Genomic DNA, 121,896 nt, shown 5'->3' with positions numbered 1-121,896 from the left:
GTAAAAAATCAGGTGACAGTAAGTGTGTATATTGATATCTGGATCTTTGATTTGCTTCCATTGGTCCTCTTGTCTGTTTTAATGCTAATACCAGGCTGTTTTCAGTATTGTAGCTCTGTAGTAGAGTTTGAAGTCAGGGATTGTGATATCTCCAGAAGTTCCTTTATTGTTCAGAATTGCTTTGGCTATCCTGTTTTGTTTTGTTTTTCCATATGAAGTTGAGTAGTGTTCTCTTGAGGTCTATGAAGAATTTTACTGGGATTTTGATGGACATTGCATTGAATATAGAGATTGCTTTTCATATGATTGCCAGTTTTAATATGTTGATTCTACCTACCCAAGAGCATGGGGGATCTTTCCATTTCCTCACATCTTCTTCAATTTCTGTCATCAAAGATTTAAAGTTCTTGTCATACAGATCTTCCCTGGTTTGGGCCCAATCCCACAGAGGTCTCTAGCTTGGGCCTTATACCCCAGAAGTCCCTGACTTGTTTCTGGTTTCACAGAGGTTTCTGGCTCAGGCCTGCTCCCTTGACAGTTGCTCCCTTTTACCTTTTCCTGCTTCAGGCCTGCTCTGACTGAGGTTGTTGGCTCAGGTATGCTCCAGTAGAAGTCACTGGTTCAGTCCTGTTCTCACAGATGTTCTGGCTTGGGCCTGCTCCTGCAGAAGTCCATGGCTTGTGCTTGCTCCTGCAGAGATTTCTGGCTCGGTCCTGATCCCTTGGCACCTGGTCTTGTGGAGGTCACTGCCTCGGGTCATGTTCTGCCTGAGGTCACTGCCTTGGGCCTTGCTCTGGAGGAATGTTCTGGCTTAAGCCTGCTCCTGTGGAAGTCACTCACTGCCTTGGGCCTACTCTAAAGTTCTAAAGGAAATTATCAGAAGTAAGGCACTTTTTAAAAATATATAAACAATATAACAAAACTTGGTATATATCATATTTCAAAAAGTAAATCTTGAATTTGATAAGCTATCTATTTTTTTCTATACTAGTGTGCATAGGGAAGAGACATTCATAAAACCATTCTATTTTACTCAGTTATTCATCTCAAGTGAAGGCTGCCTACTTGTAACTACCAAGGAAAAAGTAATTACTTTTCTCTCTTTGATGAGACAGAGACTTTGGCAATCCTTACAGGGTGAGGATTGATAAGGCAAATGATTTTATTTAGGTATAGAGACTACTACGGATCAGAAAGAACCATATTAAAGGCTAGGCTTGCAGGGCCATCCATTCACTAATTTTTGAAATCTAGTTAATCCGCTGGTTCATGACTTGTATGTACCCAGCATTGCAGAAATGCAAAGTATGACAGAGGATTCTAGTGTTATAGAAATGTAAAAATCTTGTGCTTCAGTGCCAAGAGAAGAGTCTAATAGAAATTTAAATATTCAGTATAAAGTTTACTAATCAGAAGATTTGAATAGTTATTGGGTATATCATTCTTCTCTCACTTTGTTAAGTCACTGACACCTTGCTCCCCTCCTACTGTTCATATCCACACCTCACAATTTATCCTCTAGGCTCCAGAATATATACAATGCATGTTTCCTTACTGATTGCATGCTAGGTACCTGGGTATGTCCTTACAGTTAAATTATAGATAAGTAATGACATAAGCTTAATGTACATTTGGCTTTATAGTTCAATACAAGAAACAAATCTTCATAATTGTAGCATGTATTTTGACAGTAAAGACAGGAATCAAATGGAACCTTCATACTACAACCAGGATGTGCTAATTTCAGTGAAATGGAACATTACTCTGTAACATATACTACTATTATTTTTTTTAAGTAGGGAAATTATTTCACATATTTCATCCAAACTCATGATACTGAAATTACTATTTGCATAGAATGTGAATGAGCATGTGTATTTAGCATTCATAGAAATAATCTATTTCTCATCATGATGCAGAAACAAAGAATGGCAAAAGCAAGGCGAGCTAAGCAAGGACAAGATGCTTCAAGTTGTCTTGGAGGAATTTGTGGTGTACTAAGTTTATACAATCTTACTGACTCACACATTAACACACAAGGATATGAGAAGGGGAAGTAGCTAGAGGCTGGCACAGAATCCTGTTTCTGTAAAATTCCTTTGGAACTGTAGAAGACTCATATCTGAGGCTGCTTGAAATGCATCATAATGTTTAGGAAAGGAGAGTTTATTCTCTGAGGGCCCAGCCTAGTTTACAGAGACAAAGAAATGATCTCTTTCTATTTTTCTCATCCTCAACAGAACATGTAATTAAGAATCACAAACAGTAACAGTACATTTCTGAAACAACTACCATCAGAGTCCCCGAATATTAGCATTGATGTATCTCATAATTCCCATTGTATTGTTTTTGCTTCTAGATGGTTCTGATGAACTTACCAAAAAGTAAAGCTAGGGAGTGAACTTTTGGAATCCACTCTGAAGCTCAGCCTCTCCTGGATGGAATCTGTAGCAGAAGTAAGAAGTGATGTGGGATTTTCCTCTGTATGCTGTGATTACCACTGATTAATAGAGAACTGCTTTGAGCATATATCAGGGCAGAACAGAACTAGGCAGAGAAAAATAACCTGATTACTGGGAGAAAGAAGGTGGAGTCATTGAGAAGCCATGTAGCTCCACCAGAGACAGATGCTGGAACTTTACCTAGTAAGCCACAGCCACAAGGTGATACATAGATTATTGGAGATGGGTTAATTTAAGATATGAGTTATCCAGAAATATGCTTAAGCTATTTACCAAACAGTATTATAAATAATATCATTTTTGTGTGGTTATTTTGGGTCTGAGCTGGTTGTGGTGGCAGCCGGGAACAAACACGCAGCCTCTTACTGCAGAGAAGAGCTGTTGCCCACATAGAACCTTCATCCCTATGTTCCAGTGGTATAGGAAGGTATTCTTCATACTACCAAAGGAGAAATATAAACACAAACCCTTCAATCTACAGTGTTTTTGCCTGAAAGCTTGTGGGAGTAACCAATCAATACATGATAGAACGTAAGGATTGCTCTACAAGATGGAACCCATACTTGATGCTGACTAAAAACCCAAGACTAGATAGCTGAGGGACTTAGGGTAGAATAAAATACTACTGTTCTAAGGAAACTTAGTAATAAAATGACTTCTAATGACATTATGCTGTATACGTATATCAGTGCCTTGCTCAGCTATCATCAGAGAAGTTTCTCCTGCAGCAGATGGGAATAAATACAGAGACCCACAGTCAGAAATTATTCAGAGAGTGAGAGATCTTGAAACGCTCAGTCCTAAGTGGGATCCGTCAATTCCCCGCAGGAATCAGGGAATCCTGCAGAAGAGGAGATGGAAAGAGTACAAGAGCCAGAGGGAATCGAGGACATTAAGGAAATAAGGGCCTCTAAACACACAAGAAAGATGCACATATGAACTCACAGAGTCTATGGCAACATGCATAGGTCCTGCATGGGTCTGTAGTAGATGGGGCCCTAGAACTGAAAGGAGATGTGGACACATGCCCCAATCCCTAGCCCAGAAGCTATCTCTAATTGATAAATGCATGCAAATGAAGGTTTAGTTTTCTCCAAGGGAGTTTCATTGGGGAAGCAAACTACTCCTAAGGGTAGACCACATGCCCAGCAGTAGATGGTCAATAGAAGACAAACCCAATGGCATATTTGGAGGTTCCTTGTCTCGTAATGTCATGTCAGGGTCTTTTCTTTCATTCTTTTTTATTTTTCTTTTTTTCTTTTTTCTTTTTAATCTCTCTCTCTCATCCTCCAAGTCCTTTGCATATATATTATGGCTTCCAGTTGTGTATTTTTTACAGGATTCTCTAGTGTGGAAATGATTGGTCCTTTGTGACTTTTCTGTTTCATGTGCATTGTCTTGGGCTTTACTCCTTCTGTTTGTTTGCCTTTTCCTATTCTGATGCATTCGTTTTTGCTTTATCTTATTATATCATATTTTATTATTATTCCTTAGACACCTGTTTGTTTTCTATAAAAGACAGAAAGGGGTGGATCCATATGGGAGGGAAAGTGGAGCAGAACTGGGAGGAACAGAGAGAGAGGAAACTCTAATCAGAATATATTATAGGAAAGAAACTATTTTCAATAAAGGAAAAAAGGAAAAATAATCCTCACTATGGATACACATCAGTTATAAGAAGTTATTTTAGCCAAAAAGACAAAAGTTCAAAGCTAAGTAAGATAGATTAAAAATTTCATAATTCTAAACAGAGTTTCAGAAAATGCACACCTTCAACGACTTGTTTTCCAGGACACAAGTAAACAGTTGCACATCACACACTCACTGTAGAAAACAGACAACGCTTCCTGCCCAACTCGTTTTGAACTGTTGGCCCCTAGCCAGGTGCTATTGTTCTGTGGGACTTTTCCTGAGGAGACAGGAGCAACGTAGCTTTATCTAGATAGGGCACTGATGACGGGCCAAACAAATGATTGCCTCTAAGTCTATGGAAGAGAATCAATGGGATTGCAGTTGTTTACATGAATAAACGTGAGAGTTACTCACAGGAGCAGAGGTTATACAGATGCAACTACATCTCCAAAAGTCCACCTCAGCATGTGTGAAAACTCATGCTGTTTCCCTAAACTCTCTGGACAGCTTACTGGGGGCTTGGGTAATGGAGATGTAACCACAGCAATCATTACTACCCAGAAAATCTTAGGTAAGGTCTTGTGAATCTCCTAAGTGTCAGGAACTTCCTGAGACTTGTGAGTTTTTTGTATTTTCTAAGTCTTTTCAGTTTCATTTACTTTCTGAGCCTCCCTCTAGGAGGGAACATTTCAACTCTGAGAAAGTAACTGCATGGATCTTGATAGTATTTACTGTTGAAAAAGAGGAAAGGTGGTACATAAATATTTGAGTGTACAAAATCAACAGTGCAGCCAGCATTAACTTAAGTTATATATATAATGTAATAACACTGCTTATTTGCTTTCATTGGATATTTCAAATGTTTATATATAAAGTACATCTACAAAGTAACCATAGTATTTAATTGAGAGTATACAATATGCATAAAACCTACAATATAAAATAATAACCTATAATATAAAAACATAAAGTGGGAGCATGTGACCACTGCTCAAACTAAATTGTCATTGAAGAGATTATTTTGAAATATTTTTTTAAGATTTCACACAATAGACTTTGATAATATTTTTTCCCTCTCTCAGTTCCTCTCAGACCTCTCCTCACCTATATCCATGCAACTTCATGTTCTTTCTCTCTACCAGGAAGATTTGTAAAAAGGCATCTCCCCACTGTGGGAGGAACACCTAAGATGTTTAGGGTGTATCTTCAGAATAGCCTGAGAGAGGTGTTCTGGGTGGATAGTGGTGGCACAATTCTGAACTGTGTATCATGAATGAATTTGATTTCAAATCTCAGGTGTTTGTTTGAAATGAATAGAACTAGAATAAAGAAGGCAATACTTGTGATGAGCTTTATTTGTCTCAGCTGTTAGTGTTGCCTTAACTGAGGCATAGGGCAGAGATAGCCTCTTCCATTAGTCCTGAATATGGACATAGTTATTGATATGAGGTGCTTAGCCTGGTCTTCTTACCCTTACCAGAGGTCACATACAAGCAGAAGTATGGGCAACACCATAAGACTGTGTGATGTGGGATTCTCCTTTGTATGCTGTGAATACCATTGGTTATTATTGGTTAATAAAGAATCTTCTTTGGGCCTATTGCAGTGTAGAATAGGGAAAGGCAAGAATTCCAAGCAGATAGAGGAGAAGAGAGTAGGCAGAGTCAAGGAGACCCATGTAGCCAATGGAGGAGACAGATGCCAGATGGAACCTTACCGGTAGGCCACAACCATGTGATGATACATAGATTAATAGAGATGGGTTAATTTAAGATATAAGAGCTAGCTAGCAATACACCTAAGTGATTGGCCATACAGTGACCAAACAGTGATTCAATTAATGCAGTTTCTGTGCAATTATTTCTAGTATGGGCAGCCAGAAAAACAAATAAGTAGTCTCTGCCAACATCTGTGTGGAAATAAGATTAGAATCCTGAATTATAATTGTTCAGTATGCAATATAAGTATCACAATGGGGATTTAGGATTGTCCCATGAAGTGGAGACATCTCGTGGGACTGAACATTTAATACATAAAACCAGACATTCCCAGTAGATAATGTCAGAATTAAGTTAGGCAACATCCTTTGGGTGTTCACTGGAGAAAAAATTGCTTAATTTCTGGGGAACTATACAACTCTCCATATGTCAGTATAAGTATTGAACATATTAAGATAAAAGTAGAAAAAAATCTTGATTTTTTTCCCCATTATTTGATAGGACCCCAACATTTATCTCTCAGACTGTTCTATAAAGACTCTAAAAATTGTGCTCATCAGTGTTCTTTGGGTGCAATGCCAATGCACAGAGAGGACAGACGAAGCAAAACAAATAACTCCCTCATAAAAAGAAACAACCACATAAAACAAAAGAAAATTTTAAATTAAGCAGAGCTGTTGTAATGAAAACTCATTGAGAAGCAAGAAAACAAGGCTTCCTTGTGGTCTGATGATACAGCACAGCTGGGAGGCCCTGTGAGAATGCATGCAAACTCTCATTTTCCTGCTACATTTTCTAAGAATAATAATAAGCCAAGTATAAAGAGTCTACAGTATAAATAATCAAGTTGTGGTCTGTCAGTCAGCTCATTAGCAGGAAGAGAGAGATTATTAAAAATTCAAATATTTGCTCATTTTATCCAGATCTATCAAATCTGAATCTATATTTTTATCATTGCTCCAGGTAATCTGAAGGCACAAAACATTGTGTAATAAAAAATATTGGAGTGCAGTCCCTATCAAAGAACAAGTGAAGTTTTATAGGTCAGCAACAGGGTATCAAGAGACACCTTGGGGACCAGTGGAATGTGGCTCAGGAATTGACTTCATCTAGAGACCCTATCTTCATTAAGGTGTCTATTACTGTGAAGAAACACCACAACCATGGCAACTCTTATAAAAAAAACATTTTATTGAGGTGGTGATGCCAGGTACCAGGGTATACACATTTCAGAGTGGGGGCGTGTGGATTAGAAATATTAGGCAGAAAGAACAGAGATATGAAAGAAAAGGACAGAGACAAAGAATAGAGTGTGGGGGGGGAATTCAGTGTATACTGAAATCTCCCACATCTATTTTCCATATGCTTATATACCCCAATCCAGAAAAGGGGAGGGGGAGAAGACAAAAGACTGCTTTAACATGATACAAAGAACAAACAGCAATTACCTCTTCAATACCTGAAGCATCAAGCAAGTATATACTGAGTTAAATATTCTGTTTTTTTAGGCAGGACATGCAGCAATCATATCTTAGGCTAAGCATCTTATAGGCAGCCACTCCCTGGGTCAAACCTCCAGTCATATCCTTGAAGGAGCGGGAATATGCCTGAATTCTCTGACCTTTGGTCAAGGTGGAACAGATCCACCTCTGTGGGCCATCTTATTACCCAAAGAACCAAGCAGCCATGCCCTAGGTCAAGATATCTTGTTAATAGCCACATTTTAAGTCAAACCTCTTGTCATTAACCTTAAAGGAGCAAGAATGGACCTGAATTCTCTGACCATTATTCAAGGTGAAAAACACTTCTGTGGGCTCCCACAGGTTTATAGTTTCAGAGTTTTAGTTCATTATCATCACAGAAGGACATAGCAGTGTGCAGGCACACATGGTGCTGGAAAAGGATCTGAGAGCTCAACATCTTGATTTTCAGGCAACAGGAAGTGAACTGTCTCCCACACTGGGCATCAATTGAACAAAGGAGACCTCAAAGCCCACCCACAGAGTGACACACTTCTTTCAACAAGGCCACACCTCTTAGTAGTGCCTCTCCTTTGGGGGATATTTTCTTTCAAAGCACCACAGACTACATTCTATCCTTTTGAGATAGGAGAACCAATATCTCAACATTATTCATGGTATTTCATAATACAGGGTCTTGTAACTGCAGGCACTTCATTTGTAAGACTTGTAACTTCCACTTTTCACCGGACTAAGAGTAACACACATCATGACTAATTTTAATAATTGATAATTTTAAAATAACCAATTTCTTTCCCAATAGTTTTGCAATTCTTTTGCAACTCCTTTGGAAGGTGTGATTAATCAATAATATTTTCTCCATAAGAAAGATTTCAAAGAATGAACAAATCTAAAATAAAATGTGACTAATTCAGAGGAAGATGTCTAAGTGCTGCCTGCCATGCTTTGGCTGGATAAATCTCCAGGCTCAATGGGAAAGACCTATATTATCAACTTTGTGTTCTGTGTTTCTCTAAAAGTGTCATAATTCTTTGACTACCAGTGTTACTATGAAGAACAATCAGCCCCTCTCGCCTGACCCCTAGCCCATTAGACTTTGGAGTTCAGGCAAGCTCATCATGAAAACTGTTCAGCTGTGAAGAATCCACCTTTCCTCAGTATCCTATCTTTGGATATCTAGCCTGTATGTCTGACAGCACTGGTACTGCTAGATGTGTGGTTAAGTGGAGAGGATCTGGCAGTAAGACTGTGCTGCTACATGGAATACAAACATCCAAGAAAAAAAATGATGACAGAACCTTCTTTGTGGGATTTTTATGATGCCCAAATGAAATGATGCATGTGAAGTTCTATCAATGTGTAGTGTTTTACATTTAGTAAGTGACTAACCTTGTGTGTCTTCATTTATACACCTTTATTAAGAGGGCGGGAAATATTGATTGACCATTGAATAAAGAGCACACAGTCTTTTTTTTGAACACATCAGACATTTGCCAACACGGTGACATAGGGAAAGACTCTGGACACAAGTGTCTATCTTGTTTCAAGACAGGAGAATAGAGGTGACTCATTGAGAATACATTTGAAATTTCTGGGGACAGATCTCTAGTCTCCAGGCATTGGTTAAATAGGTCAAATCAGCAAAGCTAAACCCACTACCAAGGTGCAGAGCCAGATAGATTCTGGCACCACCTTGTAAAGCTTACTACCAGGGCTGAGAAGTTCCATAGGAGGGCAGTGACATGCATCTGGACTGTAGAAACGCTGATGGATAGATGCTGGGATGATACTTATGGAGAGAGTCTGTGCACATGTATAAATCATAGGTCATTATTTTATAGAGTCCTCAAACTACTTGTTTTTAATCTGGTTTCCACTTTCAGCTTATTCAGACAATGCTCATGTTTGCCTCTTTATTAATTTTTGATGAACCTGGATTACCAAATCTATAAACAGCATTAAAGCTCTTTCAGTATCTGTGGGTTTTGAAGAAACTTCTAAGTAATTCTTGGACATGGTAAGTATAACTGTAGGAGTTCTACCAGGGACTTTGGGATCACTGGCATTGAACGTACCTTGTTTTCTTCAGGATATTATGGCATGTATAATTTGTGAGGCTATGTAATTAGAATTCTGATAGAATTTGTTCTATTTTGGAGATCCAGAAAACAAAATATTGTTTAATTTTATAGTCAATAAATTCAACTAAAAATAAAACTAACCGGATCTGATAAAACCTCATTTCATAAAAAGTCAACAAATGCACCAAATGTAGTATTTTTCCTACAAATTAAGAGAAAGTGTGTGGTCTTGTATTACTAGACACAGATAAAAAGGCAATAGTGAGCTTTTCTGGATTTAGGAAATAATTGGAAACCAAGATTAGAGGAAACTACTGAGGCTTTAGTTCAAACATAACACCAATGGGTGTGATTTTCTTTGCAGAGTGTCCCCCTGAGAGCACCCTTGACCTGAGCATTCCTCAGGCTGTAGATGAGGGGGTTCAGCATGGGATTGAAAAAACTGTAAAACAGGAAAAGAATCTTCTGTTGCTCCTCTGGGTGCTGAGATTTGGGGGCCATGTACATGATGATGGCACTGCCAAAAAAGAGCCCAACTACACAGAGGTGGGAGGAGCAGGTGGAGAAGGCCTTTCTGCGGCCCTCCCCTGATTGGATCTTCAGGATGGCTAACAGGATGCGTGCGTAGGAGACTAGTACAAAACACAGGGGTCCCACCAGTATGAACACACAGGCTGCAAAGATGACGACTTGATTGAGTGTTGTGTCAGCACAGGCCAGCTTGAGGACAGACAGGATTTCACAGAAGAAGTGATTGATTTCATGGGGTCCACAGAAGGGCAGTCTCAGGATGAGGACTAAATGGACCAGAGCCAGAAGGAAGCTTAATATCCAGGAAGCAGCAGCCAGGATAGTACATACTCTCCAACTCATGATGACAGTATAGTGTAGGGGATGACAGATGGCCACAAACCTGTCATAGGACATTATCACAAGGAGAAGACATTCTGTGTGTGCAAAAGCCAAGAAGAGAAAGGTCTGTGTTATGCATCCAACAAAGGATATGGGCTTCATCTCATCCAAGAGGTTCACCAGTGTCTGGGGCACTGTGTTGCAGGCATAGGCCATATCGACAATGGCCAGGTGGGAAAGGAAGAAGTACATAGGAGTGTGGAGTCTGGAGTTCAGGCAAATTATTCCAAGGATGGTCCCATTCCCCAACAGGGTGACCATATAGAAAATAGAGAAAAGTAGAAAAAGGACTAGATGAATTCTTGGACCAAGACAGAATCCGAGCAGGATGAACTCTGTGACCATTGTCTGATTTTCTTCCATTTCTCTATGAAGGAGGGATAGAGAGTACTATGAGATACAATCATATTAAAACATCTGTTTTATTTTTTAATTTCATCAGTATTTTTGGTGTAGAATACTTTTAAAATATACTCTTAGAAACGTATTCAAGTAAACTAATTAATAAAATATTACTTAACAAACAGTTAAATTGTATGTCCATCTGCTCAAGTTTCTCTGTTGTTGTTCAATTTTTAGAAAGGAAATAAGTCAGGAGTTACTGGCCTGGAACCATTGGCACTGATGTCATTAAGAACTACCAAACCGACTATGCAATGCTGGTGCAGGCCTTTAATCCCAGCACTCAGGAGGCAGAGGCAGGAGGATCTCTGTGAGTTTGAGGGCAGCCTCATCTACAAAGTGAGTTCCAGGATAGCCACAGCTGTAATGCAGAGAAACTGTCTTGAAAAACCCAAAACCAAACAAACAAAGAACCCAAAAACAAAACACAAACTAAAACCCTAAACCCTCTATAAAACCTACCAAACTTTTATGTACAAACATAAACCATGAAATAGAGATCTTCAGAGTCTCATGTGTGCCATCTTGCTATATAAAAGAGTACTGGAACTTTTAGAAGGAGAGTGTCAGGAAAAATAGAAACTGTAGGTTGCATTGGTAGAAATCAGATTGTTGTTACAAATATTTAAATATTTACAAAATTTAAATTGTAACTGGAGTATAGAGGCTGTTTTTGATGGGCAAGGATAATTGGATGCCTTCAGGAGCAGAAGCTAAAGTTTAGCTCATGCACACCCTATATGAAATTATATACGCCTGTTTTTATTTGTCTAAAACGTACATTCTATTGTTTTATAAATTCATGTAAAATGTGCATCATTGTCTTAATAAATGAACACAAATCAATGTTTGATAATTTGGTAACTGAGTTATTAATGCAATAATACAATATAATACCTATTTTTCTACTTCTTTACACATACAAAGTAGGACAGTTAGAATTCAGTTGAATGGACTTACAGGACTAGACAATGAACTAGTCCAGATCTGTGCTCTTATAAACTCCTGGAGATTTGAAGGGTGCTCATGATTTGGGGTTTTCCAAATAGTAGTCTGCTTTGATTCCCCTTCTTGGTTTTACCAGAACAAAAATAGTCTAAGATGAAAATAAGGCAGAAAGACATTTAACTTATTCTTTTTAAGACTTATAGAATGGTTGCATTTTATTAAACTATTCTTATCATGTCCGTGTGCAGAGATCAAAAGACAACATCCAGAAGCCATCTCTTTGTTCATCAGGTGGGTTCCAGGGAAATGAACCTGGGTGGATAGACTTAGCCGCAAGATCCTTTACCTGCTAAGTCCATTCTGCCTGCCCTACTCATTTTATTTTAATTCAATCCTTTCCATTGACAGTGAATACCATATGTAAAACCTGAAATTAAGTTTGATAATTTGGTAACTGAATCACTGAAAAAATTATTAATTCACTTTATGTATTTTTTTCTACATCTAGAAAGTATGGCAGTCAGTATTCAGTTGAATGGAGTTATAGGCATAGACACTGAACATTCCAGATCTGTATTCCATAAACCTGAAATTAAGTAATTTGTTATTTAAACGAACATCAGAAAAGAGCAAGATGACCTCAGAATCAAGGATTATAATTCTCTGTGAGTAGGAAATTAAAAAAGTATTGACAAATTGATATTGTGGCTAGTCACTTTACAGAAATCTGAATGGACTAATTAGGAATAAATAGTTTACAAAACACTTTCTGATTGTGATTTTGGACCATGATTTCCTCACTTAGCCTTGTGAAATACAATGTGGTTTCTGGTGAGAAATTTGCCAATTCCATTGCTTGGGCAACATATAGTGAAGCTTAGCGACTTTACCAATGATTAGTGTTAGGGACAACACCAAGTTCGGTTAATAGGGATGACATGGAGTTTGGTTAGTCCACAGTTTAACAGTTAACTGTAGCAAAGGATATGTCAAGAAGTGTTCACTGCGGAATTGGCATGGGAGACAGAATTGGGTTCTTAAAGAAACAATTGTAAAATGTACATATAACTAATGAGAATAATGACCTAGAAGTGAAAAGGTCATTACAGTTGTTGGATGTAATCTCCCAGAGGTACGACTGGAAGATTTGAACAACCAGTAAGCTCAAATGCAATTGCTTTCATAAAATACCTGTCTGGAAACAAAGGTAAAAAAGAAGGGAGGATACAGATGTGGAGTGTAGACACCATGTCTATGAGGAAACATTTGGAAGTTGGTACAAAATGACCTTCAGGAGACAGTAACAAGGGAAACCAGGAAGAGCAAGGTTTCTAGATGTCTGCATGCCACATGGATGTGTGGGTGACTGGCCATCTATCACCTTACCTGTAAGGATTCCTGAAGAGCTCTTCCAGCTGTCGTTTCATGTTGTTTATAGTCCTTGGGAATAAATCCCTTTACTTGAACAGGTGATTATACAAAAAGGACCATCTGATTAGCAAAATTTTCTGCTTGTATTACAGTTACATCTTCAATTTTAAATAAAGAATATTTAGATATAATGGCTCATGCTTTATGTACTTGCACATTGATGGAGCATGGAAACAGTTTTTCTGAAGAAAATTTTCAAAACTAGATTCTAGAAAGCAGGGAATATACTCTAGACCAATACCACCTCTTTAATACCACAGCTTGCAAAGAAATAGTTCCCTTAAAAATGAAAACAGATGATGTCTCTACTTCATAGAAGCATTATTGATACAAAGTGAACTTATATTGACTGAAAATAATTAAAATGATACATGTTTTTAAAATTCCATGTTTTAAAATTTAATGTTAATTTAATGTTAAGTCAACCTGATTAATAAAGAGCGGTAATAACAAAGAGAGAGCAAACCAAATCTTAGTAGCTTTAACCAGTCTGGGAGAATTTAGTGAGTGAACCCAGGCCACCTTCTTATCTGAACATTAAACACAAACATTTCAACAGGAAGCAGCTAGAAGCTAGCACAGATCCTGTCTCCTCAGATCTTCTGTGGAGCTGCAGAAACCTCTCTGACTGAAATGCAGTCATGTCCTCAGGAAAGGAGATGGTATTCCCTCAGGGTCCAGTCTAGTTAGCAGCCCTTGAGCGGGCACAGGAAGAGCTATGCCATGAAATAGCCTGCGTGCCTGTCTCTGCTGAAAGAAGCAGCAAAGCAATTGTGTGTTTCTATTTCTGTTCTTAACACCAGCATACAATTAGGAAACAAAACGACCGAGCGTACCTCTGAGACTACAACTCTCTTTAGAGTCCCTAAGTACTTCTCAGTATTTGATCTCATAATTTCCAGAATAGCATTGTCCCCAGTCTCCATGGAATCTGGTAAGCTTGCCAGGAAACCAGACCACTGGAGGAGCTGCTGGCTTCCAGTCTTCAAGTCAACCTGCTTTGGCAGGTATTTGGGTGTCCCGGGCTGAAGCACACTTGGAGAAAAAAAATGACTCTAAAACGCAACTGATTGCAAGTTGCACTCTATGTGGGTGGTGTCCTTAAGCTGCTTAGAAAGACATAAGAAAGATTGGGTAGTTCAAGGCTGGGGGAAGTATTCCTGAGAGAATTTGGGGGATCTTATTTAAGGCAGTACCTTCTAAGGCACAAATATACTGGGAAGTTCTTAGTGATCTACTTTCGGAATCTGCCCTTTCTTAGGAAGAGCAGAGTCTCTAAAAGGTGGTTTCTTTATTATTTATGTATCTCCCAGAAAGATGGAGACACCCAATGCCAGAAGCATTTTTATTTATTTATGTTGGGTATTGGAGAAATAATAATTGTAGTTGATAAAATAGTAAATTTCTAACACAGTAGGTTTATTGCATTGTGATACTGATCTTCTGGGGTTAAAACATAAACCCAATGGGAGATCCTTACATATTTCCCACCTTTTTGTAAAAGAAGGCAGCTTATTAGTTTCCCAGCTGCTCAGACCTGAATAATCACACAGAAACTATATTAATTACAGTATGGTTGCTTATGGTTTAAGGGTATTCCTAGATAGGTCTTGCATCTTAAATTAACCTATTTCTATTAATCTGTATATTTCCACAAGGCTGTGGCCTCCCAGTAAAGTTCTTGTGCTCTTCTTCTTCAGCAGCTCCATGGCATCTCTTTGACTTTGTTTATTCTTTCTATATATCTCTTCCACCCTCGCAATATTCTGTCTTTCCATATGTCAAATCGGTTTCATTATTAACCAATGGTAATAAAACATATTCATATTGAGGGGATCCAATATCATCTCCGTTTTTATGTCTAAATGAAAAGAAAGGTTTTAGCTTTAATATAGTAAAATTACATATAAAAACAAATATCAAGCAAGAATTACAGTTAAAATACATATCTACTTTATCTTTTATCATAACTAAGGAAAACTATAACTATATCTATTCTTTAACTCCATCAAAGACTGAAGAAGGATATAATATTATCTAAGTAAACAGGAAGTGCATTGTAAGCAACTTTCAAAACTCTAGAATTGACAGAGACATCTCGATGCCTCAAAAGTCACCCAAAATACTTCTGTAACATTGGTGCATCCATTTTCAGCCTATAGGTTCATAATATTGGGCAGACGTTTCATTGAAGCAGGAAATTTGAATATCTATTCTGCCTTGTAATGGCTAAGTTCATCAATTGCTTTTTTCTGTGTTCTGCAGAATGTCTGGCAGCTTATTCTGTGAAGCAGGAACCCTGAAGGACCATCCCATCTTTTGTAAAGTTCAGCAGTCACTCTTCTGTGGGTCCTGCATGTCCAGCCCATACAACATAGCATCAAGCAGTCCAGGCAAGAGCAGTTTCCTGCCCAAATGGCTATCCTTGTTATTCTGTGTGACCCATTCAGAGGTTTATTTATTGTCTGAATGTGTCTTTATTGTGTATCGGTAATCATTTTCTGACCAGAAACACCTTTTGTTTTTAAAAAAAAAAAAGAAAAGAAAAACTCCAGAGCCCTGCCAGTTGGTTCTGCCCTATCATTCATGGAAGAAGTATATTCAATGCCTCTGCAAACCATGCTTACCACCCCAGCTCCAGGGACTCAGTGGGTCTGTTTCATCATTAAGTACCACTCTGCTCACAAATCCCGTTTAGATGCAAGACCTCCCAAAATAGGCAGTTAGTGCTGCCAGTGTGAACCAGAAAGCCTTCTTTAAAGAAGCTCTACAGTGTTTTCTGCTAATGTTGAATCAAGAAGTCTTCTCTCAAAGGAGCCACGCCTCTGCTCGCCTCTAGAAACAGAACCTATCTGAAAAATTGTGACTACCAACCAGTTCCAATTTTCTCCCATTTTTTGTAGGTCTAGAAGCCTTTCACTTTTAGGTTTTTTAGGTCTTAAGTGGATCCATGCCCCAGATGGTAGGTGCTGTTTGGTTAGCAAAGTCAGCTTGTTTGTTTCCCAGCCACCCAGACCAGAAAATCACAGGGAAACTGTATTAATTACAATACTCACTAATAGCTTACAAATATTCCTAGTTAGCTCTTGCATCTTAAATTAACCCTTTTTTATTAATCTGTGTATTGCCACGAGGATGTGGCCTACTGGTAAGTTTTCGATGTCCTTCTTCTTTGGCAACTACATGGTGTCGCTTTGACTTTGCCTACTCTCTCCATACATCTCTTCAAGCATGGCTATATTCTGCCCTGCCAAAATAGCTTCTTTATTAACCATTGGTAATAAAACATGTTCATAGCATAGAGAGGGGAATCCCACATCACGTTTGTAGGTCACGGACACTTTTATCATGAGAATGTATCCATAATGAGAACAAAGCCCACTGCCTTTAGAGAAATCAAACAATTAATTCTTATACAAAAGATCCCTGTCCCTAAAGGACACTCCATAAATGTTTTATCTTTTTTTGTATCTAGGAGATCTGCAGTTGTTATAAATAAAACTCCTATGATCACCATAAGGAATACTCACCAATAAACAAGCAGTCACAAAGAATCATTCTAGAGCCCAACCATTAATCCAAGCACTTGGAAATCAGAGACAGGTGAATTTCTGTGCTTTTATGACCATCCTGGTATACAGATGGAGCTCTAGGATACTGAAGGCTGTTACACAGAGGCATCATGTCTCAAAAAAAAAACAAGAAAGAAACAAGAAACAAATAAACCAACGTTATTCTAGTGAAAGAGACTTAACATTTGATTCTGGTCAAGGTAAACACTCAGTTTCATAATGACAAACAAATGGAAGTTTGGGAAATATGCACCAAAATCACATCTTTTCTACTGTATAAAAATTTAGAAAATCTGTGATTCAACAAGCTGTCTCTGTGAAACATAAACACATAAAAACATAAACATATGGAGTTTAGGATAGCAAGGAGACAAAGTTTAATTGAAACCAATCTGTTTATTAATGTTTCTAATATTTTCAAACATACATAAATAAGAAAATTGCCTTTGTGGAGAAGTAGGCCGAAAAATATTTGTGAATCAGGTCTTTTAGAAAACATTTTGATATGATTAATATATATTAGGGATTATAAATCTGAAAAATTAGAGAATACTGATTAAGTTTCACATTTGGGGATACAACAAAAACCAAATTTTATAAAGTATGCTGTAGGACATAGCACCAATAGCTATCACTGTCACACAAATTGTCTATGTTCCCTTCAAAGTAAACTGAGATAGCATTTATCCTGTGTTGGCTTTCCCTGGGAGATGTAACCAAACATCCATTTGTCCAGACAGAGCACAGATGACAGACCAACAAAACAGACCCACCCAAGCCTAGCTTATTGGACCAGTGAATATTGGAGCATTTCTTAAAAGACTGCAGATGACTAAAGGGCATCTCTGAAGAGCCTACCTTGACAGTGGGTGAGGACACAGTAAAAGCTGCCTTTCTGAAATCGCCTACTTGACTTGCAGGCAGTGTGGCTGGACAATAAGTTTTACTCTGTAGCAGTGGTTGCTACTGTACAACTCTGGAGAGGGGTGTTATATATCTTCTAAATTTCAGAACCATCTTGAGACTTGTGAGTTGTTTTCTTCCTGAGTTTAGTCAATAATTCACTTCTTAAGTCAAGAGGGCACCAATTCCAGGAGGAAATAATTCAATTTCAAATTGAGAGAAATAGCTACACAATTTCTGGATAAGTTTTTACAATTTTAAACAATAAGAATGCTACATAGGTATAGGAATGGATAAAGCCAACAGTACAGTCGGTATTATTGAAATATATATATTGATGTCCTAACACTATTTGGTTCTAATGGTCATTCAAAACTCTTGTTTAAAGCACCTCCAGAACTAGCTGAAAGTAATACATATAGATCCTAACTAAAGCAGGAGGGTGTGATTAGTACTCAAAGAAATCCATCTTCCGAGAAATTTGCAAAGGAGCCTTTTCTTAGAATGGGAGGAACAACTAAGGTGTGGGAGGGTGAATCTTCTGGGCAGCATGACAGAAGTGTCCTGAGTGGGGAGTACTGGTGCAGTCTGAACTGTGTGTCCTGACTGATTTCACTTTCAAATGTCACGTGTTTATTTGGAATGCATAGATCCTGGGAATAAAAGTGGCAGCGCTTATGATAGGGTTTATTTTTCTCAGCTGCTGATGTTAAAGCGCTCCTCAGCTGCTGATGTTAAAGTCCTCCTCTTTACAATGTGCCTGGCACTAACTATCAACACAAGGCTCCATCACCCAGCCCTTTTACATTTAATGTGGGTCATGTTTTCCTAAAGGAGATACGATCCAAATAACTTTGAGCAACTCCTGAGGCTGTAGTGGATATGAAAATGGAATCCCATATTATACCTAATCTATCAGAACTTCAGCTTGTCATATCCAACTGAAGTGGTGTAGTCTTGTGAGAAGAGTCATTGGTTCAAGAAATCTGGCACTACCTAGTATGAGATAGTTGTTAGAGTTCAGATGGAGGACATGTAGCTGGGGTTCACTGGAGAAGTGGTTGCTTGGTTTGTGGGGAATGTCCGCATATCCAGTATCAGTGGTGGAAAGTTGAATATGTGAACACAAGAATGGGAAAATAACCATACTCTATTCTTTGATAGAACCTAAATATCCAAATGAAAAACACTTATATTTTTTAAAAAATACTTCCAATATTTTCCCTTATGGTGGCATTTAGAAAGACTGGAGAAATGAGAGTACATTATATCTCAAAACAATTTGAAAAATGACTTCAGCAGCTAGAGATATGGCTCTGTTTGTTAAGTGCTTGAAACATAAGCATGAATACTTGAGTTCAGATCCTCAGTACCCACAAAAACTCAGACATGGAAGCACGCACAAGTAACCCCAGTCCTGAAGAGGTACAGTAGATTCTTTGGCCTGGCTGGCTAGCTAGTCAACACAGCAAGCATCAGGTTCTGTAAAGAGATCCTGTATCAAAAACTGAAGAAGAGATCATTAGAGGATGATATTCAAAGTTGATCGCTGGCCAACATACAGACACACACATCACACAAATGCACACAAACAAACATGTACACATATGCATACATGACACATACATATATATATACCTGTGTATATAGGAGTTAACACAAGTAGACAGGAGAATACATGTTCATATACACTAAAAGATTTCATAGATAACACATTGAGAATCTACATTAAATATATCATCACTGATGCTAGTCTCTAGTTTTTAACTGAGCTCCAGAGTCAGCTAGGTACTAACTCTATTCCACAAAATTTCTCATGGAGGGTGAGATGGTCTTGTAGGACAGTGACCAGCATCTGGACTAATAGAATTAGAAGAACTTATGGAAAGATGCTGGGAAACAATGCATAGAAAAGTCAGCAACAGATAGGAATTGCATCCATCGTTGTACAGCTGTAGAGGAATATTGCATTACCCAAACAGTTTAATCTGATTCTCACTCCCAGCTTATTTAAGGAGACAATGCTCACATTTATCTTTTCACTAGCTCCTGATTATCCAGTCAAATCACTATTTATTTATTAAAGATTTCTGTCTCTTCCCCGCCACCGCCTCCCATTTTCCTCCCCCTCCCCCAATTAAGTCCCTCTCCCTTGTCAGCCCAAAGAGCAAACAGAGTTCCCTGCCCTGTGGGAAGTCCAAGGACCACCCACCTCCATCTAGGTCTAGTAAGGTGAGCATCCAAACTGCCTAGGCTCCCACAAAGCCAGTACGTGCAGTATAGTTCTTTTTTTAAATTCTGCTCCTTCACTCAGCAAACAAGTTAAGATCCTAATATGACTCAGTAATTTTGCTATGAAATTTTGTGGTCTCACAAAGCACAAATAGCTACAAATTCTCAAGTGTTTCCTGGACTAGGCAAGTGCAGTTGCAGAATGGACCACTGTGTGATGGATTTTCTTTGGGTATAGCTTGTTTTGCTTCTAAATTTTGTGACGTTAGTGAAGATATTTAATTACCTTCAAGGTTTAATGGCATGTGACTTTTTGAACCTGGAAAATGAATTATAATATAGTAACTATAATACTACTTATCATTATACTACTACCACCACCATAATGATTTTTATATAATAACCTTATATAATTCCACACCAATTCAATTGGAAATTAGTTATGAATGATAAAACCTTGTTTCAAGAATGCAACTTTTTATATTTTTTTCCTGCACCTTCAGAAGGATGATGCGCTCTAAACACCAGGTACAATATGGATGAAAAATGACAATGCGGATGTTTCTGTATTTAGTTATCAATTGGAGACTAATATTGGAGCAAACTACTGTAGATTGTGGTTCAAACATCACACCAACTGGGAATGTGTTTCTTTGCCCATTGCCCTCCTGAGAGGACTAAATGGACCAGAACCAGGAGGAAGCTAAATATCCAGGATAGCACACACTCTCCAGTTCATGATGACAGTATAGTGTAGGGGGTAGCAGATGGCCACGTACCGGTCATGGGACATCACCACAAAGAGAAGACATTCTGTGACAGCAAATGCCATGAAGAGATATGTCTGTATAATGCATCCAGCAAAGGAGATTGGCTTGTCTGGATCCAGTAGGTTGACTAGTGTCTGTGGCACTGTGTTACAGGCATAGGCGATGTCAACCAAGGCCAGGTTAGCAAGGAAGAAGTACATAGGATTGTGCAGCCTGAATCCTAGGTAAATTAATCCAAGGATAACTCCATTCCCCAACAGTGTAAAGGGGAAGCAGAGCAAGAACAATCCAAAGAGTACCAAGACAGAATCCCAACAGGATGAACTCAGTGACCATTGTCTGATTTTCTTCCATTTCTCTAGGAAGGAGAGATAAGAGAGTACTAGGAGATGCAATCATATTAAACATCTGTTTTATATTTTAATTTCATCAATATTTTTCATGTGGAATACTTTTAAAATACACTTTTAGAAACTTATTCCAGTAAATTAATTAATAAAGTATTACTTCTCAAATAGTTAAGTTGTCTGTCCATCTCCTCAAGTTTTGGTGTTGTTATTCAGTTTTCAGAAGGGAAATATGTCAGCAGGTACTGATCCAGAACCTTGGCACTCCTGCGGTTAAGATCTCCCATGCCTGTATGAACAAAGATATCACAACTAGAGTTCCAGAGTCTCATGTGTGGCACTTTGCTAGTGAGTTACTGGCTCATAAGAGAATACTGGAACTTTTAGGAGACTAGTGTCAAGAAAAACATAGAGAATGTAGATTGTGTTGGCAGAAATCAGATTGCTGTTGTAAAGTTTAAATATTTATAAGTGTTTAAATTAAATTGTAACTAGAATATGGAGGCTGTTTTTTATGGGGAAGTATAATTAGATGTCTTAAAAAGTAGAAACTGAAGTTTAGCTCATGCACAGCCTTGCAGTGTTATTGAGGACAAAGTTGTTAAAAGACATAAAATCAAATCATAGTCCTATATGGAATTATATATACCTATATTTTTATTTTTCTATAGCACACACATACACACCTGCACACACATACATACATACACATGTATATATATGCATCAAAAATGTGTATCACAGTTTTGGTAATTGAGCACAATCCGTGTTTGATAATTTTCATATGGGTTACTGAAAGGTCATTACAGTTTTTGGATGTAATCTCCCAGAAGCATGGCTGGAGATCTAGATCAACCTGTGATCTCAAATGGAGTTACTTTCATGAAATACCTGTCTGAGAAAGGATACAAAAAGGGGGGAGGATATGGATGTGGAGTGTAGAAACCTTGTCTATGAGGCAACATTTGGAAGTTCATGCAAAGTGACCTTCAGGATTGGGGGACCCGGGAACCAGAAAGAGCAAAGATAAATGTCTGCACTCCACGTGGATGGGTGGGTGACTGTTCATTGATCACCTTACCTGGAAGGATTCCTGAAGAACTCTTCCAGCTGTCATTTAATGTTATTTACAGGCCGTGGGTGTAAATCCATTTTCTTGAAAAGGTGATAATACAAAGAAGGAACATGTGATTAACTGCTTGTATTACAGTCACATCTTGAATTTTAAATAAAGAATATTTATATAATATGACTTTATGCACTTGTATTTTGATGGAGCATGAAACCAGTTTCCTAAAGAAAATTGTCAAAGTTAGATTCTAGAAAGGAAGGATCACACTCTAGACCAATATAACCCTTTAATACCATACCTTGCAATGAAATAGTTCCCTTATAAATGAAAACAGATGCTGTCCCTACCTTCATAGAAGCATTATTGATACACAACCAATTTACATTGACTGAAAGTATTCTAAATAATATATAAAGTTCAAAGTCCTATGCATGAGAGGCTGGTTGAAAATTAGGCTGGTATTAAAAGTTTTAGGGTGAAAGACTTCCCAAATTTAATTATTAAATACATAGGGCATAATAAAATATTGAACTATTTTAAAGTCACAGACATTGGAAGATGGAAAAGTCAGATATACTATTAGCCTGCTAGCAATATTGTTAAAGTCACAGACATTGGAAGATGGAAAAGTCAGATATACTATTAGCCTGCTAGCAATATTGTTTCTGTCTTAAAATATTTGTTTATTTTGTATCCCAGACATTTGTTGAATTAAAAATACATTAAAAAGAACAAGCAACTAACTTTTGTCTTCTTATTTGATCCAGTTTCTTTAAAGATATAGTTTCTAACAATTATGCTAAATCAGCTTCTTTTTTCTGTAGGAAATAAGTCCTTCAGCCTAGCAAAATTATTTCTTGTGAGTTAAAGTAAGATCTCTAATATTTGGTAAGATCTACAAAAAAGTTTGCAATGTGTTAAACAGTTGAATTTAATATTTATTTCTCTTTTATTTTTATTTGATAGATATTTGACATATCTAATAGTAGTAAAAAACAATCAATGGAAGTTAATGGTCAAGATGTCTGCAAGGAATTTGCACTGATACATATTTCAATTGCAAATGTAAGCTTCAGGCATTATGATGTATATAAATCTACAAATGTGTGGTTTCAAAATTTAGAACTTTTATCCAGTCAAAAGTCATCCTGTGACTTTACCATTCTAGAGTAAATATCTAAGTCAGAAAGATGAATTTGTTTTCTGTATCGACAAAGATTTAACCTTTAAACTCTCCATATTTAGAAAAGCAAATCTCAAAGTTTGATGGACATCTGTCTCTCCTATTCAGTAGCACACGGGGAAGACAGAAGGTGTAATATGATGTTTGCCAGCTATGCAGTTCAAAAAGAAGCCTGGTTACTTGTAAGTGATGAAAAAGAACTGAAAATGAATAAGTTTTCTTTCTCACACTGTTATAGAGACTTTGTCAGGCCATCTTAGCATGAGTCTATGGAGTGGTATCTTATGCACCAAATACTACAGGATTACAAAGTAGGATAGGTTGGTGGAACCAGTATTGCGATGATTTCATTGCAAAATTATCTTCAGGATAAAGAGATTCAAATAAAGGCAAACTTTAAACATCAAAAACTTCTAAGCAGAAAGTTAAAGCTTTTTGACCTTTCTTCTCTCACTATGCTACATGATCAGAGACACGTATGTTTCTTTCCGTACGAACCCCAAAGCACTTCCTGCCGGCTACAAAAAAATCTAACATGTACATATTTGTTCAGTGTATTCTAGATGTCTAAGTACATTCTTAAATCTATGTACAAAGAGAGGTATGTGTAAGACATAAACTTGGCATTAGTTTGTACTCATATTCCATTAGAATAAATACATTTTTGTAAGCTTAGCATGTATTTTGGCAGGGGTAACAAGGATTAAATGCAACCTTTATGAAATAACCAGTGTTTTTTAAATTTCCTGATATGGAGCATTATTTTGTAACTTAATATATTTTTCTATTATAATTTTTGTTAAGTCAGAAAAATCACTTTACATATATTTTCCAAATTTAAAATGTAGTTATTGCTCACATAAAAACTGTGGGTATTGAGCATGTAAATTCAGCATCCATAGAGAGAGTAATAACAAAGGGAGAGTAACCAAAGCCTGGAATTTTTCCGCAATCTGGGAGGATTTAGGGAGTGAGGCCAGGCAACCTTCTTATCTGAACATTAACCGCAAGCATTTCAACAGGAAGCAACCAGAAGCTAGTACAAATACTGTCTCCCCAGATCTTGCACAGAACTGCAGCAACCTCTTTGAAATGCAGTCATGTCCTCAGGAAAGGAGATGGTATTCCCTCAAGGTCCAGTCTAGTTAGCAGCCCTTGAGGGGGCACAGAAAGAGCTATGCCAAGAAATAGCCTGTGTGCCTACCTCTGCTGAAAGAAGCAAAAAAGCAATTGTGATTTTCTATTTCTGTTCTTGTCCCAAGAACACAATTAGGAAATAAAACCATCAATTGTACCTCTGAGACTACAATTCTCTTTAGAGTCCCTAAGAACTTCTCATTATTTGATCTCATAATTTCCAGAATAGCATTGTTCCCAGTTTCAATGAAATCTGATAAGCCTGCCAAAAATTTGGATCACTGGAGGAGTTGCTGGCTTTCAGTCTTCAGGTAAACCTGCTTTGGTTGGCATTTGGGTGCCTTGTGCTGAAGCACAAGAAAAAAAATGACTCTAAAACTCATCTGATTGCAAGTTGTACTCTATGTGGAGTGGTGCTTTTAAGCTGCTTCGAAAGATATAAGAAAGATTGGGGAGTTCAAGAAGGGGAAGTAGTCCAAAGAGAATTTGGGGGATCTTATTTAAGGCAGTACCTTCTAAGGCATGAACAACAAATGTAGATCATTACTGGGAAGTTCTTATTGATCTACTTCTGAAACTTTCCCTTCCATGGAAGATAAAAGCCACTACAAGGTGGTTTCTTTAGTAGCTATGTCTCTGCCAGGAAGATGGAGTTACACAATGCCAGAAGCATTTTCATTTTCATTTATTTTTTTAGAATATTAGGTATTGACAAAATAATAGTTGTAGTTGATACAATAGTGAACTTTCTAACCTAGTAGGTTTATTACATTGTGATACTGATCTTTTGGGGTTAAAACATAAACCCAAAGGGAGATCCACACATTGTTTCCAGCTTTGTGTAATTGAAGACAGCTCATTAGTTTCCCAGTTTCTCAGACCTGAATAATCATACAGAAACTATATTAGCCAGGCGGTGGTGGCGCATGCTTTTAATCCCAGCACTCAGGAGGCAGAGGCAGGAGGATCTCTGTGAGTTCGAGGCCAGCCTGGTCTACAAGAGCTAGTTCCAGGACAGGAACCAAAAGCTACAGAGAAATCCTGTCTCGAAAAATAAAAAAAGAAAAAGAAACTATATTAATTACAGTACTGTTGGATTATAGTTTACGTGTATTCCTAGATAGGTCTTGCTCTTAAATTAACCTATTTCTATTAATCTGTGTATTTCCATAAGGCTGTGGCCTCCCGGTAAGGTTCTTTTTTTTTTAATAGAGAAAAGGAAAAAAAAGTTTCCGCCTCCTCCCAGCCTCCCATTTCCCTCCCTCTTCTCCCACTCTTCTCCCCCTCCCCCCCACTCCTCTCCCCCTCCCTCTCCAGTCCAAAGAGAGTCAGGGTTCCCTGCGCTGTGGAAAATCCAAGGTCCTCCCCCCTCCTCCATGTCAAGGAAAGTGAACATCCAAACTGGCTAGGCTCACATAAAGCCAGAACATGAAGTAGGATCAAAACCCCATGCCATTTGTCCTTGGCTTCTCATCAGCCCTGATTGTTTGCCATGTTCAGAGAGTCCGGTTTTATCCCATGCTTTTTCAGTCCCAGTCCAGCTGGCCTTGGTGAGCTCCCAGTAGATCAGCTCCACTGTCTCAGTGGGTGGGTGCACCCCTCGTGGTCCCGACTTCTTTGCTCATGTTCTCCCTCCTTCTGCTCCTCATTGGGACCTTGGGAGCTCAGCCCAGTGCTCCAGTGTGGGTCTCTGTCTCTATCTCCATCCATCACCAGACGAAAGTTCTATGCAAGATATTCGTCAGTATTGCTATAGGATAGGGTCATTTCAGGTTCCCTATCCTCAGCTCCCCAAGGAACTAACTGGGAACATCGCCTTGGGCTCCTGGGAGCCACTCAAGGTTCAAGTCTCTTGCCAACTCTAAGGTGGCTCCCTTAACTAAGAATTGTGCTTCCGTGCTCCCCTATCCAACCTTCCTTTATCCCACTCATCCTGTTTCCCCAAGTTCCGCCCATCCTCCCCTTCTCACTTTTCTCTCCCCATCTCCCCTTACCCCCATCGCACCCACCCCCAAGATCCCAATTTTCTCCCCGGCAATTTTGTCTACTCCCCATAGCCAAGAGGATAACTATATGTTTTTCCTTGGGTTCACCTTCTTATTTAGCATCTTTAGGTTCACCAATTGTAGACTCCGTGACCCTTATTTATGGCTAGAAACCAATTATGAGTGAGTACATCCCATTTTCATCTTTTTGGGTCTGGGTTACCTCACTCAGGATAGTGTTTTCTATTTCCATCCATTTGCATGCAAAATTCGAGAAGTCATTGTTTTTTACCACAGCGTAGTACTCTAATGTGTATATATTTCACACTTTCTTCATCCATTCTTCCATTGAAGGGCATCTAGGTTGTTTCCAGGTTCTGGCTATTACAAATAATACTGCTATGAACATAGTTGAACAAATGCTTTTGTCATATGCTAGGGCATCTCTTGGGTATATTCCCAAGAGTGGTATTGCTGGGTCCAGGGGTAGGTTGATCCTGAATTTCCTAAGAAACCGAAACACTGATTTCCAAAGTGGTTGCACAAAATTGCATTCCCACCAGCAATGGATGAGGGTACCCCTTTCTCCACAGCCTCTCCAGCAAATGGTGCTTGCACAACTGGATGTCAACCTGTAGAAGAATGAAAATAGACCCATATCTATCACTGTGCACAAAACTCAAGTCCAAATGGATCAAAGACCTCAATATCAATCTGAACACACTGAACCTGATATAAGAGAAAGTGGGAAGTACCCTACAACATATGGGCACAGGAGATTGCTTCCTATGCATAACCCCAGCAGCACAGACATTAAGGGCAACATTGAATAAAAGGGACCTCCTAAAACTGAGAAGCTTCTGTAAAGCAAAGGACACTGTCACTAAGACAAAAAGGCAACCTACTGACTGGGAGAAGATCTTCACCAACCCCGCAACAGACAAAGGTCTGATCTCCAAAATATATAAAGAACTCAAAAAAACTAGACTTTAAAATGCTAATTAACCCAATTAAAAAATGGGGCACTGATTGGAGCAGAGAATTCTCACCAGAAGTTCAAATGGCCAAAAGACACTTAAGGTCATTCTCAACCTCCTTAGAAATCAGGGAAATGCTAATCAAAACAACTTTGAGATATCATCTTACACCTGTCAGAAAAGGCATAGTCTGCTTGTTTCTTAGGTCCATTTGCTTGATAAGCCTTTTCCCAGCCCTTTACTCTGATTTGGTGCCTGTCTTTGTGGTTGAGGTGTGTTTCTTGTAAACAGCAGAATGTTGGACCCTGTTTTCATATCCAATCTCTTAGACTGTGCCTTTTTATAGGTGAGTTGAGTCCATTGACATTAAGTGATATTAATGACCAGTGGTTGTTAACTCCGGTCACTTTTTTAGTAGTAGAGGTTGTGTGTTGCAGCTCTTAATATTCTTTCTTTATTCTGTATGCTTTGTGTTTTGATTATTATATGGCAAGGGGATTTTTTTTTTGATCCAGCCTATTTGGTGTTCTGTATGCTTCTTGAACCTTCATAGGTATATCTTTCTTTAGGTTGGGAAAGTTCTCTTCTATAATTTTATTAAATATATTTTCTTGACCGTTGAACTGCACTTCTTCTCCTTCTTCTATTCCTATTATTCTTAGGTTTGGTCTTTTTATTGTGTCCCATATTTCCTGAATGTTTTGTGATGAGAGTTTTTTGGACTGCTGTTCTCTTTGATCAGTGGGTTTATTTTCTCTGTTATCTTCAGAATCTGAGATTCTTTCTTTTATCTCTTGTATTCTGTTAGTTATGTTTGTTTCTGTAGTCTCTATTTGTTTACCTAGATTTTCCATGTCCAGCCAGCCTTCTGTTTGTGTTTTCTTCTTTGCCTCCATTTCAGTTTTCAAGTCTTGAACTGTTTCCATTATCTGTTTGATTGTTTTTCCTTAGTTTCTTAGGGTAATATTTACTGATTTATTCAATTCTTCAAACTTTCTGTTATACTTCTCATCCATTTCTATAAGGGCATTTTTTACATGCTGTTTAGGGGTGTCAATCACTTTCATAAAGTCCATTTTTTCTACTTCTTCTTAATTAAGGTGTTCATGTCCTCCTGTTGTGAGGTCACTGGGTTCTGGTGGTTTCATGTTGTTTTTCAGATTGTTGGGTGAATTCTTGCATTGGCGCCTGCCCATCTTTTCCTCCCAATGCTCCCCTATGCATCTTCTTTTACAGGGTCAGGTCTCCTTGCCTATTGATGTACCTCCCCAGTGATGGCTCTCCTGGTGCTCCAGTGATCTCTCTCCTGGTGCCGAGATCAGATCTCTGTGCTGGTTGGGTAGCTCGTAAACAAAGCGCCTACCTTGCTTGGTGCAGGCAGGCTATTGAAACAAAGGAACTCCCGCCCGCCCGGTTGCCCTCAGGATTCGGCCCCAGTGCTGGATATTACATTTTAAAATGAGCTGCATGAGCACAATGCCTTAAGCAAGAGCAGAAATGCATATACTCAAAAAATTGACCTTAAATTTGTTTCAATAGACCAAAGTCCATACTAATGCAAAGTATCCATCTCTATATCATATCTCCCCATTTTTAATAGAAAGATATTGACTGTGACCATTTATAATCAGCCTGCTTTCAATGGAAACAAACATTCATAAATCACTTTGGGATTTTAGCTTAGTTTCTCCAAACTTCTCTCTGCTGTTTGTTGGATGAAGTACTTTTGGGGTTCCTGGAGAGCTTTCAGGGTGTCTTGTTCCATTAAACCACTTTAGTCTAGAATGAATCCATAGGTTTCCACCCACTGTGGAAACAAAAGCAGAACCTCCTTTCCAAAGTAACATATTCTTAGATTCAAATTTTGAAGTCAGGATACATTTGAAATACATATGTCGATTCAACTTAGCATCCCTCATGTACAAATGTCTCGCCACAGTCAAAAATTTCAAATAAAACAAATAATATTCATAACCCAGACTCCCTGTGTATTTTCTGTCATTACATGGGTATTTTTACGTTATTGCTTTTTAATATTTATTCCATTATCTTTACTCCTTTAATCTATGATGGTCCATTCTCTATTTTTTTTTTTTTTGGTTTTTCGAGACAGGGTTTCTCCATAGCTTTTGGTTCCTGTCCTGGAACTAGCTCTTGTAGACCAGGCTGGCCTCGAACTCACAGAGATCCGCCTGCCTCTGCCTCCCGAGTGCTGGGATTAAAGGCGTGCGGCACCGCCGCCTGGCCCAGTCTATACTCTTATACTCTTTTTTCCTTTCTTCCCATACCTATGAACATTTTAAAACACTCTGTGACCCATTCAGAGGTTTCTTTATTGTCTGAATCTGTCTTTATTGTATATCTGTAATCATTTTCTGACCAGAATTGCCTTTTATAAAAAAATGATAAGTGAGCATGGCTAGTACCAACTCCGGAGCCCTGCCTGTTGGCTCTGCCATGTTATTCATTGTGTTTGCGAACCATGCTCACCACCCTAGCTCCAGGGACTCCGCAGGTCTATGTAGCCATTAAGCAACTAGTAGCACTCTGCTCACAAACCACATTTCAGAGCAGGATCTCCCAAAGGAGCCAGAGTTAGTGTTGCCAGCATGAACCAGGAAGCCTTCTTTAAAGAAGCTGCACAGTGTTTGTTCCTAATATTGGATCAGGAAGTCTCTCTTTAAGGAGCCACATTCTCTGCTCACCCCCAGAAACAGAACTTATCTGAAAAAAATGTGGCTACCAATGAGTTCCTATTGTCTCCCATTTTTGTGAGTTTAGAAGCTTTTATTTATTTTTTTGATATTTAAGTGATTTGTTTATTTTGATTTTATTCATATGAATATTTGCCTGCACATACATTCTGGAAGCTTTTATTTTTAAGCTTTTTTAGGTCTTAAGTGAATCCAAGCCCCAGAGTCAGCTTGTTCATTTCCCAGCCACCCAGACTGGAAAATCACAGAGAAACTGTATTAATTACAGCACTGTTTTGCTAATAACCTACATGTATTCCTATTAGCTCTTGCATCTTAAATTAACCCATATATATTAATCTCTGTATTCATGAGAATGTGGCCTATTGGTAAGCTTCTGGCATCCTTCTTTCTCAGCAACTACATCATGTCTCTTTGACTCTGTCCTCCCCCCCCCCATCTCTCATAACCTGGCTATATTCTGTCCTGCCATAGGCCAAAATACCTTTTTTAAAAATTAACCAATAGTAATAAAGCATGTTCTTAGCATACGGAGGGGAATCCTACATCATGTTTGCTGGTCACAACCACTTTTATCACAATGAGAACAAAGTCCACTTTTTTTTTTAGGGAAGTCAAACAATCAATTCTTATATGAATTGTACCTAGATGACACTCCATAAACATTTTATTTTCTTTTTGCATCAAGGAGACCTGCCACTATTACAAATCAAACTCCTGTAATAATCATAAGAAATATTCATCATGTAAACAACCAGTCACAAAGAAGCATTCTGGATCCTGACATTGATGGCACACACCTTTAATGTGAGCCCTTGGAAATCAGAGACAGGCAGATCTCTGCATGACCATCCTGGTCTACAGATGGAGCTCTAGGACAGTGAAGGCTGTTACACAGAGACATCATGTCTCAAAACAAAATACAAAACAAAAAACAAAACATAAAAACCAGAGACAAACAAACAAACATCATTCTAGTCAAAGATACTTAACATTTGAGTCAGAACAAAGTAAACACTCAATTTCAAAATGGCAAACACATGGAAATTTGGGAAATATGCCACCCAAATCACACCTTTTCTACTGTATAACAAGTTAAGAAAATCTGTGATTCAACAAACTGTCACTGTGAAACATAAACACATGAAAATCATAAGCACATGGAGTTTAGAATAGCACAGAAGACAAAGTCTAATTGAAACAAATCTGTTTATAAATGTTTCTAATATTTTTAAACACACATAAATTAGAAAATTTTCTCTATGGAGAAGTAGCCTGAAAAATCTGTGTGAACTGGTTCTTATAGAAAACATTTTTATATGACCAACATATATCAGATGATATAAACCTGAAAAATTAGAGGATACTAATTAAATTTCCCATTTGGGAATACAACAAAAGCCAAATTTTATAAAGTATACTGTAGGACATAGCACCAATAGCTATCACTGTCACTCAGATTGTCTATGCTCCTTTGAAAGTAAACTGAGATAACATTTATCCTGTGTTGGCTTTTCCTGGGAGATGTAACCAAACATCCATTTGCCCAGACAGGGAACAGATGATAGGCCAACAAAACAGACCCACCCAAGTCTAGCTTATTGGACCAGTGAATTTTAGAGGGTTTCTTAAAAGAGTGCAGATGACTAAAGGGAGCCTCACCTCTGAAAAGCCTGCCTCGACAGTGGGTGAAGAAACAATGAGAGCTGCATTTCTGAAATTGCCTACTTGACTTGCAAGCAATGTGGCTGGACAATAAGTCTCACTTTGTAGCAGTGGCTGCTACTGTGCAACTCCGGAGAGGGGTGTTATATATCTTCTAAATTTCGGAACCATCTTGAAACTTGTGAGTTCTTTTCTTCCTGAGTTTAGTCAATTTAATTTTCTTCTTAAATCAAGAGGGTACCAGTTCCAGGAGGAAATAATTCAATTTCAATTTGAGGGAAATAGCTACACAATTTCTGGATAAGTATTTACTATTTTATAAAATAAGAATTCTACACAGGTATAAGAATGGGTAAAGCTAACAGTGCAGTCAGTATTAATTGAAATAAAAATATTGATGTCCTAACACTATTTGGTTCTAATGGTCATTCAAAACTCTTATGCTTAAAGCACTTCCAGAACTAGCTGAAAGCAATACATATAGATCCTAACTAAAGCAGGAGGGTGTGATCAGTACTCAAAGAAATCCATCTTCCGAGAAATTTGCAAAGGAGCCTTTTCTTAGAATGGGAGGAACAACTAAGGTGTGGGAGGGTGAATCTTCTGGGCAGCATGACAGAAGTGTCCTGGGTGGGGAGTGCTGGTGCAGTCTGAACTGTGTGTCCTGACTGATTTCACTTTCAAATGTCACGTGTTTACTTGGAATGCATAGATCCTGGGAATAAAAGTGGCAGCACTCATGATGGGGTTTATTTTTCTCAGCTGGTGATGTTAAATAGCTCCTCTTTATAATGTGAAACTTTGCCTGGCAATAGCTATCAACATAAGACTTTTAAATTTAATGTGGGTCATGTGGAGACATAATCCAAGTAAATTTGAGCAACTCCTGAGGCTGTAGTGGATATGAAATTGAAATCAATTATGAGAAGTGGTCAAACTATAGCTTTACATAGTCAACTGAAGTGGTATAGTCTTGTGAGAAGAGCAATTGACTCAAAAGATCTGGCATTACCTAGTAGAGATAGTTATTTGCAGGAAGAGGCTGCTTGTTCCTCTCAGCCACCCCAAAACAAAATAACCACACAGAAACTATATTATTTAAAACATTGCTTGGGCTATTAGCTCTAACTTCTTATTTACTAACTCTTACATATTAATTAAACCCACCACCATTAATCTGTGCATCACCATGAGGTTGTGGCCTACCAGCACAGTTTCAGTGTATCTGTCTCCTGTGGAGGCTCCATCACTTCTCCTTGACTCCACCTCCTTTATCCCACCATTCATCTTAGTTTTCCCTGCCTACCTACATTCTGTCCTATAAACAGGCCAAGATAGTTTATTTACCAATTGTATTCACTGCATACAGAGGGGAATCCCATATCACCTCCCCTTTCTGTTTAAATGAAATGGAAGGTTTTAACTTTAACATAGTAAAATTACATATAACAAAACATATATCAAACAAAAATTTTAGTTACAGTATTTATATTTACTTTATCTCTTATCATAACTAAGGAAAACTATAACTATAAATTCTTCAACTCTATCAAAAACTCCAGAAGGATATAATATTACCTATGTAAACAGGAAGCACAATGTAAGCAACTTCTAAAAATCTAGAATCAACAGAGGCATCTTGCTGCCTGGACAGTCACCCAAAGCACTTATGTATCATTGGGGCATCTGTCTTCAGCCTACAGGCCCATAGTATCTGGCAGACTTTTCCATGAAGCAGGAAATTTCAATGACTGTTCCACCTATCTTTGCAGTTTGTCATTCACACTCTTTTGTGTCCTACAGAATCTCTGGCAGTGTCTTTCATGAAACAGGAACCCAGAAGGATTGTCCAACGTTTAAGCAAGTTTAGTAGTCATTTCTCTGTGGGTCCTGTATGTCTAGTTCCTCAAGCAGTCCAGGCAAGAGGAGTTTCTTGCCCAAATGGCTAAGCAACTCCATGAGGGGATTCTTCCATGCCCATCTTCCTCTTGAAGTATATTGGTGCTGCCAAGATCAGATGTGTCTCACTGTCATGAAAAGTCTTAAGTTGTTAAACATTTTAAGTGCCATATTCTGTAGTTTTTGAAAGGTTTGAAGAATGCCTATCCATATGAAATATATCTTTGTATATCTAAAAAATCTAACTAACATGACTATGAGCTTCACTATTATAGATGACTCCCTATATTTCTTAATTATACATTACATTTTTAAATGAGCTGTATACATAATACCTTAATCAAGAGCAGAAATACACATATAATAAAATTAACCTTAAATTTGTATCAATAAACTAATATCCATACCAATGCAATCTCTATAGCATATTCCCCTTTAAATGTAAAGAAACATTCACAAACAATAAATGTTTGGGAATCTGGGAATAGTTTCTCCAAATTGCTTCCTGCTATTTATTGGGCACAATATTGTGGGAGGCATTCACAGCAACCTTTCAGGGGTCTCGGTCCATCAAACCATATTAGTTTGGATGCAATCCACAGGTTCTCATGCTCTGTGAAAACAAAAGAAGAACCTCTTTTCCAAAGCAACACATCCTTAGACTCAAAGTTTGAACTCAAGATAACCCATCTCCATTAATCTGTGCATCACCTTGAGGTCGTGGCCTACCAATAAAGTTTCAGTGTGTCTGTCTCCAAATGGAAAACACTTATATATTTTTTTAAAAAATACTTCTAATATTTGCTTTCATTGTAGTATTTAGAAAGACTGAAGAAAAGAGTACATTATATCTCAGAACAAACTGAAAAAGGATTTCAGCAACTAGAGATATGGCTCTCTTTGTTAAGTGCTTGAAACATAAGCATGAACACTTGAGTTCAGAACCTCAGTACCCATATTAAAACAGTCATGGAAGTACACACAGTAACCCCAGTCCTACAGAGGTAGAAAAGAGTCTTGTGCCTTGCTTGTTAGCCAATCAACACAGCAGGCATCAGGTTCAGTAGAGATTCTGTATCAAAACCTGAAGGGGACATCATTAGAGGATAATAAGCAAAGTTGATCTCTGGCCAACACACAGACACACACATCACACAAATGCACACAAACAAATGTGCACACATGTGTATATGTGACACATGCATATATATGTATATTTAGGCGTATACACACATAAACAGGGAAAAACATGTTAATATACACTAAAGGATTTTATAGATAACTCATCGAGAAACTACATTAAATATATGGTGACTGAATGCTAGTCTCTAGTTTTTAACTGAGCTGCAGAGTCAGCTAGGTATTAAATGTATCCCACAAAATTTCTCATGGAGGGTGAGATGGTCTTGTAGGACAGTGACCAGCATCTGGACTAATAGAATTAGAAGAACTTATGGAAAGATGCTGGGAAACCATGCATAGAAAAGTCAGCAACAGATATAATCACGTCCATCATTGTACAGCTGTAGAGGAATATTGCATTACCCAAACAGTTTAATCTGATTCTCACTTTCAGCTTCTTTAAGGAGACAATCACATTTATCTTTTCACTAGCTACCGATGATCCAGTCGTATCCCCAATGTATAAATTAAGTTTCAGTGACTTCACTGTCTATGATCTTTAAAAATATACTCTCTCTTCTTCCTCTTGTAGTTGCTTTCTTAAATTCTGTTCCTTCACTCAGCAAACAAGTTAAGACCCTAATATGAGTCAATAGTTTTAATATATAAGTTAGTGGTCTCACAAAACACAAGCAACTACATATCCTAGAGTGTTTCCTGGACTAGGCAAGTGCAGTTGCAGAATGGACCAATGTGTGATGGGCTTTCTTTGGGTATAGCTTCTTTTGCTTTGAAATTGTGTGTAGTTTGTGAAAATATCTAATTACTTTCAAGACTTGATGGCATGTAACTTTTTGGACCTGGAAAATGAATTACAATATAATAATAATAATACTTATCATTATACTACTACCACCACAACAATGATTAGTTTTATATAATAACATTATATAATTCCACATCAATTCAATTGGAAATTAATCATGTCTGATAAAACCTTGCATCAAAATGCAAATAAGAAGGAGGATGTGTTCTTATCATCAGTCACAGAAAAGAAGACATTGTGGGTGTTTCTGTATTTAGTTAACAATTGGAGACTTATATTGGAGCAAACTACGGTAGCTTGTGGTTCAAACATCACATCAACAACTGGGAATGTGTTTCTTTACCCAGTGCCCTCCTGAGAGCACCCTTGACCTCAGTGTTTCTCAGACTGTAGATCAGCGGGTTCAGCATGGGGCTGAAAAAACTGTAAAACAGGAAAGGAATCTTCTGTTCTGTCTTGGGGTGCTGGGACTTAGGGGCCACATACATGATGATGGCGCTGCCAAAGTAGAGCCCGAGCACGCAGAGGTGGGAGGAGCAGGTGGAGAAGGCCTTTCTTGAGCCCCCTTTTGACTGGATCCTCAGAATGGCCATCAGAATTCGTGTGTAGGAAACCAGTACAAAGCATAGTGGCCCCACTAAAATGAATACAGAAGCAGTGAAAATAATGATTTTGTTTAGTGTTATATCAGCACAGGCCAGTTTGAGGACAGACAGAGTTTCACAGAAGAAGTGATTGATTTCATGAGGTCCACAGAAGGGCAACCTCAGGATGAGGACTAAATGGACCAGAGCCAGGAGAAAGCTAAATATCCAAAAAGCAAGAGCCAGGATAACACACACTCTCCAGTTCATGATGACAGTATAGTGTAGGGGGTAGCAGATGGCCACGTACCGGTCATGGGACATCACCACAAGGAGAAGACATTCTGTGACAGCAAATGCCATGAAGAGATATGTCTGTATAATGCATCCAGCGAAGGAGATTGGCTTGTCTGGATCCAATAGGTTGACTAGTGTCTGGGGCACTGTGTTACAGGCATAGGCGATGTCAACCAAGGCCAGATTAGCAAGGAAGAAGTACATAGGAGTGTGCAGCCTGAATTCTAGGTAAATTAATCCAAGGATAACTCCATTCCCCAACAGTGTAAAGGTGAAACAGAGCAAGAACAATCCAAAAAGTACTTGGTGAATCCTTGTACCAAGACAGAATCCCAACAGGATGAACTCAGTGACCATTGTCTGATTTTCTTCCATTTCTCTAGGAAGGAGAGATAGAGAGTACTAGGAGATGCAATCATATTAAAACATCTGTTTTAATTTTTATTTTCATCAGTATTTTTGGTGTGGAATACTTTTAAAATACACTTTTAGAAACTCATTTCAGTAAATTAATTAATAAAGTATTACTTATCAAATAGTTAAGTTGTCTGTCCATCTCCTCAAGTTTTGGTGTTGTTATTCAGTCTTCAGAAGGGAAATATGTCAGCAGGTACAGACCCAGAACCTTGGCACTCCTGCGGTTAAGATCTCCCATGCCTGTATGTACAAAGATATCACAACTAGAGCTCCAGAGTCTCATGTGTGCCACTCTGCTAGTGAGTTGCTGGGTCATAAGAGAATAGTGGAACTTTTAGGAGACTAGTGTCAAGAAAAACATAGAGAATGTAGATTGTGTTGGCAGAAATCAGATTGCTGTTGTAAAGTTTAAATTGTTATTTATTAGTGTTTAACTTGTGACTGGAGTATCGAAGCTGTGTTTGATGGCCAAGGATAATTGGATGCCTTAAGGAGCAGAAGCTAAAGTTTATCACATGCACAGCCTTGCAATGTTAGTGAGGATGAAGTTGGTAGGAGAAATAAAATGTAATTATATTTCTATATGGAATTATATATGTCTATGTTTTTATTTTTCTAAACCACTCACACATATACACAAACACACACATATACACATACATACAAAATGTGTATCACAGTTTTGGTAATTGAGCACAATCAATGCTTGGTAATTTGTCAACTGCATCACTGAAAGGTCATTACAATTTTTTTTGGATGTAATCTCCCAGAGGCACAGCTGGTGAATTGGATCAAACTGTGAGCTCAAATGGAGTTACCTTTATGAAATATCTGTCTGGAGGAAGGTTAAAAAATAAGGGAGGATATGGATGTGGAGTGTAGGCACCATGTCTATGAGGCAACATTTGGAAGTTCATGCAAAATGACCTTCAGAAGAGGGAGACAAGGGAACCAGGAAGAGCGAGGATAAATGTCTGCGCTCCACGTGGATGGGTGGGTGACAGTTCATTGATCACCTTACCTGGAAGGATTCCTGAAGAGTTCTTCTAGCTGTCATTTCATGTTATTTACATCCCTTGGGTGCAAATCCCTTTTCTTGAGCAGGTGACAATACAAAGAAGGAACATGTGATTATCTGCTTGTATTACAGTCACATCTTGAATTTTAAAAAAAGGGTATTTAGATATTATGGCTCATGCTCTGTGTATTTGTACTTCAGTAGAGTTTGAAACCAGTTTCCCTGAAGAAAATTTCCAAAGCTAGGTTATAGAAAGGAAAGATCAGACTCTAAACCAATACAACCCTTTAATACCATACCTTGCAATGAAATAGTTCCCTTACAAATGAAAACAGATGCTGTCCTTACCTTCATAAAAGCATTATTGATACACAGCCAACTTACACTGACTGAAAATAATCTAAATAATTTATATATTTTAAAGTCCCAAGCATGACAGTATGATTGACCATTAGGTTAGTATTAAAATTTTTAGGGTGAAAGATGGTCTAAATTTAATTATTAAATAGATAGGACATAGAAAAATATCAGACTATTTTAAAGCCCCAGATATTGGAAGATGCAAATGTCAGATGTATTATCATCTTGTTAGTACTATTGTTTCAGCCTTAATTTATTCTATAGCAGTTTGAATATTTGCCTATTTTGTGTCCCAGATATTTGTTAAATGACAAATACATTAAAAAGAACAAACAACTAACCTTTGTTGTCTTAGTGTATCTAGTTTCTTTAAGATATAGTCTCTAAAAATTATGCTAAGTCATCTTTTTCTTTTAATAGGAAATAAGTCCTCCAACATATCAAAACTTATTTCTTGTGTCTGTGTTAAACCTTTAACATTTGTTAAGAGAAACTAAAGGGCTTGAAATGTGTTGGAGAGTTGAATTTAATATTTATTTCTTTTATATTATTATTTGATAGCTATTTGATATCTAATATTAATAAAAAAATCAATGGAAGCTAATTATCAAGATGTCTGAAAGGAATTTGCACTGATACATATTTCAAGTGCAAATGTAATTTTCAGGTATTGTGATGTACATAAATCTATGAATATGTGATTTCAACATTCAGAAGTTGCTAAAGTTTTCTCGAGTTAAAAGTCATCTTGTGACATCTGCCTCTCCTCTGTAGTAGCACACTGGCCAGACAGAGGTGTAATATGACTCCCTGCTGCTTGTCAGCTCTGCAGCTCAAAAAGAAGCCTGGTTACTTGTAGGTGATGAAAAAGAATTGAAAATGAATTAGTTTTCTTTCTCACACTGTTATAGAGACTTTGTCAGGCCATCTTAGCATGAGTCTATGGAGTGGTATTTTATGCACCAAATACTACAAGATTACAAAGTAGAGCAGGCTGATGGACCCAGTATTGTGAAGACTTCATTGCAAAATTATCTTCAGGACAAAGAGATTCATATAAAGGCAAGCTTTAAACATCAAAACCTTCTAAGCAAAAACTTAAAGCTTTTTGACATTTCTTTCTTCTCTCACTTTGCTACATGATCAGAGACATATATGTTCCTTTCCACATTCATCCAAAGTACTTTCTGTAGGCTACAGAAATTCTACCACGTACTTACTTGTTTAGTGCATTCTAGATGTCTAAACACATCCTTGAAACTATGTACAAAGAGAGGTATGTGTAGGACATAGACTTGGCCTTAGTTTGGCCTCATATTCCATTGGAATAAATACCTTTTTGTAAGTTTAGCATGTATTTTGACAGGTGTGACAAGAATTAAATGAAAACTTTATGAAATATCCAGTATATATTATTTTTCCTGAAATGGAGCATCATTTTGTAACTTATTCAATTTTTCTATTAAGTCAGAACATCACTTCACATATTTTCCCAAACTTACAGTGTTAGAATTGCTCACATATAAACTATGAATATTGAGCATGTAAATGAGGTATCCATTGTGAGAATAATTTCTCTTCCAAATTAATAAAGAGTGGTAATAACAAATGATAGCAAACCAAAGCCTAGAAGCTTTCACCATCTGGGAGGATTTAGGGAGTGAGGCCAGGTAACCTTCTTATCTGAACATTAACTGCAGCATTTCAAGGGTGAATAGTTAGAAGCTGTCACAGATCTTGTCTCTTCAGATCTTCTGTGGAGCTGCAGAAACCTCTCTGACTGAAATGCAGTCATATCCTCAGGAAAGGAAATGGTATTCCCTCAGGGTCCAACCTAGTTAGCAGCCCTTAGGGGGGGTCACAGGTAGGGTTATTACATGAAATATCCTGTATGCCTGTCTCTGCTGAAAGAAGCAACAAGGCAATTGTGTTTTTTCTATTTTTGTTCTTGTCCCCAGCACACAATTAGGAAACAAAACCACCAAGCATACCTCTGAGACTACAACTCTCTTTAGAGTCCCTACGTACTTCTCAGCATTTGATCTTATGCTTTCCATAGCGTAGTAGTAAGGCTGCTTGTTCATTTCCCTGCTGCCCAGCAACTCAGATCCAAAATAATCACACAGAAACTGTATTAATTAAATCTCTGTTTGGCCCATTAGCTTTAGCTTCTTGTTGGCTAACACTTATATCTTTAACCCATCTAACCCATTTCTAGTAATCTGTGTATCTCCATGTGGCTGTGGTTTACGGGGTAAAGTTCCAGTAAGGCTAAATCACTTCTTTCTGACTCTACCCTCCTTCTCCCAGCATTCTATTTAGTTTTCCCCATTTAGCTAAGTTCTGCCTTGCTATAGGTCCAAAGCAGTTTCTTTAGTCACCAATGATATTCACAACATACAAAGGGTAATCCCACATCACCATTGTACCCTTTCTCCATGGGATTCTGGTAAGCCTGCCAAGAAGATGGACCATTGGAGGAGCTGCTGGCTTCGAGTCTTCAAGTTAACCTGCTTTGGCTGGAGTTTGGGTGACCTGGGTTGAATCATACATGGAGGAAGAAACACTCTAAAGCTCCAAGGTAGGGAGGTGTTGTGAAAGGCATTTAGAGAGTTTATAAGAAATAGTGGAGGGTTCAAGGATGGGTAAAGTATACTAGATAATTTGGGCTACCTCATTTAAGGCAGTACCTTCTATGGCAGGAACCACAAATGGAGGCCATTGCTTGGAAGGTTTCATTTATGTCCTTTGAGACTATCTCTTCCTAGGAAGATAGGAGCCCCTACAACGTGGTTTCCCTTATGAGATACACGATGCCATTTCATTTTATTTACATTTTTTCTGATATTGGGAATTGAAGAAATAATAATTATAGTTGAAGCCATACTGAACTTTATAACCCAGTGAGCTAATTACAGGATGATCCTGATCTTCTGGAGTTAAAGCTTAAACCCAAGGGAAATCCTCACATCTTTACCAACTTCTCAGGTCATGGTCCTCTCTGTCACGAGTATGTATCCATGATGAGAAAAAACACTGTTGTTTTATTACTTTTTAATTGTTTTTATTGAGCTATGTATCTTTCTCCTCTCTTTTCTTTGCCTTCCCTCTCCTCTCCTGCCCTCTTCCATGATCCCAATGGCTCGAATTTACTCAGAAGATAGTGTCTTTTTCTACTTCACATGTAGATTAGATCCATGTATATTTCTCTTAGGGTCCTCTTTGTTGTCTGTGTTCTCTGGGATTGTGAATTGTAAGCTGGTTTTTCTTTGCTTTTTGTCTAAAAGCCACTTATGAGTGAGTACATATGATATTTGTCTTTCTGGTCTGAGTCACCTCACTCAATATGTTTTCTAGATATATCCATTTGCACACAAATTTCAAGATATCATTATTTTTTCCACTGTGTAGTACTTCATTGTGTAAATATACCATATCTTCTTTATCCATTTTTTGGTCAAGGGGCATTTAGGTTGTTTCCAGGTTCTGATTATGACAAACAATGCTGCTATGAACATAGTTGAACATATGTCCTTGTTGTATGATTGAACATCCTTTGGGTATATGCCTAAAAGTGGTGTTTCTGGGTCTTGAGGTAGGTTGTTTCTTAAGTTTCTGAGAAATCACCACACTGATTTCAGAAGTGGCTGTACCAGTTTACACTCTCACTAGCAGTGGATGAGTGTTCCCTTTACCCCACATCCTCTCCAGCATTAGCTGTCAGCAGTGTTTTTGATCTTGTCCATTCTTACAGGTGTAAGATGGAGTTGTTTTTATTTACATTTCTCTGATGGCTAAGAATGTTGAGCATTTTCTTAAGTGTCTTGCAGTCATTTTAAATGTATCTATTGCGAGTTCTCTGTTTAGGTCTGTACCTCATTTTTTATTGGATTATTTATTCTTTTGATAACCAATTTCTTGAGTTCTTTGTATATTTTGGAGATCAGCCTTCTGTCCATTGTGGGGTTGTTAAAGATCTTTTCCCATTCTGTAGGCTGCCATTTTGTCTTGTTGACCATGTCCTTTGCTATACAGAAGCTTCTTAGTTTCAGGAGGTCCCATTTATTAATCGTTTCTCACAGTGTCTGTGCTATTGAGGTTATATTTAGGAAGTAGCCTCCTGTGCCAATGCATTCAAGTAAGTGTTCTTCCTACTTTCTCTTCTATGAGGTTCAGTATGGCTGGTTTTATGTTGAGGTCTTGGTCCATTTGAACTTTAGTTTTGTGCATGGTGATAGATATGGACGTTTTTTCATTCTTCTACATGTTGATATCCAGTTATTATCCATTTGTTAAATATGCTTTCTTTTTTCATTTTATATTTTTCCTTCATATGCACAGGGGTATGGATTGATATCTGGGTCTTTGATTCGGTTTCATTAGTCCTCCTGTCTGGTTTTATGCTAGTACCAGGCTGTTTTTAGTACTGTATCTCTGTAGTAGAGTTTGAAATCAGGGATTGTGATGCCTCCAGAAGTTCTTTTATTGTACAGGATTGTTTTGGCTGTCCTGGGTTTTTTGCTTTTTCATAGAAAGGTTAGTATTGTTGAAGAACAATAATATTGTTGAGGTCTGTGAAGAATTTTGCTGGGAATCTGATGAGCATTGCATTGAATGTGTAGGTTGCTTTTGGTAAAACTGCAATTTTTACTTTGTTAATTCTACCTACCCAAGAACATGGGAGGTCTTTCCATTTTCTGTTGTCTTCTTCAATTTCTTTCTTCAGATATTTAAAGTTCTTTTCATACAGGTCTTTCACTTGTTTCGTTAGAGTTACTCCAAGATATTTTATGTTATTTGTGGCTGTTGTGAAGGGTGACATTTATCTGATTTCTTTCTCAGCCCATTTATCACCTTTATAAAGAATGGTTACTGATTTTTTTGAGTTAGTCTTGTATCATGTTACATTACTGGAGCTGTCTATGAGTTGTAGAAGTTCCTTGATAGGATTTTTGGAGTCACTTCTGTAAACTATCATATCATTAGCAAATAATGAGATTTGACTTTTCTTTTCTGACTTGTATCCCCTTAATCTCCTTTTGTTGTCTTATTGCTCTAACTAGAACCTCAAGTACTATATTGAATAGATATGGAGAGAATGGAAAACATTGTCTTGTTCCTGATTTTAGTGGGATCACATTAAGTTTTCTCCATTTTGCTTGATGTTTTTTGCTGGCTTGCTGTATATTACCTTTATTATGTTTTTGTATATTCCTTGTATCCCTACTCTCTTCAAGACCTTTATCATGAAGGGATGTTAAATTTTGTTGAAAGCTTTTACAGCATCTAATAAGATGGGGAAAACTGCTTTTTTTTAAAAAAGGAAAACCAAACAATAATTTCTTATATGAAAAGCCACTGTGTGTAGAGGATACTCTACAAACATTTTATTTTCTCTTTTTTATCCAGGAAATATTCAAGTAATGTAAATGCATCTCTTGTGATAACCCGAGAAATCTTCATTATATAAACAACCCAGTTATAAAGAGTCATTCTAGAGCCAGGCATTGGTGGCAACATGTTTAATCCAAGCACTTGGGAGGCAGAGGCAGGCAGATCTTTGCCAGCTCTAGATCAACATGATCTACAGAGCAAGCTCCAGAACAACCAAGCTCTACAGAGAAACCCTGTCTTGAAAACACAAAAACAGAATCAAGCAAGCAAGCAAGCAAGCAAGCAAACAAAAAGTCATTCCAGTGAAAAAGACTGAATATTCGAGTCAGGTCAAGGTAAACATTCAATTTCATAATGACAAAAAAGGGACGTTTGGGAAACATAACACCAAAATCACACCTTTTCTACTGTACAAGCCAGGAAAGTATCTGCTTCAACAAGCTGTCACTGTGAAACATAAACACATGAAAAATATAAACACATGGAATTAGAATGTCAAGGAAACAAAGTTTAACTGAAACAAATGTTCATAAATATTCATATTATTTTTAATCACATAGAAGTCAGAAAATTGCCTTTATGAAGTAGCCTGAAAATCTGTGTGAACTAGGTCTTATAGAAAACATTACAATATGATAAATTTATATTTATATATATTTGAGGATATAAACCTGAAATATTAGAGGATAGCAATTAAGTTTTACATTTACAAATACAACAAAAACCAAAACTTAAAAAGTATCCTGAAGGATATAGCACCAATAGCTATCACTGTCACTCAGATTGTCTATATTCTCTTTAAAGTAAACTGAGATAGCATTTATCCTGTGTTGGCTTTCTCCGGGAGATGTAACCAAACATTCATTTGCCCAGACAGAGCACAGATGACAGACCAACAAAACAGACCCACCCAAGCCTAGCTTATTGGACCAGTGAATTTTAGAGGGTTTCTTAAAATAGTGTAGATGACTAAAGGGAGCCTCACCTCTGAAGAGCCTGCCTCGACAGTGGGTGAAAGCTGTATTTCTGAAATTGCTTACTTGACTTGCAGGCTGTGTAGCTGGACAATAAGTCTCAATCTGTAGCAGTGGTTGCTACTGTGCAACTCTGGAGAAGGGTGTTATGTATCTTCTAAATTTCAGGACCATCTTGAGACTTGTGAGTTGTTTTCTTCCTGAGTTTAGTCAATTTACTTTACACTCAAGTCAAGAGGGCATCCATTCCAGGAGGAAATAATTCAATTTGAAGGAAGTAGCTACAAAATTTCTGGATAAGTATTTACTATTTTAAGGAATAAGAATGCTGCATAAGTTTAGAAATGGAGAAAGCTAACAGCACAGTCAGTATTAATTGAAATAAAAATATTGATGTCCTAACACTATTTGGTGTTATTGGTCATGGTCATTCATAATTCTTTTGTTTAAAGCACCTCCAGAACTAGCTGAAAGTAATACATAGAGATCCTAACTAAAGCAGGAGGGTGTGACCAGTACTCAAAGAAAACCATCATCAGAGAAATTTGCAAAGGAGCTTTTCCTAGAGTGGGAAGAACAACTAAGATGTGGGAAGATGTATTTTCAGGGCAGCATGACAGAAGTGTCCTGGGTGGGGAGTGCTGGTGCAGTCTGAACTGTGTGTCCTGACTGATTTCACTTTCAAATGTCACATGTTTATTTGGAATGCATAGCTCCTGGGAATAAAAGTGGCAGCGCTTATGATAGGGTTTATTTTTCTCAGCTGCTGATGTTAAAGCGCTCCTCAGCTGCTGGTGTTAAAGTCCTCCTCTTTACAATGTGCCTGGCACTAACTATCAACACAAGGCTCCATCACCCAGCCCTTTTACATTTAATGTGGGTCATGTTTTCCTAAAGGAGATATAATCCAAATAACTTTGAGCAACTCCTGACGCTGTAGTGTATATGAAATTGGATTCCTGAATTATACCCAATCAATCAGAAACAGAGGTCATAACTGGAGCTTTTCATTGCCAGCTGAAGTGGTGCAGTCTTGAGAGAAATAGCCATTAACTCATGAGATCTGACACTATCTAATATGAGCTACTTGGAGTTCAGCTGGAGTGTCACCAGAAAAGGGATTGCTTGGTTTCTGGGGAAAGTTCTCATGTATCCAGTATCAATGGTGGAATGTTGGGTGTGTAAGCACAAGAATGGGAGGATAACCATGCTTTTCTCTATTCTTTGATACAGCCTAAATATCCAAATGAAAAACACATACATTAAAAATAACTTCTAATATTTTACCCTCATGGTGCCATTGAGAAAGACTAGAGACAAGAGTATGATATGGCAAAGTAAAGCAATGATTTCAAGGACTAGAGATGTGGTTCTGGGTGTTAACTGCTTCCTATAGAAGTATGAATGCTTGAGTTCACATCCTTAGTTCCTCTCTCCCCAAAATCAGACATGAAAGCACAGACCAGTAATACCAGTGCTGCAGAGAGAGAGACAAGTGGATCCTGGGAGCTGGCTGGCTAGCCAGTCAGATAGCAAGCATCAGACTCAGTAAAAAGATCCTGTATCAAAAACTGAGGGAGATATCAGTAGAAGATACCCACAGTCTATCTCTGCTCCCCACACGAATGCACACACACAAACATATACACATGTGTATACATGACTCATGCATATATATGTGTATTCAAGAGTATATACAAGCAGACATGAGAATACAGGTGCATATATACATTAAATGATTTCATAGACAACTCATTGAAAACCCATCTAAAATATTTGGGTACTGAATGCTGGTCTCTAGTTTTTAAAGAATTTGCAGAACCAGCTAGGTACCAAATATGTCCTGCAAAACTTCTCACAGAAGAGGAGATGATCTTGAAGGGCAGTGACCAGAATCTGAACTAATAGAAGCTGAAGAACTGATGGAAAGATTCCAGGGAAATCTTTAATAGAAAAGTCTGCAACAGATATAGATCACATTCATCATTGGACAGTTATAGAGAATATTGTACTACCCAGTTTAAGGTAATTTTCACTTTACAGCTTTTTTTCAAGGAGACAATGCTCACATTTACCCCTTTGCTAGCTATCATTGATCCAGTTGAATCTTCAATCTATAAAGAAAGCTTCAGTGACTTCAGAGTCTATGGTCTTTAAAAATATATTCTCCCCTTCTTCCTCTTGTAGTTCTTCTTTTTTTAATAAATGCTGCTCCTTCACTCAGAAAACAAGTTAAGACATTAATATAAGTCAATAGTTTAACATATAAGTTTGTGGTCTCACAAAGCACAGTAACTACATATCTTAGAGTGTTTCTTGAACTAGGCAAGTGCAGTTGCAAAATGGACTAGTGTGTGAGGGGTTTTCTCTGGGTATAGCTTGTTTTGCTTCTAAATGTTGTGCAGTTTGTGAAGATATCTAATTACCTTCAAGGTTTGATGGCATGTAACTTTTGGGGCCTAGAAAATGAGTTATAATATAATAACATAATAATAATACCACAATCATAATTATTATGTAATAGCATTATATAATTCCACATCAATTCAATTGGAAAATAGTCATGTTTGATAAAACCTTGTGTCAATAAGACAACTCATTTATATATTTCTTGAACCTGTAGAAGGAGGATGTGTTCTATTCATCAGGTACAGAAAAAAGACAATGTGGATGTTTCTGTATTTAGTTAACAACTGGAGGTTACTATTGCAGGGAACTACTGCAGCTTGTGGTTCAAACATCACACCAACTGGGAATGAGTTTCTTTACCCAGTGCTCTCCTGAGAGCACCCTTGACCTCAGCATTCCTCAGACTGTAGATCAGGGGGTTCAGCATGGGGTTGAAAAAACTGTAAAACAGGAAAAGAATCTTCTGCTGCTCTTCGGGGTGCTGGGACTTGGGGGCCATGTACGTGACAATGGCGCTGCCAAAGAAGAGCCCTACCACACAGAGGTGGGAGGAGCAGGTAGAGAAGGCCTTTCTGTGGCCCTCCCCTGACTGCATCTTCAAAACAGACACCAGGATGCCTGTGTAGGAGATCAGCACCAAGCATAAGGGTCCTACTAAGATGAACACAGAAGCTGCAAAGATGACAACTTTGTTAAGTGTTGTATCAGCACAGGCCAGCTTGAGAACAGACAGGATTTCACAGAAGAAGTGATTGATTTCGTGAGGTCCACAGAAGGGCAGCCTCAGGATGAGGCTCATATGAACCATACCAAGGAGGGAGCCGCATGCCCAGGATGTAATAACCAGAGCAGCACAGTCCCTCCAGTCCATGATGGAAGAATATCGGAGTGGGTGACAGATGGCCACATACCGATCATACGACATCACCACGAGGAGGAGACATTCTGTGTGTGCAAAGGCCAAAAAGAGAAAGGTCTGTGTCATGCATCCAGCAAAGGAAATAGGTTTGAATGGATCTAGCAGGTTCACTAGCATCTGGGGCACGGTGTTGCAGGCATAGGCCATGTCAACAATGGCCAGATGGGAGAGGAAGAAGTACATGGGGCTGTGGAGTCTAGAGTCTCGACAGATTATTCCAAGGATGACCCCATTCCCCACCAGGGTAATGGCATAGAATAGGGAAAAAGATGCAAAAAGAATTCGGTGAATCTTTGGGCCCAGGCAGAATCCAAGCAGGACAAACTCTGTGACCATTGTCTGATTTTCCTCCATTTCACTCTGACAGAGAGATGCAGAGAACTGAGAACTGTTTCAAATATAGGTGTCAAGCTTTTGACATTCTACTACGACTCGGTCATTCACAGATATTTTGGACACAACTATTGTTTATTTGTCTTAGACTTGGAATAATATTAAGAACCTCCACTAGGAACTTAATTAATTAAAATTAATAAGTAAATGCTTACAAAAATTAAACTATCTTTAAGCAAAATAACTAGTCTGACATTCAATTTTTAGAAGAAAAATGTGTCACCAATGATTATTTATTTAGAACCCCTGATCATGAGGCAGCCAAGAACTCGATAATCCACACATATAAAATAAGCATGAAACACTGATCATTTCTGCCTTTATATTAACAAATCTGTAGGGGAATTGCTGATTTTCAAAAAGAGCTCTCAAAATGAGAACAGCCTTAGAAAGGAATTCTAATTGCTTTGGTAGAAGTTATGATTGCTACTATAAATATTTATATACTAACTAGCTAGAGATTGCTTTCATAGGTCTACCAAAAGGAAATTATGAAACGGCAACTTTTCATTATTAATATTATTTTTGATCTACAAGTGTAATTCTGGGTATTTACTTACTGAGTTCAATTTAAAGTTTAGATACTTGAATACAATCTGGAGTGTTGTGAGCTAGTGAAAAGGAAAGGGTTTGTAGAAACAGTATCTAATAATTATTTATGGTAGCATATATATTTATCTAGATATATAAATAAAATGTATGCAACTATATCTGTACAAAATGTCTGTTATTGTCTTAAAAAATAGGAAGAAACTAACATTTGTTAATTTGACAACTGGTTCACCAAGCCATTGTCAGAATCATTAATTTACCACAGAAATCTTTCCATTGCAATCCATAGACAATAAGGAATTTTGTGTTTTATCAGCTGTATTTACAAGCCCAACAACACATAAGCTCGCCAGGGTTTGGAAGCTGGGCACGGCAGGCATCTACATGCAAACACTCACAGAAAAAATTTCTTATACACTATCTGATCAGATCATTCCTTCTATGTTTCTTTTCATAAAAGAGCCTAAAATTAAAATTGGATAGGACTCTCATTTCATTATTAATTAAATCATTTTTATTCACAATGCATAGTTGAAATTCATAAAAATAATTTTCTATTCAAACTTAAAAACAGTAGCTGACTTCATCAAGAACACTCATATTCTTTAGCTAGCATGGTGGCATATACTTTTAATTCCAGCACTCGGGAAGCATAGGCAGGCAATCTCGAGTTCAAGGTCAGCCTGGTCTACAGAGTTCTAAAAATAAAAGCATGCACAAATTCTTTACAAGTAGGCAGTGAAAAATGCTTATAAATTGAAAAGTCCCTTTATCTGACATTTGACAATTACCTCCATTGTCAAATTAGTTATAAAATATTCTATACATTATTTGCATGCTAAATTGAGGAACTTGGCTTTTTTTAAAATCATAATTTCCCTAAGAAGTCTTGATGAAATTCAATATAGTTTGGCGTGCTAACATTTATCAGAGCTGTTATGAGCTCAAAATAACCTAAGGTTTAGTTACCTTTCCATAAACAGCATGAGAAATAATAACACCAAGTTTGTCACAGGGTGACATTAGGAATGTTACCTGAAGAAGTTAGCATGAGAGAAGGATTGCCTTCTGAGAGAGAGAAAGAGAGAGAGAGAGAGAGAGAGGAGAGGAGAGAGAGAGAGAGAGAGAGAGAGAGAGAGAGAGAGAGAGAGAGAGAGAGGGAGAGAGAGAGAGAGAGAGAGAGAGAGAGAGAGAGAGAGAGAGAGAGAGAGAGAGAGAGAGAGAGAGAGAGAGAGAGAGAGAGAGAGAGAATACTGCAAAAATATACTCACAACTGATGAGAATAACAACCCACCCAGAGGTGGAAATAAGACAGCTTAAGGAAAGGTGAGACTGGAGTTTAGGGACTTCTCAAAGGCCACTGTTGCTGGATGCAATCTCCCAGAAGCAGGGCAGAAGTAGTTGGCCAAATCGGTGAGCCAAAATGTGGTCAGTTTCATGACATATGAGTTTGGAGAATGTTTAAGAAAATGATGGGGGAGATGGATATGGAGAATAAACATCAGGCCTGAAGGCAGCGTTTAGCAGCATATGTAAAATGACTTCCGGAAGGGGAACTGAGGGACCAGGTAACACAAGGATGCTAGCTACTTGGTGGATGGATGTCGCAGGATGCAGAGACGGGTTTGGTGATTGATTATCAATAGCTTTACCCATAATGATCTCTGATTAGGTCTTCTTGCTGTAATTTCGTGTTCTTCAACCATCAGGTAATAACTCCTTCTCGTGAACAAATATTTCTACAGGAAAGCAAAATATTATTAGAAAAAAAATGTGCTTTGAATTTTAAATGACCTGTTTTTAAATACTATAGCTTGTTCCTTGACTTTGCATTTTGGCATAACAAGATGTTGACCCCCAAAGAACACTTCTAAAGCTGGGTCTAAAGTGTATCGATCAGATCCTGACTAATAAAATCCTATTTAAGCAAGCTTTGAAATAAAATATGCTTTCCTTTCAAACAACAGAAAATATCTCTGATTTATTTGAGGAAAGAAATGGTCATATTTAACTGATATGAAAATAATCTAAATAATATTTTTCTTTATTTCTTTTAAATGCATGATAGACTGATTTCAAGACAGGGTAGAAAGAATATTTTTTTGTGGTTGCTAAAGTACCTAATTTTTTGTTTAATAAAATCTATTACATTTTATGTATTTATTTAGTGTGCATAGGGGTCATGTGCATGTCACTGCTTGCATGTGGCTGTCAAAAAACATCTGCAGGTATTTGTCCTCTTTCTCCATCCTGTGGGTCTCAGGGATGAAACCCAGATGGCCAGGCTGGCGGCGGACTCCTTTGCCAGCTGAGCTATCTCACTGATCCCTAGCTGTTGTTAGAACACACAAAATTTGGAAGCTAAAGAAAAGACAAATTGAAAAGGTCAGATGTGTGATGGTCTTCTTCAGTCCAGAAGCTCCTCTGCATCCAATTTGAGAAAGCCGTTGAGTGGTGAACTCTGACATTCCATACACATTTGTTAGATGTGAAGTTAATGAAGAAGAAGCAAGTACTGCATGATAGGATTGGTCCACTGAAAAGTGATGTCTGCTAGACTTGTACTTAGCTCAGGCCCATCTTCTAACAGAAAGTGAGTCCTAGAATTTTGAAACTCTTCATTCCTGTGATCTGTATTAAAGGAAGACCTTTAAAATTAGATAAGGGCAGCAGAAGGATTCACAGAGTGTTCGACACTTGAATCAGGAACACACTTCTCTTTTATCTTTTTCTTTTGATAGCTGTATAAAAATGGATAGAAGCCAAACAGATTCATTTTCTTGCAATTTGCAGGGATTCAACCCTGTGGGACTGTTAGAAGTCACCATGGGTTGAGGAGCTCAGGGGCCCCTGCTCCTCTCTGCTGGGCTATTTGCTAATGGTAGATTTAGGGAGAGGGGAAGTCATTGCCTTCAGCTGTGCATCCACTGGTGAGCTCACCAGGCTCCCATGGTCAGTTACAATCCAGTGCTCACAGAGTGATCCTGGATGAGCTGAAATGGTCACAAAACAAACTCAGAGTCGGGAATCAGGGATAAGGACTGATAGAGAGGAGGAAGAAGCTCAATGGAGATGAGCAGGGGATGGCAGAGGGTGGGAGGGGAGAGCAATCAGAATGTATTAGAGATAGTTATAATTTTGCCAAAAACAAGTTTACTTAATAAAACAATTAAATCTCTAAGTTTGAATGAACAGTCAGTCTTTTTCTTACAGCGCTAGGCATTGGGTAAAGCAGAATTCATGAATCAGTCCCACATTGTTAGTCAATTGTTCAGCTCAAATGTTGACTTATTTTTGTAAATAATAAGGAAGAACTGGAAAATATTGCATTTCTTGCTTTCATAATTATAAACATAGACTTTGACAAATTATCTTAAGGAGTGAGAATTGATGCAGCAAATGCTTTCTCTAGGGATAGAGACTATCCTGGATGAGCAAGAACTAGAAAGTCACTCTCGTGTGATTATGAGATAATTTGTTGAAGGCTGGTAATAACTGATCATCTGTGGAGTACTTCCATGTACCATGTATTATGGGAGTACAATGTGTAACTGGATGATAGGTCTGAGACAGGGAAGATTGCATTGTGAAAGTGTGCTTTAGGAGGAAGGGGAGAGGGAAAGAAAAAAAGGACACTTTAGATATGTTTATTGGATCTAAAATTCTTCTGAAAAGAAGACTTAGGTGTAGTCGGCCAGCTCATCCTTCTCTCACTGGCTGTGTTACCTCAGACACACAGTATGTTTTCCATTTTTTTTCTATCTCTATCCCAAAGACTCAGCCTCATTGCTACAGAAAATCTACTTATTTGCAGAGTATTTTCTAAGTGTCTATATAGTTGAATATGGAAGGTCAGTATAAAACATACATACACTTAGCAATCATTGTGCTTTATATTTCATTGCAGTAAATATATCATCATAAACACAGTGCGTGTTTTGACAGTGCTGACAAGAATTAGATGCAACATTTAAAAACAACCAAATATATTAACTTCACTGGAGCAGAGCATCATTTAATAAACTATTGTACTATAATTTCTATTAAGTAGGAAAATTATTCCATGTATTTCATTTAAACCCATAAAGCGGAGATTCCTAACTGTTTATACAGAATGTGAATGATGAGAATGTATGCACACATTGTATACACACACATACCCACACATCATACAGTGACTTTGTTTCTCTGCTGGATACAGAGGAATGGCAATGAGAGTGACAGCTGAATAACATCTAGATGCTACACCTTGTCTTGTAGGAATTAAAGACAGAATAAATCCAGGTAACCTTGACAGCTTCCACATAAGGACCCGAGAGTCTCAGAAGCTGAAGCAGTGGTAGACTGGCATAGGTCCTGTCTCCTTTGAGCTTCTGTGTATGTGCCGAATCCTCACGGTTGCCCCTTTCTGTAATATGACAGAATCCTCAGGGAAGTTGGCTTTATTCTCTGAGGGCTCAGCCTAGTTGACAGCTCTTGAGGGCTCAGAGGAGGCACAGGGTCATGGGGCTTCATGCTCAACCACATTTGCTGGGAAGCAGATATGAACAATTGTGTTTTGATCTCTCTTCTCATCCCTAGCAGGGCACAAAATTAGGAAATATTCAGCACACCCGCGAGGCTCTAACTCTCATTACAGTTCTCAGACACTTGGCATTTTCAGTCCTCAAGGTTCCCAGAATCACACTGTCCCCAATCTGTGGATGTGTCTGGTAAACCTGCCAAGTGGCAGGACCAGTTGCTGAGCTTCTTCTCAGTGGAGCCTGGGTCCCCTGGGATGTAGTAAAATTTGGAAGACAAGAGCGAAGATACATTTCAAGGTGAGAAGGTGCTGTGGGAGCTGGTAAGGAAGACATTAGTAGTCCAAGAAGGAACCAAGGTATCCCAGTGGGGTCTTTGGGAACCTGCCTTTGGGATTTTCTTTTAGGGCACAAGCCTCCCAAAGAGATAACTGTCTGTGAATTAATTGTAAAGATCTGAGTTCAGTCCCTCAAAAGAGGAAGGAAAAGACCCCCTCAATGATACATCCTCTGGAAAAGTACCTATAAAAGTTCTTAAAATACTCTCTAAGACACTGTCATAGCCTTCATAAAATATTTCATTATTTTTACTGAATATAGAGCTGTCAGAGTGTTATTTTAAAGGATTTCATGTCAATCAATCACTGAATTTACAAACTGGCTCCATATAGCGTGTTCTTGCGGGGCGATTCGTCGTGACTGTCTGCCTTTGAGTGCACGTCAGTCCGGGTTCCAGTTCTGTTCCTCCTGCGACGGCAAGCACGGGGTGACACATTCGAGCCTCTGGTTACAGGGAAACCTTGGTGCTTTCCAGGCCATTCATAAATAATACAACCTCTTTCTGTTATGTTTCAGGGCATCTGCAAACTGCGGCCATCAAGCAATTAACAAAATGATTCACTTGGGGAAACAGTTATTTGAGGACGCGGTCCAACGTCCAACGATATTTGGTCACTGCAAAGTAATGCTAAGGTACAAAAGTAAAATATCTAAAGAGGATGAGAAACTAAATGTACATGTATATTTCAAGAAATTTAAGCTAAGAAAGGGAATCACTCGAAAAATAAGTTTTTTTATATCATAGTAGGTGGACACAGTTTTCAACTGTGGATTTTGACATTTTTCAGATTTCTGTAAGAAAATCAGTTATATTTTAAAACTCTGAAGCCAAACTATATTTTTATTTCATTCCAAATATAACTTTTCATCTCTCTCTGTCTCTGCTCTTTCTTCTTATCTTACACATTCTCTCTCTTTCTCTGTCTCTCTCTCTTTTTTAGAAGCTAGAGATTGAACCTAGGACTTACCACGCTAAGTAAGCACCACTTTATTGAGTCACATCCCCAGCCCCTCTCCACACAGTTAGATTCATTATACACACTCACACATGGTTTCATGCCAAGTTTGGAAGATTGTGAGATTGAATAAGCTTATTCCCCAAGGTTTATAATGGCGTGCTGGACCAAGAAGCAAGAGATGCTTGGAGGAGTCATTGTCTCCAAAGGATCATTTTGAACAATAGAAGTCATAGACCCTCACTTTCCATAACCAAATAGAGTCTGATATTCACTGACGTGGGTTACTGTCCTCAAACCGACATACTTGGTAGAGACTTCCTTGCAGGATAAAGAAAAAAATGTATTTGTCCTAGAAGAAATTTTCAGAATGTGTCCTCAAATGGTCAATCAAGTTCCAGATGACTTAAGTGTCTGAAAATATGGCACAACAACAATTAATATTGGCAAAAGCCAAAGCTTTAAAAAGTGCAATAGAATTCTTTTTCAAACAAAAGAAAATTTATAGCTTTCACTATACTAATAAAGATGCGTTACCGAGAAATATACCATGGAGTCAAGCACAATCTTCTTCCATCACAGAAGGCATTTTGAAAGTCCACTGGAAGGCTTATGGTTTGAACAGAGAGTATTTGGGGGAGATAGAACACCGCATCACGGCTAGCTGGCTCTCTGAGAAGTACTCATTTGGAACTGTGGCTTTGAAATCTTGGCTCTGGTGGGGACTAACTGCAATACAATCTGTTCATGTCAGCATTTGAAATTACAGATTTCTAGAATTCCTCCCTCAGCTGATGAGTCAGTCATCCAATGGAGGGCACGAGACAGCAAAGCTCAATAAAGGGAATGCGTATGTTCTGGATGGCTAGGACCCTCTTGAGAGGATGAATTCTCCTGTCAGCTGTTAAACACGATGCTGCAAACTTGTCACAAAACTCTCTGCATCCTCAGAACTCTCTTCAAAGTATTCTTCACATCAGAGTTCCTGAGACTGTATATCAGGGGATTGAGCATGGGGTTAAAAAGGCTGTGAAACAGTAGGAGGTATTTCTTCTGTTCCATCCGGTTTCCCTGTCTGGGTCCAACATACATGGCAATGGCTGTGCCATAAAATAATCCAACCACACAGAGGTGGGAGGAACAAGTGGAAAAGGCTTTCCTTTGACCCTCCCCGGACTGGATTTTCAGGATAGCACTAACAATACAGGCATAAGAGACCACAATTGAGGAGAATGGCCCCACAAGCACAGACACTGCCCCAGCCAGGACCATGGTCTCATTGAGGTATGTGTCTGCACAGGCAAGTTTGAGAATAGCTGTGATTTCACAGAAAAAGTGATTCACTTTCTGAGACACACAGAAGGGTAAAGGCAGAAGTAACACCAGATGAACCAAGGATAGGAGAATCCCAATGATCCAAGAAGTCACAGCCATAGTACTACAGACCTTCCAACTCATGATGGCAGTGTATCTGAGGGGGTGGCAGATGGCCACATACCGATCATAGGACATCACCACTAGGAGGAGGCATTCTGTGATAGCAAATGTCAAAAAGAGAAAGGTCTGTGTCATGCATCCAGCGAAGGAGATGGGCTTGGCTGGATCTAGAAGATTCACCAGCATCTGGGGCACTGTGTTGCAGGCATAGGCAATGTCAACGACAGCCAGGTGGGACAGGAAGAAGTACATGGGAGTATGGAGTCTGGACTCCAGGCAGATAAGCCCCACGATGGTCCCATTCCCCAGCAGGGTGAAGGCATAGAATAGGGAAAAGAGAGTAAAGAGGATCATCTGCAACCTTGGGTTGAGTGGAAATCCCAGGAGGACGAACTCTGTGATCAAGGTCATGTTGTTTCCCATATCCCTATGACAGAGGAATCTGAGTTAATGATTGGTTCAAGAGTAGAATTTAAGTATAGATTTGTGCTAGATTCATATATACCCTTTGTATGTTAGCAAAGTAAGTATAGCTAAAATTCATTTTTGTTTTAAGTATATATTTAAGATTTTTTTATGTTACATACACAAATCTATTTCCCTTAACATTTAAGGTATCTTTAACTATTACTACTGTGCATGTGTACACAGTGTGTTTGTGTGACTGCCCTTGGTAATATGTACACGTGGAGAACATTGTAGAGTTTTGTCTCTCCTCATACCCTGCTGTGACTTTAAGAGCACTGAGACATCTTGTTGACTTGATAATTGTATCATATTTTGATGGATCAAAAATTTGATAATAAATATACCCATTTTAATACAAGTCGAAATTTGATTCTACAGGTTACATTGTAGTTTTCAAATAAATTCTACTTGTCTTGGCTAACATTAGAGTTACTTCCTAATTATTTCTAATTATAAACAATGAACCATAAATGATGGTCCAACATTTCAAAACTGTATTGCATTCAGTATTGAAAGGGCTCAGTAGGGTGTAGCAAGTCTAAATATAAAAAAAAATCATTACTCATCATCCTTTCCACAGACATTTTCCCCTTTACAGTAAATGCCTCACAATTTTTTTATAAGCATAAAGACTTAGATTCAGTCAAGAATCTTTTTGCCATTTAGTTCTTTACACTAACACTTAGATAAACAATTTTTGTGACTGACCAGATTTGAATTGTGCTGTTTGTCAGGCATGACAGCAGGATTAGTAGCGTTGTCTTTGGGCTCAGTGTTGACAGATGCTCTCAACACAGTTTTAGGTGCCATCTCTGCAGGTGGCTTGCAGTGGCTCACTTTCTGTGGGAAATGTTGCAGAGAAGGTTGCTGTTGCTATTGATCGACTGACTCACATCACCTCCCTAAGTCTATAATTCTATAGCGAAAATGTAAATACAAACATAATTCCCCCTGCTGTATAATTTTATCCTCTTGTTTTTATGTGAATTCCACTTATGTGGGTGAACAGGAATGAGTAATAATCCTTTATTTAAAAAATCATGAAATTCTACATCTAAGATTGAACGATCTCATTATCAAAATATTAATTTTATGTTAGATCTCATTATACTATCAGAGAAATAAGTTTCATGTTGAGGCAGGAGAAAATAAACCATATGCAGGTGTTTATTCATTTCCCGTAATTTGTACAACTTTATTCTTAGTGTAGAGGTGTTTGTAATTAAACTATTACCTCCTCATTGCTCCGACTCTGTATGGCATACAAGTAAGGTTGTGCACAATAAATATATATTTGTATACTTATTTGGCAGGTTTCTATACATGATAATTTAAGCCCATTTTTAAAAAGTTTAAGTTTAATTTGTTCATAATATTTTTTCAGGAATTTATTTGCATAAATATGTCTCTATTTCATAAAAAACAATCTGCTTGCCAAAACTAACCTCTAGTACATTGATTAAAGTTATGCTTCAACATATTAATGTATAATAAACCAATAAACAATTGTACATCTTACTCAGTTTATCTTATTGTTGTAACTATCCGACAGGCAGAATTTGAACACTAAGAAAGTAGAACTGTAATTTAGTGACAGTGTAAGCAAACAGACAATGGAAATAACAGTATGTTTCATCAGAACTTACCAAAAAAAAAATAAGGAAGACTGGGTGTCTAGAGAAAGCTGTTGTACAAGGACTCTGGTAAACCTTCATTCAGAAAATGTAAACATTTCTGCAATTCTGTGATGCTGTTGGAAGGCTTGGGGATGGTCTCAGAACTGACAGAGAAAAAGTTGGCTTTTCAAGTTGCCTTTTCGATGAGAAGGCTTTATCGGTTTGTCACTTCCATGGGTCACCCTTTCAATTGTCACGAGAGCCTTGTGTAGTGCATGGAAAATAGGTCTGTTTGCACCATCATGGTTCCTATAGGGACAGGAAGAATCCACCCACTGTGATTCTATCCCACAGAGGTTTGAGTCTTTCTCCATTTCTGTGCCTGAGGAAGCCATACACATAATGAGATCTTCAGATGTTAAGGAAGAAGAGTTAGTACTTTCAGAAGCAGTAGTACATGCTGACACAGAGTCACACATGGAGACATAGCTACATCAATATACAGATAGTTGTAGCTTTATGAATTTTCATTTTGTTTCAGTCTTCAAACAAACAAGAGATATAGTGGCAGATGAATATATTGTTTCTGGTTATTAACTATGGATAAAATCTTAAAATTAATTTCTTTAGCCATACATTCTTTAGTTTGATTTTCCAGCTACTCAAAAGACAGTAAAAAATGAACTTGAATGACAAGGTCTAAATTATCTGATATTTTCTAGAAACCCAGACCTTTCAACCCTAAGCATGGGCCTGGAGATGGGAGTCATCTTAGGGATGTAGAAGCTCTGGGACTTGTTGATTCATGTGTTATTGGACACCAGGTTGGTCTCCTAACCTAGCTACTGCTGGGAACAGTACTGCAATAAACATTGGTGTGTGATTATTTCTATGATATGTTGACTTTGAGACTTTGGGTAAATATGTAGGAATAGTATAGCTGGGTCATACTGTAGATGTACTTATTGATTAACAAATTAAAAACATGATTTATTAGTGCATATGCCTCTCCCCACTTATTTGGAAAACAATAAAATACAGTTAGAAAGTTTTTAGGTCAAGATTCTATTCCCTCTACCTATTTCTTTTCTTTTCTTTTTTTTCTTTTTCTTTCTTTCTTTTTTTTTTTTTGAGACAGGGTTTCTCTGTGGTGTTTTTGGAGCCTGTCCTGGGACTAGCTCTTGTAGACCAGGCTGGTCTCGAACTCCCCTCTACCTATTTCTTAAATACTCCTCTTAAAACTAATATTTCCTATTTAATCTTTTACAACTTCAGATATGTATACCTTGATGATATCCACCCTCTGTTCTCTTCCCCAGGTCCCTTCTGTACCCTTCATCACATCTCCCTTCCACCTTCATGGCTTAATTTATTTTTTACCCTCTTAGTGCAGTGTTGTTCATGTGTGCATGGGCCTGTGACCATCATGGGGCATGAGCAGAAAATGACTCATATCCTCAGCAGTTATCAAGTGTCAAAATCTCCTCAGTCAAAGGTGGGACCTTGGGATCTCCTTACCTCTTCATGCTGAATTTTTAAAATTTATTTATTCACATAATATATTTTATGGATATACTTTGTATGGTAAGCATATCCTCCACTGCCCTGTTCCTTCTTCCACTTGCCTCCAGTTTTTTACCCCTCTTCCATTTGTCTTCGTTTTTTTTTTTAGATTCTGCCACTTTAATGTGAAAAGTGATGTAAACATTAACTTTTGTGAATATTCGTTCAGTCTCTTACAATTACATCAGTCTTTTTCAACAAAGGCAAATCACAAAATGTTTATATGTCAGAGAATAAGTAGTTTTGATTCTTAGGTAATCACATTTTTAAAAATTTTTTTTTATTGATAAAAGAAGAATAAAGAAAAAAACCAAATTTCCACCTCCTCCCAGCCTCCCATTTCCCTCCCCCTCCTCCCACTCTTCTCCCCTCCTCCCACCCCTCTCCCCTTCCCCCCACTCCTCTCCCCCTCCCTCTCCAGTCCAAAGAGCAGTCAGGGTTCCCTGCCCTGTGGTAAGTCCTAGGTCCTCCCCCCTCCGTCCATATCTAGGAAGGTGAACATCCAAACTGGCTAGGCTCCCACCAAGCCAGCAGATTGCGTAGGATCAAAACTGTGTGCCATTGTCCTTGGCGTCTCATCAGCCCTCATTGTTCGTCATGTTCAGAGAGTCCAGTTTTATCCCATGCTTTTTTGGTAACAGTCCAGCTGGCCTTGGTGAGGTCCCAGTAGATCAGCTCCACTGTCTCAGTGGGTGGGTGCACCCCTCGTGGTCCTGACTTCTTTGCTCATGTTCTCCCTCCTTCTGCTCCTCATTGGGACCTTGGGAGCTCAGTCCATTGCTCCAGTGTGGGTCTCTGTCTCTATCTCCATCCATCGCCAGATGAAGGTTCTAGGATGATATGCAAGATATTCATCAGTATTGCGCTAGGATAGGGTAGTTTCAGGTTCCCTATCCTCAGCTGCCCAAGGAACTGACTGGGGACCTCAGCTTGGGCACCTGGCAACAGACAAAGGTCTGATCTCCAAAATATATAGAGAACTCAAGAAACTAGACTTTAAAATGCTAATTAACCCAATTAAAAAATGGGGCACTGAACTGAACAGAGAATTCTCAACAGAAGAAGTTCAAATGGCCAAAAGATACTTAAGGTCGTGCTCAACTTCCTTAGCAATCAGGGAAATGCAAATCAAAACAACTTTGAGATATCATCTTACACCTGTCAGAATGGCTAAAGTCAAAAACACCAAGGATAGCCTTTGCTGGAGAGGCTGTGGAGGAAGGGGTACCCTCATCCATTGCTGGTGGGAATGCAATCTTGTGCAACCACTGTGGAAGTCAGTGTTTCATTTTCTCAGGAAATTCGGGATCAACCTACCCCTGGACCCAGCAATACCACTCTTGGGAATTTACCCAAGAGATGCTCTATCACATGTCAAAAGCATTTGTTCAACTATGTTCATAGCAGTATTATTTGTAATAGCCAGAACCTGGAAACAACCTAGATGCCCTTCAATGGAAGAATGGATGAAGAAAGTATGGAATATATACACACTAGAGTACTACTCAGCGGTAAAAAACAATGACTTCTCGAATTTTGCATGCAAATGGATGGAAATAGAAAACACTATCCTGAGTGAGGTATCCCAGACCCAAAAAGAAGAACATGGGATGTACTCACTCATAATTGGTTTCTAGCCATAAATAGGGGTCACGGAGTCTACAATTGGCGAACCTAAAGAAGCTAAGTAAGAAGGTGAACACAAGGAAAAACATGTAGTTATCCTCTTGGATAAGGGAAGTAGACAAAATTGCCGGGGAGAAAAGTGGGATCTTGGGGGTGGGGTGGGATGGGGGTAAGGGGAGATGGGGAGAGAAAAGGTAGAAGGGAAGGAGGGGGGACTTGGGGAAACAGGAGGATCGGGATAAAGGAAGGTTGGATAGGGGAGCACGGAACCACAATTCTTAGTTAAGGGACCCACTTTAGGGTGGGCAGGAGAATTGTCTTCTTTTTTCCTTCATTTATTTTCCCTTTATTCAGTTATAATGCCATTTTATAGATGTATTTATGATTTAACATGACTAAAGAAAATCTAAAAACCACAAACAAGAGAAAACATATGATATTTGTCTTTCTGTGACTGGCCAAACTCACTTAATATGATTATCTCAAGTTGCACATTTTTCCTTATAAATGGCATTAATTTTATTCTTCTTTAAGTTTGAAACAAATCCCCTCGTTTATATATGCACTCTTTTCTTATTACTCAAGACTTAAGTTAGTTCTATCACTTAGCTACCAGGAATAGGCATACAATAAACAACGATGTGATACTGTCTCTGATAGGCTGGAGTCTTCCACGAACACACTTATGGTGACCTTTGAAAAAAATCCATAGTAGCTGGGCTAGTTTACATCTCCCTAACTCATCAGCAAATTGTGCTAGGTTTTCTTTTCAGGTGACCCAGAATCTGACTACTTCTACTAGTCTCCATTATTGCTACTCTTGTCTCTGCTGTCTTCTTTTGCCACCTGTGTTTTTACAAGACCATCTTCTGTTTCACTCAGTGAGGGATCTGGAGTTAAATTATGGGAGCTATTGTTACTCCTCTGCTCACATCCCTTTCATGATTTTTTGATGCTGTCATAGGTTTATAAAATCATGCTGGGGTTTTAAAGTGCCTTGATCCTGTAAAAGGTAACAAAGCTTTTCTGTGTTCAGGTATGCGACAACCATGTCGCGTCTAGTGGACAGCGTTTTACAGCATCGCTCGCCCCCCCCCCCCACCATTCTTCAGCTCTTACGTTTTTTCTGCCTCTCTTCTAGATATTCGCTGAGAAGGGTTGACACAAATGAGTGCCGAGCAATAGATGGAACATTTATATTGCTAAATTTTGAGAAACTTCCACACTGATTGCTTGTTTTTGAGAAACTTTCACAGTAACCAGACTGGTTTATGTTTCTATCAGTGGAGTTCATGGATTCTCTGTGTCTATTTCTTTGGCAGCATTTCTTGCCCCCCCCCTTTTTTTTTGGTTTTTCGAGACAGGGTTTCTTTGTAGCTTTGGTTCCTGTCCTGGAGCTCTTGTAGACCAGGCTGGCCTAGAACTCACAGAGATCCGCCTGTCTCTGCCTCCCGAGTGCTGGGATTAAAGGCGTGCGCCACCACCGCCTGGCACCAGGGATATTTTTAATGACCGACATTCTAAGTGGAGTAGGGTGGCATCTTGATATAGTTTGGTTTTCATGTTATAACTTAATTGTCTTTTTCCTATGTGATTAATAAAAGAAATAAAGGATGATACACTTGAATTTGTTCCTTTTAAGTTGAGGGGGAAGCATCTGGCTATTAACAGTTCATTGTTATTGTAGCTATGGTGTTGCCATGAATCCCTTTCTGATTAAAAGGGTTGTCTTGTGTTTCTAGATTGCTGAATGTGTTTTTCTCATGAAAAAGTGTGAGACTTGTTTGTCAATTGCTTTAAATAAATGTAAGGAGAGATTATATTTTCCTTTATTTATTTGACATGATATAGTACATTGATTGAGTTTTGTATATTCTTACTACTGTACTTCTGAAATAAATCTCCTTTGGTCATAGTATTTGTGCTGCTAGTTTACAAGTTCTTGTTTTGGGATTGATTGAGACAATACACTTATATACGGAAGGAGAATGGTCTGTAGTTTGTATTTCCTGTGATATCTTTTATATCAATGACACTGAACTCATAGAAGAACTTAGGAAATGTTCTCTTTGTTACTATTCCTAAAAATCTTTATGAAGAAATAATGTTAATTCTTTCTTTTAAACTCTGACGCAGTTTACTAAGATAGCAATATGGTCCATAACTGTCTTTGGTAAGCCTTAAATTTACTAAATTTTTATATACTATGAATCTGCTTAGATCATTTTAATGAGATGGTAGATTCAGTATTTATAGAAACAAATCCTAATTATAATATAGTTGCTCACAGAAATCTCCCACAGTTCTTAAATATCTGCTAAGCTGGTGATGATGTTCCTTTACAGTGCTAATTTAGTTATCTGACTATTTTCCCCTTGTGCATGTGTGTAAGCTTCTGTGTGAGTGCACATAGTGGCTGTAGAGGTGGACATCAGTTGTTCTGTTTTATCATTCTCTGCTTAATTCTCTTGACGGGGTCCCTTACTGAAACGGGAGCTATGCTGTCAGCCATCAGACTTTAGCAAACTGCCTGTGGCTGAGCCCTACAGCTCTGGGGTGCAGGAGTGTGTGCAGCCACACCCAGTTTCTTACATTTGTGGTGAGAGTTCAAACCCTGGTTCTCAGGATTGCGCATCAAATGCTCTTAGAGGCAGGACTATCTCCTATCTCTCCACCACTCTCCTCTGCCGAAGTTTAATAATTTTGTCAAATTTTTAATAGAAAAAATATATTAATAACCATTAATTTCATTTATTTTTCTCTGTTTTTAATATATATATATATATATATCTTCTAATCTATAATTTCTTCTGCTTGCTCTGGTATTTAATTAGCTTTCCTTTAAAATACATGATTGGTGATAAAATGTAAATATTGATAAGAACATGAGTGAGAAATAGTGTTCCATTTGGGAAATGTTCTCAAAATTGGAATTTAATCCACAACTTAGGTTCATTGGAATTCAATACAGAAATTGGGTTCATAGAGTTAATAATGAATGTATCATTTCTTTTGTCATTTTATCCCACTTCCAGAGCTGGAATTTGAACAATTATAGTTTTTAAAATCAAACGTTTAGCCATGTGTGGTGGCACTCACCTTTAATCCTAGCATTTGGGAGGCAAAAGCAGGTGAACCTTTGAAGTTGGAGTCCAGTCTGGTCGACATAGTGACTTCCAGGACAGCCAGAGCCACAAGGTAATACTCTATCTCACAAATAAAAAAAATAAATAGATAGAGAGAGATAGATAGATGATAGATAGATAGATAGATAGATAGATAGATAGATAGATAGATAGATAGATAGATAAGCAAATAATCAAACAGAATCAGATTTCTATTGGGAAACGTCCCTGAATTTTGCTTCAGCTAGCCACATGTTTCTGGAGCACAGCCTTACCAACTCACATTCTATATGCATCTCACACAAATCTCTTCTGCAGTGCTCTGTGGAAGGCTTCTTTCACCTGGGCATTCCTCAGGCTGTAGATGAGGGGATTCAGCATTGGGTTAAAGAGACTGTGGAACAGGGACATAATTTTCTCTTGCTCCTCTCGTTGCTCAGAGTCAGGGACCATATACACCAACATGGCTATCCCAAAGAAGAGCCCTACCACGCAAAGGTGGGAGGAACAGGTAGAGAAGGCCTTTCTGCGGCTCTCCTTCGACTGCATTTTTAGGATTGTCCTAAGGATGTGTGTGTAAGAGACAAGCATTGAGCAAAGAGGCCCAACTAAGACAAAAACACATGCAGCAAGGATAACAAGTTGGTTGATAAAGGTGTCAGCACAAGCCAGCTTGAGAACAGCCAGGATTTCACAGAAGAGGTGGTTCACCTCCCGGGGCCCACAGAAGGGCAGCCTTAGTAGGAGAATTGTATGAGCCACAGAGAGGATAAATCCACATGACCAGGAAGTGGCAGCCAGGGCTACACAAGCTTTCCAACTCATGATGATAGTGTAGCGTAGTGGGTGGCAGATGGCTACAAACCGATCATAGGACATTGCTGCCAATATCAAGCACTCTGAGGCAGCTAAGGCCAAATACAAGAATGTCTGTGTGATGCATGGAACAAAGGAGATGGTTTTATTCTGGGTCACAAGGTTGACTAACATCTTGGGGACATTGTTGGAAGCATAGGAGATGTCAAGGATGGCCAGATGTGAAAGGAAGAAGTACATTGGGGTGTGCAGGCTAGGGTTCAGGTAGATGAGCACCAAGATTATGCCATTTGCCAGTAGGCTGAATATGTAGAGCAGGAAGAAGATCCAGAAGAAGAATGTCTCCATCTTTGGGCTGAGCTGGAGTCCCACTAGGATGAAGTCAGTGACCCATGTCTGGTTGCCTCCCATTCCTTTATGACAGTCAGGGTATCAGTGACATGAGGTGGTAAGGCCAGAGCTGGACAATCAATGAAAGCTGGATTTATTTATCTCAGAAAATGAGCAGGACACAGTTCAGTGTTTCCTCTTATTTCACTTCCTAACAGCTGTCTGTGTCTCTGAACCTTTACTATGAAGTAAATTCAAACAATAAAATGTATATCCAGAATTGTGCAAAGAGCCCTTTGTTCCTTCACTTAGATTCAGTGTGCATTGATGTCTTTCTTATCTTATACTCTTTGTCTCTGTACACTTAATGTTTTGAACCATTTGAAGCCATCGCCCCATTGTAATTATAAAAATCAAGATACTTACATGTTTGTGTCTTCCAATATCTCCACACACTCAGTACCTAATCTAAGATTTCATATTATATTTAAAATAACCTTTTCTTAGTATCTTTGGTCCTTATGTGTTTTCTCAAACACTGACATTCTGAGGAGTAAATGGTATATTGAAGAGTAAATACTAAATAGTAGGATGTCCTTCAACTTGAAAATACACTATGTATGTTTCCATTGTTTTGATTCAGATTATTTATTTTCTGCAAAAAGTATCCTCACTGCACTATGTATAGATGGAGTGTGGTTTTTTAAATTGTTTTTTATAGCAAAGTTTAAGGTCCAGTGATCCATATCCTAGCCATGTAAACCCACGAAATACCCAAGTAGGTAGGCATGGTGATACACGCCTACAATCTCAGTCCTTGAAAGGTAGAAGCAGCATGGTAAGTTTGAGGCTAGCCTAGACTACATGGCAAAACTCGTCTCTCAATAAAAAACTAAAGTGACTCATACTTCATACTGACATCTCTGCCCAAACTCCACTGTGAATTTGAGTATTTATGGAGCAATTCTGGGTTGAAGGACATGCTGTCCTTTTTCCTAGGATTTGCAACAAAATTTGTTTCCTGTCTGCTTATGGTCCTCTATCCTTTACAAGCTGCCTAAATAAAGCCACATCAATAGAATATTGTGGGTTTTTGTTGTTGTTGTTTGTTTTGTTTTCTTTATTTTTGAGATAGGGCCAGGCTAGTCTTGAACTCACAATGGAAATTCCAACCCCATGCTGGAATGGGTTCTGGTTTCCTAGGCCTAAGTGGTCCTTCTATTGTGGTATCAGATGTGCTAAGGTCTGAGGGCATGTTACAGTAGTAACAACAACAACAACAACAACAACAACAACAACAACAACAACAGACTAGCTATGCAGCTATTCTAACACCATTTAATAAAAGTTTTTTTACCACCATTGATTTGCAATGCCTTCTTATATACTACATTGTTAGTACTTGTATTTATTTCAATTTGTGGGAATCTGAACAATGAACCCTCAAAGTCATCCTACATTGTAATTCCTAAAATCTAAAAACGTTACTCTATTTGGCCATAGAGATTTGCAGATATATTAGCTGGGCAGGCATGGAGTTATGTTACACACCTGTTACTCTCAATACTCAAGAGACTGAGCAGACAGGATTGTTTTTCAGTCTACGTACTGAAACTGCTTAAAAAAATGCCAAGTTTTTCTTCTGAGAAAAGGTTATGCTTCAGCTGATCTATTCTGGTTTTATTAGAGCTTGCTTCCCTAAAATTTCAGGTCATTATTACAATGGAGATGTAGGTCACTTGGTTGCCTCCTTGCTTCGTGTAACCAAGAGTTTGATCCTCAAAATCACATAAACTATTTAGATTTAGAGATTAATTTCAAAAACAAAAGCGATCATTGTTGATGATTTTTACTTTCTACTGTCTGTTTATATTATGGATTTTAAAATCGTAAGTAACATAGTATTGCTCAATTATTTCTACCATTTGTAAATATACAGTGAACCATTTCCCATGCCAAAATGTATGCCTGTAACACACATAGACCTGAACCTGCTATTCTTTAAAGATTGTTACTTATTTCATATATCATCTCACAACTAGACTGTGTGCAATTTAGTGTAATAGTTCACACACACACACACACACACAGTAGTGGGACTGTGTTCTTTCACAAAATTCTATTGCAAATTCAGAGGGTTTTAAGCGCTCAATCAACTGAGTCTATTTACCTACACATGAAAGCATCTATCTAAAATCATCAAAAAGTCAGAACAGCAAAATATCTAGGCACATTCAGATTATCACAATAAAAAGCCAGCCCAGAGGGTGTTTAATCTAGTGGCCATTTTCCTGTAATGATAGATTATTGTCTCATTTTTATAGTGAATCCCAGAGGCAGTAGTTCTTTATACTTAGATAAAATTTGCCTAAAATCAACCTTCTTAGGATCATTCTAACTTAGCATGATATAGATGCTAAGAAAAAAAATTTTAGCTCACGGAGATTTGACTGTCTCTGCCTGCCCCCCGCCTAGAGCTGGAATTGAAGGTGTGCACCACTACCACCCATCCTGGAGCATCCTGGAGCATCATGGTTTACAAAGCCTAATGGCAACCTGGTTTGTGATGTGAAGTCATCGGTTACCAGAATAAATGCTCACCTGTTCTACCTTCAACTCACTTTCTAAGTCAAGGGTAGTGACACACTTATGTGACTTTTGGGCTTCTTAGTCTTCAGGTTCCATGTGATTACATGTGAAAGAACTATCTCTTTACATTTCCTTCCTAGATGTCATTCTACCTCTATTAGTAAGAACAAGATATATATATATATATATATATATAAAATGCCATATCTAATCTATGTTTTTTCTTCCATTCCAGTTTCTGACTTTAAAAAAATTCTACTTCAAGGAACAATAAAATTTGTTACAATGTGATTCCTCACTCACATTTAACAGAAAAGAGAGTCTGTACCAATATGGGAGCTATAAATTAATAATATCTTAAAATAATCATTTATAAAATAACATTTTAACATTTGAAACTCTGAATGGATATAATTACATCTTTATCATACGTGGCTTTCAACAAGGTTACTGTAAAGCAGACAAGGCATTTCCTATTATGAATTAAATCTTGTATGCAATGTATTACATGTATCAGTGAAGTGTATTATATTTCATATTCAATTAAGAATATATTTAAATATATTGACATCTGCTATGGTTGGAATGATAAATTCTGAAGGATATATTCACATTTTATTTTAGTAGAGCATCTTTGCAGATGTGATTTCTGCTACTTAAAAAAATATAAACTTTATAGAGGTTAAACAATATCTAATATCTGCTTTGAATTGACTTTGAGAAGACAGTTTCACAGGAAGAGCTTTGGAGGAAAGGCTTTACAATTATGTGCGAGGGAGACTTGAATATATACATGTATTATAGGATTGCAAACTTCTCCAATCGCTGTGCTCTGGAAAGGAATCAGTTACATGAATTACTTTAAGAAACAAAATCTTAACAAGATAGAGATATGAAATAATAGATTCTTTAATTTTTAGAAATATATTGAATTTATTGAGGAAGGCTATAGAGAAGTGTGTGTAAAACTATTTTTGGTACAATCAACTAATATCCCTATATTATTCTAAGCAGTGAATAGTGACATCTGTACTGAATTTGCTTACAATTAAAGACTTACATTTAATTTCTTAGCATTAAAGAAAACAATACTGTTGAAAGTAATTTAACCTATTGCTATTTCATAAGATCCGTTTTGTTTTGATTCTTTAGTCTTTATAGATTTGTGCCTGAATTAATTAATCTTTATATCTTAGTTATCATTTCCAGCTTGCTTTTAAGTCATAAAATTGGAGATGGCATAAAAATTAAGTTAAATTAAAATATTGAAGGAAACTTCCATGGTGGGAATAGAGAAGAAAATGCTACAGAATTGGAGCTTAAATTTTTATATTTGCAACAGAGTGAATAAAACCACAGCAGTTAACAAAACAAACGGTTTTCATGGTTGGTTTGAGTAATTTTCCTCATAGACCAGTGGTTCTTAACCTGTGGTTCACAACTACTGAAGGATCATCGAAAAACAATGATGTTTACATTAAGATTCATGACAGCAGCAAATTGACAGTTATGAAGTAGCAATGAAAATAACTTTGTTCTGAGGGTCACCACGACATGAGGAACTATAGTAAAGAGTGGCGGCATTAGGAAGGCTGAGAACAGCTGCACTAGACAGTTCTACCACCGAGATCGTTTACCTAGCTTGGAGTTTGATTTCTCTTTCTGTAGAGTTGGCTGATGGTTCATTTTCTCTCTGTGTGGCTCTGTCTTTATCTTCTTTGTCTCTGTCTCTCTCTTTCCTTAGTTGCCAGAAACACTTTTAAAAAGTACCTTATGTCTAATACTTATATCTTAGTGTGTTAAATTTAAATATTTAAAAATTAGATAATTGTATGACAAATTAATTTATCAAATGCTTCAGAAAACACATGACACAATCAGGTATTCAATTTTCCTTTAAAATAGGCGTCCTGGATATTAGTATCTTTATTTAGGCAGTTAAAATCAAATTCTCATTAGTTTGGCTATTTCAGCTTCTGGGGGTCCCAAGACTCCTTGTGAAAACATTCTGGTTTTCACTGCCACTGGGTGAAGATGGTAGAAGGCTTCCAGAGTTTGGGAGTTTGGGAGTTATCTGTCTACTGCACAGCATGAAGAGGAGCCAAGACAATAAGGGGGCACTGCTGTCTTTTCTAACTACTTGCCATGAATTCTGAGCCTGGGTGGAAGATCACTCAGGAATGACATCTTTTGACACTGCTATGGTGATTTCTACTGTCGCACTGTTCTGTTTCAACTACCCATACCAAAAGCCACTTTCAGGTTCAAATAAATCTCTTTAGTATAAAGAGATATTAGTCCTGGATTTTCTCTGACGAAGATACTTTGAGTTAGAGTGAACCCCACAGAGAAGAGAGTCGTACCTCTAAAAGATTTGTAGAATCCTACTCCTCCTGACAGCCTTCATCAGATGGAATCAGCAATAGGAGGATTAAAGGACTCGCTGAAATGTTTCCAATGAACCCCAGGAGCACAGCTCTTATTTTACAACCAGAGGACAAACACTTCAGAGTCTCTAGTGAGAGAGTCAAATTCCCAGAGATACCATACAACATCACACCAATGTACCTTCTCCCTGAGGGGCAGCTAGGGCAGCATTTTCTGTTTAGAAGACAAAAAAATATTATACCTGCTGAGCTTGAAGGCGAACTTCTAGGCAGTGGGCAGGCCAGTTTCGTTTGCACAAGCCTTCACATGTCTAGAGAGTAATGAAACTGAGGCAAAACAAAACACAGTATCCAATCTTTTGCAGTTATGGCTTTATGGCTCCGAGCATCACTACAATCTGTTCTTCCCCAGACAATAGAACTCTCCCAATGCCAAGTGTATCTCCATTTACTGTGGATGTGAAAGATTAATGCCTGCAGCCACAAGCAACAGCATTGAATCCACATTGTACTTCAGACAATGTACCAGGCTTTTTATGAGGTCTCAGTACCTTAATCTCATGCCTCTCAGTTCATAGCATGAAGATGACATTGGCAGCTGTTTTCTCAGTGTGGTTCAAGGATTCTGAGGATGACTGGGAATCTTTCAAAAGAACAACGCAATCAAAACCATTTCCACAATGATATTTTGACAAGTTTGGTCCTTTTTCTCTTTCATTCTCTTACGCATACACACTGAATTTTTCTGCATGTTATCTATATGTGGCTGTTACAACACACGGGAGGCAAAAGATATGAAGTGGAACTTTCAACTATTAAGCCAAGTACTAAAATTTACAAAATTGTGAAGTATTGTAATTTTTGAAGCTTTCAATAAAATGAAATTTTTCATAAAAGACAGTATTTGTACTAACTTATTAGGGGAGTCTTTCAAAACTAAAGACCTTTTCTACATTCAGTATTCAGCCTGCAACACACCTCACAGTCTATGGGGTCCAAAACAAATACTCAATAAATGCTTTTGGCATATGTTATTAAAGATCAATTAAAAGTAATTTCCAATATGTTCTGTTTTAATTTCTATTATAAATATCAATTCCTGTACCTACCTACAAATACCATTAGGTCCTCAGTAACTTTTAAGAGTATAAAGATTTTCTGAGACCAAAACATTGAAAAATAACTTCAGTAAATGATAAATCACCATTTCAGTAAAGATTAGAGTTAGAAACATTTGAACTTCGGTTATTTTCAGAAACAAGGTTAGGGTGATTTCCCAGTTGGTATAATGATTGCCTATCATGCATAGAGCTCTGAGTTGAATTCCCAGCACCGAATACAATCTGAAGTGGTGGCATAAGTCTGTAATCATGGCACTCAGGAGGTAGAGGCAGGAGAATAAGAGATTCAAAGTCATCTTCCAGCTACATAGAGACCTTGAGGCCATAGAGGAGTGCATGAAATCCCATCTCAAAAACAAAACAATAAAGCATATTCCTTTTATGCTTTATGTTTGAAGAAACTGACAACATAACTGTTTATTTCATAGTTTCATTGGTCACAAGGTTTGGTATTAGCCAGATGGATACTATGCTCAGGCCTTCAAGATTAACTCAGAATCTTGTTAGATCTATGTAGTCACTGGAGGGTAGTGGTCTGGATCCAAACTCAATGATTTTGGAGGAAACTGTAAGCCTTGTGATTATAGGGTTGAAGTCTGTCTGAGACGGATCTGAGCAACTTGGAGTCACCCTCTCCGTCTATATTACTCCACTTAGGTTAATTACTTTTATGTTGCTATGACTACATACCCGACAGGAGCAACTTAAGAGACAAAAGGTTCATTTTGACCCATGATTTGAGAGAACACAGTCTATTATGGCAGGGAAGGCATCACTGAGTTCATGAGTGTGTGGCAGGGGAAGCAGAAAGATCTAGGCTAGAACCAATGGTGGTGGTCACTTGCACAACCTCCCCCACCCAGGGCTAACTCTTCTAGACAGGCCCACCTCCTACAGATTCCACAGCAGTCATAAAAGCGCTCTGAGCTGAGGACTGACTGTTCAAAATATGAGCGTGCAGGGTACCCTCAAGGTTCAAGCGTTATGTCTTTCCACGTGCAAACCAAGCAATAGTTTACTGAGGTTGTCATATAGATCAGATCTCTCTGACTTCTTCCTCTTCCACCTGATAACAAAAACATCCAACAGTTACAAGGCTGGTCTGCTTATTCCAGGAGAACCTCTGCCAACTTCCTCATCCAGTATCCAGATTAGAGCTTTTGATACCACCATCCACAAGCTATTGATGTGTTGATGTTATGAAAGCAGTAATAATATAATAATAATGACTTAAAACTTAAATTAAGAAGATAACCATTTAAATTTCTATGTTTTACTCTGTGATATGGTTAGTAGAACATAGCAAAATTACTTTGGATTCCAGATTTATATAATTGTTACTGAGCTGACATTCATTGTACATTCTATTAACCATCCCTTTTTTTCAAGGCTTTATTTTGTATATTATAGCGACAATTTTCATTGAAAGGTATGCTCATGGAACACACACAGTGAGGGTCAGCATGCCAGGCTCCAAAGATGGAAAAATAAGTGTGGGTCAAAGATGGACCTGAGGAAACCATTAATCCACCTTATAAGGTCATGATACATTTTCATATGTTTGCATCAGTCTTGTAACTTGATCCCACAACCCTCATCTTTACTTTTTACCATGTGATAAACAATTTATAATGACAATTACCTTGTTGTTGCTGCTGTTATGTTCTCACAATAAATTTTATTCTAACTTTCAATATTGTTACATGTTTTATAGACACATTGTGGCTAAATATTGTGAACAATACCAGGATGACACCATATTACAGTATGACTAGTCCACAATCAGTCTTATTATTAGTTAGTGTAATTAGAGAAATAGCAGCTTTGTTTTTCCGGTAAATATGACTGGGCATAAGTTAGGTTGCTGTTAAATAAAGAAATCATTGTATTTTGGAATGGCATATTTTTATCTGCATTTTACATAGTTTGGGAACAAAGCCCACTAGCTTCAATTGTATTCAGGAACCACATTTGTCCTGTGGTGGGGGTATGGTGTAATTCAGAATGGTTTCCCAACTACATTTTAAGTTATGTCTTATACTGACACATTCTCAAGATATGGGCATCACAGTTCCTCAATTAAAATAAGTAGGGCCTAGAAAACTTCAATCAACTGCAAAGTCCTCCAAGTGTTTCCCTTTTGCTTATGCAAACAGATTTAACAAATTTCCTGTGGTAATATTGGCTTCTACGTGTGCGTCAAGGTAGTCAAGAAACTCTGTTGGGTCAGGATACAAGACCCCCCTCTAAACCTCATCAATGAATAAAATTATTTCTTGACTTGCATGGCACATTTCACTAAAGCATCCTCATATTTGGGCTAAGTCCCATTCTCTCCCTCCAGGAGACAATTATTATAATTTGCTAATTTTAATTGACAATTTGTCCCTTTGAGTCCCACTCTTCATTAAAAGTAAATTCAACTTGTCTCATGATGCCTCAGTAGGTTCCTGTTTCCCCCAGCATCCTTTTATCTGTCTTGAGGGACAATCAGTTTCTTATTGTCATTACAAACTAATGGCCCAAGTACAATTAGGATGTAGGTAAGTTTCCAGCAAATATTGTGTTTCTTTGTATTCAAGTTTGATAAGTGGCATCCTGCCAAGACACAGCTGAGTCTGATTATGCAATAGGATCCCCTGTAACTCGGTCTCAAGGTAAAGCCTTTTCTGGGGAATTCATGGCCACCAGACGACACCTGCTCTTTGTCATATTGTTCAACACAACAAGGATAGTATACAGCACAGCATTGGATGGTTTTCTATAACACAGATGAAATATTCTTGTCTGTAAGCAAGGACCTTTCTGTGCATTGATCATCTCATCGTCAAGGTGGGAAGTAGAGAGTGATGATTCAACTGAGAACTGTGTATCAGCTGGTATGGCCAAATTCCATGGAATTTCTCCCTAAATGACTCTATTTGTAATGTATGTACTCTGAAAAGCAAGAATCCCAGTTAGAGGTGTATTAGTACTCTCCTATTCAATCAGCAATGTCTGGTGTGTTTTATTATCATACCACATGATTGAAGTATTTCTGTAAGCAGCAATGTATTGTTTATTAATTTGTTTTATTTATCATATTATTTTACCATTTTAAATTCAGATTCCCACATTTGGGGGGCATGCTAAGTTCAGCCACTATGCTGTTCGAATCCTGGAAGTGTTCTGACAGCAGGTACTCCAAGGCATTCTCTCCTGAAGAGCTTTACTCAGGTGTGTCTGTGATCTTGGCTGACATCACAGAAAAGAATGTCAAGCTGTGCTAGCAGGAAGTGAAATTGGTAAAGGACAATAGTCAACTTCATATGAAGAAACAAATATCCAGGATAGCTAAACCAATTCTGCATAATAAAAGAACTTCTGGAGGTATCACCAAGTCTGATTTCAAGGTCTACTACAGAGCTAGAGTAACTTAAAAAACACATGTTATAACTTAAAAACAGACAGGTTGATCAATAGAATCAAATTGAAGACCCAGAGCAAATCCACACACCTATGGACTCCTGATTTTTGATAAAGAGGCCAGAGATGCAAAATGGAGAAACAAAAATTTCTTCAACAAATGGTGCTGGTTTAATGGGATGCCAGAATACAGAAGAATGAAACTATATTAATGTCTGTCACCCTGCATAAAACTCAAGTCCAAGTGGATCAAAGACATTGACATAAAAGCAGATACACTGGAACTAATAGAGAGAAAGTGGGGAATAACCTTGAACTCACTGGCACAGGAGACAACTTCCCAAACAGAGCACAGATAGCACAGGCACTAAAAAACAACCATCAAAATAGGACACCATGAAGCTGAAAAGCTTCTCTGAGTCAATGGATACCATCAATAAGAGAATACGACAGATAATTGGGGAAAGAATACACAATAGGTGATGATCTCCCTGCCACTAGTCTAAGACTTTGTGTTATTGATCTTTATTTGGGGACTTGTACATGACTGTCTCTGTGAACTGTAGAACCCTTGCCTCCTATTTCAGTCATTGCCTCAGAGGGCATTGTTCTTCAAGGCGCACAGCCTTGGGTGCACCTGCTGTCATTCTGGATGCAAAACTGGGACAGGGATCTTTGTCAGCTTACTTTCTTGACCACATTCAATCAGCCAACTCCACTAGCTGTGGGCTGATTGCCATATGGATTCAAACAGTGTTCTAGGACATGAAGCAGTCAAACTGGGCTCCTTTGAGAAAACAGTCCTAAAGTCAGTTAGGGATTCTTTCATCTGAAGGCTTCTCCTCCAGGCTGTATATCTCTAGTTTGTTCTTCCAAACTAGGCAACCTAAAGTTCTGCCTGCATTCCCAATTCATGTTCCAATCTCTTCTTAACTATCTTCTACAATCACCTCTACTATTTTTTGTTACCACTTGACTTGAAGTTCTTCATGATATGCAGCAAATGAAGTCAATCCTTTAGAAAAGGTTGAGAGACATATGCTTTGCTTCCATCATGAAGCATTTCAGAGTCAGGCTCAGTATGCAGGGCTGTTGGAGAGCTAAAAATATACATGAAGATCAATGTGCTTAGAATGAGGAATCCATATGGTGGTGTAGGAGTTCCTTCTGTTTGTGTGTTGCTTTCATTTGATAATTAATAAAAAGCTGCCGTGGCCTAGTTGTGTAGTAATATGGAGCGGCGGCGGGGTTGCGTCCCCAAACACCCCAGCCACCTGCCCTGCCCGGCTAGCTTATGGCCCGAAATAATTACACGGACACTGTATTCTTTTAAACACTGCTCTGGCCCATTTCTAATCATCTGTGTAGCGCGCCTAGGTGCGCTTACCGGGAAGATTCTAGCCTAAGTCCATCCTGGGTCGGAGCTGGGGCATGGTGTGCGTCTTCCCTGGAGCAGGTAGCATGGCGTCTCTCTGAGGTGTCTGCTCCGGCGAGGAGAGCTGCGGAGTCTGACCTCACTTCCTCTTCCTCCTAGCGTTTTGTTCTGTTTACTCCTCCCACCTATCTCCTAACCAATGAGCCAAGCAGTTTCTTTATTGCTTAACCAATGAAATCAACAGATTGATATGACACTCCCACATCACTTCCCCTTTTTCTGTTTAAACAAAAAAGAAAGGCTTTAACTTTAACATAGCAAAATTACATATAACAAAACAGTTATCAAGTAAAAGTTACATCAGAAACATTTATACATATAACAAAATTGACCGTAAATCTCTATCAATAAAGCAAAATCTATACTAATGCAAATTATTCATGTCTATATCATATCCCCCTTTAATGTAAAAGAACGTTTATAAACTATATTTGGGAATATGGGCGCAGTTTTTTCTCTCCAAACTGCTTCCTGCTGAATGGGGGCGTCGTTAATGATTTTAGGGTGTAACCTGTGTGCCAGGTTTATCTCAGTTGGCAGTTGAGCAAGGCAATTTTCTGAAGATGTTCACAGCAACCCTTCAGGAGGACGTGGTCCATCATACCAAATCGGAATAGAAGAAATCCATAGAGTCTCATCCTCTGTGAAAACAAAAGAAGACTCTCTCCAAAGCATCATATCCTTAGACCCAAATTCTGAAATCATAATACCCTTATCATATTCGTTCTGGTTCCATTTGGCAGTCCATATAATGAAATGTCTGTCTGTACTTAGCTCCTTTACAGTCAAAAATTTTAAAGAAAACACAATGTACATAATCCAGACTCTCTGTGAATTTTCCATCTTTACGCGGCTTATTTTTACTCTATCACTTTACTTTATTCTGTCTCTTTAAAGACTTTACCCTTTTTTTTTTAAACCATTAACTTTATTCTCTATATTCTTTTTCTTCTCTCTCCCAAGCCTACGTACATTCATCCAACAGTGTGACTCGTTTAGCGGTCTGAATCTGTCCTATTGTGAATCTACAATTTTTTACCATCCAGGAGCACTTTTGATTTGCGCCTTTAAATCACTAGGCACTTAAGAATCTAAGCTGTGACATTCCTAGGTTAACTTTTTGCTTTTTGAGCATCTATCTTTGACCTGGAATAGCTCTGTAGACCAGGCTGTCTTTGAACTCTCAGAGATCCGCCTGTCTCTGCCTCCCAGGCATTGGGATTAAAGGTGTTTGCTACTACACCTTGAATTCACAGAGATCTGTTCGTCTCTGCCTTCTAGGCACTGGGATTAAAGGTGTGTACACACAACAACTCTCTTCCTTTTTTTGTTTTTTGCTTTAAGAACTTCAACTTTCAGCTTGCATATATTTTTAACACACTTTAAACCATTCAGAAATTTACTCTGTCTTTGAATCTCTTTTTACTGTATATCTCTCTTTTTCTGACCACAAGAGCCTTTAATTTGCCAAGCAATATCAGTAGGACTAAAGGCGTGGCTTTGACGGCTGGATCCTTAGCTTTCCAGCCTCATGGCTGATATACAGGCTGCAGCCATGTTTATAGCATTTCAAGGTCCCTGCCAGCCAGCAAGCTACAACAGACGACACTCAAGTCCTCTCTCGGTAGCCGGCCCTCCTACCTCAAACAGTCAGAGTTTGCCCTGGCAGGATGGCCCAGAAAGCCGGCATTTTAAATGGCACAGCTTTTTTCCTGCTACGGCTGAAAACCGAAAAGCATGTGTTCAGCTTTTCATCAACACTGTTTAAGTGTTTTGTGGCAGGACCTCTTAATGAGCCGCAGGGTTTTGCAGCTAAAGCTGAGTCAGGAAGCCTCTTGGGGCTACCAGGTAGGAGCGGCACTCAGCACTTTAATTCTGAGACTGAGCGTGTAGCACAGAAATTCTTTTCATCCAAGTAACATCCAAATCTGACATGCAGAGCACTGCGCAGTCTAAAAACACGTCTCTGTATGGCGGCAGGAATCCGCCATGCTCTTCCGCCTGCCTAAGCCTGATTCTGCCTTCTGCCCAGGAGCAGGCGGGGAGCTCTGAGTCATCGTCAAGGTCTCAGAGCACTCTCCTTCCGATCCCAAGCGGGAACACAAACATAAAGCCAGAGTTTGCACTGGCGGCACAGCCCCAGGAAGCCACTCTTTGAAATGACACAGCGTTTTTTCTGCTGCTGTTGCCGAATCAGGAAATCTCTCTACAGCACGCCACCAACAAACAGCAAAAATCTGTGTTAAACTCTCTCTCCCTTATTTTTAAGCCTTCTCAGGTTTTCTGTGGACTCATTTAGCCCCACGTTGGGCGCCATTTGTAGTAATATGGAGCGGCGGCGGGGTTGCGTCCCCAAACACCCCAGCCACCTGCCCTGCCCGGCTAGCTTATGGCCCGAAATAATTACACGGACACTGTATTCTTTTAAACACTGCTCTGGCCCATTTCTAATCATCTGTGTAGCGCGCCTAGGTGCGCTTACCGGGAAGATTCTAGCCTAAGTCCATCCTGGGTCGGAGCTGGGGCATGGTGTGCGTCTTCCCTGGAGCAGGTAGCATGGCGTCTCTCTGAGGTGTCTGCTCCGGCGAGGAGAGCTGCGGAGTCTGACCTCACTTCCTCTTCCTCCTAGCGTTTTGTTCTGTTTACTCCTCCCACCTATCTCCTAACCAATGAGCCAAGCAGTTTCTTTATTGCTTAACCAATGAAATCAACAGATTGATATGACACTCCCACATCATAGTTGATAGGGTAGAACTTAGGGAGAAGAGAGAACTGGATTCTGGGAGAAAGAAAGCAGAGTGCGAGAACCGCCATGGAGCCATCAGAATCAGACATGCTGAATCATTCCTGGTAAGCCATGACCTCGTGGTGATATACAGATTAATAGAAATGGGTTAAATCAAGATGTGAGAGTTAGCCAATAAAAGACTAGAGATAATGAACCAGGCTTTGATTTAATTAATACCATTTCTGTGTGGTCATTTGAGTGGCCGGGACAAACAAAGGGCCACCCTCCTTGTGCAACACTGTTGTACAAAGTCTAAAAATTGCCACATTGATTTGAACATTGAACAAGGAACCCTAAGAAGGAGAATAGCATATTACATACTATTGTGATATAAAATTTAATGTTCCCTACAGATTTACATACTTGAATGCTTGGTGCCTACTCAGTGGTACTGTTTGAGTAGGTTGAGGAACATCTATAAGGTGGAGGATGACTGGAGAAAACGGGTCATGGAGGTGGACCTTGAGGCGTTATAGTCTGTCACACTTCCTATTTCAAGTTAGGATGTAATGTAACATCTTGTCTCTGCCAGAGGCCTTCCCTCCTGACCTTCTCTGCCATAATGAATATAACTACCCTAGTGTAGGTCATAATACTCCATTTATCACTTACATTGTTTTTTCTATGGGCTGTATTAATCATATCAACCAAAAAGTAACTCTCTTCTTCCATCCCTCGCCCCATCTGTCTGTCTTTGTCTCTGTTGCTGCTCCCCCCCCATACACACATGCACACACAAACACACATGATTAAAAAAAACAGCAGATAGACTTAAAACATTGAAAGGAAGATAATTGAGAATCTGAGTATCATAATAACCCTCACATTTAGACTCCCCTGTGCACACAATTTCCTTACCATAAGAATCCGCCTTGTCCTGGTTGTTCCTCCTACCTATTTCCACTCAATGTTTTCCTACATAAAAAATTATTATGACATATGTAGCTGGTGAAAGCCAAGAATTACATAGCCTGTAACCAAGGTTAGAATGAGAGCAACTTACAGAATATGTATTTATTAAGACAATCTTAACCTAAATATATGAAGTGCAGCTGGACAGTGGTGGCAAGTGCCTTTAATCCCAGCACTCAGGAGGCAGGGGCAGGCAGATCTCTGTGAGTTTGAGGCCAGCCTGGTCTACAAGAGCTAGTTCTAGGACATCCCCAAAGCTTCAGAGAAACCCTGTCTTGAACTCATCTTCCCAAAAATAGATATGAAGGGCTTCTTTCTCTTAAAAAATGCTTAAAGTTTAAAAATAAAAGCAGATGAAAAAAGCTAAATCCTGGTAGTTCCATTTTTTTAGACTCAAATGTCCCAGTTTTATTTTTCATTTTTTATTTTATTAAAAATTTCCTCCTCCTCCCGGCCTCCCCTTTCCCTCCCCCTCCCCCCGCTCCCCACACTCCCTCCCCCTCCCCCTTCCTCTACAGTCCAAAGAGCAGTCAGGGTTCCCTGCCCTATGGGCAGTCCAAGGTCCTCCCCCCTCCATCCAGGTCTAGGAAGGTGCGCATCCAAACATGCTAGGCTCCCACAAAGCCAGTACATGCAGTAGGATCAAAACCCAGTGCCACTGTCCTTGGCTTCTCAGCAGCCCTCATTGTCTGCCATGTTCAGAGAGTCCAGTTTTATCCCATGCTTTTTCAGTCTCAACCCAGCTGGCCTTGGTGAGCTCCCAATAGATCAGCCCCACTGTCTCAGTGGGTGGGTGCCCCCCCTCACGGTCTTGACTTCCTTGCTCATGTTTTCCCTCCTTCTGCTCCTCATTTGGTCCTTGGGAGCTTAGTCCATTGCTCCAATGTGGTTCTCTGTCTCTATCTCCATCCATCGCCAGATGAAGGTTCTATGGTGATAAGATATTCATTAGTATGGCTATAGGATAGGGCCATTTCAGCTGCCCAAGGACCTAGTTGGGGACATCTCTCTGGAACCCTGGGAACTCCTCTAGAGTCAAGGCTCTTGCCAACCCTAAAATGGCTTGGTAGTTTCATTTTTGATCAAACATTCTCTTTTACAGTACTTGCTGCTTTTTGGTTGGATTACCATTCTCCAATTCTTCAGTTGTATTGCCCTTTGGGTTTGAAGTGTCAGCAGAGACTCATGTTCTGAGCACTTACGCCCGAGCAGGGAGTACTGTTTTGAGGAGACTGACAGGTTGTAGAAGGTGTCTAGTTGTGAGAAGTTGGTCATAGGGCTTTGGAAGGTGATATCTTGACCTCTAGGTCTGTCTTCTCTGTGCTCCTAGGTATGCCATGATGTGAATAACTGACTTCCACTGCACAGTCCCATTTCTGTGAACTGAACTGCATCCATCATGCCCTTTTTGCCATGATGGACTGAACTAGAAGCCAAAATAAACATTCCCAAGCTGTCAAGAGAAGTTACTGGATAAAGGTAGCTTTTGCCAAGACTGACAGAGTGAATATGAGTCCTGGGACATACATGGTGGAAGGAGAGTACAAACTCCTACATGCTGTCTTCTGACCTCTATGTATATGATGTGGGATTCACATAGCATATATATCGATACATATATGCATAATTGCATAAATACATACATACATACGGAAAATAAAAATAAAAACAACCTTTCCTCCCTTAATTATTTTAATTAGATATTTTGGTCATTTTGACATGAAATAGCTGGTATGACTTTGAAGCTTTTGTGCCCTTGTTTTCAGGTTAAAATTTGTGACTGACAGCATGAGGATCTGCCTGCGTTTCAGAATATATCAGTGAAATCACGGACATTTATGGTCCATTGGCTACGTGCTGATAGTGATCTATGCCTTAGATACTGGTAGAGGAGGAAAGGCCTCAGCCAAGACTGGCTCCATCGTCTTGCTTTAAATTGCTCCTTACATCCTGGTTTCCCAACTCACAGTGAGGGCCTCTGACTTTGAATTCCACAGATATGCACTAGGTGTACATTGAGATGACAGGGTCTGTAAGTATCTAGGAACTATTTGACCAGTCACCTGTTTTTATATAGGAAGTTCAGTGGAATGCGACCATATGTCACCTGTAGGTACTTTTGTCAGAATTGGATTACTGGGACAGAAAACCTGGCCCTTCAAGTTGTAAGTTCTTATTTCCTTCTTTTCAAAGAAAAAGTGACTAACAATGAGTCTAAGGAATGTATGCCATGTGTTTATTAGTGCAATCTGACTTGACTATGCTGTATAACAACTGCCAATTTTGACTGTTCTCCAATGATTGATATCGTATGTACCCAAATTCCAGTGATTATTTCTAGTAATTTTACTCATTTCAGTAATATCCCACATTAGCTTTAACTTCTCACTTCTTATTGACTAATGGTAAGAAATAGAACTTTGCATGTTTGTCAGGTATGTGTATTTTTTTCCAACTGACTGTTATCTGCTTTGTTAACTTTACACAGATGTGCTGGTTTTTACTTTGCTGTTATTGTAATGAGTTCACTTTAAGTATCATTCACACTTCCATCTGGACTTATAGGTACTTTTGTTATTAATCAACTAGTTCTACTCTGATAAGCAATCTGCATAGGGATGAGGAGGCTTTTCCAATGTCACATTCTTGACCTCTGAGTGCTTAAGACCTATATTATGGATCCAGTGATTTCTGTCTCCTCAGTCTAAGAGGTATAGGCCTATTATCCCAAACTAGAGAAGCCAGGGACTTAAGACGATAGGTAGACATATGGTTTTTCTCAAAGTAATATATCTTTGGTATATGCCTATCAGTCTATAATAGTCTGTTTTAAGGGATCGTTTATAACAGAAAGGGCAAAGGGATGCCAACTACTGTGTCTGACAGAAAACAAAATCATCTCTCCAGGTTGTTCTCTGATATCGCTCATGCTGATCTTTCCTTCCACAGTGCCCTTCTCAGGGCACTTTTGACCTCAGCATTCCTCAGGCTGTAGATCAGGGGGTTCAGCATGGGGTTGAAAAGGCTGTAAAACAGGGAAAGGATCTTCTGCTGTGTCTCTGGGTTCTGAGACTTGGGAGCCATGTACATAATTATGGCGCTGCCAAAGAAGAGCCCGACCACACAGAGGTGGGAGGAGCAGGTGGAGAAGGCCTTTCTGCGACCCTCCCCTGACTGGATTCTTAGAATGGTCATCAGGATGCGTGCGTAGGAGACCAGCACCAAGCATAAGGGTCCCACTAAGATGAACACACAAGCTGCAAAGATGACGACTTGATTGAGCATTGTGTCAGCACAGGCCAGCTTGAGCACAGACAGGATTTCACAGAAGAAGTGATTGATTTCATGAGGTCCACAGAAGGGCAGTCTCAGGATGAGAACTAAATGGACCAGAGCCAGGAGGAAGCTTAATATCCAGGAAGCAGCAGCCAGGATAGTGCACACTCTCCAGTTCATGATGACAGTGTAGTGTAGGGGATGACAGATGGCCACAAACCGGTCATAGGACATCACCACCAAAATCAGGCACTCTATGTGAGCAAAAGCCAAATACAAGAATGTCTGCATTATGCATGGAATGAAGGAGATGGTTCTTCTTTTAGACACAAGATTTGTCAGCATCTTGGGGACATTGTTGGAAGCATAAGACATGTCAACAATGGCCAGATGTGAGAGGAAGAAGTACATAGGTGTGTGCAGTCTGTGGTCCAGGCATATTATTCCAAGGATGACCCCATTCCCAAGAAGAGTAAAGAAATAAAAGAGAAAGAAAAGCCCAAAAAGAAAACACTCTACAGAGAAATCAACTTGGAATCCAAGTAGAGTAACCTCTGTAATCCATGTCTGGTTGCCTCTCATTCTCCTGTGGCAAAGACCTTGTTCAGATGCAAAACATCAGGGCTGTGGAATAATCAATGATATAAAGTACTTAATGATTATGATAGAGAAAACATTTTGAATCATCATCCAGGACGGAGTATTGGGTTTTGTCAGATACATTACAAAATGAACTTCTCTGTAGTTATAAAAATGAGGGAAATGTCCAGCTATGTGCTTATGATATTAAGAGAAAAGAGCAGTGAGTGACATGGCTCAGTGGATAAATCTAAATTTAGTCTCCTGGACCCACATGGCGAACAGAAAGAGCCAACTGTACAAGTTGTCTATTGACTTCCACATATGCTCGGCAGTCACAGCCACATGTATGTAAACACATGTGCACCACAATCAGTCAATCAATGTGTTTAAAAATAAGTGTGTACATGTCCATATCAGTATATAAAATAAAATGTGATACCACAGAACAATGTGTTTCAGTGTGCCCTACGTAAGAGGATTCACATTCAAATATACACACATGTGCTGTGTTGGAGAATTCAGGTTTTCTGGTTCCATTTTAGTTATGAGAGTCTTGACCACTCACGTGCTTTGAAGACAGATAGTCTCAACAAAATGGACTAGGTATTTTCCCTTCAATTCCTGGGCTTTCCTTTCTTCTCTGTACAGTTCTGACATGATCAATGGCCTTTGTTCTTCATGTACCTTCCCCTTAAGCCGGCACAGCTGCTCATATGCTTCATATCCATATCTGAATAACCTCAATGTTGTACTTTCTTGAAAACTTAAGAGTTTCCTTATCAGCAGTATTCTGGGCTTATTTGCACCCATCTTTCAGTGTTTGTTACTTTATTTTGAGTTTTGTGTATTTTTTCACCAATATTCAATACACACTTTAGTCATAATTTAAAGAATACTTTAGGCATGTGCAATGGGCACAGATATATGCCTAAGTATGTATGGTCATTTACCATACTCTGATGTATATTTGTAGTCCCATATAATTATCTCACCTAATGAAGTCACTGCATTTTTGTCTGTGATGTACACTCAGTGGTGCTCACACAATGACAGAATCATCCAATGTAGATTTCTTAGGCAGTGCCTCTCATTAAATAACAGATGACTGCACAAGTCAACATTTGCCCTTCTGATTCTCTTTAGACAAAACACTCAAAGGGGGAAAGCAGCTTACATTAACAGTAAAATGATAATTTCATTTTAATTATATTTTGTTTGGTTCTTTTCTTTAATAAAATAAAATGGAGACAGTGCCTAACTTATGTTCTGGTCATCATCTTTTGTCCTCGGTGTCTTTGCAGTTTGGTAAGTCAGACGACCGACAAAGCCTTTCACAAGCTCTTCCTCACCACCCATTAGCTTGCCAGTACCTGATGCAGTTCAGATTCGTTCTGGGACACTCACAAGGATGCTGAGTTGGAATTAGTGGTTAGTTCACTTTAGAAAGATTTTTCGTAGAGGGATTTGGGTCTATCTAGCCAGAATATGGAGGCAGGTGATAAAAGGGATGGGAGAAAATACCGCTTACAAAGTCTACTGGGTATGTGCTGTCACGTGGCATTTTACCCACATCACCACCCCAGAGAAATAACCTTAGCTCTATTAAATCATGTCAATATTTTAAACCCAAATGGTGTTTTTTACAATTTAAACTATTTAGAGCCTCAAGCTATTTATTACAAGTTGGATTATACTAATAAAGTAATTTTTCACTTAATAAAAGAAACCATTTCATTATATAAAATTATATTGCATACTTGTTATTTAAACAAGAACAATTTATTTTCTTACAATTTGGAATTTTTGTTTCCATTTTTCATCTTTCTACTATTCTTGAGGTGAATATTCTTATATTTTCAAGTTTTGCCTGTACTCATGAGTACTTCCTTAGGATATGTTGGCAACTTTAACATGCCTCTCTTCCTAACATCTCCTATGGCTGCATTCTCTGTGGAAGATGAAAGCAGTTTCAGTTCTTGCTGATGGTGTGCACCATGTCTCTTTTCCACAGGACATTATAGTCAAATCTGTGCTAATTTATAACTACAGATCCAGCTCATTGGTAGTGTGTTTACCTACCAGGTGCAAGCCCCAGGTTCAGTACTTAACACTCTGAGCATCAAACAAGAAAAACCAATAGTCTTTGATAATTTAACAAGTGGATACACTTGTATAGTTTACATTTGTGTATCATCGATCACTTAATAAATGTCCCCAAGTATAGATCTGCTCACACTTTGTATTGGCTCTGAAGGAATAACTGAGCATGGGAAGATATATTCTAAATTGGAGGAGATGAAGAATTACTGTTAGTGCAGTTCTGGTCCCTCAGACTTCCATATAGTGATGAAATCTTCAGTACCACTGGGTGAGATTGCTTTGAGATATACCTCCAGCTTTCCATCTTTATCTGCGAGTTTATATGATTTATGAAACAAGAAAAGATAACAAGAACATTATCATTAGTTCTTTTTGTCTCCTAAGCATTTCTAGATCATTTTTTGCTTATTTTTGGCTGAAGTTGGGTTATTTGTTGTCATTTTAATTTGGATAAAATATTTGTTAAAGATATGTTTTCCAATAAGCCTCACTAGCAGAACATTTATGTTGATTTCTACCTGATCCCTCTATCTCTTGATATGTTCCCCCCACCAAATTTAAATGGAGTTCAGTCCTGGTTCATTACCATTCTCACATCACCAAGAAAAAACAAGTTGTCAAGATAATCAAGTGTAAAGAGAACTAAGAAGAAATCAAGTAGGATGAAACATAGAAATCTATACTGTTTAAAGAGGTCTGTTTTTAAGAACTGGGCTCACTAAGTTGCACAGATTGACTGCAAATCCTGGGTTGAAGTGATGCTTGCTCCTACCTCAGCCTCCTGAGCAGCTGGGACTCAAGTGGATGCTACCAAGTTTGTCTATAGATGGTGGTTTTTAGGTGAGATGAGAAAATTTCTACCTCAAATAAGGTTTAAGTGGAACTTAAATGAAGGGAATGTTCAATATTCTGCTCAGAAACATAGGCACACCATGTACTATACTGAGGACAGTAGAGAACAGTGAAGGCAAATTCCCTGAACAGGAAGTACTTATAGGGTTCCAGAAAGAAAAAGAATTCGGTGTGCCTGGCCCAGCATGGACAAGAGATTATAGGTATTAATTGTAGCATATGATTATTTCTTTTAAATGGAATTGACATAAAATGTTCATCAATTGGGTGTAGATTACATTTATTTGACTAGAAATACACAGCTATTAAAAGATAAGTAAAACTCAGAAACTGTGTATTTTATTTATGTAAGTGTGTGTCTGTATGAGTTAACCTGTTACTCATGTGTGTAGGTGCCCACGGAGGTTAGACTGTGTTGCCTTCCCTGGAACTGAAGTTACAAGCAGTTGTCTGTCACCTAATTTAAGTTCTGATAATCAAACTTGGGTCCTTTGCAAGAGAAATATGTATTAACCACAGAACACTCTTTCTGACCCAATTATAAACCTGGAAATGTAGAGAAATATAATTGTCCACACATAGTCGTTATGTGGGTGCCTATGATGTGACATATAGTTTAAAATACCAGCACATTTATATTCATCCTTTGACCTTATTTCAAACCATAAACAACACTGTAAGCAAAATGTGCATTTGTTTATATTGATTATCTCCACAGAGTAAGATTGTATAGGGACTTGCCTTTTAAATAAGTTGTTTTCCCTTTTTCCTAATAAACCTGCAATATTAGTCTGTAAAATTGAGCATTTCTATTTTGGAAAAATCTAAAGCATACTGTGAAAGTAAAGTTTCACATTATTCAAGCTCATTTTAGAAGTAACTCTCACTAACTAATGAGAGTGTCTCATCTGAGATTTACTGATAGCTTCAAGTAGAGAAAAAGAAGTCTATATTATGGAAATGTTAGCCCTTATGAAGAAAAAATGGACAGGAAATTTTAATGGTATTTACTTTTATAACAGTGAATAAAGTCTTTTCTGAGTTATGCTGGTAGATACAATGGTCAAGATTTTCTATTGACTGACAGTAGAAATGGATCTTAAATTGGATTGGACATGATTTTTTTTATCTTTTTATTTTTGTTTTCTTTGAGACAGGGTTTCCTTGTGTAGCTTTGGTGCATGTTCTGGAACTAGCTCTGATAGACCAGGATGACCTCAAACTCACAGAGATCCACTTGCCTCTGCCTCCCGAGTTCTGGGATTAAAGGTGTGCCAGCACCTGCAGAGCTGGACATGATTGCAACACCCAGTGATGATTGATGAAGGCAGCAGTGTAAAACAGACCTGAACTGGCATAGGTCAAAAAGCCTGATCTTTGTCAGTCGAAGATGTACAATCCTATGCATTTTAAGTTCCCTATCTGGTATGTGGCTTCCAAGGTTTTCCAGTTAAAAAACAAAATATCAGAAACAGGAGTGGATGAGATGCAAAATCTGGAGCAACAGAGACTGTCACTTTCATAACTTTTGGAGTCTGTGTTCTTTGGAAAAGCCTAGAATCCTGAACACCAGGTCTGTTTGTGAAGTCCTCTTCTTTGTCTAGACACTGCTGTAGACCTGGGGCAGGTTTTGCCTCTGTGATTTCCCCCTGCCTTTGTTTCTGAAGTTGACCAATGTGCCTGATAATGGTCTCATTTGATCTCACTACAGTGGCGTTGCTTGTGAAAGGGACTTTAGTTCTCTTTGTGAACTTGAGTTTCTGTGCTGATACAACTTTGATCACTTTTTTAAAAGGTGATAGTCATCTTGAGTTCACTCCCAATGTCTTGTGTAGGTGTTTAGTTAGAACTCCAATGAACAGAAGAAGAATTTGTTCAATATAGCCAGCAGTCGGTCACATATAGTGAGTTGATTTTATTTCAACAGATTGATACTCATTTGGCTTCATACAGGTTTATTTGTGCTTGGACTTGTATGAGCAGAATACAGAGAGCACATATTGATATTTAGGTTCTACTTGGAAGATACATAAGATGTAAATCTGTTTAACCTGACAGAATGCAGGATGGAAATGTTTTAGACACACAGCAGTAATATTGTGGTACTGTCCTGCTGAGCCAAGCTGAAAGAGCCCAATAAGACCTTCCTGAGCCTTCCAGAGGCACAGCCATTTGATGTCTGCAAAGGTTCATTATCTGGGATGTAACTGAGTCCCTGCTACATCAAGCACAGCCACTTAGCTCATAAGTCAAATGCAAGCTTTCAATCTAATAACATTGTTTGACTCATCAAGTTCACTATTAGATTAACCTGCGTTAGAGTTTTCCATGTATCTTTTTATTGGCATATATTCATTGTAGAGAGTCCTAAGCTTCCAAAGAACATTTTAATACAAGTGTGTAATGTAGTTTGAGCAAATTGTCCATCCAAATCCTCTTTTTATCTCCTCTATTTCTCTTCCGATTAGGCCCCTTTTGTCTGGGTGTATATCTGGGCACAGTGGCACATGACTTTAATCCTAGCTCTTGGGAGACAGATCACTGTGAGTTAAAGGCCATTTTTATCTTTATAGTGAGTGCCAGGGGAGCCAGAGCTACATAGTGAGACCCTATCTTGGGGCAGAGGTATCTCAATTAGGCCTGTTTATTTTCCCAAACAGTTTAATTCAGCTTTCATGGCTTATATACATGAATGATTTTGTATAACTACATAAAGGCTAGGAGCTTACATGTTGTATTTTTGATAAGCAATTTCTGAAAGTCAGACATAAATAAGGGCACAAAAAATTCATAGTGAAATAATTTTATCAGATCTGAACCAATCTAAATCATATGTAAGGCCTGCATCAATTCTACTTTTAAGATTTTGTAGCAAAGACAATGAAAAGACAAGTCCACAGTGCTTGAACCATGCCCCCTGAACACACACACACACACACAATACATGCACACACTCAATAACTCAACTGTAAAGCCAATAAAGGTGGAGCAACATTTCAAAAGGTGGAAATACCCTTACCTAGTCTCTGCTGGTATGAACTTGCATCTTAGGTTTAGGATATCAGGAAGACAAATAATTTTCCTCCAAGAAAGATGTGATTAATAACTAGATCTCTGAAATGATAGATAGTTACTAAATAACATCTTTAGCAACAAAGGGAGAAAAAGGCTTCATGCATTCATTTCTGTGATCTTCTCTGATAGAAAAACTTTGGCAATGATAGAAAACCTGATCCTGAGTGTGACTGAAGAAGAAATGCAGTTACACAGGTGCTCATTGTGAGGTTAATAAAAATTAGTTTTCAGTAATAGGATTAATGAGATCACAAGTTTGAAGGAAGAATCAAGATGACTGGAATTGGAAGTTCGATGCCATTGCTTTGTTATTTCAAAGGCTTCCACAAGCACATAAGTTTTCTTTAACTTATCTTAAATTTTTATTAAATCACTAACTTTTATTTTTATCTCCATATTTATATATTAAAATTATAATTACAAAGATCTTTGAAGGATACACTGAGTGACCAAAATCCAATATTAAAAATATACAGATTTAAAACTACAAGGACAATTCTGGCAGGAGAGTAAACAGTTTGGGAAAATGGGGAGGGAAATATTTAAGATAACTAATATTAACTCAAACGATGCATTTCTACAGTCAGTGTCTCAGAACATGAGTCCTGGATCTGTTAAAGCTAGAGTCTTGGCAGCAGACGTTTGTCAAACCTCTACATGCACCGAGAAATTTTAGCATTCGCTTAGTACTAATTATGAGCAGGGAGCACTCATAGACGCTAGATCTCACCTCCCTGAGTTCAAGTCCTGTCTTTGTGAATACTACTTCGTGATTTCTCTGTGTCACTTCCTGCCTCAGTTCTCCCATCTAGAAGATGGGATATACAATAAAAGTGACCTGATAAAATGAGTCTCTTTGGTAAAAGCAAGGAAAGAGATATTTTGATTGTGAGAGCCATTAGGGAACTAGCAAGAAATCTGACACTAGAGAAATTCCCAGGAATCCACAAGGATGACACCAGATAAGCCCCTAAGCAATAGAGGAGAGGGTGTCTGAACTAGCCTTGTCCTGTAGTCAGACTGATGAATATCTTAAATATCACCATAGAACCTTCAACTAGTAACTGATGGAAACAGAGGCAAAGAACCACAGCAGAGCACTGGGCTGAGTTCCCAAAGTCCAGTTGAAGAGTGGGAGGAGTGAGAATATGAGCAAAGAGGTCAAGATTATGATGGGGACATTTACTGAAACAGTTTACCTGAGCTAATGGGAGCTCACTAACTCCAGCCAAACAAGGAAGGAACCAGCAGAGGACCAAACTAGACCCTCTTAATGTGGGTGACAGTTGTATGGCTGGGACAGAATGCGGGGCCACTAGCAGTAGAATCAGGATTTATCTCCATTGCTTATACTGGCTTTTTGGGGACCCATTCTCTTTGGATGGATACCTTGCTCAGCCTAGATATAGTAGGGCCTTAGACTTTCTCCCAAAAGCAATGCAACTTACTCTTTGAGGAGTGGATGGGGGGGGTGAGAGGGGGTGAAAGTGGAGGGGATGGAAAGATAGGAGGGAGTCGGAACTTGAATTGGTTTGTAAAATGAAAAAATATAGTTTGTTTTCTTTTTTAAGAAATAAAAAAGTAAAATTATAACATGAAAATGAGTTTCTCTCTCTCAGGTCAAATGAGTTAAATTACAACAATACTATTTAACTAAATTTTCAATGTGTTGACTATTATTAGAGATTTGATATCGATTGTTAGACAGTAGCTTCTAGAGTCAAAATTCACAAGGAATATATTATGCATCTATCATTTCTCTGATAAAATGAGGAACATAATAGAATGGAGCTCCCAACAGGCACTGGATTCTCTGAGGAAGAAGCCACCTATCTCCCTCATACAGTGGTGTGTGTCTTTTGGAGGAGATAGTGCTCCCACAGATACACAGGGAAAGCAGGGAACAGATGTAGGAAAATGAGGTTCAGGACCCATAAAACCCCAAACTTCTAGGATTCCAGTATATCATCTGGGAGGAGAGGATCCTGTGCTACACAATCATTGAGGCTCACCAACCAAATCAAAGCCTTGTTTAATATCTTTCTTATACATTTTCCTGGAACGAGCAGTCATGGGGTATCGGTTAAGGATCTGAGGAGGATACAGGGACCCTGGACACAAAGGAGCAGTCAGGGAATCCTATAGAACTACTTAAGTCCCCGGTCATACCCTGGCTAGGACTAGGTACCTCACTATGACCTCAAGCCAAGTATTTTGCTGACCTCTACCCCACCTCTCTTCTCTCACTCACTCTCAGGCAACAAAACCCCAACAAATAAACAAATAAAAAATTCTGAAAACCAAAAACTTCAAAACCCAAACAATGAACAACAAAAACAAACAAAAAACCCCAAAAACTTCAAAACCCAAACAACGAACAACAAAAACAAACAAAAAACCCAAAAACAAACAAAAGCCCAAACAAAACAATAAAAAAATCTAAAACACATTCACTTACAGTGGCATATGCTGCAATCTTTTCCTCAACTGTAGTCAGAAGCTTAGAAGAAATCCCAAATAGGAAAGCCGGAAAGTAAGATAGGACTTGAGTGAGCTCTTTCTTTCTAAAGGAGCCTCGTCAGCAGAAACCAAGGCTCAGAGCTCTGACTATTGAGATGAACTTGCTTCTGCAAGTGAAGATTTTGCTTATCACCCTTTGAATCCAGATCCTTCAACAGACAAAAATTAATGATTCAGGGAATGGAGCCTTGCGATGCTGATGCAGCCACCACACTCCAGAGAGAAGTGAAGAATATGCCGCCTGGGGACCAATGCCATCATTTCCCATGCCTTTTTGCTTTTTATTCCCCCAGGGCAGGTTATACGTGGTTGCCTGAGATCAGATGGCAATGGGGATTAGTCAGAATCTAGATTCTGGTTCAGAAGAAAAAAAGCAAATCTTGCCATGAGTTAATAACTGTTAGTACATATTTTATCAGTGGCTCCCCCTCTGGTGCCACCTGGAGTGATGACTGTCTTATTATGGAGCCTGGTAAGATGCCAGTAGAGAAATAGATTTCTCAAAGTGGAAGAGATATTACAAAATATCTATCCCATACTTCTCAAATTTCAAACCCACTTTAATTTGAGACTTACATTACCTCACCTTCCTCTTTTTTTGTTATCTGGATGTGTCTGACATTCAGAACAGCTCTGAATTCATTCCAATCTTGAGATAGAATCTGTGGATAAAAATGAGTCTTGCCTACTGTCTTAGTCACTGTTATATTGCTGTGAAGATACATCATGACCAAGTCATCTCTTAGAGAAGAGAGCTTTTAAATGATAATTGCTTATAGTTTCAGAGGTTTAGTCCATTACCATAATGCCTGGAAGCATGGTGGTCTGCAGTCAGGTGTTGGAGAAGTAGCTGAGAATTTTTTTTTACATCCTCATCTATAGGCAAATAACAATACTCTGGACTTGGCAAGAGTTTTGAACCTCAAAACCCAACCGCAGTGACATATTTGCTTCAACAAAGCCACACCTCTCAAGCCTTCTAATTCTTTCAAATAGTACCACTCTCTGATGATGAAGCATTCAGACATATGAGCCTATGGGACAATTTTTATTCTAACCACCTCATCTACCCATTAAGAAGTAAAGTCAAAAGTTCATAAAAAAATTTCTAGTTCTTAACCCTGACACATATACCCATAATTTCATTCTTAAACTGTGAATGAGAAGCAACTTGAAATAAACATTGTATCTATCATCTTTTGCAATGCATGGATAAAGTATTTCATGGGAAGACAATGGGTTATTTCTGACTACAATCAATCAGTGTAACTAATAGTGTGTCTGGTCACCGATCTTGTTGAAATCACTCTCTTCTTCTTCCAGGTTTCCTCCATAAAACTCCCACTCTTGGGAACAGGGGCCATCTCCTACTCTTACAGGCATTTGGGACTACTCCTCTTACTGGGTTACCTTGCCCAGCCTTAATACTTGAGGAGGTGCTTAGTCTTTCTGCAACTCGATATGCTATGTTTTGTTGATGCTCATGGGAGACCGGTCCTTTCCTAAACAGAAAGGGTGGAGGAATAGATTGGGAGGAGGGAAAAGAAGGGGAATGGGGTAAGGGACTTCGAAGAAAAGAGGGGGGGGAACTGCAGTCGGGATGTAAAATAAATAAATAAATAAATAAATAAATAAATAAATAAATAAATAAATGTATCTAAACAAAGAATACTTGAGACTCAAACTTACGGTTTTCAATAAAGAAAATACTTCTCCAGTCTTCAAATAAAACAACAGCAATAAACAAAACTCCACTCTTAACCTTGATAATGCCCTAACTTCAAAATTCCAATCCATGGGCTACAGTGATGTCTCCACAGTTAAGAATACTCGTTGCTCTTCCAGAGGACCTAGGTTCAGTTCCAAGAACCTACATGCTGATACTCAACTTCCTGTAACTCCAGTTACAGAGACTCTGAGATCTTCTTCTGGCATCTGTGGGCACCAGGAATATACAGTAGGCACAGACATACATTCAAGCAAAACACAATCATGCACAAAATTAAAGTCTTAATTGTTCATCACACTTATAAAGCCATTTGCAATGGGATCTGCTCTTACTGGACTCTAGCTTGCTAGAATTAAGTTAGTAAGATTCAAGACTGTGCTCAGTGATTTTCTCTAGTGTTTCACGGTGCAGTCCTAGCAAGACTGGCACATTTTTGTTTTTTAATTTTCAAATTTTTCCTTGTTACTTATTCTGTGGTGGCTTGAAAGAAAATGTGCCCTATAGGCTTACCCATAGTACCCATAGGGAGTGGTACTATTAGGAGATGGGGCTTTGTTGGAGTAGGTATAGTTTTGTTGAAGGAAGTACATTGTTGTAGGAGGTCTTTTTGTCTATATGTTGCTTGTATTGGTTAATGAATAAAGAAACTGCCTTGGCCTGATAGGTAGGTGGAGAGGATTGGACTGAATGCAGGGAGGAAGAAGAGCAGAATCAGAAGACACCATGGATCCGCAGTTGGTGGTAGATGTGCTAAAACTTTGTTGGTAGGTCACAACCTTGTGGTGATATACATATTAATAAAAATGGGTCATAAAAAAGATATAAGAGTTAGCCGATGAGAAGTTAGACCTAATGGGCCAAGTAGTGTTTTAATTAACAGAGTTTCTGTGTGATTATTTTGGTTCTGGGTGGCCGGGATGAACAAACACCCTCCTCCGACAGTACATCACTAAGGGCATGGGCTTTGAGGTTTCAAATGCTCAAGTCATATCTAGTGTGACATTCATATCCTGCTGCCTGTGGATCAAGATGTGTTATTCTCAGAACATTCTCTAGCTGCTTGTCTGACTGCATGCCACCATTCTTGCAGCCACAGTGATAATAGACTAAGCCTCTGAACTGTAAGTCAGCCCCAGTTAAATGCTCTGTTTTATAAGTTGCCATGGTCATAGTGTCTCTCCACAGTAACAAAACCCTAAGACACTTTCCTATAATGAATTTTTAAAAATTGACTTATTATCTCTCAGAAAAAAATATAGTATTTTGTGCCTTTATCAAATAAAGCAAATGGAATTAACAAAATTTCAAGTCTTCTTTTGAGAACTCTATAATTACCTTGAGCAGCCTACTGTGGACACAAAATGTGTTAAATATAGTTTTAGTTTTGCATTGGAGAAAAGACTTCAATGATCTAATATGAACTTCATGAACCGTAATACCAACCTACCAGGAAAGATATCCCTTCTCATACAGAGTGACAGGATTGCTATGAGACAACCACCTCGTTTCTGATCTGCAGGAGATGCCTTTAGCCTGGTACTGAAAACTTGGTCAAAAAACGGTGACTGTCAAGGTCATAGGCCTTAAAAGAGAATTTAATACCGTATGTTTAGTTATTCTGGCATCCATTTTTGTACCTATAGACAAAAAGTTTCCTTCACTCACAATCAGAAAAACTTTCGTTTTTACATTAAGTTATGAATGGAGAAATCCTTGGCTGCTTAAGGTACTGAGAAAAAGAGACATACCGTCTTCTTAAGGCTCAAGGAATATTACAGAAAAAGGATTGTAAAAAGTATAAGAGCTGGAATATAGGGAGGAGAGAGATGAAATTCTGTGTTTTGGGCATGGTACAGCCATTGCAGTCATGAAGTCACAACAGCTGTAGCTCCCTGTGCTGAGCCTGGGCAAGATCAGACCTGTCAGGAGCCAGTTATAGATGGGGGAGGGGCTCATGAGGACCTATCTATCCCTGTTGAACTATTGGCTACTGAAAGGTTATAGGGGAAGAGTAGTCAGCATTGTCATATATATCCCCATTGGTATAGTTACCTGCTCATGGTCATAGAGATGACCCTGGTTAAATATAATGAGTCTCAAAAAGATTAGTAAGAAAAACATTGCAAAGCCTTAACATTACAAAATAGATAAAGTATAAAATTCTGTCAACTTTGTTATTTAAAACTTAAATTGTATTAGCTGTTCATTTATTTGGTTAGATAATTAATAGTTGAATTCAATGGATCCTTGTAAGTTTCAGAGGTTGTCTGGAGGAAAGAACTATGAGTTCAGAGTGACTTCCAAGTGATAGTTGAGCCTTTATCCACTCTTAATGACCCTGATTTCCTTTTGTCCTCCCAAGTGATGCACTGTCTCATGTACTAAGAGGGACTAGACTAGATTCTAAAACCAGGGGTTCACTGAAGTTTATCCCTGTGACCCACTAGATCAGCTATTTGCTATGTAAACAAGGTTTTATTAGAATTTATGCTTACCCATCCACACACATACTAACTATGGGTGCCTCTGCCAGAGGTGGATGATGACAAGTTAAACCATCCTCAAACTCAAGTAAAAGGCAAAAGATGTACACGATCTAAAGAGAAACCAGAGTATCGTCCTCAAACTCAAATATTTTCCTTGTTTACTTATAGAAAACTTGAATTGGTCTAGAGCTAGGCTCCTTAAACTTTTCCCACTGTGATTCTTCATTTCAAGAAATTTTCTGTGACCCCAGATGAATAGGTCTATAAAACAGCTTCAGTACTAAACATGTACTTAGAAGCAATCATAAAGAAATTTATTTGAAAACAATTTTGAGGGAAACATATGATTTTACCTTTTTTTTTGGAGACAGGGTTTCTCTGTGTAGCAGGCTGTCCTAGAATTAGTTTTGTAGACCAGGTTGGCCTAGAACTCACAGGATCCACCTGCCTCTGCCTCCCGAGTACTGGGATTAAAACATGTACCACCATTGCCTGATAATTTTATTAAAGTCAGAACTAAAATTGGCAACTAATAATATAAATTCTCTTTTTACGTAAAGAATTGAATCTTGGGGTATTTGATCCCACAGGACATAGAACTCTTCAACATTTTTCAAAAGTTGAACAGTATTTTGATTTTACAGTTGGCCTTAGTGAGAATGTAGCTTTGCATTAATATGAAAAATACTGGCAGAAATATGTTTAGAACCATCATATTAACAGTTAGAAATTCTTCTCTAATTTCAAGTCAAAATTTGTGTAACTATTTTTTTTATAAAACACAAGCCAGCAACTCAAATAGCAACTTTTAAGCTCCATTAATCTAACATAATAAAATTAAAAGTTATACTAATTTGATACTGAGTGATGAGAGAAGAAAAGTATTAGAAGTCTTTGTTTTCTCTATTTAGATGATAATTTCTGTAAGAACTGAAACTATTGTAAGGTGGAAACGCTGGAGCTCATGATGTACTGTAGTCTCAGATCTGAGAATTCAGGGAGCTTTTACTGGAATTGTTTGATGTGGTGGCATACGCACACTCTGTGTGTTCAGAACCACAGCTTCAGTGATGCAAAAACCTCCTATTGCTGCCAATTTCTTTTCAGCCACACATTCAGTTGAACGCCTCCAGGTGGAGTTGTGACCCACAGTTTAAGGTCAAAATGTGCTTTTGTGTATTTAATAGGTTAACTCATTTTCAGTATTTATTATCTATTAGTAGGGATCACTTTCCAGCTATTGAAGTTATGTTTCTGATCGTTCTCATGACGAATAAACCATTAACATGTGTAAACACTTTGCTGGGTATGAAATGGTTTATCATGGTGATGTAATTCATACTTTTCTTGTTGACTAGTGATGATGAACACCAATCCTTCTGTTATCAACTACCATGTTTATATTGAGAATTCAGTTCAACTTTATTGCTCTGCTTTTGTAAGTTAATTTTTTATTATTATTCATCTGAAAGCTTTTAGTATCCTAGGTAGTGTTTGATGGGCAGGGTGTTGAAATCTTAGCTCCTTACTGTAGAGGCAGAGGCAGGATGATGACTGTAAGTGTCAGCTTGCTCCACACAGCTCCATTCTGTTTCAAAAACAGACAAAAACTGGTATGAAACTTACCATTTGGTCTAGAGCCTCATGTTCCATTTCTTGATGATGTATTTGTAATTTTAAAGAAGTCTAATATTAAAAAAGTAGGCATTATTCGACATGATTTTATTCTGTGCTTTTTCTGTGGCTGGATTTGTAGTAAGGAATGAAGGCATTCATCTACTTTTCCACTGTCTTTAGTTTTACATGTTCTTGGTTTTAAATGAAAGTACATAATATTCCATTGAAAAGTAACATGTATTCTAGCAACGGCAAAGAAAATGACAGGTACCAAACTTGACATCTCCAGGATGTTTCTCACACATGCCTCATCTTCCACAGAATCCTTTGCAGAGCACCCTTGACCTCAGCGTTCCTCAGGCTGTAGATCAGGGGGTTCAGCATGGGGTTGAAAAGGCTGTAAAACAGAGAAAGGATCTTCTGCTGTGTCTCTGGGTTCTGAGACTTGGGGGCCATGTACATGACGATGGCACTGCCAAAGAAGAGCCCGACCACACAGAGGTGGGAGGAGCAGGTGGAGAAGGCCTTTCTGCGACCCTCCCCTGACTGGATTCTTAGAATGGTCATCAATATGCGTGTGTAGGAGACCAGCACTAAGCATAAGGGTCCCACTAAGATGAACACACAAGTGGCAAAGATGACGACTTGGTTGAGCATTGTGTCAGCACAGGCCAGCTTGAGCACAGACAGGATTTCACAGAAGAAGTGATTGATTTCATGGGGTCCACAGAAGGGAAGCCTCAGCAGGAGAACCAAATGAACCATATCCAGCAGTAAACTAAAGCCCCAGGAAGCAGCAGCCAGGGCAGTGCACACTCTCCAGCTCATGATGACAGTGTAGTGTAAAGGGTGGCAGATGGCCACAAACCGGTCATAAGACATTGCCACCAAAATCAAGCACTCTGTTGCTGCAAAGGCCAAATACAAGAATGTCTGCATGATACATGGAACAAAGGAGATGGTTTTTTTCTGGGTTACAAGGTTAGATAGCATCTTGGGGACATTGTTAGAAGCATAGGACATGTCAAGGATGGCAAGGTGTGAGAGGAAGAAATACATGGGCGTGTGTAGCCTTGGGGCCACAGATATTATTACAAGAATGATCCCATTCCCCAACAGGGTGAAGGTATAAAAGACTGAAAAAATCCCAAAGAGGAAGTAATCCAAAGTGGGATCAACTTGGAATCCCAGCAGGGTAAGCTCTGTGATCCATGTCTCATTGCCTCCCATCCTCTCGTGGCAAAGACAAGACTCGTTCAAGATAAAAAGGTAAGAACTGTGAAGCAAAGTTACAACACAGTTAATGACATACAGGGAGCAAATTAAAAAATGTACCACTGAAGAGGGATTTCCTAAGATTTATCTTCTGATACTTTGCAAGACGTAATGTAGTTTGACTACAAATATTGATGTGCTGATGGAATAATAGGAAAACGTACACACACATGTCCTATGTGTAACCAAGTGTTAACCCAATAGGTTCTATTTTAATGTATCTTGTATTAGAAGACACATATACATATATGTACACATGTGCTATTCTGGAGGATTCCTGTGTTCTCACTCCCTTTCCTGACTGTTTTGGTCATTTATATAGCTTGAAGAGTAAGGTGATTAGGGTTCCATTGTTAGGTTGCATTTTTAGGCAGTGTACCAAGTGATTCTTACCCTTGGTTCTTCATGGGCATGCCCACAAAAACAATCCCCTTCTCTCATGTTTTCTACTCATGCAATTCAGATATGAAATTTTAAAGCAAATTATCATTTTTCTAGTTTTATCAAAATCAGGTATGACCTGTCTTTCCAGTAGTTTGCTAGTGCTCCCAGAGAGGACTCTCTGGCAACTGTGGATAGTCTACTGGCTCTAGATCTAATAATTTCCTTTATCTCTTCTGTGCTCGATACTGAGCTTTGTGTATAATTCAAAGAATTCCTTGATTACATGTGAGGACCCAGACAACTATCTCAAACATCATTTAACATGAGATTTCAACAATGTTTACAAATAAGAAACTTAAAAAGGAAATGAATTGCCAGAGCTTGCAGTAAATATTATTGATCTTTTATGACTGCATTCTGATTCACCCATTTTATTGTGCTATGTAGTGGTAAGTCTCAGAGCTGAGCTTAATTTCCATTACAACAGAATTTTTTGTTAATAAGATATTGCTGGAGGCAGTGAGATGGCTCAGTGGCTAAAAGCACTTTCCACCAAGCCTGAAGTCTGAGTTCCACGCCCAGGGACCACATGGTGGAAGTAGAGAACCCAACTCAATGTTTTCATTCTGATCCAAACTTGCACCATTACACATCCACACATGTGTGCATGTACACACTCTTACATACGCATAGTAAATATATAAATTTAGAGGAAAATGACATTATAACAGCTTTGACAGCATAAGAGTATCATGAGAGTTCCTGATTACTTTCTTCCTCTTCAGCTGTTGCCGTGTCAACAATTTTGTGCAGGTTCAAAGCATCCTAAGAAGATCAGAGGGGGATAAAATGGAACTGGTGGTTGATGTTTCTTGAGAGCTCTCTGTGAAGTTCTGAGGCTTGTTTAGCCATCAGTGAGAAACAAGGGACATGAAAGGGATAGATAGCAAAGATACTTAACAAAGTCATGACTTCTTTTGTCCCTTATTGGCTGTTTTCATGAATATGCTAATTTAAATTTTAAATTAATTTAAAAATCTAATGATTATACTAAAATTATCTAAATGTTTATAGAAAAATATAGATATACACACTCAGATATGTATAAACCCTAGAGTGGAAATATAACAGAAATATATAAGCATTTTAGCTATCACTTTCACTTAGCAGAGTAAAATTTTCATTTATTAAAAATATATATAAATAAAATACACACAGAAAGGAATATTAAATTGTATCTAACAGTATAAGTGCATGAAGGTGGTATATTTTATTTCACAACTTACTTGACATTTTCAGAAATTCTTGGTTTATTTTTCTCTCATGTTTATTGCATACATAGATGTTTCTCCAGTTGATGATTTCCTGAGGGTGTACTCTAAAATGAAATTGCAGGTGCTAAAATATAAGCTTCTCAAAATTATCTGTAGCCTATTGCTTTCCAGAAAACATAAATTTCATAATGTTTTCGAAATATAAATTTTATAGGTTTACTGATTGTGTGAATACCATGGCTCCTTGTTACAGGACCATCAGTGGGAAGTATTTTTAGTTATGATCTTTGCTTATTTGAACTGTAAACAAAGTCATGAAATTTGTATTTCATCAAAACATTAACTCATGCCCCTGAGTGCCCGACCTTCTCCCACTCTGTTCTGGGCTTTGGAGGAAAAACTGTGGCTAATGAAGTGATTATCCCAGAGGCAGTGACATTTCACACCTTACATTGCATTCAGGAATAATGCCTCTGTAGCCCAGGAATGTGCCTACCCCAAATTTATATAATTTGTGAAACAGGCAAAGAAATCAAGAGTGGCTGTGTCTGTTATTGTTTCTGTTCAGGAATAAACAAGTAAGAACTGAGGGTCAGAGTAATTATTAATCTAACAAACAAGGTGAAATGGCATAAAGTTACTTGAGTCAAGGAGTTTCACAAGGCAAGATGAACAGGTAGCATCTTTCAAGAGGAGATACATGTGTCTTCGAAGTGATGAAAATGTTTTGGCCCTAACCAGAGCTCCCAGAGACCGGTTCACAGAACTGGGGTGGTAGAGAATGGAGAAAAACAAAGTCTTTGGGCAGGAATGTGGTGAAGGCACATTGGGTTATGGAAAGGTGGAAATGAATTCAGTGTGCCTCTACCATAGTGTGCAAGACATTGCGTGTATTCATTATAACCATGCACACATATGTATGTTATATTGTGTATGTATTATCTCTCTATAAGCCATGAATACAAATTTAAAAATTTGAAATGACAATACAGTTAGTTCATCAGTTAGCAAAACCTTGTAACTTGTACTGGCTCTTGTATTCTATTCTCATTTTTTACTAATACATTGGTATTGGTTTTTAAGGTGTTTTATTTATTCTTGTCTTTTGTTGAGTATTTATTCTAGAAAACTTCCACATTTTTAAAAATTTCTTTTTAAAAATTATATGAAAACCTACATGAGACCCAAGTTCACTTATTATGACCTTCTATTAGTCAAATAGTTCTAGTCATTTGTCTAAGGGAATGTATTCACATCCCTTTGACATATCCTTCACATTAATTGTTGATGTATTTAATATACTAAGGTCTTTTGAAATTACAGAAATATATCATGCAGCTAGTAATAGGGATCAGTTCAATCTTTATTATACTACATGGATGATTTGTGTATAACGTGTTATAATTTGTATTTTAAAATATGAACATTTATATGCATGGCATTTTTTGTCTGGCTACACACGCACACACACACACACACACACATACTTTGGAAAGTCTAGAAAACTGATTACAGGATGATTTCCACTGCTAATCTTTACAAAAGGGGCAGGCTTGTATCCTGAATAAAGTTTCCCATTCTGCTGCTTATTTTGCTGTTTTAATAAACAGTCTATAAGAAATTTTAGAAGAGATAAAACTATTTCCATCTGGGAGACAGATGCAATGTAAGATATAATTTAAATTGCACTTTTTTGCTCATTTACTCAGCAAGCTTTAGTAGAACTATTTGATCTGGGCAGATGTCTTCGGATCTTCCAAAGGAATGATGACGCTCTTATGAAATAGTAAATAACCAACCACTAAGAGTTGAGCAAAAATTAAAAACTCAATACCATTTCTCTCTATAAAAATATATCTTTTTCCTCAGATACTTCAATTTAAAAATGACTTAGATTATGCATTGGACAAAAGTAACATGCATCTTAAATCAAGGTTTAAACTTATGGAGACATCCACCAACCTGTGGACACACACCTGAGCAGTGTTGCTGCTGTACAAAGTAATGAATCATTGCCAAACAGGATTGTGCTAATGCTCATCTCTACAACACCTTCAGTTTATCTCCTTAGGAAACAAAGACACGGGGAACTATGTAGACAATTCTTGGGATAGAGATAGTAATTTTCATGATACAAAGGACACATGCCAGATGGGAGCTGAGCTTTGAGCTTAAAGATCAAGGGCAGAGAGAAGGAGACTAATCAGTGAACCCAAGTTGAGTCCTGAGCTGTGAGATGTAAAACCCGTTTGGCTCTTACCTGTGGGATATTCTCTAAGCTTCTACACTGTAAAGTGTGGGGACCCAGGATAGTATCACCTCAGAATCCTCAGCATCTCAATGGAATGTGAACATATTCCTTTAGCCAAATGGCATTGCCGAATGGCATGAATTGTTTGATTAATCAAGTTAATAACAAATGCATCTGGCATCATGTAATTTTGCATGTGATTTTGAAGTATAAACTTCCGAAAGAAAGTAGTAGACCAGAATAAATAGCCTAAAAGTCAGAAAATAAGGGAATAAATAGAATTCTTAACATTTCCAACAGATAGGTGTGAACTATATACAACTCACATGTAATTTTGAGAGTCACTAGTACCCTTCCTCCCTTCCTTTCTTCCTTCCTTCCTTCCTTCCTTCCTTCCTTCCTTCCTTCTTTTCTTTTATTTATGTATTTATTTATTTATTTTGAGACAGGTTTTTCCCTATGGAGGCCAGGTTGGCCTTAAACTCAGAGATCCAACTGTCTCTGTCTCCCCAGTGCAGGGATTAAAGAGAAACAAACCAAATGGACGCTGTTTACAGAGAAATAGGATCATCCAAGGGGAGACGATCATATTGGAGAGCAATCACTTCATACTGCGCATTTTAAGTATACACACACACACACACACACACACACACACTGCTTTCTTATTTCCATTCAGATCTGTTAGCTTTCTTCATTTCTATTTCCACAACCCAAGCAAGGACCTACCATTAGTAATGAGTCTCTCTTTCTGTGTGTGTTACTTATTTAATGATTTTTGATAATTTTAAATACTTCTAACTCATTTTTAAATTCCTGTTCTTAATTTTCATTATTACTTCTTGATCTACAGAACGAATATCAAGAGGAGACTAGCAGGATGTATTTCTCTCTCCATGTCCTCTATGAGACTGGCAGCCCCTCTTTCCACTTATCTTGTTTTGTTCCCAGATATAACTCTGTTTTTCTTTGTGTACCATTTCAGATAACTGCTAAACTTAAATTCTTGTACATGGTTTCAGATAAGTTTTACTTTGCCTTTACTATTTGACTTAAACACAGTACTAATTTTTCAAAGCCTTCAAACCCATACAGCCTTCCTCAATAATTCAACCCAAAGAGCTCTACCCTTAGACCAAAGCCTGTACAGTAGGTATGTTTTAGAGTTTTGCTTAAGCTATTGTTGTTTTTTCAAGACAGGGTTTCTCTGTAGCTTTAGAACCTGTTTTGGAATTAGGTCTTGTAGACCAGGCTGGCCACGAATTTACAGAGATCTGCCTGCCTATGCCTCCCAAGTGCTGGGATTAAAGCGTGTGTCACCACTGCCTGTCTTGCTTAAGCTATTCCTTATTTTCAGTATTTTTATTGTTTCTTTAACCTACATGTAAAAGCATTCAAGAAGAGTACACATACTCACTAATACATGGACAAAGCCAAGGATAATTTATTTTTATTATTACGGAGAGTAATGACTAGCACAATTGCATTTCTCTTGTTGAGAAATTAAGTGATACTTAGCACAACTTCCTTTGAATATTAAATCCACTTTTATTTTCAATCTTTGAAATGATTAGAGTTACTGGGAGAAGTTTCAGACTTTCGGGGTCTGAAGGTTTGTATTAATATTTTATATTTTAGTGAGAATAAATATTCCAAAATACAAATAATTCTATTAATTGTGACAAGGTTTTTAAATGAAGATCAGTTTTGAAGTCAAAATGTTTTCTGACTATCATTAATTACTACACTTATAGCTAGGTTTACACTTGCTTTTAGCTTTGGTTGTCTATGACACAAAAGTAATTGCTTTGTAGGCCTTGAGTCATTTCCCCATTTTTTTTTTTTTTTTGGTTTTTCGAGACAGGGTTTCTCTGTAGCTTTGGAGCCTGTCCTGGAACTCCCTTTGTAGACCAGGTTGGTCTCGAACTCACAGAGATCTGTCTGCCTCTGCCTCCCAAGTGCTGGGATTACAGGCGTGCTCCACCACCGCCCGGCCTCATTTCCCCATTTTTTTGTGTGCATTTATCACAGGTAATTTCAGTGGGCTATTTAAAGACAGTAAAGCAATATAAACAACCATAGGGACACTGAAATGTAGAGGACTGACTTTCTTACTTACGCTTCTATTTTGATTTATCCTTCTAACCCGATGAAGTTATTGTTAAGATGGTCTCTATCACAATGTAGCAGTAAGAAAACATGTTGACAGGAGACGGATGGAATTGGCAGTCCAACCAAGCGTACAGGTTTTCAGCAATAGCTGTCCATGGTCAACCCAGAAACAAAGTACGCTTTGACCAGGGACTTTCAAATACCTGTCCTCCATGATCTACTTCCATCATGTGGTCCCAATTCCTAATGTTTCTACAGTCTACCTAAGTAATGTGACCAGCTTGGAAACAAGTATTCAAAATACAAGTCTGGAACCTTTCAGATTGAAACTGTAGCTGTGGCTAGAATATTCTCTGAACGTGGTTTCCAGAGCTTATCTGCTATATGCTGAAAGATGTCAAGGGCTTGTGACTTCCTACATCACCAACCTTCTCCAGAGTTTACCTATCTGAGATTTGTAATGAGGTCACAATGTAGCCTTGCATTACTGCTGTGTTGGGTTGTTGCACTGGTTCTGTATAATCTCTGTCAGGTTTATCACAGACCAGGAAAGTTCAGACACAGTTTACATTAAGGATGATCCAGGGAGAAATGGACAGAGGAAGATTGTATCCCTTTGTTCATAGACTACGCTGACCAGAAGGTCTATGCTCCTTGTTATTTCTTTCTCAAGTCTCAGCTCTCCTTTATTACATTTTTTCCACTTACCCACATTTCGGAAAAAGAGCCTAATTTTAATAGCCTCCTAACGAGTACACATTAGAGAATTCTGGAAGGTATTGCAGCAGCTACTTTTGTATTGCTGTGACCAAATGTTCTACAGCATGATATGTAAAGGTGGGAGGATTTATTTAAGGTCCATGTGTCAATACAGGGATGGTGGAGGGAGGTTTTATATGGAGCTAGGAATCAGACATGGATAGGGACCAACAACAGATACAATCTTCAAAATTCATCTCAAAAGTGACCTACATCCTTTAGCTATGCCCTATGTCCTTACCTTTATCACTGAAGTCATGTCATCCTGTGGCTATTTCAAGGGATCAAACCATTGTAAGGGTTAGACCCTTACGATCTAATTGTCACTAGAAATGTCACCCCTAACACCTTAAGAGGTGTGCTTCTTTCTATCCAGGCAAGTTGACAGTCAAAATTGAGCATCATGAGTAGAGCAAAATACCTAAAATATTTTTAGATCCCATCATGATTGATATCCCTGATAGCTCCAAATAGAAACTTAATAGTATAGTCAGACAAAAGAAATGCCATCCTACAATATTCTAAGAAAATATTTTCACTTTGTGGTAAATAAGACTTATTTTCCACATTTGGAAATAAATTAGGCATCACACTTGTATTTAGCTAATTGAATTTCAAATATTTCTATGAAATTCCATAAATATCAAACTAGCAACCTTAAATGATAGTTTATGTTTTATTTAAAAAGAATAATTTGGTAATCACACTATTTTGAAAACATGTATGCATATAAATAAAACAGAAAAAGAATATTTACAATACCTGAAAATTTCAAATCCATAATCTATTTTAAACTCTAAGTAAATTTTTAAAGAAATACCCTCAATTTAAGATTTCTTTTATTAAATTAAAAATATGGCCATAACAGCTCTAAACATTGTGTGTCTCTTTTTGCTGTTGTTATTTTTTTCAACAGGGTTTCTTTTGCAGCCCAGGCTGGTCTCAAATTTGTGGTAATCTTTCTTTACTCAACTTCCCAGTTATAAGGGTGAGCCCCCATGCTCATCTGTCTCTGTGACTTAGCTATTTTTAATGATTTCAAAATACACATTTGTCTGTGTCTGTACCCCTGAATTCAGGTACCTGTGAAGACTAAAGAAGCACCCATTGGTGAGTGAGCTAGAGTTACAGGCAACTGTGAGCTACCTGACTTGGGTGCCGGATCTGAACTCTGGTTTTCTGAAAGAGCAGTGTGAGTTTTGAAGCACTGAGCAATTTTAAGAGTAGAGCCATCTCTCCAGCTCCATTTGTGCTTTGTCAGAAACTATTGATTCAGTCTCTACCACTGAAGAGGGGGAAAGCTTTTTCATTAAATGTCCTGTCTCCTTTCAAGATTTAATAAGACTTATTTGGACCAACCGGCAGATGAACAACTTGTCCGTAGTCTGGTCATCCATTTTCTCACTGACCCTCTACTGATTTTTCGAAGGGGTGAGGCAATAGTCTGAGAAATGCCTCTCTCTGAGCCACAAGTAAGGGTTTTCAGATATGATGGAGCCATTCCAAGCATTTGGAAAGTGATTTAGGGTGAGGCACTGTCATTTCATTCACTCATGCAAAAGAATAAAAGGAAACCTACGCCGAGAGGGAGTTTTTCTGGGAAATAGCTTCTCTTCTGAAATAGGACCAAGTCAAGGAGGGAGAAAGAATGTGCTTTTAGTTCTTTGCCATTTTTACTATATCATATATATAAAAATTATTTTTATTAGTTTTTTTAGAATTTCTTATGATTCACTTTTATCATATTTTCCCAAACTCTATACTTCTCCCAGATTAATCTCCCTTCTCTATCCACCCAAATTTGTGTACTTTTGTCTTTTTTAACCCACTAAATACAGTTTGTACTGCTCATATATGCTTGTATATGTGGTTTTAACTGTTGGGTGGTCAACTTACTTTGGGCTGTATTCTTAAAGTAATCTGACTCTCCCTCTCCCAGCAGTTAGACAATGTTATACTTAAGAAGATATTCTGGGTATTTTCTACACATTGGTCTTGAACATCCGAAAACTCACAGAGACAGGAGCTTGGAGCAAAATTACCCATTCTGACACATGGTGGAAGAAAAGGAGACATAGGTGTTCTCCCAGTCCCCAGACCATGGTAAGATATGCAGGTACACTGTCAACTTCTCTACCCCAGGCCTTTACACTGTGCTATGTAGACAAGCCCTTTCCCTAGAGACATACCTGTGGGTCCAGGCAGCAAAGCACAAAGCATTTTCCTGCCATTCTATGCCTTCTTTAACAGTGATATAGCATTGTCCCCTTTCCTGCTGGTGCAGCCTCTTCACTCTGTCTCTGTAAAGACCAAGCTTTCATGGCTGGCAAATGTACCCCCCATGGAGCTTGTTAAAACAACAATCACAGGGCTCTGTTCTCCCCTGGGAGACTGCAAACTTGGCTTGATGAGAAGTCTAAATGGGGCATCAATTATCAAGTCTCCAATTCACATATATTTATTTCTATTTAATGATAAAAGATTGAAACTTATTTTTCTTGTTGTCTTTCTCTTTTCCTTTGCTTTGAGATCACTCCCAGTTTTTTCCTTTTTTTTTTAAAGAAAATACACACATGTACGTGTGTGTGTGTGTGTGTGTGTGTGTGTGTGTGTGTGTGTGTTTGGGATTAGAATATGTGGTTTAATTTGTTTATTCTAAGTATTTCAATATTAGATCATAATTACAACAAAGGACATGTTAAAACCCAGCAACAACATCTGACACCATTTTAACTTGATTGTATCATGGATTGTACACATCAGTTGAGCCTTTATTAATAGAAGATTGGTGACAAGGACATGGCTCAAAGGTAAAAGCACTTTGCGCCAAGCCTCATAACTGAAGGTCAGTGCTAGACCCATATGGCAGAGAAGAGAACTGACTACTAAAAGTTGTCCTTTAAATTCATGTGTATGCTATGGCATGTGCACCTGCACACACACACACACCTGCACACACACACACACACACAAACACACACACAAAACAAAACGTACACACAGAGTGTAACAAAATTTAAAAAGAAAATAAAACTAGAACAAATTCTCTAAAAGTATATTTGAAGTTCAGTATCTCTCTATCATCTATCTGGTTATCTATCCATCTATCTGGCATCTAGAATCTGTCTATATCTATAATCTATATATCATCTATCTTTATCTATATATCCATCTATCTTGGGAGAAAGAGAGGTTATGACAAGTGGTTATTATTTTCAAGACTGAGATGCTGAAGATATGGAGAATTAATGCTGTGGTTCTTGTCCTCAGAGTCAGTCCAAAAGAAGATGCACGTCTTAGCTCCAAGAGCATCAGGCAGAAAAACTTCAAACACTTCTGCCATAGTCTTGCCATATAAGGACAATCTTGTTTATTCAGTCTAGTAGTTAGATTGTTAATATCACAGGGACACATATTTAGAAGGACTCTCTGAACAACTAGTTTGCTAGTACCATTTAGCTTAGTCACATTGATATGTAAATGACTCTTCACATCTGAAAATCTCTTGGCTGTAAGTAGACATGTTTATTTTTAGTGATTCAGCTCTTTGCCATTGAACTCAACATCTGCTCTTTGACAGTATCACAGAGTCTAAATTGCTGTGTTTTTGTACTAAGTTTTAAAACCAGAAGGTGGAACTCTTAAATGGTTTATTTTCAGGGCTCTTCTTGGTTGGTTTCATATCTGATGTGGGAGTGTCTCTGTCTATCTGTTGTTTCATTGGTTAGTTACAGATTCACAATAGAAAAGATTCAGATATAAGAGACCTGTAAATGGATTACAATGTTGGATGAGTGTACGTAGGCTTGGGAGAAAGAAAAAATATAGAGAGAATAAATTTAATGTCTTAAAAAAGGGTAAAGTCTTTAAAGAGACAGAGTACAGATAGTTATAGATTAAAAGAAATAAAGAAAAATAAGCCACGCAAAAATGGAAAATTCACAGAGTCTGGATTATGTACACTGTGTTTTCTTTAAAATTTTTGACTGTGAAGGAGCTAGGTACAGAAAGACATTTCATTTTATGGGCTGCCAAGCTAAACCAGAATGGATATCACAAAGGTATTATGATTTCAGAATTTGGGTCTAAGGATATGATGCTTTGGAGAGGGTCTTCTTTAGTTTTCACAGAGGATGAGACCCTATAGATTGCTTCTATCCCAATATGGTATGATAGACCATGCCCTCCTGAAAGGTTGCTGTGAACACCCTCAAAAATTACTTTGCTCAACTGCCGACTGAGATGAACCTGGCACACAGGTTACACCATGAAAGATCTGATTAACAGCACCCCCATTCAGCACAAAGCAGTTTGGAGAGAAATAACTACGTCCATATTCCCAAATATTGTTTATAAGTGTTCTTTTACATTTAAAGAGGGAAATGATATGGATATGAATAATTTACACTGGTATAAATTTACTCTATTGATATAAATTTAAGGTCAATTTTGCTATATGTATATGTATTTCTGATATTGATTAAAGTATTGTGATTGTGTAGTTCATTTAAAAATGTAATGTATAATTAGGAAATATAAGTTGTTAATGGATAATCATCAATAATAATTAAGCTTGTAGTTATGTTAGTTAGATTTTCTAAATATATAGAAATATATTTCAGTTAGATAGGCATTCTTTATATCTTTCAAAGACTACAGAATATGGCATTTAATGTTTTAATAACTTAGGGCTTTTCATGACAATGAGACATGTCTGCTACTTCATGAGAAAGATGGGCATTGAAGAGGCTCCTTATGGAGCTCGTTAGCCATTTGGGCAAGAAACTGCTCTTGCCTGGACTTATGTATAAACTGGACACAAAGAACTCACAGAGAAAGGACTGCTGAACTTGCCTAAAGATGAGATGGTCTTTCGGGGTTCTTGATTCATGAAAGAGTCTGTGAGACATTCTGCAGGATACAGCAGAAAGTGCCTTTGAAATTTCCTCCTTCGTGGAAATATCTGCTGGAAACTATGGGCCTGTAGGTTGAAGATGGATACCCCAAGAGTACAAAAGAACTTTGGATGACTGTCCAGGCAGCGAGATGTCTCTGTCATTTCTAGAGTCTGGAAGTTGCTTAGTCCTTGTTTACTTAGGTAATATTATATCCTTCTGGAGTCTTTGATGGAGTTGAAGAATAAATAGATAGTTATAGTTTTCCTTAATTACAATAAATGATAAAATAGACATAAATATTGTAACTGTTATTCTTGCTTGATAACTGTTTTGTTATATGTAATTTTACTATGTTAAAGTTAAAACCTTACTTTTTGTTTAAACAGAAAAAAGGGAAATGATTGGGATTGTCTCTATCTATCTGTTGCTCTTATTGGTTAATTAATAAAGAAAACCGATTGGCCTGATAGGTCAGAACTTAGATAGGTGGAGTAGACCGAGCAGAATGCTGGGAGGAAGGGAAGTGAGCCAGATGCTATAGCTCTCCTCTCCAAGATGGACACAGGTTAAGATCCTTCCTGGTAAGCCACCACCTCGTGGTGCTACACAGATTATTAGAAATGGGTTAATCAAGATGTGAGAATTAGCCAGTAAGAGGCTAGAGCTAATGAAACAAGCAGTGTTTAAAAGAATATAGTTTCCATATAATTATTTCAGCCTGCAGCTCCTTCTACACATATCCATCTTAATTTAAATAGCATGAAAATGCAAATCTGCTCTGTCTGATAGGTGTGTGTGTCTGTGCACGTACATAATAATTAATAATAATAATTAAAGAAATAACTTTGTATCTGCAAATATACTTCATTGCTAATGTTAAGATATATAGTTAATTTTATGATTTGTTCTTTTATTTCACATTCACTTGTATCTGTAATTGTCTGTTTATTTGTTAAGATATTTTCCAACAAAGATAGTATCAATTATCCAATTTCCAACTTTGATGTCTTTTACTTCTTGTTCTTGTTAAATTATCTTAGTTATATAATTGCAATACAGTAGTGGGGATAGATATATGCATATATTCTTATTTTTAAAAATTATTCATTTGTTTGTTGTAAAATGTATTTATTTTATTATTTTATTTCTACCAGACCTTTTCTTTATTCTTCTTTTGCATTCTCTACTCCTTTTATTTTTTTTTGGTTGGCCAGTATTATTGTTTATATGTTACTTCACATCCTCTCCTACACAAACTGTCATCACTGTTTTTGATCTTAGTCATTCTAAAAGGTATAAAGTGGTATATTAGAGTTAATTTGAGTTGCATTTTCCTGATGACTAAGAATGTTGAGCAATCCTATAACTCTCTTTCAAGCATTTTTAATTCTTTTATTGAGAATTCTCTGTTTAGATCTGTACTCCATTTTTAAATTGGATTATTTGGTATTCTGATGTCTAGTTTCTTGAGTTATTTATTTATTTTGGAAATCAGTCCTCTGTCTGATGTGAGGTTGGTGATGATCATTTCCCATTCTGAAGGCTGCCATTTTGTCTTATTGACTGTATCCTTTACTTTACAGAAGATCCTCCATTTCAGGAGGTCTCCTTTATTAATTGTTGATCTCAGTGTGAGAAAGTGACATAAATAGGAAGGTAAGCAGTAGAACTATCCATATTTGTGGATGTTTTGGTTCTGCACACAAGATTTTACTGACTTCACAAAATACTCTTGAAATTGATAAGATCTTTTAACAAAGTGGCAGGATACAAAATTAGCATACAAAAATGAATTGCTTTTTTATAAACTAATAGCAAACATTCTGAGAAGGAAATGAAGAAAATCTTCCCATTTTTAATAGTAATCTGAGGATTTAATACAATCCACATCAATGTTCTGATAACATTCTTCACAATAATGCCCAAAATCATATATTATTATAGAAGCCAAAGAAATATTTAACAACAACAACAGCACAATGCATGAGCTATCAACATACTTGATTTCATTATCCTACAGAGCCACTGTAACAAAAACAACATGGTACTAATTCAAAAGGGTGGGTCATGTAGAGCAATGAAATAGGAGAGGGCCCAGATATAAATGCAACTACAGCCACATTTGATTTTTGACAAAATTTCCAAAGAAATACAAAGAAAGCACAACCCCTCTAGATGATTCTGGGGAAACTAGATATCATCCCATATTTCAACTTACACAAAAAAGTTATAAATGAATGAAAGACCTTAGGATAAGACATCAAACTTTGATACTGTTAAAGGAAAAATATGGAAATTAGTCTAACATGCAGATATAGACAAGTATTTTCTGAAGAGGACTCTAATCATTCTGCAAACATCAACAACTGGCAAATGATACTGTAGAAAACCAAGAGACTTCTGCAGTACATGGAAATGGGTAATCAAGTGGGTACAAACATAAACTGGAAGAAAATCTTTGCTCACTGCACATTTGAGAGAAGATGAATAATTAGAATATATAAAAACTTCAAGGAATTATCAGGAAATAAAACAGCTCAGTCAATGAATGAACTGCTAATGAAATGAGCAGATAATTCTCAAAAGATAAAGTACAAATGGTCAACAGACATAAAACAATATCCAACCTCTCTATCCATTAAAGAAATGAGAATGAAAATTATAGTGAGACTTTCATCTCATGTGTTGCTCTCTTACAGAACCATTTAATTATTTTATAAACACTAAGACTTTATGAAAACATTACATATCTTTTTCAACTTTTCTATTTTTCATTCATTTTACTTACCAAATGAAATTTGAATTTAATAAACATTGATTGATTTAAAGGCAGACCACAGTCTCCAGAAAATAAGTTTATTAAGTCAAAAACTACCAATAGAAAAGGTCTAAACAAAAGAGTAAGAGCAAAATCATGGGGATGCCTTTGAAGTGCACATGGTTTGGTTACAAAAAGTCTAACAAATGCTTAAGAGGAATAAAAAAAATCAAAACAGGTAAAGTAGGGTTTTGTCTGTGAATCTAAAACTATAATAGAGTAACTCTTACTATATTCCTAAGTCTCCACAAATCACAAGCAAGCCAACAGAAAAGAAAACAAACATGGTTCTGTCATGAGTACATCAAAGCTGCACATGCCCATCAGGGAGCTCTCCTTCAGCTAGATGGAACTTGTTTTAATGTTTTCTGGATTATAAGTTAAGAAGTTGAGATGAATATGGTATGTACTCACTCATTAGTGGACTCTAGCCATAAACAAAGGGCATTGAGCCTATAGTTCACAAGCCTAGAGAAACCAAATAATAAGGTGAACTCAAAGAAAAACATGTATAGATCCTCCTGGAAATTGAAAGCAGACAAGATCACCGAGCAAAAGTTGGGGAAATAGAGTTGGGGGTGGGGTGGGGCAGAGGGGAGAGGGGGAGAGACAAGGGAGAAGGGAAGGATTGGGGAGAGCTTGGGGGAGTGGAAGGGTTGAAATGGAGGAAGGGCAGATAGAGGAGCAGGGAAGAAGATATATATCTTCATTAAGGGAATCATTTTAGGGTTGGTAAGAGACTTGGCTCTAGAGGGGATCCCAGGAGTTTACAAGGATGTCCCTTGCTAAGTCTCTGGACAGCAGAGGAGAGGGTTTCTGAACTGGCCTTGTCCCATAGTCACACTGATGAATATCTTGAATATCACCATAGAACCTTCATTTGGCGATGGATGGAGATAGAGCCAGAGACCCATATCAGAGAACTGGACTGAGCTCCCAAGGTCCAGTTGAAGAACAGAAGGAGGGAGAAGATGAGCAAGAAAGTCAGGACCATGAAGGGTTGGTCCACCTACTGAGACAGTGTGCCTGATCGAATGGGAGCTCACCAAGTCTAGCTGGACTGGGACTGATGGAGCCTATGATCAAACTGGACTCTCTGAATGGGGCTGACAGTGGGGGCTGACTGAGAAGCCATTGATAATGGCACCGAGACTTGTTTCTACTGCATGTACTGGCCTTTTGTGACCCTAGTCTATTTGGATGCACAGGTTCCTAGACCTGGATGGAGGGGGGAGGGCCTTGGACTTCCCACAGGGCAGGATACCCTCTTGCCATCTCTTAAGCCTGGAGGGGGAGGGAGGAGAGTGAGTGGGGAAGCAAGAGGGGAATGGGAGGAGGAGAGGAAGTGGAAATTTTTGAATTGAAAAAACAAAAATATATAATAAAAAAAGAAAAAGAAAAAAAAGAGAAAAAACAAAAAAATGGAAATCAAAAACTTTGGTTTAAACATAAGAAAACATACATATAAATAGCATCAGAAAAAAACAAGTTATGAAGTTGTAGCTCTTTTAATTTTGTGTTTTGTTTTCTTTTACCTCATACTCTTTCATTCTCATTCTTCTTTCCACCCCTTCTTCTCTTTTCACTTTTAAGTCTTAAAACTCCTTTGTTTCATCTTAAATATTATTTTAAATAATATTCCTACTGTCAGCTAATTCTTTTATAGCATATTTTTACTGTCTTCTGAATTCCTTAGTCATAATCAAATGTGAGACAAACTTCTTGGTGTCTAAGGATGTAGATCCTTGTCATGTGAAGGATATTGGATTGATTTCACTCTTCACATATTGAAAGTTTTGTAACAATGGTATCTGGCATCACAACCAGTGATTGCTGAGAATTGGTAAAGACACAAAAAGAAAGCACAGTTTTCTTTTAGCATAGCTTGCTTGGCTTTAAAATTATTATGCACTTACAATGACATTCATTTGCTTAATTATATAGGAAATATTTTTATATGAGATATATATCATATTTCTTTTTTATTTTTTTATTTTACATATCAACCATAGTTCTCCCTCCTACCCCTTATCCCAAGTTCCCCTCCAGCCTATCCCCCTATCCACTCCTCCCAATGAGTAAGAGCTCCCATGGGGAGTCAAAAAAGGTTGGCACATTAATTTGGGGCAGGACTAAGCCACTCTCCTTTTATTAAGGCTGATTACGGCATCCCACCATAGGAAATGGGCTTTAACAAGCTAGCTTCTACACCAGGGATAGATCCTGGTCCTACTGACAGGGGCCCCTCAGATAGTACAAGCTTCATCACTGTCTTCCACATATGGAGGGCCTCCTTTGGTCCCGTGGAGGCTCCATAGATGTTGGTGGAGGATTTATGAATTTCCATGAGCTTGGTTCAGTTGTCTCTGTAGATTTCTCCATAATGATCTTGACCTCCCTTGATCATACATTCCCTCTTCGCTCTCTTTGACTGGATTCCAGGAGCTAGGCCTGGTGCTTGGTTGTGGATCTCTGGAGTTTGTTCCATCAGTTACTGGATGATGGCTCTATGATGATAGTTGGGGTATTCATCAATCTGATTATAGGAGAAGGTCATTTAGGACAACGTCTCCACTATTGCAAGTCTTAGCTGGGGTTATCCTTGTGGATACTTGGTTATTTTCTTAGCACCAGGCTTTCCCTAACCCCATAATGACCCTCTCTATCAAGATCCCTTTTCCATTGTTCTCCTACTCCATCTATCTCACACTTCTACCATCCCAGTCTTTTGTGTTCTCCTTTCCTTTTACTGCCTCGCACCCACAGTTTACCCAAGAGACCTCATCTAATTCCCCTCCCAGAGAAACCCATGTGTTCCTCTTAGGGTCTTCCTTGTTACCTAGCTTCTCTGGTGATGTGGATTGTAGTCTGGTTATCCTTTGCTTTACATCTAATGTCCACTTATGAGTGAGTTCATACCGTGTTTGTCTTTCTGAGTCTAGGTTACGTCATTCAGGATGTTTTTTTCTAGTGCCACCCATTTGCCTGCAAATTTCATAATGTCCTTGTTTTTTACTCCTGAGTAATACTCCATTGTGTACATGTATCACATTTTCTTTATCCATTCTTCAGGTGAGGGGCATCTAGGTTGTTTGTAGGTTCTGGTTATTACAAATAATGCTGCTATGAACATAGTTGAGCAAGTATTCTTGTGGTATGATTGACCATCCTTTGGGAATATGAACAAAAATAGTATTGCTGGGTGTTGAGGTAGATCGATTTCCAATTTTCTGAGATACCGCCATGCTGATTTCCAAAGTTTGCGCTCCTAATATTTTATCTTAAGAAGGTACTTTGCTTGACATGGTTTTCACTGGCATATTAGAGAAGTAACATTCCCACACTTGTGGAAAACAAGGAAAAGAAACAGGTAAACAGGTAATCAGGGAAATAGAACAGACTTTTCTAAACTTTATGCATTCCAATAGATAGAGGGTAGGGTGCTAAATCTAAGTGACCATGGCATGAAGCTACATAAGTATACTCTTGTCCACAAATAAGCCCCACAATACAAAGTTCAATTTAGAATAATTTAATCAGATTCAGAGGTAAAAAGAGTTATTCTACACTCCATTGTTCTGTTGTTCATAGTCAAATACCACCAAACAGAACCTTGCCTCCAATTACCTAGCATTTATATTGCTGTCTGATCTGTGGATCTCTTTTGGTCCCTGGGCATGAGTCTTATATTAGCTGTTGACCATGATGGAAATGCATATGCTACCTCCAGTGTATGATAATTAATACCCAATGGAGTCAGGTATATCTTTGGTGAATGGACAACAATCAGCAATGAAATTATTCTCTCTAGCTCTGTCTGAGTGGACTGCCCTACATTAAACATTTGACAAGATCTCCCAAAGACAATTCCATGCAAGAAGCAATCTTTTATTTTTCACACTAAGTATGGTTATATTCTTGCACTTTGTCCCTCCACTCTCTTGCCCCACTACTGTTTTTCCTCATTTTTAATACGATTTTGTTGTAGAAACTTTTACGTATCTGGCTTGATTTGACTTAGAGAGTGAGATCTAGGCTAATAGATCCACTGAAGTTTCTAGACACAACTGGTAGAGAAAAGTCAGGCTTCTTGGGAAGAGTGGAAGTCTGTCCCTCAGTTCCACTGAAGTATAAGGGAAAGGAACATAGATTTAAAAAAAAGGTGGTTAGGTTGTAGAGGCCCAAAAATGTGAGCCTATTTTCACCTTGTCTGGATATCAGAGAGATTTTTCTTGTTCGATGTTGTTGACAAGTGTGGCTACACACCCTGACCTAGGGTGTGGTTACTTGGAGTTTTTGTCCTGAGGATGCCTCCCCCTCACACACACCCTGACCTAGGGTGTGGTTACTTGGAGTTTTTGTCCTGAGGATGCCCCCCCCTCACACACACCCTGACCTAGGGTGTGGTTACTTGGAGTTTTTGTCCTGAGGATGCCCCCCCCACACACACACCCTGACCTAGGGTGTGGTTACTTGGAGTTTTTGTCCTGAGGATGCCCCCCCCCCACACACCCTGACCTAGGGTGTGGTTACTTGGAGTTTTTGTCCTGAGGATGCCCCCCGCACACACACACCCTGACCTAGGGTGTGGTTACTTGGAGTTTTTGTCCTGAGGATGCCCCCCCCCCACACACACCCTGACCTAGGGTGTGGTTACTTGGAGTTTTTGTCCTGAGGATGCCCCCCCCTCACACACACCCTGACCTAGGGTGTGGTTACTTGGAGTTTTTGTCCTGAGGATGCCCCCCCCACACACACACACCCTGACCTAGGGTGTGGTTACTTGGAGTTTTTGTCCTGAGGATGCCCCCCCCTCACACACACCCTGACCTAGGGTGTGGTTACTTGGAGTTTTTGTCCTGAGGATGCCCCCCCCCCACACACACACCCTGACCTAGGGTGTGGTTACTTGGAGTTTTTGTCCTGAGGATGCCCCCCCACACACACACACCCTGACCTAGGGTGTGGTTACTTGGAGTTTTTGTCCTGAGGATGCCCCCCCCCACACACACACCCTGACCTAGGGTGTGGTTACTTGGAGTTTTTGTCCTGAGGATGCCCCCCCCCCCACACACACACCCTGACCTAGGGTGTGGTTACTTGGAGTTTTTGTCCTGAGGATGCCCCCCCCCACACACACACCCTGACCTAGGGTGTGGTTACTTGGAGTTTTTGTCCTGAGGATGGTCCCCCCACACACACACCCTGACCTAGGGTGTGGTTACTTGGAGTTTTTGTCCTGAGGATGTCCCCCCCCACACACACACCCTGACCTAGGGTGTGGTTACTTGGAGTTTTTGTCCTGAGGATGCCCCCCCCCCACACACACCCTGACCTAGGGTGTGGTTACTTGGAGTTTTTGTCCTGAGGATGCCCACCCCCCACACACACACCCTGACCTAGGGTGTGGTTACTTGGAGTTTTTGTCCTGAGGAAGCCCCCCACACACACACCCTGACCTAGGGTGTGGTTACTTGGAGTTTTTGTCCTGAGGATGTCCCCCCCCACACACACACCCTGACCTAGGGTGTGGTTACTTGGAGTTTTTGTCCTGAGGATGCCCCCCCCCCACACACACACCCTGACCTAGGGTGTGGTTACTTGGAGTTTTTGTCCTGAGGATGCCCCCCCACACACACACACCCTGACCTAGGGTGTGGTTACTTGGAGTTTTTGTCCTGAGGATGCCCCCCCCCACACACACACCCTGACCTAGGGTGTGGTTACTTGGAGTTTTTGTCCTGAGGATGCCCCCCCCCCCACACACACACACCCTGACCTAGGGTGTGGTTACTTGGAGTTTTTGTCCTGAGGATGCCCCCCCCCCCCCCACACACCCTGACCTAGGGTGTGGTTACTTGGAGTTTTTGTCCTGAGGATGGTCCCCCCACACACACACCCTGACCTAGGGTGTGGTTACTTGGAGTTTTTGTCCTGAGGATGTCCCCCCCCACACACACACCCTGACCTAGGGTGTGGTTACTTGGAGTTTTTGTCCTGAGGATGCCCCCCCCCCACACACACCCTGACCTAGGGTGTGGTTACTTGGAGTTTTTGTCCTGAGGATGCCCACCCCCCACACACACACCCTGACCTAGGGTGTGGTTACTTGGAGTTTTTGTCCTGAGGAAGCCCCCCCCACACACAAACCCTGACCTAGGGTGTGGTTACTTGGTGTTTTTGTCCTGAGGATGCCCCCCCCCACACACACACCCTGACCTAGGGTGTGGTTACTTGGAGTTTTTGTCCTGAGGATGCCCCCCCCACACACACACACCCTGACCTAGGGTGTGGTTACTTGGAGTTTTTGTCCTGAGGATGCCCCCCCACACACACACACCCTGACCTAGGGTGTGGTTACTTGGAGTTTTTGTCCTGAGGATGCCCCCCCCCACACACACACCCTGACCTAGGGTGTGGTTACTTGGTGTTTTTGTCCTGAGGATGTCCCCCCACACACACACACCCTGACCTAGGGTGTGGTTACTTGGAGTTTTTGTCCTGAGGATGCCCCCCCACACACACACCCTGACCTAGGGTGTGGTTACTTGGAGTTTTTGTCCTGAGGATGCCCCCCCCCACACACACACCCTGACCTAGGGTGTGGTTACTTGGAGTTTTTGTCCTGAGGATGCCACCCCCCCCACACACACCCTGACCTAGGGTGTGGTTACTTGGAGTTTTTGTCCTGAGGATGCCCCCCCCCCACACACACACCCTGACCTAGGGTGTGGTTACTTGGAGTTTTTGTCCTGAGGATGCCCCCCGCACACACACACACCCTGACCTAGGGTGTGGTTACTTGGAGTTTTTGTCCTGAGGATGGTCCCCCCACACACACACCCTGACCTAGGGTGTGGTTACTTGGAGTTTTTGTCCTGAGGATGTCCCCCCCACACACACACACCTTGACCTAGGGTGTGGTTACTTGGAGTTTTTGTCCTGAGGATGCCCCCCCCCCACACACACACCCTGACCTAGGGTGTGGTTACTTGGAGTTTTTGTCCTGAGGATGCCCCCCCCCACACACACCCTGACCTAGGGTGTGGTTACTTGGAGTTTTTGTCCTGAGGATGCCCCCCCCACACACACACCCTGACCTAGGGTGTGGTTACTTGGTGTTTTTGTCCTGAGGATGCCCCCCCCCACACACACACACCCTGACCTAGGGTGTGGTTACTTGGAGTTTTTGTCCTGAGGATGCCCCCCCCCCACACACACACCCTGACCTAGGGTGTGGTTACTTGGAGTTTTTGTCCTGAGGATGCCCCCCCCCCACACACACACCCTGACCTAGGGTGTGGTTACTTGGAGTTTTTGTCCTGAGGATGCCCCCACCCCCACACACACCCTGACCTAGGGTGTGGTTACTTGGTGTTTTTGTCCTGAGGATGTCCCCCCCCACACACACACCCTGACCTAGGGTGTGGTTACTTGGAGTTTTTGTCCTGAGGATGCCCCCCCCCACACACACACCCTGACCTAGGGTGTGGTTACTTGGAGTTTTTGTCCTGAGGATGCCCCCCCCACACACACACCCTGACCTAGGGTGTGGTTACTTGGAGTTTTTGTCCTGAGGATGCCCCCCCCTCACACACACCCTGACCTAGGGTGTGGTTACTTGGTGTTTTTGTCCTGAGGATGCCCCCCCCTCACACACACCCTGA

At 38.7% G+C, this 121,896-nt stretch overlaps 7 protein-coding genes across 7 annotated transcripts; all 7 read right to left on the bottom strand.

Moving 5' to 3' along the window:
- Nucleotides 1-9,701: 9,701 nt before the first annotated feature.
- On the bottom strand, nucleotides 9,702-10,649 carry LOC142838272 (olfactory receptor 2A1/2A42-like). Its single transcript, XM_075953622.1, has one exon. The coding sequence runs from the start codon at nucleotides 10,647-10,649 to the stop codon at nucleotides 9,702-9,704; it is 948 nt and encodes a 315-aa protein (XP_075809737.1).
- A 25,133-nt stretch (nucleotides 10,650-35,782) lies between these two features.
- LOC142838174 (olfactory receptor 2A1/2A42-like) lies at nucleotides 35,783-36,727 on the bottom strand. Its single transcript, XM_075953523.1, has one exon. It carries the CDS (start codon nucleotides 36,725-36,727, stop codon nucleotides 35,783-35,785), a length of 945 nt encoding a protein of 314 aa, XP_075809638.1.
- A 10,528-nt stretch (nucleotides 36,728-47,255) lies between these two features.
- On the bottom strand, nucleotides 47,256-48,197 carry LOC142838173 (olfactory receptor 2A1/2A42-like). Its single transcript, XM_075953522.1, has one exon. The coding sequence runs from the start codon at nucleotides 48,195-48,197 to the stop codon at nucleotides 47,256-47,258; it is 942 nt and encodes a 313-aa protein (XP_075809637.1).
- Nucleotides 48,198-55,530: 7,333 nt separating this feature from the next.
- Or2a7 (olfactory receptor family 2 subfamily A member 7) lies at nucleotides 55,531-56,463 on the bottom strand. Its single transcript, XM_075953524.1, has one exon. It carries the CDS (start codon nucleotides 56,461-56,463, stop codon nucleotides 55,531-55,533), a length of 933 nt encoding a protein of 310 aa, XP_075809639.1.
- Nucleotides 56,464-64,735: 8,272 nt separating this feature from the next.
- LOC142838177 (olfactory receptor 2A2-like) lies at nucleotides 64,736-65,665 on the bottom strand. Its single transcript, XM_075953526.1, has one exon. The coding sequence runs from the start codon at nucleotides 65,663-65,665 to the stop codon at nucleotides 64,736-64,738; it is 930 nt and encodes a 309-aa protein (XP_075809641.1).
- A 17,481-nt stretch (nucleotides 65,666-83,146) lies between these two features.
- LOC142838172 (olfactory receptor 2A14-like) lies at nucleotides 83,147-84,079 on the bottom strand. Its single transcript, XM_075953521.1, has one exon. It carries the CDS (start codon nucleotides 84,077-84,079, stop codon nucleotides 83,147-83,149), a length of 933 nt encoding a protein of 310 aa, XP_075809636.1.
- Nucleotides 84,080-98,755: 14,676 nt separating this feature from the next.
- LOC142838176 (olfactory receptor 2A14-like) lies at nucleotides 98,756-99,688 on the bottom strand. Its single transcript, XM_075953525.1, has one exon. The coding sequence runs from the start codon at nucleotides 99,686-99,688 to the stop codon at nucleotides 98,756-98,758; it is 933 nt and encodes a 310-aa protein (XP_075809640.1).
- Nucleotides 99,689-121,896: the final 22,208 nt, after the last annotated feature.

Source organism: Microtus pennsylvanicus, chromosome 19 (genome assembly GCF_037038515.1).
Source record: "Microtus pennsylvanicus isolate mMicPen1 chromosome 19, mMicPen1.hap1, whole genome shotgun sequence".
NCBI lineage: Eukaryota > Metazoa > Chordata > Mammalia > Rodentia > Cricetidae > Microtus > Microtus pennsylvanicus.
This window is presented reverse-complemented; position numbering and strand designations above follow the sequence as displayed.

What these genes read in the sequence shown, in the direction of transcription:
- LOC142838272 (XM_075953622.1), bottom strand. Translation starts at nt 10,649, where the DNA reads ATGGAAGAAAATCAGACAATGGTCACAGAGTTCATCCTGCTCGGATTC.
- LOC142838174 (XM_075953523.1), bottom strand. Translation starts at nt 36,727, where the DNA reads ATGGAAGAAAATCAGACAATGGTCACTGAGTTCATCCTGTTGGGATTC.
- LOC142838173 (XM_075953522.1), bottom strand. Translation starts at nt 48,197, where the DNA reads ATGGAGGAAAATCAGACAATGGTCACAGAGTTTGTCCTGCTTGGATTC.
- Or2a7 (XM_075953524.1), bottom strand. Translation starts at nt 56,463, where the DNA reads ATGGGAAACAACATGACCTTGATCACAGAGTTCGTCCTCCTGGGATTT.
- LOC142838177 (XM_075953526.1), bottom strand. Translation starts at nt 65,665, where the DNA reads ATGGGAGGCAACCAGACATGGGTCACTGACTTCATCCTAGTGGGACTC.
- LOC142838172 (XM_075953521.1), bottom strand. Translation starts at nt 84,079, where the DNA reads ATGAGAGGCAACCAGACATGGATTACAGAGGTTACTCTACTTGGATTC.
- LOC142838176 (XM_075953525.1), bottom strand. Translation starts at nt 99,688, where the DNA reads ATGGGAGGCAATGAGACATGGATCACAGAGCTTACCCTGCTGGGATTC.